General features: G+C 37.9%; 5 protein-coding genes and 2 long non-coding RNA genes across 14 annotated transcripts; 4 read left to right on the top strand and 3 right to left on the bottom strand.

Annotated features, from left to right (window-relative positions):
* Window positions 1-1,484: 1,484 nt before the first annotated feature.
* LOC131322818 (enoyl-[acyl-carrier-protein] reductase [NADH], chloroplastic-like) lies at window positions 1,485-7,055 on the bottom strand. 3 transcript variants are annotated; one of them, XM_058354319.1, is made up of 14 exons: window positions 6,836-7,021; window positions 6,037-6,368; window positions 5,076-5,185; window positions 4,929-4,984; window positions 4,760-4,844; window positions 4,621-4,668; window positions 3,347-3,421; window positions 3,113-3,224; window positions 2,974-3,025; window positions 2,818-2,869; window positions 2,640-2,697; window positions 2,448-2,561; window positions 1,821-1,986; window positions 1,485-1,510 (listed from the first exon to the last, which is right to left on the bottom strand). In XM_058354319.1, the coding sequence occupies exons 2-13, from the start codon at window positions 6,293-6,295 to the stop codon at window positions 1,823-1,825; spliced, it is 1,185 nt and encodes a 394-aa protein (XP_058210302.1). In that variant the 5' UTR covers window positions 6,296-6,368; window positions 6,836-7,021; the 3' UTR covers window positions 1,485-1,510; window positions 1,821-1,822. The 3 variants fall into 3 exon arrangements, with proteins under 3 accessions (XP_058210302.1, XP_058210300.1, XP_058210301.1); XM_058354317.1 differs by lacking the exon at window positions 1,485-1,510 and having other exon boundaries at window positions 1,537-1,986; window positions 6,836-7,055; XM_058354318.1 differs by lacking the exon at window positions 1,485-1,510 and having other exon boundaries at window positions 1,537-1,986; window positions 6,037-6,296; window positions 6,836-7,019.
* Window positions 7,056-19,162: 12,107 nt separating this feature from the next.
* On the top strand, window positions 19,163-112,428 carry LOC131324334 (uncharacterized). 5 transcript variants are annotated; one of them, XR_009199304.1, is made up of 7 exons: window positions 19,163-19,414; window positions 19,697-19,860; window positions 19,973-20,555; window positions 20,990-21,218; window positions 21,658-21,750; window positions 22,625-22,743; window positions 112,386-112,428. It is a non-coding gene; the product is annotated as an uncharacterized LOC131324334 (long non-coding RNA). The 5 variants fall into 5 exon arrangements; XR_009199303.1 differs by lacking the exon at window positions 112,386-112,428 and having other exon boundaries at window positions 19,167-19,414; window positions 21,658-21,723; window positions 22,625-22,901; XR_009199302.1 differs by lacking the exons at window positions 22,625-22,743; window positions 112,386-112,428 and having other exon boundaries at window positions 19,178-19,414; window positions 19,973-20,061; window positions 20,520-20,555; window positions 21,658-21,867.
* LOC131324330 (bifunctional aspartate aminotransferase and glutamate/aspartate-prephenate aminotransferase) lies at window positions 29,079-36,787 on the bottom strand. 2 transcript variants are annotated; one of them, XM_058356265.1, is made up of 10 exons: window positions 36,682-36,787; window positions 34,398-34,582; window positions 34,191-34,284; window positions 33,989-34,092; window positions 31,664-31,912; window positions 31,449-31,562; window positions 31,265-31,348; window positions 30,361-30,531; window positions 30,127-30,240; window positions 29,079-29,431 (listed from the first exon to the last, which is right to left on the bottom strand). In XM_058356265.1, exons 2-10 carry the CDS (start codon window positions 34,557-34,559, stop codon window positions 29,291-29,293), a joined length of 1,233 nt encoding a protein of 410 aa, XP_058212248.1. In that variant the 5' UTR covers window positions 34,560-34,582; window positions 36,682-36,787; the 3' UTR covers window positions 29,079-29,290. The 2 variants fall into 2 exon arrangements, with proteins under 2 accessions (XP_058212248.1, XP_058212247.1); XM_058356264.1 differs by having other exon boundaries at window positions 36,413-36,757.
* Window positions 54,678-55,973, top strand: LOC131324335 (uncharacterized). Its single transcript, XR_009199305.1, has 3 exons — window positions 54,678-54,857; window positions 55,049-55,134; window positions 55,833-55,973. It is a non-coding gene; the product is annotated as an uncharacterized LOC131324335 (long non-coding RNA).
* Window positions 85,331-94,518, top strand: LOC131324333 (delta(12)-fatty-acid desaturase FAD2-like). Its single transcript, XM_058356268.1, has 3 exons — window positions 85,331-85,527; window positions 92,975-93,450; window positions 93,659-94,518. Exons 2-3 carry the CDS (start codon window positions 92,986-92,988, stop codon window positions 94,340-94,342), a joined length of 1,149 nt encoding a protein of 382 aa, XP_058212251.1. The 5' UTR covers window positions 85,331-85,527; window positions 92,975-92,985; the 3' UTR covers window positions 94,343-94,518.
* On the top strand, window positions 98,253-100,059 carry LOC131324332 (delta(12)-fatty-acid desaturase FAD2-like). The gene is made up of 3 exons (XM_058356267.1): window positions 98,253-98,307; window positions 98,445-98,926; window positions 99,247-100,059. Exons 2-3 carry the CDS (start codon window positions 98,456-98,458, stop codon window positions 99,928-99,930), a joined length of 1,155 nt encoding a protein of 384 aa, XP_058212250.1. The 5' UTR covers window positions 98,253-98,307; window positions 98,445-98,455; the 3' UTR covers window positions 99,931-100,059.
* On the bottom strand, window positions 101,298-108,114 carry LOC131324331 (probable plastid-lipid-associated protein 13, chloroplastic). Its single transcript, XM_058356266.1, has 7 exons — window positions 107,684-108,114; window positions 106,578-106,699; window positions 106,416-106,499; window positions 106,170-106,266; window positions 103,600-103,816; window positions 102,939-102,991; window positions 101,298-101,528 (listed from the first exon to the last, which is right to left on the bottom strand). The coding sequence occupies exons 1-7, from the start codon at window positions 107,954-107,956 to the stop codon at window positions 101,433-101,435; spliced, it is 942 nt and encodes a 313-aa protein (XP_058212249.1). The 5' UTR covers window positions 107,957-108,114; the 3' UTR covers window positions 101,298-101,432.
* Window positions 112,429-118,219: the final 5,791 nt, after the last annotated feature.

Raw genomic sequence — 118,219 nt, 5'->3', positions numbered from 1 at the left:
CACAATAAAATGAGGGAAGTGTTCTTACAGTTCAATAAACACCATTGTATTTCACGGGATAAGATTAAGAAAGATTAATAATAATGTTCGTGCTGCCCTGCAATAAGAGGTCTGATGGGTTGACCCCTTGGAATTAGGGGTGAGCGAAAAAACCGTCAAACTGAATCCGGTTCAAACTAAAAAGTTTGGTTCGGGTTTTTAGTAGTATGGTTTGGTTATGGTTTAAAAAAATAAGAAATCACTTTATATAGTTTGGTTTGTGGATTTATGGTTATGATTTCAAACCAATCCGAACCATATAGTACATCATATATATATACATTTATAGTTATACATATATATAATATTATAATTTAATTATAATTCATCAAATAAATATGGGAGACTTAATAAACTATTTTTCTAATTTATTGATCCATCGCAATATTTAGTTTTCCTGTTTTCCTTTTCTGCCAAGATAACTTAGACTAAACTTTTATATATTACAACTCATTCCTAATTTCCTATGATTATAAATTTATTTTACACAAAAAGCAAATAGAATCACCTGATGAGTCAACTTCAACGGCCCAATTCCTAAATTTCTATACATGAAAACCAATTTCAGTATTTTATTTTCTTAGTTTAAGGCTTGAGGCAATTGTCGGTATTCTACTCTTAATTAGTTGGTTGATTTTAATGTGTTTTAGTAATTTGAATGGAATTGGTTTTAATATAAGTTTTCTTTTTATTTATCTTTGTAATTTTAAATATTTTTTGAAGATGATAGCTTAGTTTAAAGCAAACCGTGGTTTAAAACCGAAACCAAACCGCATTTTAATGGTTTGGATTGATTTGGTTTTATGCCTTTTGTGGGTTGGTTTGATTCTCCAAATTCGTAATTCGTAAGAATTGGTTTGGTTTACTATAAAACCGAACCAATCCGAACCATGCTCATCCCTACTAGGTATGCACCTACACCCTTGATACTCAATCTAATTATCTCTTGAACTTAACTTAAATCTGAAAATTTTGTTCTTATTTGAATTTTTTTCGCATTTGTTAATTTTGAGCTAAACTTTCGTGGGTTATTGATTCGTTTCGATGAGAGGAATTGGAAAACTAAAATTTTATTACTTTTACCAAAGTATTTTGAGAAATAACCACTTTTTAGCCAAAAAATGACATTTTTGCGCTAAAAAATGGTTATTTCTCAAAATACTTGGGTAAAAATTAAAAAAAAAACTTTTCTGATTCATCTCATCGACACGAATCATTAACTCAAAAAAATTTGACACAAAACTAACAAATGCGAAAAAAATTCAAATAAGGACAATTTTCAGATTTAAGTTAAGTTCAAGATAAGGTGAAGTTTGCAAAAGCGAACAACAATCATTGGCCATAAGCAACTTAACACAGGACTTGGTGTTTATACTTGCGAGGTTTCATTTTACAAGTAGTTCACCCAAAATCGCCTATTTATCTTTCAACTTGTAAGTTCCAACCTAGAATCAAACATTCCACAGCAGCACTGCAGTAAAATATAATGAAAGCAAATAACAAGGCAAAATCAGTATCCAAGGGATTTAAGTGCGATGATGCAAATTATCAGTATCAACATTAATCATTATCTACTAAGAAAAAAGGAAGAAGCAAATTATCTCAAAATGGGGCCGGCGCTCCCTTCACAAACTGAGACATCATGAAGTAACAAAAACTCCGAAAGAAAATGGTACACAGGCTGAGCTATTCTTGATGATACAGCAAGGAGCATGCAGGTTTATTTTCTTCGTAATCAAAATTTTCAAGAAGCTACTTGAAATGATACTCGTCATCACTACCTCTAGGTGGATTTAGGAATGGATCTTGGAATGTCGAAATCTGCAAATACAGGGCTGTCAACTCCCATTCCCATGGCATTGAGACCATTGTCAACATATATAACAGCACCAGTGATTGCCGAGGCCAATGGTGATGCAAGGAAAGCAGCTGTATCCCCCACTTCCTCTGTTCACAATTTTTTTTCTCAGGCTTAGTAGTTGGAAAAGTAAATACGGAATGATAGACAAGCAAAAATGATTTACAAACAGATTTCTCCGACAACATTCAGAAGATGGACCAGTGACATTGAAATTAGCGGCCATAAATGGTGGCTCTCTGTTTGAAATGTAAAGCTACAAAGGCCACATGATTCTGTACAAAAGTTCTGTTTGTGCAGGCATCACTCAACATTTTGGTTTTTTAAAGTTATTTGAGTGGTGTCATTGGAAGCCCTATTTGAGCTGCTTCCATGGCTTTAGAAATTTGACAAAAGAACTGCTGTTGTTTACATGGAAATGTAATATAAACAATCACATGTAATGTCATACCCATACATGTATATGGTGAAATGTAACTCGATAGCACCAAAAAATAAATGGAACAACTTAATGAAGTCAAAGTTGTTAAGGAAAAGGGCAATGACTTGCCTGCAGAGAGTTCTTTCTGCAATGGCGCATTCTCCCTCGAATAGTCTATCATTCTATCGATGTAGCTAATACCTTTTGAGCCAATAGCTTTTGCGGCACGACTTTTTAGTGGGCCTGATAGAAAATTTTAATCTGTCAACACAAAGATGCAAGAAGGGAATATGTGGCCATTAAACATTCCGAACGAAATACCTGCAGATATTGAGTTGACTCTGATTTGGTTCTTTCTTCCAGCTTCAAAAGCCAGCATCTTCAACAGAGACAGAAAGGTGACAAATCCAAAAACATGAAGAACAAATAACTCTAAAGTCTAAAAATGATTTTGTATGAAAAAGCTAGAGGAAAAAGAAAGAGAGGAGAGAAATCTAACTCTTGTATCACTCTCGAGAGCAGCCTTTGCTGTGCTCATGCCTCCACCATAGCTACATGTAGAAGAAACATTTTAATTGATTGCTTTTATTACTTAGGCAAGTGGCCAGATGAACTTATGGCACAATTTAGAAAACAACACAGAATGCCAATGTACCCAGGCATGATCCTTTCAGAAGCAATGAATGATAGAGAAATTGTAGCACCACCTGAAATCAATACCAATCTCAGTTTTAAAATGTTTTTAAACGACAATGAAAAGGGGTAAAGAAGATGATGTAGGAAGAGAAATGTGCCTGGATTCATTATGGGAGCAAAATACTGGAGTAAAGACACAAAGGAATAACTTGAAGCAGAGATGGCTGCAAGATATCCATTTCTTGATGTCTCTAAAATAGGTTTGCCAACCTGCCCAAGGATTGCCAATGCTTAAATACCATTTCATGGTGAAACATCATCAATCAATCAATCAACCAAGAGACGAGAGAAGAAAACTGAAAAAAACTAACAAAAACTCAAAGATATTCCACCTCTGGTCCATTGGCAAGTGAGTGCACGAGGATGTCAATGCTGCCAAAGTCCTGCTTAACACATTCAGCAACTTCCTGCAGAGATATTGCAACTTATCAACAAAAAGCAGTGCTTTGAATTAAGTAATTGATCAGCCTAGTTGCAAAATGCATAAATCAGGAAGGTCATTGGACTTCTGATGCAGATTAGAGTTTGGAAAAAATAGTAGTTTATTAGTATTTTATTTTACTGCTTTAGTTTTAATATTTTGCTAGGAATCTTATAATTTAGGATTGTTAACATAGAATTATTTAGTTTCTTAATTTAGGTTGAGTCAGTTTCCTATTTTATGTTTTCTTGTTTTACAAGAATTAGGGTTGCTTCCGAATATTTTTATTCCTTTTTAATTCTAGGGTGGCTACTATATATAATAAGATTGTAGCCATTAGGGGAAGGGGGTTGATTATGAATTAAAGAAAATCGAGAATTTTTCTCTAATCGTGTTTGTGTTTCAAAGAGAGAATCTTTAACATAAGCCCCCGATTAAGGCTTCCCAAATATAATTTGTTGTGGACTTCACGTAGAGACTTTCAGGCTGCCTTTACCGAGTTCTGTTGATTTTTAAGTTATATAGGCTCCAGGATTTCTGGAATTTGCCACGTGAACTTTGTGGGCAATGTCTGTTCCATGGTATTATGGTGTGGATTTACTGGCCTCCAGGTAGAGGAAATGGTTGGGAGGACTAGAAGAAGATTGCCTAAGTGTTTTGGAGCTTAAAAAGACCATTCTATGGCTTAAGTAGTAACCGCGAATAGAAACTTTGAGTAGTGAGCAAAGAAGAGGAGAAGGAAAGGGGAGCTTGACCTTTTAAATGCTTAGGAAAACTCTATAAAAACCAATCTTTGCTCAAGGAAAAATCTTACCATCGTCTTTGATGTGATCATAGGATGAGTGAGAACTGAGAAGTAACTAATTTTTCTAAACAACCCACAACTCGATAAAATACTGAGAAGGGAAGAATCTGAATATTAGAAACTTTGATTAAACAACCTGACCCTGCATATAACTGAGTTCTGGCCTCCACCAACCATTATGGGCTTCAAGCCTTCAATAGATCTTCCATTCTCTTTGTAAGGTACATGTTTATATACCAAACTAGTATATCACAAATTCAAAATGCGTCGTGAATGGCTAACGTGTCCGACTCACAGATTATTGGTCAGTTAGTTTTGATATGTTATTGTGCTTGTTTACATCTTTATTACAAACTGTACGAGATCAAGTGAAATGGTACCTTAACAGTCCAATTAGATGATCCTGCATACCGCTTGTTAGTTTTTACCTGCACGAACCAATATCATAAAGGTTTCACCGAGAAAGATTTTAATTTGTATGATAATCATTCAAAGTATAACATGAATGTTCAAAATTACATCTTCGGGAACATCCTCAGGACAGTCATACACTGCATCCAATGGGTACACTTTTGTAATCTCCATTAAAGACCCATCTCGCAACCTGAAACATAAAATTTCAGCTAGCGAGAGTTCATAGAGATGAAAAAGTATCAGCAAACATCTGGGAAATACAAAATTCTCTCACGTGCGTGATTCATCAAATTTTCCACGTTGAAGACTGCTCTCAAAAATATTGAGTGCCTACAATGACATATGTGAGAAGTGTTACATTAAGTTCTGGAGAATATTTGCAACCACACTAGCCTTGAAAGCAGTAGTTAAATCCACATACAGGCACCCATGTCCCGACAAGAATTTCAGCACCTGCAGCAGCAAGAGATTTGGCTATTGCCCAGCCATACCCATTATCATCAGCTACGCCAGCTATAAATGCCCTCTTACCTGCCAATAGTTCTTATGGTTATAATAAAGTGCATAGTGGTGATGAAACAGAGCCACCAGGTATGGTGTGGCTTATGGATGTACAACAGTTATACACAAAGCCAGGAATAGAAAACATTTTTGCACATAGATTACAAGTCATTTTTGCAAGAAGAGGAAGAGGAAGAGGAAGAGGGGGCTGGGTGGAGGAGCGAGGCTAAGGAGAGTCAAAGGTTGAGGACCTCTTTACGTACATATATCTGGTTTTCACATGTATCTATACGTATAATAAGGAAATATTTTCTTTTGCTTACTGCTGATCATAAATATTGGAGATGCTGCCAACTATGAAATTGGTTTTCTACAAGTTAAGGTTTTGTACAATTGAGGTACTGTGATAAATTTGAGTTCATTGCCTTTTCTATTAGTTTGTAACTTTTTTTCCCTTTGAGATCCATATTTTTTAGAGGTTCTATCCCAGTTGGGAATGGGCTCCTTTCTCGATCACAGCTAGGTTCTAAATAGATTATCATTCTGAATCGCGGAAACAACATTATGGAGTCCAAGAAGGTTCTTGGAAGTTGGAACCAAGTTTCAGCTATCAAATATTCTTTACCTGCTAGATAATACTCACTTCTATAAGTTTCTGTTCTCGGTCTAAACTTTTCTTTTTTCCTCATGATCTATTCGGTTCAGAAGAAAGGAAGTAACGAATAAAAGGTCAATGAGAAAAACTACCACTGTCTACCTAAAAGTGAAACTACCATTGATTACCTAAAAGTTGAAAACTACCACAACAACACGAGCAAGTACCTTAAAAGCGGGAGGAGTAAGTAGAATGTAATGAAAAAGGAATATGTAAAGATACGCACCTCTCAAATCAATTGGCAAGCCAGACAAAGGACTGTTGTTACTTGCTTCAGACAACGCTTTTGTAACAAATTTCGGTGGTTTTGCAGAAATGATCGGGAAATTCTGGAAAAATGGAGCTGATGAGATTTGAGAAGAGCAATTAAGCCTTGGCCAAGATGATATGAAGATTGCAGTGCCAGGCTTAGAAACTTTGCAAGATGAATATGCGCAGGGCTTGGTAGTTACAGTGAGAATGCCAGGAGTCGCACTTGTTGCCATTCTGAAATAAGTTGACTCACAGAGATTAACAGCACAGATCTCCAGAGGTTGCAACAGAAAGCACTTAAAGGACCTGAATGAAAAGTAACAACAAAAACAGGATAATTCAAGAAGGCGAAAGAATTGATAGAAAACGTAAAGAATTTGACGCGCAAAAGGAATTTGCAACAACAAAGAGAAGAAAATCTCCTTTGTGTCATCTCTAAAGACTAAACGTAAATTCCAGAGCGTTCCTAGTTCCTTCCCATGCAAGTAGATAGAAGGGAAGGTCGTCGGGATGCACCCGAAACGGCGATTAATGTTCCGGCTCCGAAAGTACACGGAATCAAATGAGATCTCGTTTGCAGTGATCACGTTTAATCACAATGATCGTCTATGTAATCGTCCAAAATGCAGCAAATTTCGAATAAAAAAACAACAAAGAATCAAGCCATATCCCGCACGAATCAGATACTCTAACCGGATCGAGAGATGATACTACTTCATGACAAATGCACACATTATTACTCCTATTAGAAATGGAGAATCTGAAAAGCTCACCTTACGAGAGATGCAACTGAAGCGAGACTCCGCTCTCCTCGTTATTATCTGAGAGAGAGAGAGAGAGAGAGAGAGAGAGAGAGTATGGACGTAGCTTTGTTATGTGCTACATATATAAGGCGTCGATGAAATCGAAGTTGGTCTGCCTGGTAGTTCGGAGCAGTTGAAGAGCATCGTTAATGCCGAAGCAGAGAACAGGTGGGACGCGGGGCGGCCGAAAAGGTCGCCTTAAGTTCAAGCCCAAGCCCATGGCCTGCAACTTTGTTGGGCTTTTTTTAGCGCGCTCCCTTTCTCGACCGGGTCATATTTTGGGGCCCATGGTAGCCCAGTTTCAGCTATAATAAAGCGTGTTTGGGTTATATCATGTGCGTTAATTGGTGCGGACTTATTATATATAGGACTCCTATATATATAGCAGTCCGTTTCCCGTAAGGACCACCTCATTTTAATAAAATGCGGACATCTCTTTCCCGATTGAATTTCGATGATCCGAGCTGCTCAATGTGTTCAGAACATGATTTTAAGGGTATCCGCGAGAAATCAGCAAAAAAAATGACCGGGAAGGGCTTCATCCGAGCAGTTTTTGTTTGTTTTTTATCGAACGGTTCAAACAAAAACTGTTTGGATGAAGCCCTTCCCGGTCATTTTTTTTGCCGATTTCTCGCGGGTATCCTTAAAATTAGGGGTGTGCACCGGTCGGACGGGTCGGGTTCGGCCCCGACCCCGACCCCGACTGGTCGGTTGTCGAATTTTTGGGACCTGAACCCGAACCGAAGAAGGGGGGATACCCGTCCGCGTAACCGATTTTTTTGGTCGGGTCGGGTCCGACCAAAAACTGAAGTAAACTATATGAATTCGTGCCTTTTGGTCGGGTCGGGTAAGAAAAAACAGCACCCCGAGCCCCGAACCGAAAACTGATTTTTTTGGAAAAGTGTACCCGTACCCGACTGAACCATATGTTCGGCCCTGCCCGAAACCCTTCGGGTCGGGTCCGTCGGGGCTCGGGTTTTTTGCACACCTCTACTTAAAATCACGTTCTGAACACATTGAGCGGCTCGGATCATCGAAATTCGATCGGAAAATGGGAGAAATGAGGAAGTCCGCATTTTAACTAAAATAAGGACTCCCTCATTTGATACTGACTGATATATATAGAGACCAATTAAAATGGCCCAATACGATCCCATCTATTATGATGGACTATGATGGAATTATGGCTTATAAATATGATGTTTAGGTCTAACTCCAACTCCAAACCCTAGCCTCTTTCTCAAAAACGATCTCATCATGTGTGACATTAAGGTCGAGAGAAGTACTTTAGATGCGGAAAACAAACGACCACAAGAAGGTTTTCATCCTTCATGGCGACAGGTGCACATGCGATATTTATTTTCTTAATGCTTTGACATAAGATTTTGGGTTTATGGTTTCGTATGAAATCCTATAAGTGGTAGGGCTCTTGTCAGATTATTGAGGGAAATATAAGGCTCAGTTTTGATGGCAGGAATCAAAGATCAGGAATGAGTACATTATTCATGGAAATCTCATTCCCAAGAATGTGACACATGAATTATCCTATTACGGTGTTTGGTTCACTTGGGAATAATGTCGTGAAGGAAAAAAGAAGAAGATAAATTCCTATTCAAGCATTTGGTTCGACCATTGGAAGTTAAGAAACATAAATATTTTACTTAATTCTCCAAAAACACCCTTTAACAGCTAATGCTGTGTTTGGATGAGTTTTTGAGATTTTTTGAGTTTGGTTTTTGGGATAATGAGTGGAGAGAGAAATAGAGTAATGATTGAAGATATGAGTAATGAGTGGAGAGAGATAGAGAGAGAAATGAGAATAATGATTGAAAAAATAGAGAGAGAAATGAGAATAATAATTGAAAGTATGGATAATGAGTGTTTTTTGAGTTAAAAAAAAAATTCAAATAGCAAACCAAACAAAGCATAAATTATTCACACATCAAAATTCTACAAGCCAATAGCTAAATAAGAGTAGACTATGAAAAATGCCCAACTATTTGAAGTTTAGAATACTAGCCAACAAATAAACAACTTTAAAAATGTCGAAACATTGTTGCAAAAGTGAACTACTAGAACACACTATTGAAATATTAAACTGCCTAATAACCTACCACCAGGTACCTAAGAAAGTCATAAAAACCTAAAAATCTTTCAAGTACGTGCTAGAAGTAAAACTCCACATTTTAACCTTGGCGAAGGAGTTTCTCCACATATAATTTTTTTATATTTCTATTGAGAGTGAAAAAGATATCTATTTTTACAGAATTGATCACTCAAGATGATTAGAAATACTTGTAACACATTGTCCTCAGTAAAATTTAGAAGGTTCATGAGCTCTTCTGGAATTTGATTTCTTCTATCGAAGGCTTCTTGTTCATGTGAGAAACATACGCCCACGAGTCGCTTGTTCTTGCCTGGCCTTTTTTTCGAGGATGTTTGGATCCTCCAATCTCATTTGGCAACTTTGTAGGTTGTCGAGAAACTCCAACACCATGGTCTTCAACTGTATAATTATTAACATTTTCTTCTCTATCTAACACTTCAATTGTGTCTTCAGGTCCCTCCGCTCCTGGCCTTCGACTGTATAATTATTTACATTCTCTTCTCTATCTAACGCTTCAATTGTGTCTTCAAGTCCCTCCGCTCCTGCTCCCTCTGCTCCAGCTCCAGTTGCACGATCTTTGCCAAAAATCAAAGACAATACATTATAATATGGGAATGGTTGCATCCATAACCCTCTTGTATCTACTGCATACAAAGTAAATATAAGCCGAATAACTTTGTATTTGCTACTCCTATAATAGTAAACTAGTAAGTGTAAAAAATGTATTTACCTTGCACCAATCCTAAGATGTTTTGTCACTCGCAGTAACCCTTTCTAACCATGGAGCACAATACATCATAATGGTCCGTTTGTTGGACGGATAAAGTTTTGGGTGGATAAGGAAGAATGGTGGATAAGAGGTGGATATGTTATAAGGGGGGATTATTTAAGGAGGAAGGATTACCTAATACTTGGTTTAGGTAGTAGTTGATATGAGTGGATAAAAGTGGGTGGATAAGAACGGATAATGTGATAAATTATTTGGCTGCTTTCATTTAATCATTGCACGAGAATACAAAATGATTTGAGAGGGAATTTGGTCTTTTTCTCCACCCGGATAATGTAATTCTAGGGTGGGAGGTATTGTTAGTTAACACCTTTGCGGGCTGTTTGGCTGCCGGATATGAGGGTGGATCTGACAAGAGCCCTGATTTGAAATCCAGGCCCCACGCCATCTCCGGTCTTTGGCTCTCTTTCTGCGCGGGTGGATTTGCATAGAGATGGATTGCTTATCCGGCTTGGGGGTGGATTTCTAATGATGGAGGGTACCCCTGTCGTTAGCTAATCCAGGTGGGTTTGTGATGATGCTTCGTTCGTCGATATATCAAATAAGATCACCCCAAGCGTAGGGTATAAGCGTCCAATTGAAGCATAATAATCCGGAAGACCAGGATCGTACCCACGGGTATAATTAATACGGTTTTACTGGATTTGTAGAAGTAAGTACGGTTTTTGACTTTTAGGCAGCTAACTTTGTTCTATGTTTGCGGTGGAAAGTAAAAATGGCTAAATCAAAAAAAATGAATAAATTAGGATAAAAGCAGGTTAGGTTTAGGAATTACTAACACTCATGACTCGAGTTGAATTACATTTTTCACCCAATTACACGGTTTAAGATACTCAATTAAGGTTCTCAAACCGGAAAATAAGATGGTTCGATTACCAAGCTAGCTCTAGAATTTATTTAGCAAATGTCTTGTGCGACAGAGCTCCAAGCATCATGTGTGGTAAGTAGGCGATACTCTTACCTACACATGATCAAGGAGGTTAACTCCTTAGCAATTTGACAAATAAACCCGAACCCCACATCGATTTTCGAACCAAAGATTCAAACTTTATTGGTGAAAAATGTAATTTTTACTCGAGTCATGAGGTGCTAATCACCCCATGACCTAACCTTGAAAAACTACTCACACATATCTATGAAGATAAGAGCAAGCAAAAATCTACTTAGTATAATTAAAAATAATAATGCTAGAAGAAAATTAGATTAAACGATAGATCGGAGTAGCGGCTACAACTTTAATGAAAACAAAAGTAATAAAAACTAACTAATTAAGACAAAAAATTAAAGATTCAAAACTGAAAATGAAGAACAATGAAGAACAATTCCAAATCTAGATCTAGATCTAAAAATGATGTAATCAAATCTATTCTACTTGTTTGTACAAAGTGACATCACGGCTTTTATATTCTCTAAGTACGCGCATAGAATATTCTCCAAGATGCTTCAAAGATGCCTTCCTAAAGCCCTCGGCATCGATGGAGAAAGGCTTAAAGCTGCTGCTAAAGGTCTCGGCATCGATGTAACATTAAACTTCTCATCGATGCCTAACCCATTAACTGCCTAACTGGATAATCATCTCGGCATCGATGTAACTTTTTCCTTCCCATCGATGTCGAGCAGCTTAGCCCCAGCACTTGGTCTTGGTCACTGCTTTGTCTTGTTTTGGCAAGCCGTCGGGTCGCCTTCGGGTCTTGACATGCCTTGGGCCTTAAAAACACCTGTTTAATAGTCAAATTCCTACAAAACAAGGGTACGCTACCTCACGAGCAAAAGCAATTAAAAACCACTAAATTAATGAAAGAAATAACTAAAACTAGACAACTAGCGCATCTTTTATTGTATTATCGGGTGCTTATCAGATGATTTTGCCCTCACAAATCCGGGTGAGGTGTCTTGTTCTACTTTTTCTCTCCCCATATCGATCTGTAACAACGAAACAAAGAGAGAGAGAGAGAGAGAGAGAGAGAGAGAGAGAGAGAGAGAGAGAGGAGTAGGAGGTCACCGATTTGTTTACTAGTGACTCCACTATCGTACTCCGCCGTACGCTAGCTACTCTCGACCTCGTTTTCCTCCTTTGTACTCAGGTATTATTCATCTCGATTTGTGAAGGATGCCTTGTCGATCTGTGTAGTGTGATGTTTGGGGGTTTTGAGATTATTACTATTTGCAAACTGATTTAGGATTGTGAATCATTTTTGCCCTAATCTCTGGCACCCAAATAGGCCATTGTCGATCTGTGTACTGTGATGTTTGGGGATTTTGCGATTGTTACACATTTGAGTTGCCCTAAATTTGAATATCTGAGTTGCCCTAATTTCAGAGTTGTCCTAAATTTGAATATAATTTATCAGTTATGCGTATTTTGCCCTAAACTATGCAGATTTAACAAGTAATTTCGCTCTGTTTTGGTTCAAAATTTGAGGATTTCTGTGCAGGATTTTGGTTAAAGAAAATACGTATTTGAGAAACTTGTATTCAAGTTTTTTCTTTCAAGTTTTTGGTTAAAATATTCAAATTTAAATTAAGTTTCTATGGTCCGAAGTAAACATGTCTGTTGTGGCCTAATTATAATACTGCTGTTTTGTGGGTTGTGCTGGCTGTTCTTTGGGTTTGAAAGCTGTGTGTGTGTGTGTGCACGCACAAGTTGGGTTAAAGTTGTCTCAGAACGACAAGTTTTCTGGGCAGTTTGTGAGGGTTATGTTAATTTTATTTGTTAGTTTGAAAGCTGCTGTTTAGTTGGCCTAATTTCAGATGTGTCTCCATAGAAAATGTGCCCTTTTTTTCATTTGGCCTAATATAAATTGTGCCCTAAAATAGATGGCAAGAATAATGAAACATGAGCGAAGAAAGAAGGCAAAGCGTGAGGCATTGTTAGCACTTCTATGTGTCACGAGAACAATCAATATTGTTTTAAGCTTTTATATGTTAATTACGGACTTGGTTGGCGAAAGGGTTCGACAAAGGCCTCGTTTGTGTCTGAATCCTAATGTTTACCAATACCAAATAGACACACTTAATAGGTTGGTACACGGGAGTGACACAGATTGTCACAATCAATTAAGGGTAAATAGGTATGCCTTCATGAGTTTGTGCCATTTACTTGAGCAAAATGGACTAGAGGAGTCTAGGAATGTCACTCTTGTGGAGAGAGTTGCGATATTTTTGTGGGTTCTTTCGCACCATACAAAAAATAGGCGTACAACTTTTCAATTTTGGAGATTGGGGGAAACAATTAGTAGATATTTCAACGCTCTTTTGCTAGTGGTGTTGCGCCCTTCACAATATCTTGTGGCATCATCCAGAAGCTATTCTTGCTAATGAGCCGGATGTTAGGTGGAAATGGTTTGAGGTACAGATAATTTAAAGTGTTCAATTATTATAATGCTGTTATTCATTCTAATAATCTAATCTAATAAAATATATCGTTGGTATGTCGTAGAATTGTCTAGGAGTTTTAGACGGTACCTTCATACTTATCCTCCCCCCAACCGAAATGAAGGTACGCTTCAGATTAAGGAAGGGTGACTATGCCACAAATGTGTTAGGAGTTTGTAGTCGAAACCTACAATTCATGTATGCGTTGTCTGATTGGAAAGGCTCCGCCACAGACTCGAGAGCGCCTCGAAATGCCTTGGTGAGGCCTAATGGGTTGAAAATTCCATAGGGTATGTCACTTTGCAATCTTTCCATTAGTCAACATATGTCCACATTTGAATAAATGTACTCACCTATACTTATGTATGTCATTTGTAAGTCGTTACTATCTCGTCGATGCCGGTTACACTAATGGACCGGGATTATTAGCACATTTCAGGGGTCAACGATACCACATAAACATTTGGAGGCAATGACACGTGCCCCAAAGCAGAGAAGAGTGCTTAACATGAAGCACTCTGCCGCACGCAATGTTGTGAAGAGATGCTTTGGGGTGTTTAAAATGAGATGAGGAATCTTAAGATCGTACTCTTTCTATCCCATTAGGACTCAATGTCACATCGTCACAGCGTGTTGTTTCCTTCACAATCTCATTAAGCGTACAATGCCAGTGGATCCTGTTGAGGCTGAATACACGACGTGGGAGCAGCAAAACCTACATAATGTGCCACCTGAAGAGTACATTACAAGCATTGAACCATCAAATGAATAGACCTAAATGAGGGATAATTTGACAACCGAAATGTACAATGATTGGTTAGATCATCATGAGGCTGGCCAATAGGATTTGTTTAAATTATGTTGTTTCTTTGTTTTAAGTGGATTTGTTTAATATGGTTGTTGAACAATTCTGGCCAATGTTGAAACATATGAACTATTTCCATGTAATGAATACTATTTCGTGAGTGTTTGCCCTATGTCAAATTGTTATTGTCATAGAAATCAGGTTAGCAAATATCATGGAAAGTCAAAGAAGTTTCAAATCAACACGAACTAATGCCAATAGAGGACAAGAAAAACAATTGCGTAGGTTATGGACTCCTAAGGAAGAGGAAGCCCTACTTGTGTGCATGTTAGACGCGGTCTCGGAAAAAAAAATATGGAAAGCCCATAATGGTTTCAAGTCGGGCTTCTATGTTGAAGTTGAGAAAGACTTGCAAAAACTATTGCCTGGAACTACTCTCAAAGCTCAACCAAACATAGAGTCGAAGGTCAAATTTTGGAAGGAAAAATATGGTCATATTACCGACATGATGCGGCTAAGTGGCTTTGCATGGAATCATGCAACTAACTCCATAGAGGTGGATTCGGAGGACGTGTGGAAGGAATATGCGAAGGTAATTTCTCTATTCATTCATTTAAACCCACCTTGACATTGTTGTTGTTCTTTTGCAATTAGTTTTAACTACCGCCCTCTCATGTAATGCATGTCATTGAACATGTGTAGTTCAATTCAAAGTGAAAGACATGAATGAGAAGGCTTTCCCCATGTATAAGAGTTGGCAAATTTTATTTGGGATTGATAGGGCAACAGGTGATTTTGCGGAGGATGTGGCGGACTTAGACAATTGTGACCTCGTTCAAAGCCCAAACCCAGATGAAATCCCAAACATGGATGAATACTTGGAAGAGTGTTATACACCTAGGTTTGCAAATGGTGAGGCAATATGGCCAAGTGATACTTTTGCTGACCTACCGTATGCCAACACTCCTACAACCAATTCTAATGCCAACACTCCTACAACCAATTCCAATGCCAATGCCAATGACCGTTCCAATGCCAATGCTCATGCTCGTGCCAAAGCCAATCCCAATGCTCGTGCGAATGTCAATGTCAATCCCAATGCACGTGTCAATGCCAATGTCATACCAATGCCCCTAAAGAAGAAGGCCAAAAAAGAAGTGGCCATACCTGAGGCATTGAGAAATTACCTAACTCAAAGCACTAGGGTAATGGAGAAGATTGCGGATGCCATAGACTATGACAAACAACTATCTTTTAGAAGGGAGAGGGTGTTTGACAAATTGCTCAAGCTTGACATGGATGATGATGATAGGTATATCGTTAACGCCATCATCGTTTAAGCGGAAGATGGGATGGACACATTCTATGGCATACCTGCAGAACGCAAACAAAGATTGATAGAGTTGGTATTGGTGGGGAAGTTTTATGGGAAAGACAAGTAGGGATGTCTTGAACTTTATGGGCCGTTTGTGAAGGATGTCATTCCTTCTTTTTGAGAATGGTAGTAGGCCCTTTTTGTGAATGGTGCTACAACCTTTTTATGAATGGTACTATGCTCTTCTTGTGAATGGTTAGAAACATATATATTTGTGGAGGATATCATTCATTCTTTTTGTAATGATGCATTAGATTATGATATTTTTAACTACATGTAATTAGTAGATTATAGGACAACGATGATGATCTACGAATATGGTAGATTATAGGGCAACAATGATGATGTATTTAGGGCAATGATGATGCTAAGACAAATGTGACTAAACTTGTATTCGTTGGTACTTCTAATGGCAACTATGATTCTGCTGATTTTTTGATAGCTATGTTAGTATAGATGACTATGATGTTATTTTTACCTAAGCTAAACCTGATTTCTATGATGTTGGCATTTATCGATGGCTATGATGTTATTTTTACCTGAGCCAAACCTGATTCCTATGATGTTGGCATTTATTGGTGGCTATGATGATATTTTTATCTGAGCCCAACATTATGTATGTGTGTATGTTGAAATTGAGAAGACAGAATATTAGTGTGTGTGTGTGTGTGTGTAGTCTAGTGTGCAAAATGCAGTCCTATTTATGGGTTTTGCTGGTCACTGGACAGTGCAGGTTATTGGGCAGTTTTGAGGATGGTTACAACACAGTGCAGTTTTGCTGGTTTCTGGCCTAGTGTTTTGTTGGTTAATGGGCTGTTTTTGCAGGTTTTTAGGCCATTTTCATGCTGGTTTATGGGCTAATATTTGGCTGGTTAATGGACTATTTTTCTGCACGTAAATAGGCTATTTTTTGGGCTGATTTGTGGCCTATTTTTTGTTGGTTTGTGGGGTATTTTTGTGCAGGTTTCTGGGCTGTTATTTTGCTGTTTTGTGGCTTATTTTTCTGCAGGTTTTTAAGGCTGTTTTTTGGGTGTATTGTGGACTGATTTTTAGTTGGTTTGTGGGGTGTTTTTATGCTGGTTTATGGTGTGTTATTTTGCTGCTTTATGGGATGTTTCTTGCAAGTTTTTTTGGCTGTTTTTTGGGAGTTTTGTGGACTGATTTTTAGGTGGTTTGTGGCCTTATTTTTTGCTGGTTTGTGGTCTTTTCTGAGCTGTTATTTTGGTGCTTCATGGGTTGTTTTTTTTGCATGTTTTAAGGCTATTTTTTTAATGTATTTTGGACTGATTTTTGGCTGGAATCTAGGTTGTTTTTTTTTTGGTGTTTGGGTTATTTTTCTGCACGGTTCTGGCCTGTTTTTCTTCAGGTTTTCAGACTGTTTTTCTGATGGTTTCTGAGGCTGCTTTTTTGCTCTTATCTGGCCTGTTTTGTGGATAGTTCTGTTTCTGCGATGTTATCATGTGTAGTCTAGTTTTATGTGTGAAATTAAACTTATTTCCTACGCTATGATGATATGTTGGCAAAATTTCAAAGCAAGGCATTGTATTGGTGGAACAACTTATGAGGGTCAATGGTTTAATCACCATTTGGCAACATAAGTTGTAGCCAAGTAGTGCACTATGTGCCCGTTAAAAACATATCTGAGCCGCCGTACATATATACATTATGTTAGTATTCGTTACTGTAATGTGATAATCAATGTTTTAAAATAGAGTTTTCAATGACAAGTCAAGATGAAAAATACTATTGGGTGGTTTTCGTCAGCCGTAATCTGGGAATATATATAAGTTGGGAGACCGCGGAACTGCAGGTTAATGGATACTCGGAGAACTTGAAAAAAAGACACAAGATGTTCGACGAAGTAGAAGGAGCATTGTTACAGTTCCATGAGGAAAGATACCGGCTCGTGCAAATACAGTTGGTCCGAATTGAACATCAATCAAATGATGAAGCTTCCACATCTGCAAGTGGTTTGGAAGTTCAACGTCATACTAGTATAACAACATACTTTGTTCTATTTTTTTTGTTAAGTTTCGTATGTTGTATTTTGTTGGCACATCTATTTGATTAGGAATGAACTTGTAAGTTTAATTTCTTTATTTTAGAAATGAAGACTGTATATTACACTACTTGAGATACCTTATAAGGATACAAAACAACAAATTTATTGAACATGGGGAATTGCATGTCTAACATCAACCTGGGAAATTTATTAAACATGAGGAATTTATAATTTCAAGCATCCAACGTCAACTTCTGAAACGTACAAAGCAATGGCTCCATCGATTAAAGATGAGAAATTGCATGTCTCTCATGTTTCTAAATTGTCGATTCACTTACAAACATAACACATGAAAAATATGAGAAATTATTCATAAACAAGAGTATATAAATGTTCATTAAAAATAAAATTGTTTACTTTGACAAATTCATTTCAAACTTCATTCTCCACCACCAGTCTGTTTTCATTTTCATTCCAACCAAATTTGGAAATCTAAAGCATGTCTTATAGTAAAGAACAAGGTGTCTTCCAATACTTCATCTTTGCCTCGATATGAAATTTCGTAATACCACCTTGGAGAAAAGAAGCACGCATTTGAGTTTCCAAAACTACGAAGGATGCCGGTATGAACCATTCGTTCTCATTTTGCCAAATTCGCGCATCTACTAGGTTCTTAAGATTTTCTAACAACGTCTCCTCCTCCTCCTCGCTCCACTCTCGGCGTGCCATTGAAAGGAAAAAAAAAACTGAGAATATCAAACTAAAAATTAAAATGTGGATGATATTTGGGATGAGATGAAAAAAAAAATGAAACCTATTTATAGAAATTTTTTGTATATGTTGGTTATATGAACCTACTACCCACATGGTGAAACTACTACTCACATGATCCAACAACCATCTACCTCCCATTCAACTATGAAGATTTAAAAAAAAAAAATTACGAAATCTTTTTTTTCATAAGTTTCATAATAATTGAATTATTTTACAAATATTTTATCTTTTAATCCGTCTTTCTTTTAAAAAAAATATTAAGGTTTAAACATGCATTACCTAAATTGATTTATTTTTTCCAATTTTTTTTGATAAATATGTATTTGTAATAGTTTTAATTAAATTAACCTATATTACCCATTAAATTAATAAAATGAGGGCAACAAAATCATTTCACATCTTATCCCATCATATCCACCTTCCAAAAAAACCATCCAAACACTGGATTACAAATCCATCATTCTTAGGAGGTGGGTCCACCTTCCTTACATATCCACCCGCCTTCTATATCCATTCAAAATCATATCCTCCATCCAAACGGCCCTTTGGAAGGGGATAAGCTCTTCTCTTCCTCTTGGCCTTCTCCCACCAATAGACACCTTTCTTGCTTCTCTCCTCCCTCCCTTATCCTCCCAACAAACAAGCCCTAAAAGTATGCCTATTCATTCGGATTTGCTTCTTAGCAGTTTTGTTGCTAGCAAAAATCGTCAGATTCGAAAAATCAATTCTCACCCAAATCCTATGATTCCAATCAATTGATTGTGCCTTCAACATGTACTTGCGATAGTATCTTTTCGTGGTATCATGCAGAATAAAGTAAAAGATACATAAACATATTTATCGTGTTTATAATGATATGCAACACGACAATAGATTTTTTCTTTTTGGTCATAGGACTGCATGCCATCACTACATCCTACTCCTTCTAAAGAAGAAGCACTTTGGTGATTTCATTGCTTGGCAATTTTGAGCCAATTTGGACAATTATGTCCCTTAATTGTAGGGATGTTGTGCTTGCTTGCTTGGGTAAAAGGGTCATTTTATCTCTTGCATTTAGTGGGTTACGTGGAGTGAGGGATTATGTGGGGTTATGTGAACCACTTCGTTAGCTCCGCCTCCTTTTCTTGCTCTGAACCAGAGAAAAATAGAGAGAAAGAGTGTGTGTGTGTGTGTGTGTTTTGGGCGAGCTGAATCGTAAGAGCATGGTGTTCCTCCACCTTCAAAGCTACTATGTTGCCGTCGTCGTCGTTAGCTCCAAAGAGGGCAATTCCAGTTACTGCGGCTACGACAAAAATCGTCTAAAATCGTGAACGTCGCTCGCTGTGTAAGTTCTTAATCGGTGTGGGTTTCGATTCGCTGATTGTTGGGTTTAGTAGTAATTTGTGAGAGTGGGTTTCGATTTGTGAGAACTGGGAATGGATACTTTGATCTTCAAAAAAATCCATATCTATTCCGATCGTCAAAGAATTGTTTTTTCCTACTACAAATCAAACCTTATGTAATCGTTTCTTTTTCTTTTATTTCTAAGCATTTGAGCAAATTTTACTCTCTTTATCATCCAGTTCTCTTCGTTTCTCTATAACATTTTAACTTACATCCACTGCAGAATCAATGCATTTGAAGAATCTGCAATGACTGATAGAGAGCATAGTCGACGATGACGCAAGGATTATGTCGTTGATATGGGCAATCTGGCCATGCTAACTCTCAAGGATTTGAAGATCAATCATTCATTTTGATTGGTGGAATACGGCCCTGTTATTTGTTCAGGTTTCATCTCCTTGCACTTTGTCATCTATTTCCTGTCTTGCTTTAAACTTGGTCACAGGTTTTTTATGATTTCATTGTTGGTTTAGCTGTTCATCTTTTCTATTACTCTTAGCCTCAGGGTTTCAAATCTGGGATGAAGGAATCTTCCAGCTGCCACCACGACACCTTCTTAGCTACTACAGATCATGGCTTTCCCTCAGGGTAAGTAATTATTACATACCTATGAGTCATTTTTATGGGTGTAATGGACAAGTTCTAGAAGGGGGTTTTTAATTAGGCTAAAGTTTTGAGAGATGATAGTCTTGTAATGGATTGAATGCTTAGCTAGCAATTGATACCTTTGCTGGTCATCCCATTGGCTTCATTAATATAGCATATCAAATTTACAACTCATTGGTGCACTAAAATGAAAAACCAAACACTCTGATCATGTTACTCAAGCCGAAAACATCATATGTATTCAGTAAGTTGTCAAAGACCAAGCTACCCAAAGAGATGATTGGTTTCATTCATGTTAAACTGTGAAGCTTTTACATAAGTAAAATCAGTATCTTGTCGTTCCCATTTTCGGACTCAATATTTTTTGCTTTTATCTACTTATTGCTGGTTCATTTCGATTGATAACATTGGGATTACATGTACTTGCTGGTATTCTTCAGGATGCTTAAGGATTACAGTAATATGAATTATTTGAGGTTTGTTGTCAATGCAAATAAGTCTTGTAGTGTGCTCTCTTCATTAGATGTTTGACACAACTCTTTAACTATTTTTTTTTGCTTTTGCAATTTTGTTAAATTGCTTTGATTATTATAAGAAAGAAGCAACACTCAAACACCAGGAGAAGCAGGAAAGAAGTGGTTTCGAAAAATAACACATAGAGCTCAATATCGATCACGTAATAAGGCAAAAAAATGGTTTTGAAAATTAATTGGAGTATCAAGAGATGAATGATAGCTAGCTTATGTTTATTAAAAAGACATCTTTAAGCTGCACTTCAAGTGATACTATCAGTATCGTTTTTGAAATATTGAAAGATGATAGTTTCTATAGATTGAATGTACATCCTATCAAAGAATATATGAAATTCATTAACTGAATAGGGTTTTTTTGGTTCTTGTGATTTTTGAAGTTCTAGGTGGACATGACGAAGAAGGATTCTGATTTCATCAAGTTGCTTGAGGGTGAGCTCCAGAATTCAAAAGAATTTTTCGTAGAGAAAGAGGAAGAGCACATCATCGTCATCATCATGCTGCATTAGAAATATCATGAAGAACCACACACGACATATTTGCATCCTCTCTTGCCCTTACGATTCCTCTTATCCAAGTCGGGCCCTCAACTAATGAATCATTTAACTGGTAATGGCTATCTTCCTCGGTCGCTTTTCTTTGGATTGATCAATTTGACTTTATTTTCTTCGTATGCAAAGCTTATTTGGGAAGCCAAATATTAGGAGTTAGGTTGATAGGGTGGATTGCAAGACAATGCGATTGGTTTAGAATAGTTTGAGATGGAATCGAGGGCAAATTTATTTATTGCATACACCCATCTAAACACTTTCCAAGGGTAACATATACGTAGGGTTTAATTTCCTTAAGAGTTGAGTTTCATAAGAAAATTCTCATAGAAATTTAATTAATGATATGTATTTTTGTACATATACTTGATGAATGACAAATGTAGAGTGGGCTATCTGACTAAAATCTGGCCTCACTTGGTGTTTTCTTTGCATTCTGCTGTTGTTTCTCAGGGTAAACCTCATTGCTTTGCATTTACAGTTCTGCTTCTCTTTTACAGTTGCGTAGAGAAAGAATAGCATGAAGAATGAGGGCTTTGCAAGAAGTTGTTCCGAGCTGCAACAAGGTCTACGTTACTCTCTAATTTCAAAATGTATACTCTCTTTTCTTTCAAATTTTGTTTCTCCTGTTGTTTTATTCAAATCATTAGAACCTGCATTTGACCATAAACTGTCTTCATTTGACTATAAAGTGTTCATCTTTTCTTCAACCTCATAGAAGATTCTAGCTTGAATTGACATGAAAATACTTCAATTCTTTGACATTTTTGGATGTGGATTTTGACTTCTTTGGCCCAAGTGGTGATTCTTTATCTTGTGTGTACTATGTATGATCAGAGAGACTTTTGTTTTGATTGATGAAGCAAGGATTCGATGATGTATCATGGAAAATAGTGGACATCCTTTCCTTTTTTATTAGTGCATCTTTTGAGTTACTTGTTTTACCTTTTTTTTCCATAATGTTCTGTAAAGTATAGTATTAGGAACTAAAAGCCTTGTGTTTAGAGTGCCAGTTTGCGGATATTGCGGCTATTAAAGCTTGGAATTGGAATTTGTGACATTGTTCTAGCATGATTGTAGTTGTGCTAAAGTTTAATTATTAGGAATTGAAAGCACTGAGGTTAGAACTTAACATTATTTTGTGACACTGGTGTTGGCTTTCGAAGTTAACAATTAAAATGTATGTGGACACTATCCAAGTGTGAGTTAGTTTATGCATCAAGTTCATAAAGGTGAAAGGCTGCATGTGGTATTTTCTATGATGATACTACGAGATCATGCAATGGGCTGTGAAGTTATGCCTGATCATTGAACTTCAAGTCTGGAACATGGTCAACAAGTTTATAAGTTCCCATATTAACTGATTGATAATTCCATCATTGGATAACCCATCTGTGCCCTTGTGAAGTAAATCTGGGTAGTTCACTGCTAACATACTGCTTACAATGACATTGGGCTTGTATCCAGTCATATGGAATAAAAATTGGGTACGGTGGAATCTCTAGGTCTTCCGGGGTTACAGATGACTCCTCTTCTCAGGGTGGAGGTTGTTGCAGCTGAGGCTTGGAGATATATGTGCTGTAAGTGTAATTATCAGCGTTCTTTTTCTCCTCAACCCTATTTGGTTTTTGCCCTTAATGACGTTATCTGTGCGTAAATGTTATCCTTAGGTTTACAATACGTGCTTTTCCAAACTGATTTTTTCAACGGGCATGACGGACGTGCCTTGCACGTCACGATGTACCTAATTACATAAAACATAAATCTGATCCAATTATACAGTCATAGTAGAATAACAAAATAAACAAACAAGTAAACATTTTCATTACATTATTGCAAATAAAGACACACACACACACACACACACATATATATATATATATTCCATTTCTCCTAAGGAACACCTTAACTTAATAAAATAAGGACCTCCCTTTCCTGATAGAATTTCAATAATCTAAGCCGCTCAATGTGTTCAGAACGTGATTTTAAGAGTACCCGCGAGAAATTAGCAAAAAAAAAGAAGACCGGAAAGGCTTCATCCGAGCAGTTTTTGTTTTTTTTTATCGAACGGTTCAAATAAAAACTGCTTGGATGAAGCCCTTCCCGGTCATTTTTTTTGCTGATTCATTGCGAGTACTCGTAAAATCATGTTCTGAACACATTGAGCGGTTCGGATTATCGAAATTCGAACGGAAAATGGGAGAAATGGAGAGGTCCTTATTTTAATATATATATATGAGAGAGAGAGAGAGAGAGAGAGAGAGAGAGAGCAAACTCTAAAGTACCAACCAATCATTGCTAAAACAAAAACTGAAGCGGCAATAAAATATAGAGATGGATGTCAACAAAGTTCATAAAATCAAAGCCTAAGCCGCCCATTGCTTTGATTCAAGTATTATTAGAGAATCAAGGACAAGAAACCAAGGCTCTTTGTTAGAGAATCAAGGAAGCAGCCACCGATTGGTGTTGAGATCGAAGAATCTTCTTTTATTAAAGGATTGAACAATCAAAGATGAGAGAAGAGAAGAGTTTCCACAAGCAAAGATGATGAAAAAAATATACATAACTCTGTGATTTGGAAAACTTAGAAGCTCGATCTGTTACATATATGCAAATTGAAGACTAGATTTATCCCTAATGAAGCATTGAACGGATTACAAAAAATAAAAAAAGAGGCAACCATATTGGACAAACACAAAAGGCGGGAATAGAGAGAGGAGGGATTGGAGGGAAAATTGGGAGAAGGCGGGAGACAAAATCTACGTGGGTGGGTCAGGCATTAATTTTTCTTTTCTTATTTCCCAAATAGTAATTAGATTATCATGTAATCTCAGATTCTCAAGGGATAGTAGAGGTTTGAGATTCCTCTTTTATTTAAGAATGTGATTGCTTCTGGATTAGAAGATAAAATAATCATATCTCATTCAATCACTACCCAAAGATGGTAATCTCAACCAATTTGGGCTAGCTTAGTTTTGCATCTTACTGTGAGGTCAGAAGTTTGAGTTTTTCCACCGACGTGTGGGTATTATTTCCTTTGTATTTGTAGGGGTTATTTCTCCCCTTAACGGACTTGTAGTTGAGTTGGGCTTATAGTAATTGTAGCCCATTTGATGAGCTTATTTATCTTGGACTTGGCTATCTCGTGGACTCTCACACAATGGATGTAGTGTCCCGTGATTCATACTTTTTACTTCATACATGATGTAATAATTTCTCCTACCGATTGACAAAAAAAAAAACACGGGAATCTCATAATTCGGTAATCATATTCCAATTTTCCCTAAAGAATCTGCCTTCCAAACAGAACCTAAAGGTTTTACGAAACCCTACAAGTGGTATCAAAGCCCTATTGTCAGATTATTGAGGGAAGTATCAAGGGGCTTTCTTTCCCCTTAATTCTAGAAACAAGTTGATATATATTTTTTTTAGTCAAACGAAAAGAAAAAACCAGTTGATACTACCGTTGCTTTTAAAAAAACAGAGTCGGCATTAATATTAGTTTTTTGTTTTGGTTTTAAAAAACAGAATCGGCACTAATTTTTTATTTTTTTGTTTTGGTTCCATTGATCGATGAAGTATCTAACCATTGACTACCAATAGTTATTGGATGACTGGTCTTTTGTTATGCACGCTGACATCATCATAGTTTTGTTTGTCCTATGATTATGTAGGATTGCATGTTCGTGAACTATCAACATGGGTTGTCAATAGGCTCTATCTTAGTTGGCATCTTCTGATCCTCCCCATGTGGGACGTCAAGATTCAAGCTCCATCCTGAGCGTATGAGATTTAGGTTATGGATAGTCTCTAAAAACGTCTTTGGGTGTTAATTTTTGGACAAAGAACCTTAAAAGCATTCACCTATCCATTAGAGGCATACATATGCGTACACTATTCAATGGTACACAGTCTCGTCTTGCAATTTCGCCTCTGAAAACTTTGGTCGGGTACTTGTAGGAGTGTGTCCAAAATGTGTCCGACTTAAAAGAGTAATTGAATATTCGGACACATAATTTCTCGTGTCGGACATGTGTCTGGGCGTGTCCGTGTCCGACATGGATAAGACCTATAGACGAGTCCGTGCTTATTAGAGTATAAGTTCATTCTCTTATGATTTGAGTTCTGATTCGACTTGTCAAGCTCGACTGTTCTATTTCTTTCACCACAATTTGATCGAAATTGTGCCAGATGTTTCGTATCGGAGATTTTGAAGATGATGTTCAAAAGATTTCATTCAAGGAGAGAGAGACCAATGACTAAGATTTTATTTGGACGAGTGGCAGTACAACAGCAAGGGAACAGAATATCGGAACAGGAAGCTGGGGGACAGAGGATCTCAAGCCGACATGACTTGAGATCCTCATGGTCAAAAGTTGAATATCATAGTCAAAAGTTCAATATTGGAATCCTCATGGTCAAAAATTGAATATCATAATATTGGGCCATTAAGATTATCTCGGACTAATCCATATGATAATTAGGAAAAATTATAGTGACATGCCACCTAAGTAGTCTCTACCTTTGATTTCTTTTGTTTATAGAGCTGAACACCAGTGATGCCGAAAGATTCATTTATATGGGAGATAACAATAATTAAAGTTCTTGTTAAGGCAATTGGAGTCTATAGACTACTTAAATTAGAGTCATGTTTTTATATGAATTTGAATGAGATTATTTATGTACCGTCATTCAGACGAAATGTAATTTTTGTTTTCAATTTGGACAAATCTAGTTATATTTGTACATTTGGTAATGAAGGTTTTAGTTTTTTTTTCAGAATTCAAATATTATTGTACTGGATCTCTTGTTACCAACTCCGTGGTGGCATAATTCAACAACAGATTCCCTTCGATGGAGTTCAATCAAAAGGATCAGACTTGTTGAAATCCCGTAAATTTCATGAAAACTCCCTTTTCACTACTCACGAGCTGGACTCGAACCAGGCTGCCCTGGAAAAATCAACCAGCGAATAAGGGCGAGAAAAGAAAGAGTCTAGTAAGGCGAGGAAGGTTCGAGACTGGTGCATATTCGTTTGACTTAGTAGGAGAGTTTCGACCAAAGAGGCCTTTCGATCTGCTTGTACCCAGCAAGTGGTTCTTTGTTTATGGCTCTAAAAGAGTTGTTAATGCGCCAGTAAGGAGTTTGGGGAGGGACTAACCTAACTCGAATGACCCTTGACTAGCTAGTATATAGGTTAGACTTGGATGCCTCTTACTTAAAGTATAATGAAACTTTGCATATGTCGACAACCACGGTACAAAGCGAAAAATAATTAACGAGAACTCCTCTATGTTGTGTCACAAGCATTTGGGACATATCTCAAAAGTGAGAATTGAAAGGCTTGTGTCAAGTGAAATTTTTGATCCTTGATTTTTCATATTTAAAAATTTGCGTTGAATGTACAAAGAGGAAGCAAACGAACATAAAGAAATTTGAAGCCAAAAGAAGTTTAGACGTTTTAGATGTGATACATACCAATATTTGTGGTCTATTCCTTACGGCGCGCCTCTTGGAATGGTCGACGGTATTTTATCACTTTTACAAATGACTATTCCCGTTATGGGTACAAATGACTATTCCCGTTATGGGTATGATACACAGGGGTGGAGCTATGTTGGGGCCCAGGGGTCCCCAGCTCCCCGAGCTCCCGAATTTTAATTTTTTTATTTCATATATACCTAATTTTGAATATTATTGATAATTATCCGTGTATAGCTACTTATAATCTTAATAATTTTGGTTTGATTTGATAAAAAATCGGTTATCTTACATTCTCATTTCTCAATTTTTTTCATAAATAAAAAATAATCATATGATAGTTGAAGTAGACTAAAGAAAAAAAACAAAATGATTGGTATACTTTACCTACATTAAGCTGGAATCATTTAAATGTACAAAATGTAATATATTGGAAAGCATAAACTTTGTGATATAATACGTATATGTTCTGATAAAAACAATGTCTATCAAACCGGCCCCCTGGGAGAAAAATCCTGGCTCCGCCACTGATGATACATGAAAAATCATAGGCACTGAACGTATTTAAGGCCTAAAAACTATGTCTATCAAACCGCCCCCGGAGAAAAATTCTAGCTCTGCCACTAATGATACATGAAAAATCACAGGCGTTGAACGTATTTAAGGCCTATAAAGATGAAGTTGAAAATCAACTTAATAAAAAAATGTAACGATCTGCTAAAGATCACAGGCGCTAAACGTATTTAAGGCCTATAAAGTTGAAGTGATCCGCTAAAACCTGCGTAATAAGAAAATGTAACGACTCATGCCAGCTGACTTGCTTAACACTTAGTCGAAACACGTGGCTCAAAAAATTAACCTTGCGTTAACAGTAGCTTGTAGGCGTTTCATTATAAATTACACTTGTCTCATTTACCCACCGATGTGGGACTTAAAGGGATGGGATCTCACAGAAAATTAAAGCCATTAGATCTAATCGTGGTGGTGAATACTAAGGTAGATATGACTGATTAGGCGAACGTCTAGGGCCTTTTGTGAGATACTTGGAAGAATGTGATTTCATACCAAGTCAATGGTGTTTTTTTAATAAAAAAAACTTTTTGTGTAAAAACAGTTTTTGAATTTTTTTTTATGTAAACGCAATTTTTGGAAAATACATTTTTTTAATTTTACAAAAAAGGTTTTTTGAAAAATCAGTTTTGTGTATAAAAACAGCTAGTTTGTCAGAAAAGAGCAGTTTTTGAAGGAAAAAAAAGCAGTTTTTATGTACTTATTGAAAAACAATTTTTTAATGATGGGTTTATTTGAATCTTGATTGAGAAGGTGTGGGGTTCGCTGAATTTAGTTATTGGCAGAAAGTTAATAATTTTGGTTATCTAATGGCCAAAATTTGGTTTGGCTAAGAGGTTGCTAAGTTTAGTTATTCTAATGTGCATTTTTTGAAAAATATTGCTAACCTTAGCAACCTTTTAGTTTTGTTTAGGCCATTGTAGATACTTTAAGGTCGCACGTTCGAAATCTTACAGGTGCTATCGACTCTTATAGGATCGGACTTTATAGGATTTCTTCCCGACTTTAATTGGACCCCCTATTAATGGACGATGTGATTGTCCTCCCAGCATTAGTCGAGATGTGCATATGCTAGTTTGGACACCTGAGTTATTAAATTAAAAATACAAATAGATTAATGTGATACTGCATTGGCGGGATTCTTGTTTCACAAAAATAAATTTCAGTTTTAGTTGATCGCAGTTACTCTGGTTATTGTTTCAATTGTGTTCAACCAAGTACACCTGACACACCAAGCAAAAAAAAAACACAGAAAGCTTCCAAGTTTCCTTTTTTCTTTTTTCCCGGGCTTCCAAGTTTCCTAAGTACCAATTATTTTCTCTTAAAAAGGATGAAGGTGGTGGTGGTGGGTTGCTTGTTGGGGGTGGTGGCTGTCGGAGGTGTGCCGCGGCGGTGGTGATTCTGCTCCGGATAGGGAATAGGGGTGTGTGTCTGGGCTTGCCTTTTTGGGTTGGGCCCGGCCCGTCTTCATTTGAACTATATTTTCATATATGGGCAGTTTAGGCCCATTAGGAGTGGGCTCGTCTCATTATGTGATTGAGTGATTCCTTGATTGGTTTTTTCCCAATCTTGGTTTTGGGTATCGGATGGACACAAGATTATTCTTAGATTTAGGAATTTTTTGTTCTTAGATTTAGGAATATGATGTCATCATCCCTTTCCCGTAATCTTTGTAACAATTTCAAAGATTATAAAACTTATTTGCCGTTCAAAAAAGAAAATGAAATAAGCAAAGCTAAATCTCACAGCAATAGTTATCAATGGAAGAGAACAATGACTTTTGCTACAAGACCTGCATGGGATACTTGTTGGTTGCATTTTGTTTTGCAGCACTCCTTCAGGATCTCCAGCTGATTACTAGTATAATTCATATGCATAAAACAAGCAATGCGGCAGTCCTCGATGGACTTTTATTCACGATATAATCACCATGACAAGCGAGTTTATAAATTTCGAAGAAGCACAACAAGCAATGCGGCAGTCCTCAATCGACTTTTATTCACGATATGATCATCACGACAAGCAAGTTTATAAATTTGGAAGAAGTACAACAACAGTAGCTCGAGATAGTTGCCATCTAAACTAAACAGCGACTGCAGGTTTGAGAGCAGTCATCGCCTTCTTGATGCTGTCAGTTGCAGCCTGTATGGTTGAAAGAGATGCTGCATAGGAGATACGGATGCAGGTGTCATCCCCAAATGCATCACCTGGGACAACGGCCACCTGAGAACCACAACCGCAAATCATTTTCAACGCGTGAAATAAAAACGCAAGAAAGATAAATTCTTCACTGCTTTTCGCTTTTTCATTAGACCCAGATAACAACTTGATGAAAAACCAAGATAGACAACTTCACAGGATTTCCCTTCTAGGAAAATGCTTTGAAGCCATCATTTTGAATCTTTGATCATATTCTTACGCCCGCCTCTAGTCAATTTTGTTCAGAAGTCTGCACTTTTTTCGGACTAAAAGTAAAAGAACCTAAAAATGATAAAACAAAACCGAATTTGAACAAGAAGAAGACTTGCTTAGTGGATTTGTTTTTCAAATTCGGACCATTTTTCAAAAGAATTTAGGCGCTTGTAGAGCGGTTGCTACTTGCAGGTAGAAAAGGTTAGAACTTAGTAGCAACACTTCCTAGTCTGATCTTTACACCGCTTACTGTGAACAGCTTTCTGAGTACCCACCCACAAAACTAAACTAGTTCCACACATTAAAATGTTCCTCTGGCCTGCTGAACCACAAAATGAGTAACCGGACAATATGTACGCTTTTAGCAATACTTTCTGAGGGATGTCTATTACATGCACTCGTGAGTCATTATTGACCTAGTTACTCCATCCCCTTAAATGTCGCTCAATTAGACCCCTTTCTACCTTCGTTTCATTTCCCATGAACGGCACCCCTTGGAAGATTACCTGAGCCTTGTCCAGCAAATAGCGGCACAGAGAACTAGAGTCTTTGATCAGACCAAAGCCTTCAGCTTCCGTTCCATAGTATGAACTGAAATCAAGGAAGAGATAGAAAGCTCCCTGCAAATGAGTATAGTAGATTAAGCTACGTATCAAACCTGAAATATCAAGAATCAAGATTCATGGGGTAGAAAAGGGAGAGGAAGGGAAAAGAGAGATGAAAAGAAGACTAGGACAAACCTGTGGCTCTGATATTTTAACACCTTCCAATTCGCCAAAAGTCTGAACCAAATAATCTCGCCGCTCCTTAAATGCTTTGACCATAGTAGCAACTGCTTCCCCACCAGCATAACCCAGTCCTAAAGCAGCAACAGCTGCTTTCTGGGATATACTACAGGCGCCTGAAGTAGCCTAAAATTACACACATGCAAGGTGAGCTTGTTGATTATAGGATGAGGACTTAGTTCAAATAACCAATTTCAAAGAGCTGTCTTGAGACTCTCTAGTCTCAAGCATAACACATAATATGACAAATATCGTGGTGTGCACCGAGATTTGGAACGTCGGGGACAGATGTTTTCATGAGGTTACTAAAACAAAACACGTAAACTACACCAGATATCGACTTATCTGACATGAAGGTTGTTTAAACTTCTCAAAATATGAACAAATTACCCACACCATCATAATAATATTACGAATGAATAGCCCCTTTCCTTTCTTTATGCCCTCCCTCCCTTAACCATACCATGAAAAATAACTGCCATGGATATATGGTCAACAGATTTGGACTGTGTGCTGTAAGAGCGGTACGGACTAGTTGTCGCGTCTTGGCAGCTATTGGATTGCATCGTGCTCTTTATACTTTCCAATATTATAAAACCTGTAGCTTTTGTACAAAACACATAGCCCTTGCTCTCTTATTTCTTAGCTTCATGGATTTGAAGTAACACCGACCTTATGGAATCCATTTGTGTATTTGTTGCTGTCAAATCACTAATTGATGTCCGCAGGAAAACTTTGAATTTCCATCTCCAAAGGATTTATTTGGGTAGTTTAGTTGGAGAGAAGTGCAAAGATGTTCGAGCATAGTATGCTCTTCCAAAATGATGAGTCTCGATCAGGAGGCAAAGAAATGGGATACCTGGCTTTGTATCTTCCCACATGCCGAAACAAAGTGTTTAGGGCCAGCAAGGTATCCAAGTCTCCATCCGGTCATTGCGAAGGCCTACAAAAGCCCGCATTTATTAAGATAAAAAACGTTAACAACAGAGTATGCACACGAAAACAGAAAGAAAAAATCTTAGAATTTGGGAAAATTGAAGCACCTTAGAAAACCCATTGACAGTCAGAGTCCTCTCCCACATGCCCGGCAACGATGCAAAGCTTGTGTGAGTAGCCGGTGCATAAATAATGTGTTCATATGTTTCATCAGATAGCACCTGAATAGAACAGCCAAAGATGGACCAAAAACTGGTGTTAAATAAGTGAAATGCTCCAAGTAAAGACAACAGAAGTTGCAGGATATGTGAGGTGAAGATACCAGAAGGCGAGGATGTGCTGCCACAATCTGAGCGATCTGTTCAAGCAGCTTCCTGGGGTAAACAGTTCCTGCCTGGTTAGATGGTGTTCCGATTACCAAGAGTCTAGACTTCTCACTGAGTTTGGATTCAAGTATCTTCGGGTCTAAGAGAAAATCTTCCGAGATGTGGGTTGGAAGAATCACAGGTGTTGCATCAGCCAGCCTTGCCATTTCCGTGTAACTCACCCAAAATGGAGCTGGAATTATAACCTGAAGAATATATGTTATGCCATAAGTGCTTATCAACTGCACTGGTGAGTGGTGATCTATGAAGCACGGGTACTTCGAAAATGTCGCCGTACTCGTACCCGTACCCGTACCGGGTACTGGTACGGCGTGGGTACGGCAAGGGTACGTTTTAGCCCAAAATGAAAATTTTTCAAAATTTCTGGGATTTTTTTTGTAAATAATTATAAAATGTGAGTTTATTGTGTAATTTATTTGTCATTTATAAACACCCCTCTCTCTCTTTGTCCATCTCTCTCTTCGTCTCTCTCTGTATATTTTTTTTATCGATCGGAATAGTCTCTCTCTTTGTATATATGTACAAATGTATGCATGTGTAATGTATATGTATATATGTATCTGAAATTCTGAATACTAATAGATATGTAGTAGATATGCATATTTGTACTGATTTTGCTTTTTGTTGGTAAAATGGGTTTATATTTCATTTTATGCAATAAAAAATAGAAAAACATTATATATATATATATATATATATATATACAGTCAGGTTCCGGTGAGGGATCCCTTATTTTTTTAAAATGCGGGACTTTCCTTCCCGATTGAATTTCGATGATCCGAGCCGCTCAAAGTGATCAGAACGTGATTTTAAGGGTCTCCGCGAGAAATCAGCAAAAAAAATGACCGGGAAGGGCTTCATCCGAGCAGTTTTCATTGAACGGTTCAAAAAAAACTGCTCGGATGAAGCCCTTCCCGATCATTTTTTTTGCTGATTTCTCGCGGGGACCCTTAAAATCACGTTCTGCACACATTGAACTGTTCGGATTTTCAAAATTTGATCGGGAAATGAAAGTCCCGCATTTTAACAAAGTGAGGGATCCCTCACTTGATAATTTGTGTATATATATATATATATATATATATATATATATATATGCCGTACCCCCGCCGTACCCGTACCCTACTTTTTTGGGGTTTTGCCGTTTCCTGTACCCGTACCCGTACCGCATACCGGTACCCGTGCTCCATAGGTGGTGATGAACTCAAAAATTTTACACACTTAAGAGATCAGCACTCCTTATCCTGGCAACCAAAAGAGCAAAAGAGCTTACCCCAATGGTGCTAGCATAGTCAACCTTCATAACACAAAAACATGAATGAGGGACAAAATATACAAAAAAACATCATTACTAAGCAAGTATTCTCGTTCTTCTTGTACACTGCTCTTCTTCTCCCTTTCTTGATGTGATGGTAGGGTATGCACGCGTGTGCTAGTTTGTCTGTGTGAGTGAGTGTGTTAGTTTGAACTACTTCTTTTTTTTGGTATAGCGTGTTAGTTTGTACTTCAACTCTATTAAAGCATCCACCTCAAAAGCAATTGGCAATGAGTAGAAAGCCTGCCAGGTTCATATACTAGTTTTGGAGGAGATAATTAACCAATGTGGGACAATTCCCAACACTCCCCCTCACGTGTGAACCCCGACTCGCATGTGGAGATGTCAACAAATGATCCAGAACACACGGATCACAATGAAAAAAAGTCTATGGCACAAACAAAGGGGAAAAGTCTCCGAAAACCTGGCTCTAATACCATCTCAAAACAATTGGCAATGAGTGGAGAGGCTGCCCATGTTCATATACTAGTTTTGGAGGAGATAATTAACCGATGTAGGACAATTCCCAACAAACTCTTTTTCTTTTTCTTTTCATGGCATGTATCTCCGGATAAATATTCAATGCAATAGATACTGGAAGTACCATGTAAGGAGGTTACCACTTAATCCATAAAGAGACGTATTTCCATAGCCAGAGAAAACCAACATGTCAAATGAGCACATCAATCAGAAAAATGAACTGTTTTTCCTCATGGTAGTTGAACGATATAGAAACGATCTGCTCAACTACAGACTCATTCTTTCAAATCTAGACATGATTCATTTGCAAAAGACAATTGAATGCGACCAGAAACAGTACACATTACGCAGCAGCCAAAAGGAAATGATCCATCCAATTTCATGTCAAAACACATGGAAATCAAACAGAAAATTGACACAATTTATTGGACTAGCGATGATTGTGGAAGTTTGGACTACACTACACCTCATCTCTCGGAGAACAAACGGCTAGCACTGCTTGAAGGAGGCTCTGCTTTGCTCCATTACTCACCAGAATCTGATCAGGTGTATAAGAGATCCCATTCTCCTCTGCCATAAATATAATATATATGTCAAAATCTCTCTCGGCAAGAATAAAAATTCCATGAATTGGAGAAAAGCATCAGACAAATACAAAAACAACTAACCCTTCAGCTTGTGACAAATAGCTGAGCGGAGTTCTAAGGTTCCCGCATTTGGAGTGTACTTTGTATAGCCATCACGAATCGCCTTCATCCCAGCCTAATCTTAGAAGGTCACCGAAAAACAGGTTCATGAGTGGCATAATGGTGCAAGAACTAGGAAACTCAAATTTCGACGAGAAATGAATCATAAAGAGAATGGTCAGAAGTTACCTCTGCTATAATAGCTGGGGTATCAAAATCAGGTTCTCCAGCTGCTAATCGGATAACAGGAACGCCAGCTTGAACGAGAGCTGTTGCCTGGTCAGTTATAGCGATTGTTTTCGAGGGCTTCAATGAACTTACTCTGGGACTAAGCGAGATATCAACCTCCATTTTCTCAGAGCTCTCACAATAGACTGAAAAACAATCATACATGAAAGGGTGATTGCACTAACTGCAGGTAATGTAGTTGGTGGAGGGAGTATTATTTACTTCTTCATAGCAGGCAAAGTATTTCAACTATTTCAATTTCCATCAACAAAAAAACAGTAGCAATTGATGTACAACTGATGGCATTCCAAGTTAAAGTTAAAAACTCGAATTTATTCGAATCAGTTGACCAAACCGGCAAATCCCCAGATATGCCTCGTATCAGACAAATAAGCACCATCAAAAGATTCAAAACCACTAATAAGAAATCCATTAAACATCTGTTTTTATTGTTGGGTGTTACACTTTTCTGTTATGGGTTGAGGTGGTTAAGTGCAAAGTAGAAGGAAATTGAAATAGCTGAACTACTTACAGGGAGAAGGAAGCGGTGAGAGGAGAAAGAGACTGATTGTGCATCAATTCTTTTAAGCTATACGAATCAAAGGAACATCGTGCAGGTGGATTCGGCTTGAAGTTGGTGAGAGAGATAGAGAGGAGGGCATTGCCAGAGATTATTGTGGAGCAACGAAGAAGTATAAGAGAAGGTTGGACAGTTGGGGTGGGTTTTGTGGGAGAGGCAGGCAGCGGGTTGGCGGTAACAACACCAATTTTCTTAGTACAAGTATTTTTTCACCCAGAACAAAGTTGGTACAACTTTTTTCCTTGTCATGAAACTTCCTTCTAATCAAATGGTACTAGAATTCCAATATACTGCGTAAAAAAAATGTTGTGCCTATAAACTAAAAACTTTGATACTCCAAAATTTCGTTCTTCAACTATGTAACATGTTGTAATAAGAAAAACTATCGTATCGCATCAAATATTGTGCGAAAATATATAATTATCTAACTATAATATACATTTAGAGATGTATATGTCTTATCTCTAAACAAACCGAATAATAGGATACGTATCTGATAAATGCATATCTTTAAACAAACCAAGTAACGAGATTTATTTAAACATAACATACGTTTGAAGATACCCATCGATTTGACCTCTAAACATATCAAATCTTAGGATACATATCATGTATGGCAGGATTTTGACAACACTGGTCTCAAATACACCAGTTTCTAGATATCATTGTCAATTTCACAGTCATGAACTTGTACAAACACAAGGTTTTAGAGGTCACTGATAATTAAGATGGCAAATACATCAAAACCAACATGTTAAAAGTAAAACACACATGGAAGTATAAGAAATTAATAGAAATTCTGTCCACACAGACTATACTCGCACAGATTTTTTGTGGGGTCCACCACGGGTCCCACATAAACGATCTGAGCCGTTCATTAATTGCAAAACAATTTTCAAAGGTTGCCGCAAAAAAATTAGCTCAATCCGATCCTATAGATGCTCAATCCAATCATTTAACTTTTCATTATCCTGAAATTTGAATAAAAAGTTGAATGATTAGATCAAACATCTATAGGTATTGGATTGAGATTATTTTTCGCAGAGACCCTCTAAAAAATGTTTTCCATTTAATGAACGACTCGAATTGTTTGTATGGGACCCGTGGTGAGCCCCACAGAAAAATCCGTGCACAATCTGTGCGTGTATAGTCTGTGTGGGTAGCAGAGTTCAGAAATTAATGACCCTAAAAAAAACTTTGAAATCAAAATTCTTCAATGCAAGATTCTTATTACCAGTTCTCTGTAGCCTAGGTTCATAAACAAAACAAAAAAAACGACTTGTTCTGCCGAAATTCCAAGCTGATTCATATGTAAGACCCAATCGCATTAATGATCTGAAGAAAAACCCACATACTTTTTTTTTTATATACACAAAATGGAAGTGTATCTTGTCACCTCTGCTAGGGAGTATTGTCTGTCGCGCTATATCGCTATTTGAAAGGGACGCAACCGCACCTTTGACGAGACCTTGGTCCCAACTTGTGCGGGTAATGTTATGGTTATGTTTAGCCTCTAGCCCAAATAAGAGACTATAGGAACTCAAATTTGAGTATTGTCTAACCAAGACCGAGTTTCCAAACAACCCCGTCGTTGGAGAAAAAACAAACATATTCCACGATTCCTACACGAACTCACAGAGACAGAGTCGCGAGGAGAGAGAGAACCTGCTGTTGCGAACTTTGCAGAGTGGGGGTTTCGAGGGAGAGCAATTGGGTTTTGGAATTTTTCTCTGATACCCCGAGAGTTGGTTTTGGGAACCAATGTCCACGAAGCATGCCGATCAAAACAAAAATGTCCACGAAGCATGCCGATAAAAACAAAAATGTCCACGAAGCATTAGCACCAGCACCGGGAAAAAAAAGCATGGAAATGTCCATTTCCAACTGTTTCGTTTAACTTTTCTTGCATTTTTTAGAGGTTTGTATTTAAAAAAATCGAGGTTCTTAGTTTTGCGTCAAATTTTTGTGACTTATTGATTTGTTTTGACGAAAAAAAAGGTCAACTTTTTTAAAGGTAAAAAATGGTTATTTTCAATAATATTTAGGTAAAAAAAAAAATCATTTTCCGATTCCCCTCGTCAAAATGAATTAATACAATAACTCATAAAAATTTAACGCAAAATTAATAAATGTAAAAAAAATTTAATACGGATAAAATCAACTATTTGGCTAAAAGTTTAGTGGAATGGCGCTGAAGCATGAAGCAATAGCATGGAGAGAGAGAGAGAGAGAGAGAGAGAGAAAGAAGAGAGAGATTGTTGTCTCGGGCGTGGAAAGCTGAAGTAGAAAACTAATGTGGAAAAGTGGCCCACTCTCCTCTCAAATTAGAACCAATAGTTTGAACGAAAAAATCTGCGGGCTCCGTAAAATCAGGCCCACCCCGATTACCCTCATATCTACACCCTTTTGTAATTTGGGGAAAGAAACGAAAGAAAAGGGAAAGAAAACTTTGAAGAAAGTAGATAGTTCCGTTTGTCTCAAAGTAAAATATTTTTTAACGTCAAATATTTTGCAAAAAATAAAAGTTTTTTTTTTATCTTTCGGTGTTTGGTTGATTGTTGCCCACACAATAAGTTTTCTGAAAGATGACTTACAACCTTTTCAAGCGGAAAATATTTTCAACCATATGACAACAAATGTTTTATTTGGTAAAATATTATCTTGTCTTTTGCACAACCAAACACCAAAATATAAGTAAAATATTTTATGCTCAAACAAACGGAGCCTTAGTTTATTATTTTATTCTATATTTCCTCTCAAACCAAGCGATGGAAAACAATTTCTCTTCCTTTATATTTTCCCAAGGATTCCAAAGAAACTCTAAGGTTGTTTGGTAAAGATTTTGAGGGTTATAAATTGAGATAGATAGAAAGATAGGGACTCGGGGGAGCTGCTGTCCCCAAAGGGCATCAGCGGTAGACCAGTGTGCAAACGAGACCGTTTCGTAGCCCATTCCCCAATTCCAACTCTTAACAAAGCTGAGAAAGAAGTCGTGCGTCTTTATTGAATAGTTGTTTTTTATTTTTTGGGGCCTATTACGGGTCCTAAAAAAAGATTCAAACCCCAAGTTATTCTTAAAATATTTTTTACTGGGTTCCTGAAAAAAATTAGTTCAATCCGATATCGGTGAGAGCTATTTTAGAATTCGTAGGGTGTTTCAGAATTTGTAGAGCGCCCTACAAATTCTAAAACAACCGTCACTGATATTGAATTGAGATAAATTTGTTTAGAAACCCATAAAAATATTTTAAAAATAAAATATGGTTTAAATCATCTTTGTATGACCCGTAATAGACCCCCAAAAATCAAAAGTAAATATTCAACATAGGCTTTTTTTTTTCTCGGTCCAAACAAAGGCTTCAGGGTTGGATTGGGGAATGGGGTTCTAGTTGTGGGGCGATTACAAGTTCTACAAAGATGATTCAAAATGTAAGTTATTTTTAAAATATTTTTTATGGGTTACTAAAAGAAATTAGCTCAATCCGATATTGATAAAAGCTGTTTCGAAATTCGTAGAATGTTTCAGAATTCGTAGGGCGCTCTACGAATTCTGAAACAATCCTTACCGATATCAGATTGAACTTATTTTTTTTAGGAACCCATAAAAAACGTTTTAAAAACAACTTGCAGTTTAAATTATTTTTTTAGGACCTGTAATAGACCCCACAAAAATCAAAAAGTCTTCTTTCCTACTTTCTTCGCTCGATTTGTTTTGATTTTTTAAAAATGAATTTGCGCTAATTTTGTGTACACACAAATCTTAAGCTTTTCTAAAATTAAGGTATTTCGGCTTCTCATTTTCATTCAATCACTTGTCTATGCATATATGTATTTCCGCATTTATTAGTTGAACTGAGATAGTGTAATGCCTCAAACAGATCACTAGTTCAGTACCTTGATTATATATCCGCAAGCCGCATCACATGATCCAAAATGCTTAAGTACAATGTACTAGTAGTAGCCTGTATGATTTATTATGTACCTAAGATTATCAGTGTAGACTTTCGATATGAGACGGAAGGTAACAAATAGTTCTTTCTAGACTTCTTACGAAAGCTAAATATTTTTATTCGTGGAGAGAATTAAGAAATGAATCGATTGAAACAAAGGACAAAGTATATTAGTCAGCATGCGAGTGAGTAGTGAGTACACCACCTCGTTCATTAAAACAAGGGTAAATTTTAATGGCACCCCCTAAGATATACACTTTGTACAAATTCCCCCTCCACCTATGAGAAATTATTCACCCCTCCTTGAAGTTTTCCTTCGCATTTCACATACACCCCATCTGTTAGTCAATGGTTATGGACTTGTATGATAACCTAAATTCAGCACTTAAAACTGAATCAATTAAGTAATAAGTGATTCAGTAGGTTTGATAATCACATTTTATATTGCTTAACAAATTAAGTGCCATTTAAAATACAAGCTAAAAAGTTGAAAAAAATTAAGTAGCTTTGAGCTATTTAATTCTGGTTGAATTTTTATGTATTTACATTCAACCACAACTCCACCACCAACACTACCAGCACTACACGACCACCACTACACGACCACCACCACCACTGCTCCTACTACCACTTTACCACTACCACCATTACACCACCACCACCACTTCCACCACCCACGCCACTCCTCCACAACCACCATTACACCACCACCACCTACACCACCACCACCACCACCACCACATCACCACCACAACCACCACCACTACACCACCACCACCACCGCTCCTACCACTACTTCACCACCTCCACCACTCTACCACCATCATCACCACCATCGCCACTCCACCACCACTACCATCACTACACCACCATTCCCACATACCACTCCACCACCACAACGACCACCACCACCACTCTACCACCTCCACCACCCCACCACCACCACCACCACCACCTTCACCACCACCCCTCATCCACCATTACCATAAGTATATTGTGACTGTTAGTAAATTAACAACGAATTGGAACAAAATTAATTCGTTATTTTTTTAATTCAGTACTTAATATATTTATCAAACAGCCTTTTAACTTAAAAATTTCAGCATTCAATTTTCAGTACTTAATTTTTCAACTTTCAGTTTCAGTTTTATCAAACAGCCCCTATATGTAACCTGTTAAAACTTTCCACATGCCCATTTCATGAGTTAAACAATCTCTATTATTTCTTACTCAACACTTGCATCCCCCAATGGCGCCACCGCCCTCTTTCTCTCCCATTCTATCATCTGCCCCATACCATAGCCCATTGGGTGTTTGGGCTTGACCCAATAGGGATGTTAGGGCTTTGCCCTCTTTGGTGTTTCGGGTTTTGTCCTATGGATATTTTTGAATTTTGTCCCATTTGATGTTTCTTTTTTCAATCGACCTTTAGTTGGATTCCCCTCTCCTCTCCCAACTTAATATACCCTTTGTTAAGTTTTTGGAAAAATGATGACCCATGACGTGTTTTGATAATTAATACCCACCAAGGACATTTTTAGTATTAACAAATGTTCTCAACATGTCCTTGGCGGGTATTAATTATCAAAATACGTCATTGACCGTCATTTTTCCTAAATTTTTCTGAATAAAATGTAACTTTTATTGATAAAAAAAATCCAACTTTGCACCAATACCTCAAACTAAAGTAATCCCACTTAGATTTTTAGGCTTGATTTTGGCCCAACTTGAATTAATTTTTCATCCTTTTTTTTCTTATCAAAACACGTTATTGGCCGTCATATTTCCTAAGTTTTTCTGAATAAAATGTAACTTTTGCCGATAAAAAAAAAATCCAACTTTGCACCAATACCTCAAAGTAAAGTAACCCCAGTAAGATTTTTAGGCTTGATTTTGGCCCAACTTGAATTAATTTTTCGTCTTTTTTTTTTTTTGCTTTTTTGTTTTAGAGCTATAAATTTAGTGATTTATTTATTCATTTCGACAATAAAGATGTAAACAAGGAAAAAGTTAGGTCTGGTTTGGTAATAAGCCAGTTGGCTTAATTTTTTTTGTGCGCGTGATCTTATTCAAATTTCTTCGCATTTGTTAATTTCATGGTAAATTTTTGTGAATTATTAGTTTGTCTCAACAAAACAAATCAAAAAAGTAAAATATTGTGATCCAAACACCCCCTAGTTAAACTAAAAAAATTATTTTGTTGACTAGTTAAAGTACCTAGGAATCTAGGATCGATTGTTGTGCATGCTTTTATGGGCTAAAGTTTTAGCAAGTTACTAATGAATTTATTTATAGTGTCCATTGGAGATACAATAATGCTATGGTCACCGCACGTCTATTGGGGTTCACTTTGGATCCTACAAAAATACAAAAAAAAAATTTACAAATTTCAAAATAGTATTTTATGGAGTCCTGTAAAAAATCAGCTTCAAGGATATCAGTAGGTATGTTTTTCTGCTCAGTTTCGTAGTTTTGCCCTACGAATTCAGAAAATCATATCTACTAATATTTGTTAAAGTTGATTTTTTACAGTGTCTCATAATTTTTTTTTTAAATTATGAATATTTTTATGTATTTTTTTGAGGTCCAACAGGCGTGCGGTGGCCGTGCAGTGTGGTGACTCCAGACTTCTTCTTGGAGATATGCTCTTAATCACGACTAAATAACAACTAGGTGACACAAAACGGGACGGTATGTTTCTACAGAGTTGAGTTACAAACTTTGCATTCGTAGTTATGAAGTTGTAAATACTAATTTTTAAAGTAACTAAAACTTAAACCTTATGCTGTGATAGTTTTGTTTATTTTCAGGTCTAAAGCCAATGTTTTTGAAAAAACAGTAAAAGTGCACGTGCAAGGATGAATTTGTTTTCTGAATCTTAGTCAAAGAAGCAATAGTTTGGGACGTTGAAAAGTTCATATACAACATGCAAAGCTCACATTACACAATATATGTGAGAATAGTGGCGGATTTAGGAATTTCACATACTGGGGCATCTATTATTCATAATCTTAAAAAATATTTCTCTATATGTATATCACTAAATTATTGTTCAACCATTAAATATTGATCGCTCATTCTATTTTCGTAAATGATTTTTCACAATTTTCATGGCTGAAAATACATTCTCAACTGTCGCGGTGAGCAAGTAAACTAAAGGATATAGTAATTTAGTAATTTAATTTTCGTAATATTGTGGATTGGGAGAAAAACAAAAGAGGTAAAACAAAAATTGAGAAATAAAGGAAAGTGTAGAGACCCATAATTTTCGAAAATTATTAAAAGGTATATTCGATATCGTAAACGAGGAAACTGTGAAATATGTGTTTATATGATTTGGGGTTTGAATGAAGGAATTGGAAATTGAAGGAGTGCAAGTGTGATTAGTGTATATGTTAGTATGTATATGGAGTGTGTGTGTGTAGAGGATAGAAATCATCTCCTCTCTCTCTTCCTCCCGTCCGCTTCCCTCTCCCTCCCGACTTCTTCTCTCTCTCTCTCTCTCTCTCTCTCTCTTGCTCCAAACCAAAACCCACTCAAACCAACCTCCATTCCACATTACTCACACGCCATTGAGCTTGTAGCTTGTCTGGTTCGGCTCGGAGAGGAGTATTGTGGGCGTATTTTAAAGGTTGAGTTCAAGGGTTCGCGTGGCCCAATCTCTTTGCGTGTTTGCTCTCCAACTTCGAGGTAGGAATTTTTAGCTCTTTCTATATGCCTATGAGTTGAATGTGTGCTTTGATCGTGCTTGAAATTGTTGGTTTGATTGTCGGGAATAGTTTCAAAAATCTGCAGAAAATCTGTTCGAACTGGTTTGTTATCGATACCATTTGCTCAGGTATCGATACCTTTGCATTTCAAAGTCCAGAAAATCATATGTTATCGATACCATTTGTCTTAGGTATCGATACCCTTGCGTCTGGAAAGTTTCTTGGTCAAATGGTATCGATACCATTTGTCTAGGTATCGATATCTTTGGCTTAAGGACAGTTTTTCAGCTTTGTTCCAACTCCATCTTTTTGACCTCCGATCACTTCTAATGCCTCTAAAACACCTTTAAACCATTTCTAAGCTTGGTTACTCATCCTTTAATGGTTCGTTGATCATTTCCGCTCTCTAAACAATCGTTAAGTGTCATCTTAGGTTTGTTGTAGATGGGAAATGTACCCTAAACCTAATTTAGAGTACCGTGGGCTATCTGAGGTGCCGTAGTGAGTATTATGGATAGACGTGAGCATGTCTGATAGGACCTCTTGTCCTATTGATTCGTTGAGCTATTAGCTCTCAATGGCGTTCGTCATTTAAGGTTTAAGTGTCAATATAGGCGGGTCGTATGTCTTATAGCTACTATGGGTTGGTAGGTTACTTTGAGATATGTAATCCCTTATATGCGATACGGTAGGTTGTTGGCCTCGTAATGCCATGTGACTGATTAAATGGCTTATGTATTCGATTGAATGATTTGATGTTTATGAAAGAGAAGTGGAATGAATGTGGATAACAAATGGATAGAGTATTGTAGGATTATATATATATATATATATATATATATATATATATATATATATGGGCATAGTACATTATGTAGGATGCGAATTTGTAAACTAATGAAAAGGCATGAACATGTATATTTGTGGAATTACGTAATGGTTAATCGAAGTTTCGTGGTACAATCGATGGAGTGATGATGAAATTGATTATGAAACGATGACGATTATAAAAAGTGTGAGAAGTGATCCAAGTGATCGTTATTGAGGGAATAGACTCGGGGTGACCCTGCGCTCGAGGGAACTAGACCCGAGGTGACCCCACTTATTATTGTTATTGAGGGAATAGACTCGGGGTGACCCTGCGCTCGAGGGAACTAGATCCGAGGTGACCCCACTGATTATGGTTATTGAGGGAATAGACTCGGGGTGACCCTACGCTCGAGGGAACTAGACCCGAGGTGACCCTAGTGATTATTGGTGGGAAATATCTGATTAAAAGGAAAGATTTTATAATGAAGGGATTTGACAATGATGACTGTAGACACGAGGAAGATTGTAGTATCATACGAAGAGTAATAAAATGATTTAAAATTGGTTGTAGACTAAGGTGGGTTGGCATGGATTCATGATGTATCGAGTCTGAGGAGTAAATGGTTAGTGATGTTCCGGTGAAGCTTAGAATCCTTTTATCAAAGCATGCAGCTCGTTGGTAATCGTTCATGCTTTGGGCGTGTCTGTCTATACTCACTCATTCATGGTGCATGATTCATCGCATCTCCATATAGTTTGAGCATAGAGATCTCTACTGGGCGCGTGTTTGCTCAAACCTATTATCATTTCAGGTACAACACAAGGGCAGGCATGGAACGTTTGGAGTGCATGCGGACATCGCGGTCAAAAGCTATTTTCAAGAGTTGTTCTAACATCATTGTAAAAGAAACCGTATTGCACTTTATCGTTTATTTTTTTTTTTTTGAATGTTGTAACTGTTAAGCAGGTTTATCTAAATTTGGGAGTTGAATATCTTTTGGGGTATTATTTCTATTATTGCGAGGATTTTAAATATTTAAAAAATTATTATTATTCATGCTGAAAATTGAGGGCGTGACAGAAAGAGATAGAACAAAAATAGAGAAATAAATGAAAGATGCACGCGATCACATGCCCCAACGTGGGTCCGCCCTGTGTGAGAGTAGCAGTAGAAAAGCAACTTCTTCACTGATTTCTGTATCTATAAAAATATAAAATAAATAGGCTTCTCCCAGTTACTTCTTTGCTATGGTCAGATGACATTGGGGATATGTGAAGAATATGGCTTGTCGGCGGTTCATATTTGAACTACAGAAGTGCGGCTGAAATGTTCATAATCGTTGGATGGTGTTTTTAACGGTCGAGATCTAAAAAAATTTTTTTCGAGAAAAAGTTAAACTTTTTTGGGAAATTTTTTTTAAAATGTGGACCGTTAGATGTAAAGATGAACTTCTGACTGCAGGGACTCTATGCAGTTCAAGTACAGAGAATCCGCCTCCATATGTGAAATGGATCTTCAAAAGCGTGGGGAATGACACAATATTCAATTTCTTTGAGCGGCATGAAATCATATTGTCCGAATGAATCAACTCTAAACCAAACTGACGGTGCTGAGTTTTTCATTTTTTGATTATTTGCTATTGGTCAAAGAACATAATTGGGAAGATGGGAAATGAAAACCTAGCTTCAATCGCGTGGTGAATGAAACAATATTCATTAAAATGAGTTGACGCTAAACTAAAACTGCTTGGCAAGTCCTTTTTTTTTTCCGGTAATGCAGGGTGTTCTGGGCTAGCTTGCGCGTCTTAGACTAATCCTTACAGCCCCTCCCATAGCCGTTTCATATACTTACGCATGAGAATGAGGTGGCTACAAGAATTGTTGGCAAAGGGAATCGAACATGAGACATTAGATGTAGCAAACACCTAAATCGCGGACTTGGGGATGCAGTGGCTTTGCCAGAACTGCAGGAACTATAGGACGCCAAAACGACGTCCAAATGAGGATACTAAAGCCATCAAAACTACGTCGTTCTGAGCTAAGGAAATAAATTAGTTAAATTGTGCCCAAAATTGAGGAAAAAAATTATGTGTTCCAAATTTCAATCCGTTTGAATATATGGGAAGATTTTATTTTTATGATTATTTTATTCTAAAAGGTCATAATTAAATTTTGACTATAAGGCTCTCATTAATTAGCCCTAAGAAAGTCGTAGAACCAAATATCTCTTAGTGTTAACTAACGAGAGCCCTAAAGCCAAAAATCAATTATAATCCTTTAGGATAAAATGATCAAAGAAATGAAATTTGGAACACTTAATTTTTTAACCATATTTTTTAATATATAAACTGTCTAAAGTGGTTGAAAAATTAAGTGTTCTAATTTTTCATCCGTTTGAATCATTGCGAAGATACTATTTGAAATTTGGAACACTTAATTTTTTAACTATATTTTTTAATATATAAACTATCTAAAGTGGTTCAAAAATAAGTATTCTAATTTTCCATCCGTTTGAATCAGTTTATTTCCTTGACTCAAAACGATGTAGTTTTGATGGCTTTAGTATCCTCATTTGGCGCCAAAACGACATTGTTTTGGTGCCCTGTATGTCACGACCCAAATATAGCGGATTTGAATATCGTGATTGGCCAGTGGGTCCATCTCACCAAAGGCCTCTATTGCCCCTTTATTAAAAGAAATAACCATAACATTTATGGAAGCCCCTTTAGAGTGATTTATTCATTATGCTAATATCAACATAGGCTACACTCTTCTTTTATTCATTACATAACCATATCACCAGCATAATAATATTAATACTCGGCCCGTCTCTCTAATCCTGATTACCTGAAAAGAAAGATTTCAATAACATAAGCCACTGCTTGTGTGAGATTATGAATTATAAGAGTTACATGAGCTACCATGGAATTCTTTTTATCAAAGAGAAACAAGAACCATAACTTCAGTTTTTCATGGCTTGAACTGTAACCAAAACCATAACCTCAGTTTTTCATGGCTTAAACTGTAACCAACATCATAAACAAGTTCGTATATAACATAACATGCTGTAAACATAATACGATATACCATCCAACGATTACCGCCAGTAATGAGAGAGCGACCCCCAACATAACATGATGAATTGATCAATTCAGTTGGACACCTGGCTGTGCCCCTTTTTCCATTCCGTCCTTATAACACCATTCCGACTAGTATCTTTAACGTCCCCTAGATTCAGGGATATCGTTCGGATGTATCGATAATACCTTTTTCCATAAACTGTTCAAAACATCATAATTCCATGGTATATTTGCTACAAAAGAACTTTATTGTTAAATAACCATAATTTTAAAAACATAAACTTTACAAAAATTCATGTAACAGGGATAATTCATAACTCAGCTTTCATTTCGTCCAACTTGGCTTATGATCAACTACTTTGAAGGACTCGTACCTAATTCTTTTCCGTTTTTTCCCTCCTCTTATCACTCTCTCTCTTCTTCTTTTTTTTCTTTCTCTTCTTTTCTAGTTGAGTGCCGTGAGTGTGGGGTGTGTGTTTTGGGTTGTGTGTGTGTAGTGTGTGCTTGTGGAGTAGATGAGAAGGCTATTTATAGTGTTTGATCACAAGCTCTAGAATAATCTATCATATCCAACTATATCTTATCCAAATCTAGGGTAATCTTATCATATCTTATCCAAATCTAGATTATATCTTATCCAAATCTAGAATAATTTATATGTAATCTAATAAAATCTTATCATATCTTATCCAAATCTAATAAAATCTTATCATATCTTATCATATCTAAGCATATCCCACAAAATCTAGGGATATTCTAATAAGATTTGATCCGATTCGCCCTATAATGAGATGTTACCTCTTTCCGAATTATTTTGTTTCAGTTCTCCGCCTCGCGGAAACTTATGTCCTTTCCCTTGGCCACAATGTCGTTAACATGGTTAGGACAATAACGTTTAAAAATTAACACATATGCAGACAATACTCTAATTGTTTTATGCTTTAAGCCACAAATAATCTACTTTCTGAATTCTAACGGTAAACGGCCCGTTAAATAATTATCCCCTTACTTTCCTTATTCTTTTTCGTTCTAAGAAGTCGGGGTGTTACATCCTCTCCACCTTAAGAAGTTTGGTCCTCCAAACTTGGTGAAACTTAGAGTTGAACGTAGTGCAATCATACCTTATTCAAAAAGCTCCGGGTTTCGTGCTCTCATGTCATCCTCTTTTTCCCACGTGGCTTCTCCTCCGGAATGGTTATCCCACCAAACTTTAACTAGGGGAATTATTTTATTTCTTAGTCTTTTTTCCTGACGATCCATGATCCTAACTGGTCGCTTTTCATAAGTGAGGTCTTGCTTTAGTTCTATTGGCGGTGGGGTTAATACGTGCGCTAAGTCTGACACATAGGGTTTTAGCATTGATACATGGAAAATGTCGTGGATGTTGGCAAGCTCAGGAGTCAAGGCTAATCGGTAAGCCACCGGTCCTATCCTTTCTATGATCTCAAATGGTCCAACGTAGCGGGGGTTTAATTTTCCTTTCTTTCCGAAGCGCAATACCCCTTTCACTGGTGAAATCTTTAGAAATACCCAATCTCCTTCTTGAAATTCCACTTCTCGTTTCCTCGCATCAGCGTAATTTTTCTGACGGCTTTGAGCAGCTTCTAATCTTTCTCGAATGAGCTTGATCTTTTCTGTTGTCTCTTGAACGATATCAGGTCCAGGTAACTGTGTCTCTCCTACCTCTGTCCAACAAACTGGGGACCTACACTGCTTGCCATATAAAGCTTCAAAAGGGCCATACCGATGCTTGCTTGATAACTATTATTGTAGGTGAACTCCGCTAGTGGTAAATGTTCCTCCCAACTTCCTTGGTAATCCATCACGCAAGCGCGCAATAGATCTTCCAAAGTTTGAATTGTCCTCTCTGATTGCCCGTCAGTCTGCGGGTGGAATGCTGTACTGAATCGTAACTCTGTGGCTAAGGCCTTTTGGAAGCTTTTCCAAAATCTAGATACAAATCTTGGGTCTCGGTCTGAAATTATAGGGACTGGTACCCCATGCAATCGAACGATCTTTCAAACATAAAGAGCAGCTAACTGATCAATTGCATGAGTTGTACGTACTGGTAGGAAGTGTGCCGTCTTAGTAAGTCGATCCACGATCACCCATATTGAATTATTACCCTTCTGTGAGCGTGGCAAACCAACCACAAAATCCATTGTAAGATTCTCCCATTTCCATTCTGGTACAGGCAGAGATTGTAATAATCCCACAGGCTTTTGGCGTATAGCCTTAATCCTTTGACACAAAAGGCACCGACTTACAAAGTTAGTGACGTCTCTCTTCATGCTCATCCATTAGAAAACTTTCTTTAAATCCTGGTACATCTTTGTGCCTCCCGGATGGATGGAAAGCTTGGAATTGTGACTTTTTCCCATAATTTGTTGCTTGATTTTGGAATCACCAGGAACACAAATTCGACCTCGAAATTTCAGCATATCATCTACTACCATGAAGTCAGGATGCGGAGCCGCCTCAATTTGTTCACGGATCTTCTGTAGCTTAGGATCATCTTTCTGCTTCAGTTTTATTTCCTCTATTATTGCCGGTTGGGCAGTGATAGTCGCACAAATGGCACTGGATCCTTGAATCACCACTTCGAGGTCCTTTCGATTCATTTCTCCCAATAAAAATGGTTGCCTTGTGATAACATAGTTTAGGGCTCCTGTTGTCTTACGACTTAAGGCATTTGCAACAACATTGGCTTTTCCTGGATGGTACTGAATGGCAACGTCGTAGTCTTTAAGCAACTCCATCCAATGGCGTTGTCTTAAATTCAACTCCTTCTGTGTAAAGATATACTTTAAGCTCTTATGATCAGTAAAAATCTCACATGATACTCCATATAAGTAATGCCGCCAAATCTTTAAGGCAAAAATTATTGTGGCCAATTCCAGATCGTGTGTAGGGTAGTTCTTTTCGTGAGGCTTTAACTGTCGAGAGGCGTAGGCTCTGACCTTTTGGTGTTGCATTAATATGCATCCCAACCCTTGCCGGGATGCGTCGCTGTAGATTGCAAATCCTTCGGTTCCTTCTGGCAGTGTAAGAACGGGTGTTGTTGTTTGTCTCCGCTTCAGCTCCTGAAAACTATGTTCACGCTTTTCTGACCACACGAAAGGCTCCCCTTTCCGAGTCAGCTCTATTAACGGAGCGGCAATTTTAAAAAAATCTTGAACAAATCTTCGATAATATCTGGCTAAGCCCAAGAAACTACGAACTTCTGTCACCGTAGTTGGTCTTGGCTAGCTTATAATTGCTTCCACCTTTTGAGGATTTACCGCAATTCCCTCACCGCTGATGACATGTCCAAGGAAGACCACCTCATTCAGCCAAAATTCACATTTCTTGAATTTGGCATACAACATTTGGTCTTTTAGCGTTTGAAGAACGATTCGTAAGTGTTCTGCATGTTCTTCTTCATTTTTGGAGTAGATGAGGATAGCATCGATAAAGACTATTACAAATTCATCCAGGTATTGCTTAAATATCCGGTTCATCAGGTCCATAGAAGCTACTGGTGCGTTAGTTACTCCAAAGGGCATGACCAGAAACTCGTAATGTCCATATCGAGTTCGGAACGCCGTTTTCTCTACGTCCTCCGCCTTTACTTTTAGCTGATGGTATCCTGAACGTAAGTCAATCTTCGAGAACACGCGAGCTCCTTGTAATTGATCAAACAGATCATCTATCCTTGGTAACGGATATTTGTTCTTAAGTGTTATCTTATTTAACTCCTTATAATCGATACATAGCCTCAGCGTGCCATCCTTCTTTTTAACGAAGAGCACAGGTGCTCCCCAGGGTGATGTACTTGGCCTGATAAACCCCTTGTCCAACAATTCTTGCAGTTGGGTCTTTAACTTCTTAAGCTCAGTTGGAGCCATACGATATGGGGCCTTCGATATTGGCTGCGTACCTGGTGTGACCTCTATCTTGAACTCGATCTCCCGATCTATTGGAGTTCCTGGTAAATCATCCAAAAAAACTTTTGGGAACTCTCGAACTATCGGAATATATGTCACTTCTTGACTTATTGGAGCTGAGATGATACTGTAGAAGAATCTTCGACATCCTTTCCTTAGCAGTCATTGAGCATGAGTTGCGGATACTAAGTATGGAGGTGGGGGTACTCCGACTCCTACAAATCGGATCTTCTCTTTTTGAACTATGAAACTCGACACATTTGTTAGCACAGTCGATTGTGGCGTGGTTGACAGCGAGCCAATCCATACCAAAAATTGCGTCAAAATGATTCATCTCAAGGGGTATCAGATTAGCATGCAAACATATATCGTCAAAATGCACATCGCAGTTCCTATAAATTGTCGTGCAAACTACACCATTACTCATTGGCTGTGAGACTAACAAGTTGTAACTGAGAGGTTCTGCTATCTTGAACATTTTTATGGCAAGTCATGGTGAGATAAATGAGTGTGTTGAACCAGAGTCAATTAGAGCATAGGCGGGTATCGAACAAATTGATACATTACCTGCCATAACTTCTTCGGTGTTTCGTGAGTCTCCTGGCATAAGAGCGAATGCTTTCCCTTGCCTTTGTCTGCCATCATTCTGTTGCCCTGGAGCTGTTTGTCCTTGCCTCTGCCCGATTGTATTTCCCGAGTTTTGTATGTTGATCATTCCCGGCCTGAGATTTGGGCAGTCCTTTTTAAGATGTTCTACTTTACCACAGCTGAAACATCCACCTGTTGTCCTCATACAAATGCCTGAGTGGGGTTTCCCGCATGTTGCACATAATGGCAGGTTGTTGGTTGGTTTCCCAACTTCACTTCCCGTATTTTGCTTCTTAAAGCTTCCTTCTCCAGATTTCTTTTCACTATTGTACTTTTGACGCTTTCGATTCTCGAAGAACCTTTTGGACTCCTCATTCTCCTGCTCGACCAACAAGGCCCGATCAACAACTTCGGCATATGTGGAAAGCCTCATCGGGCGTACCACCTTTCGAATTTCAGGCTTCAAGCCATCCTCGAATTTACGGGCTTTCCGGTTCTCTGTTGCCACCATGTGAGGAGCATATTCAGCCAAATTAGTAAATTCAGCTTCATATACTGACACGGTCGTCAGGCCCTTCTGCTTAAGTTGCTGGAACTTGGTGCATTTAGCATCTTGTAGCGACTGCGGAATATATTTTTCTCGAAACACTACTAAGAATCGAGTCCAGACCATTCTTGGTTCTGATTCCTCTTTCATCGTCCACCAACGGTGTGCTTCGCCTTCCAATTGGTAACTGGCTAGTCCCACCTTTTGAGTCTCGCTACAGCGCATCACTTTGAAAATCTTTTTGATGGACTCTATCCAAGCATTGGCTCGAGTAGGGTCCATACCACCGGCAAACGTTGGTGGCTTCAATTTCAGAAATTCCTTTATATTCAGCTCCTCTACGGGTGGAACTAGGATAAAGCCATTTTGCTGTTTGTGGTTTGGATTCTCCGCCGATTGCTCCTCAGGTACTTGGTGTAAAACTCCTCCTCCTGATTGGTATGGAGGAGGTGGAGGGATTGGTTGTTGTCGCTGATTTTGTAGTACCTCCATGATCAACCGCTCGAGGCGATTCAAACGGGCATTTTCTATCTCGGGTTGGTCAATATCGGCCATGGCTTACTTTACAATTTATTATAAAGTTTAGTCCTACTGATTAGCAATATAGTAAAAATCAATGCAACCTATAACCTCTTCCAAGTGTCGCCACTGACTACTATTTTCCTTTTAAAAGAAACAACAAGAAACAAACATATAAAAGTTAAAACTGAACTTAATCCAATTATTAAGAGTGCATAAGGCAATATTTTCTAGAATTGCAAATAGTTATTTATATTACTAATTTTTTAACAGTATCTCAATGTCCAAAAATCCACTTGAGCAAAGACAATTCGTAACTAGTTGTAGAGACCCGTAATTTTTTTTATTTAATTTTAGTGTTTATGAAAAAAAGAAGAAGAAGAAGAAGAAAAAAATGAAAATGACAAGAATGTGATTGAGGTGGTCCAATGTGCAAGAATATAAGAATCTTGGGTCTTAGTGTAATTAGTGCATGTGTGCATGTGTGTATATCTCCTGGGAAATGTTTTTCTTTTTTTTTATATTTCCATTCTCATCTCATCTCTCGGCTCTCTCTCGATCTCTCACTCTCTCACCCAAAAACTCACTCAATCACTCAAACCCACAACAATTTACCTCAACTCCATCGCCTACTTGCATATTCGAGCTCGTATTGTGTTGAATCGAGCCCGGTTTGGTGTATTTTGCTTGGTTTGGGATTCCGGAAGCTAGGGCTTGCTCCATCTCTTCGATTTTGGTTCGGATACTCGAGGTAGGAAATTCTACCGCTCTTTATATGTAATATGAGTGTTCCTATGCCTTATTTGAGCTTGTATTGGTTGTTATTGGAATTGGATCAAAATCTGTCACACTGTGAAAAATCGCCAAAATTTCCGAACTCCTACCGGTAGGACATTTTTCTCTACCGGTAGAATTTTGTTGCCTTGATAATTTGTACCCACTGTTTAGAGTTTGTACCGGTAGAATTTGTTTCCTACCGGTAGGATTATAAATTTTCTCAGACCCTACCGGTACAAATTTTTCCTCTACCGATAGAATTCTCTTGAACCTAAATTTTGTTCCTGCTGTTTCCAGGTTGTACTAGTAGACTCCTATTCCCTACCGGTAGGTTACTAGTCAAAAGTTGAATTCCCCTGGATCAATGCAGTCTTACTTTTCTAAATGCCTTGGGATATTTTTTATAAGTTTATTATTATTATATGTGATAAGACTTTGGACAGTCTTACTTTCTCATGGGTGACGTGAGACACATGGGAATTGTTCAAATTAGTGGAACTACGGAATGAAAAATTTGAGTTTCTTGCACGACACTTGTATGAAAGGTACACTTGAACTTGTGAACGACGCGCGAACATTCGGGGCCCATCGACGGGTGGGTGCCTGACAGGGAATATCAGGGTCCCATAATTAGCTTGGCAGGGGCTAATGCTCAAAATAATCACTCAAGGCCCAACCTTCAAGTTGGGTGCTTGGCAGGGGATATCGGGGTCTCAAAATTAGCCCGGCAGGAGCTTCAGCTCAGACACATTGACGATTCGAGTTATTGAGACACAAATGAATCGAACAGGATATAAGAGTATGTCGAGATGACGGTTTGGAGATATTGGAACACTTGATTATCATAGTTATGCTTCCTTCGTTGTCATTTGATTTCCCATCATTCGTTCATTCGTCTCGTTCATTTGCATATAGAGTTTGCGTAGACTTTTCTGCTGGGCTAGTGTAGCTCAAGCCTTATATTATGTTCAGGTGCTAACCCGGAATCATAGCTTGCATTGCTTGGCGTGCTTGGAGTGTGGACATTATTTTTGAAAGCTAACCGAAGGAGTTACTTATTCATCTTTGTAAATTTATTTTGAAAGATATATTTGTAACTTAAATTGTAATTCTTTTAACTTGAAATATTGTAACCCTTAATCTCTTTGAAATTCGATACTTATGATAATATGGGGTTGTCCAGCTGACATTGTAATATTTGGAAATCCTTCGGACTTGGAAGTGTAACTAAGGGAATGAGAACACAGTGCCGTACGGATATTTGTGAGTATTTTTTTTTATTATGTAAATCATTTATAATTATGTTTAAAATCGAGGACGTGACAACTTGGTATCAGAGCATAGGTTTAGAACACCTAGAGACTGTGGGGAGACGTTTTGTCTCATGGGTTCAAAATGTCGCGCCTTCTAACATAACTTGTGCATGCTTGTGTGACTAACATTCATGTGATTACTTGGCATTGCATTTTTATTATCGCAAAGTGGTGTAGAGCTATTAACCCGTGTTGCGAAGTAGAAGGCTTCAACCCTATAGTTACAATGTTGTGATTAATTGTTTCCCTTTCTTATGTCATGTAGTAAGATGCCTCCAATGACCCGTGTCAGACGTAGGGATGGCCATCTCGGCCGATCCGTCCAAATCCAATCTGTTATTCGCTCCGAACGGATCGGATATTCGGGGATTTTTTCGAAGTTCGGATCGGATTCGGATGTAAGTTTACATCTGATCTGATCCGCCCCGATCTGTATCCGATCCGCTCCGATCCGCCCCGAATGCCCGAGTATAAATACCTCTTATTACCTGTTAGGGTTATATTAAACACATCCAGCCCCACGCCCCCAGCTCTACTACTGCTGTGTGCTGTATGCCGACTTCCCAGTTCCCACGGTCCACCGTCCACCCCGACGATCTCCCTCCCCAGTCGACGTCGAGTGTCGACCGGGGTAAACTCTCTCTCTCTCTCTATCTATCTCTCTCTCTCTCTCTTGTTCTCTCTGTTGAGTGTTAACAGTCGACCAGGGTAAAATCTCTCTCTCTCTCTTTCTCTCATTCTCTCTTTTTTTTCTCTCTCGATCTATTTGCATTCTGTAATCTACTAATCTCTCTCTCTCTCGAGAGAGAGAGATTTGTTAGGGGTTATTTCTTAATGGCGATGCCCCCCCTTGCTCGAGATCTCCGACTCCAACCGGACCAACCGTACGCTCGTCAAGGTAAACTAAATGGTCACGAAACAGGTAACTGGTTCATTGATCTATTTGGTTTTTTTGAAGTGTCAAGCCTGCTAAGTCAATATATCTCACAGTCGAAGTTATAAAAAAGCAAGGTGATTCTAAAAAGGATTGTTTCTTTAACAATTGATGTGTCGAATTGTCCAAGTCCTTAAATTCAAAATATAGTTTGAAGGTTATGACTGAATCTGATCATTGAATTGCAACTTTGCATGCGCAATAATACCTTTTGAAATTCGCAAGACAAACTATGTGCATTGTTAAAATCAACTGCTGATATGTGTTCATGTTAACAACACTTACGTTCTTCTGCAGTTCATCCATAAATTGTCTCTCAATATTTATCTTCATTGTATTTGCTATTATTATTAGCATTTTCAGGTGTGTTTCTTTCTGGAATTTGAGTTGGTGATGGATACGATTTTGTTGGATAATCCTCCATAAAATGTTGTTAACAATTGCATGAAGCAGTTGATCTCTTTTTAGGGGCCACCTATAGGGCTACTGGAATATGTAGGGGACAAAGAACTGATGCATCCAGAATACCCTGAACAAAATGAAAATTCTGCCCATTTTTTAGTCATTTGTTCTAAATTAAGTGCATCATCTTTTTATTGTGAGTGTGTGTGAGCTCTTGTGATCTTATGTTTATAAAATCTTTTATGTTTTTTAATATGTAGTGTGCCTATTTGGGAAAGTAACTCTACGTCAACTGAAATTGAATCGAATGAGGCACAATTACCAACACTTGATAGTTCACAAGCAGAAATTGAGTCAAATCTCCCTGCAAATGAACCAGAAGACCTTGGGTATACTTCTGATGGTGATAAAATATTGTCAAAAGCTAAATGTAGGAGTACAGTTTGGGAGCATTTTCAGAAAATAAAAATCAAGGACACTGGTGTAGAAAAAGCAAGGTGCTTGTATTGTAAAAGAAAGTTTGTTGGGGATGGTAAGAGTGGAACAACACATTTGAAAGATCATACTAGCTCTTGTTACATGAAAAAAGCAATTGATAGCAAGTAGAAGTTTATAACACCTAGTCTTTTGATGGGGGAGGGCAAAAAGGCCAACATTCAATCATATAGCTATGATCCAGAAGTTGCCAGGAAACAACTAGCTTACATGATAATAATGCATGAGTACCCTCTAAGCATGGTGGAACACGCTGGGTTTAGGAGATTTTGCCATGCTTTACAACCTGCCTTTCATGTGATTTCTCGAAACACTATGAAGAGGGACATTTTTAAGATATATGATGTTGAGAAGGTGAAGACAATGAGGCTTATTGAAAGAAACAAAAGTAGAGTTTCCTTGACTACGGATATGTGGACATCTATCAGTAAGAAAAGGGGGTTCATGGTTATCACATCGCACATCATCGATGATTCTTGGAAGTTACAAAGCCGCATTCTAAGGTAATTTTAATTTTATGCAAGTTGAGTGTTGTTATTGTTATTGTACATTCATACTGAATAGTAACTATTTTATTTAGGTTCGTGTATGTGCCATGTCCACACACGGCGTAAGCATTGTGTCAAGTGTTGATGGATACCTTTTTGAAGTGGAATATTGATAGAAAATTGTCTACTTTGACTGTTGATAATTGTACTACCAATGATGCAATGATTGATTTATTGTTAGAAAAACTTGGAGGTGATCATATAAGGTGTAAGAGTTTATTTCATGTGCGATGTGCTGCCCACATTCTTAACTTGATTGTGAAAGATGGTTTGGATGTCATTAAGTCTTCCATTGTGAAGGTTAGGGATAGTGTTGCTTATTAGACAGCAACTCATAAGAGAGAGGAGACATTTGAAGGTGCAGCTCGCCAATTAGGAATTACTTATGGTAAAAATTTGTCCCTTGATTGTCTTACAAGGTGGAATTCCACCTTTTTGATGCTTCAAACTGCCATAAAATATAGAAATGTTTTTGGTCGGTTAAAACTCAAGGATCCCCAATATAAAAGTTGCCCAAATGATGATGATTGGAACTTGGCTGAAGATATATGTGAGAGATTGGAAATATTCTACAAGGTCACTTTGTTATTTAGTGGGACTACCTATCCTACTTCCAATTTATTTTTTTCCAGATGTGTGTGATATTAAAGTTAGATTGTCAGAGTGGGTCTGTTGTGGGAATTATGTAGTGGAGGAAATGGCCTTAAATATGCTTGAGAAATATGACAAGTATTGGGATAATGCGCATGGATTTTTGGCAGTCGCAGTCGTGCTGGACCCAAGGTTCAAGATGTCCTTGATTGAGTACTACTTTAAAAGAATTTATGGAGACCATGGTGTTGGGATGGCGGAGGACATTCGAAGAAGGTGTTATGACTTGCTTACGTTGTACCAAGGTAAATCTTCAAGCAAGGACCGTAGTGAATCTTCAAGCAAGGCACCGCCCTCTACCTATTTGAGGGATAGGACTTCTCTCTCCGATTATCTTGATCAACAAAAGAGAACTAAAACTGTGCATGTAAAGTCAGAATTAGATCGTTATTTGGAGGAGGAGCAGTTACCAATGTGTGATGATTTTGATATATTGGCATGGTGGAAATCTAATGGTTTAAAGTACCCTGTTTTGCAAGCAATAGCTAGGGATGTGTTGGCCGTGCCTGTGTCTACTATTGCATTGGAGTCCTCTTTTAGCATTAGTGGTAGGGTGGTGAGTCCAAGTCGTAATAGACTTCACCCGAAGACTTTGGAAGCCTTAATGTGTACTCAAAGTTGGTTGGCGGCTTTGGAGAATGAAGGTAATTTTAATAATCTTCTCTTTTTTTTCATACTATATTTTTTTGTCCTTGCTAATATGCTATGACAATGATTGTTCTTAATTAAGTGTTATTTTCTTCAAGTAGTGGTTCCAACTATCAATGATGAGGATGAGGATGCGGATGTTGATGACTGTACGTCCGATGTGACAACTGTTGATGATTGATCAGGCTATGGGTAAGTTGTTTCATTTGTACTGTGAAAAGTTTTATGTACCACCTGTCAGAGTGTGGAGAAAATTAAATCAAATGCCTTGCATGTAGTACTTGTGGGAGCTAGGGGGTTCCCATTTGTTTTTACTACTGTAGTAGAGTAGTATTATATTAGTCTTCTTCAAATCAAACAGAAGAAGTGGGTGCATGATGAGTCAGTTCGATAAGTCCTGTTGGGGATATAAGGTTTTTTTATATCACTGTTCTTTCCCCTGGTTTGTCAATAATATGCATCCTAGCAGATTCCTCAGTTGCTTTTGACATTCGTTGGTTTTGCAAATTCTGTTGGAAGGGGTCGCATGGGAAGTGAAAACTTAAATTGCACAATATAGGGCAGCTAAAAGCTCATGGATTGCTTTTTCTGAATTTGGCTTTCTTTATTCTGTCCAAATACTTTATTCTCTGTTCAAAATAATGGTAGGATAATACTAAAAATGTAGAATGATCTCAGTTCTATATTGTTTGAACTAATAAGAGAAGAAACAGTAAGCTTTAAAGCCCACTATTGCCCCTGTCGGATATCCAAAATATGAGATGGTGGTACTGCATATGACTTCTCTGAGTGAGAGTGTATCCCCATATCCAAAGAAAAGGAAGCAAGGTCAATGCTTTGTGAAAACTAGAAGGGCTTCATGATATTGTTCAAAATAATGTTGTTTGTGGTGCAAATGTTGCCTGATTTCTGTGATTGTTTTGATATCTGTTGATTATATGTAGTAAAGAGTGATATGTTTGAATTTTATGTGACAGGTGGTACTATGGAATTTTTGGAGTTTGGAGTTTGGATGGATGCTTCCTATTAGAGAATGATATGCTTTCAATGAATCAATGGTGTATCCATTTTTTTTGGAGGTTCAAGAACTTTAGAATTATGTAATTATGAAGTATGGAATTATGTAATTATGAAGTATGGAATTATGAACTTTAGTATTTTGTATTTGCTACTATGGAATTATGTAATTATGAAGTATGGAAGCCCAACAATGTGTTGTTGGATGAACTATGGAACTCTCGTATTGTTGTTGGATGCAATGGTGTTGGTTTAACTTAATTGGCTAAGTTAATGCCCAATAGTTGTGGCTTAATTGACAGATTGTGGCTTAATTTGCCAAGTCAAAGTCTAATTTTTTTTTTTGCAAATTCGGATTCGGATATCCGATCGGATCTCCATTTCCCGTTCGGAGCGGGGATGGAGGACGCAGATAATATCCGTTCGGAGTTCGGGGCGGATTCGAGGGCGGGTGGAAGGTTCGGATTCGGATTCGGATATTGCAATATCCGACTCCGATCTGCCCCATTGCCATCCCTAGTCAGACGAGTTGGGGCTGGAACCCGGGGTGGTCGAGGCCGTGGGGTACCTCTTGAGGACGAGGTTAGTCAGCATAGGGAGAACCCAGGTGGGAACCCGGGGGCTGGGGCCGGTCGAGGTGCAAAAGTACCTCTTGTTTAGAATCAGTTTGCTAAGGATCTTGTCGCAACACTTGCAACTGCAAATCTTCTGAACAAAGCTCCTAGGGAGAATGTTGAGGATCGAGCCATGGTGGCAATGTGAGAGTTTAGCCGTAGGAATCCACCGGTGTTTGATGGAACCAGTAGCGACCCTTTGGTGGCTGACCATTGGCTAGCTCAAATTCGTAAGCTTTTTAGAGCTCTCAATATCACCGAAGACACCATCAGGGTAGGTATCGTGGCTGTGCAACTAGTTGGGGAGGCCAGTGAATGGTGGGAATCTGTTCTAGAAAGTAGGAAGGATGTAAGGAGAGCGGCAAGGACCGCGGCTCAAGTAGATGAGCCAGACGTTGAGAATTTGACATGGGCTGAATTTGAGGCGTTATTTGAGGAGCAGTATTTTCCAGAAACTAGCCGTGAGCAATTAAGGGACCAATTCGAAAAGTTAGAGCAAGGAAGCATGACCGTGTCGGAGTACACACAAAAATTTCAATCCTTATCACGTTTTGCGCCAGAGTTGGTGGCGACGGAAGAGAGGAAATGTAGACGCTTTGAGAAAGGACTGCATAATACCGTGAGGAGAATGGTAATGGTGCAACGCAAGAAAAAATACGCCGAGGTAGTTGAGTGTGCGAGGAGCATTGAGATACCGAAAGAGGCGCAACGTAATAGGGGAGTTTGGGAACCACGACAACCAATCGTGAACACGAGTTCTTCATCGGGGAGCTTGGGAAGCCAAGGGAGGAAAGGGCAAGGGAACCATCTCAGACACCGCAGGGTAGTTCGTCGAATTTTAGGCCACCGCCTTCTTCTTTGGGGACTCCGGGGTGTTCTGTCTAGGCCTTCGCCTGTGTGCTACAAGTGTAATCAACCTGAACACGTTCGTGCTTAGTGTCCACACCTCGGGGAAACTTGTTATATCTGTGGTAAAGCGGATCATTTCGCAAGGAACTGTTCTCAAGGGTCGGGAGTGCGTAGCGAGTCGGGTTCCGTGCAGCAGCAGAGAATAGGGCATAATGCGGGCCGATAGTTCAGGGGCACTTTGAGGCAACAACAGCCTCACTTCCGACAGACTACATCAGCTCAGAGCTCCGGGATTGATAAGGGAGCGAGTTCTTCCGTGCCTACTCAGGGTTCCGGTCAGAGGGGAGGTTTTGTGCAGGGCCAAGGTACCCAGGGACGAGTTTTCAACATTAGTTCTGTTATTCCACCTACATCTTCTCAGGCTCCGGAGACCACTGTTGTGAGGGGTACATTTCTTTTGTTAAACTCCTTTGCTAAAGTACTCTTTGATTCTGGAGCATTGCATTCTTTCATTGCTGCATCATTTGTGTGTGCCTTGGAATTGGAAACGGAGATTATTGGTCCTCCTTTGTTTGTCGAGACACCTTTAGGGGGTAGAACGCCTCTTGATTGTATTTGTCGAGATTGTGAGTTGAATATTCATGATCGTCGTTTCGTATTCGACTTCATTGTTCTGGGAATGTCGGGATTCGATCTTATTCTGAGAATGGATTGGTTATCCATATTTCATGCTACCATCAATTGTTTCAAGCGTCGAGTTCGTATTTGTCCTCCCGAAGGTCCTTGTTTTGAATTCTTTGGGGAGCGTCGGGAACCATTGGAACCTTATTTATGTGGGCCTCGTGAGCTAGGGTCGGTTTATTCATTGTTGGTGAGTTTGACGTTAGATGAGGATGCCTTCATGCGTGGGGAGTTACCCTTAGTGGTTTGCGACTTCCCGGATGTATTCCCGGAAGAGTTACCTGGTTTACCTCCCTAATGGGAGATTGAGTTCACCATTGATCTACTTCCCGGTACCGCTCCTATCTCCTTACCTCCGTGTCGTTTCGCACCTGCCAAATTGAGAGAGCTAATGTCACACCCACCCCAGGCCAGCACTCAAATGAGCCCAAACCGACGTGAGGGTGCAACATCAACCATCAACCCATTTCTATAACTCAAGTTCTAGCAATTAAGTTAACCAACAGCCATTTTATTGATAACGCAAAACTTAACGTTCTTACAAACACAGCGGAAGTCTTAAGAAAGCATTAAGCTATACAATAAACCAAATATAAACATAGGCTGCACTACATCCCTATCTACAAAATTTCGTCAAACTAGTCTAGCCTTCCCGACATGCTACCCTAAGCGAGCGTACAACCCCACGACGATCAGTAGTGGATATCTACAATGCCTGCAAAACTGGATTCCAAAATGGAATCCAGGAGTGTTTATGAGACATGGATGCAATTTCATATTAAAGGTACAGCTAAAAGATATATCTGAACCAGTCAAACAGTGAACCAAGCAATTAAAAGCATTAAGCTATACAATAAACCAAATATAAACATAGGCTGCACTACATCCCTATCTACAAAATTTCGTCAAACTAGTCTAGCCTTCCCGACATGCTACCCTAAGCGAGCGTACAACCCCACGACGATCAGTAGTGGATATCTACAATGCCTGCAAAACTGGATTCCAAAATGGAATCCAGGAGTGTTTATGAGACATGGATGCAATTTCATATTAAAGGTACAGCTAAAAGATATATCTGAACCAGTCAAACAGTGAACCAAGCAATTAAAAGCAACACCAGGCACACAGCCAATAATTTAAGGCATAAAGCCTTTTGGCATTAAGCCAATCACCGGGCACACAACTAATAGTTTAAGGCATAAAGTCATATGGCATAAAGCTAATCACCAGGCACACAGCCAATAATTTAAGGCATAAAAGCCTTTTGGCATAAAGCCAATCACCGGACACTAAGCCAACATTCAAGTTTAATTCAATATAGAACAACATCTATGAATCAAACACTCACCTTGTACTCCAAAAGAAAGAACAACTTATGATTTCGGTGCTCCTTGATTCATCGATTCGTCACCTATCCACAAGCCAAACTTTTTAGTATAGAAATACTTTTAAGGCTTTAACAAATGCATTAATAACGTTCTGCATCAATTCAACTGTATAGCAATTGCCGAACAAAAGTAAATTCACCAATTCGTACCCAAAACCAAGAATTCTACAATTTCACACATTATCAACAGAACCACTGATCGATTTCTGACTATAGAATTCTATAGATTTCAAAGAATACTACAAGACCACCACCACTAGCAAGAAGACTTTTAGTACATCAATCTAGATATAAAATTTGCTCAAATTGGACTCCGGAAGACTAAGATATGCTCAATGGAAGTTTCACAATTTAAACAGCAATCACAATTTCTAGCAGAACAGTCTGGGATCGAATGCTCATTAAAAATCACATACTCAATATTTTCCAATGATTATAACACCAAAATATCACCAACTGATCAATGTTTAAGACTCATGAGAACCCATAGTCAGCAAGTATATTTAACTATGACAAAATTGATGAAGAACACAGCTACAAAACCTGCCCAGAATTTCAGAATCACCAAACTATTAACTTCGGAATCAAAACTGATTTTTCTCAGACCAAACTAAGGCACAATCTTTACAGATTCAGAAAGATATACAAGTCTAGTTTCAGGATCAAGAAACGGTGCGTAAAACCGATATCCGAGCGAAGAGATATGCCCGTTTTTCTAACATGTGTCTGTGCTGTCAGCACAGACGCGAATCTGACTGCAGCCCGGTTCAAGATTTTTATCTTTTTCCAGGTTTCTCAGAAAATTCTGAAATTTTTACAGCATAAACTACATACAAAGACGCATCTACAGTAAAAATACCAAAAAATAACAGGATCGGTATGTCAATGGTAAAAATTCGTCAAAAACAGGACAGACTCAACTCTGCTCAAAACACAGTTATGCATATTCATATGTTATACGCGAATTTTCAGGAATAAACTCAACTCCAAGCTCAAAAACCTTCTGCTATGGATTCAATCCATCTCGAATTACTTCAATCAAGAGCATACTAGATATAGAACATGAAAGCTAGCATGAAAAACATGAAATTCAGCATTTAAGAAGATGAAAATTACCTAATTAAGCTTCAATCAACCTAAGCCTAATTTTCTTCTTCTTTTCTTCCACCGCTGATCTCTCTCTCTCTATCTCGCTCTCTCTTCTAACGTAGAGGATGCAGACTCCTTCTGGGTTCTTTCTTTTGTTTTTGTTTTTTTTTATTTTTTTGATGACACACACACACCTCACACAAACACACGGCACACATGCACACTCTTAAAGAAAAATTGCACTTTAGCCCTTAAAGTTATTAAAATAATATTTAAGCACCTCAAAATAAAAGGTGTTATAGCTAAAGACTCAGTCACAAGAACTAGAGAACCTAGGATTCATTCGTCCAAGTACGTCTCCGTGGGGAGCACCAGCTCTTTTCGCGAAAAAGAAGGATGGTTCACTTCGTTTGTGTATCGACTATCGTAAGCTAAACCGAGTCACCATTAAGAACAAGTATCCTATGCCTAGAATCGATGATTTGTTTGATCAACTACGGGGTGCCACTTGTTTTTCTAAAATCGACTTGAGATCCGGTTATCATCAGTTGAGGGTTCGTAGAGAGGACATCCCTAAAACCGCTTTCCGCACTTGTTATGGTCATTATGAGTTCGTTATTATGCCTTTCGGACTGACGAACGCTCCAGCTACATTCATGGACTTGATGAATCGTATTTTCCGTGCTTATCTTGATCGCTACGTCGTCGTCTTTGTGGATGATATTTTGATCTATTCGCCTACGGAGGAGGAACACCAAGCCCATCTCACCATCGTTCTTGAACTCTTGAGAGAGCACCAGCTATACGCTAAACTTAGTAAGTGTGAGTTTTGGTTATCCGAAGTTAAATTTTTGGGTCACGTGGTTTCGAAAGGTGGAGTGTCTATTGATCCGGGAAAGATAGAGTCCATTATGAATTGGCAGCGACCAAAAAATGTATTCGAGATTCGAAGCTTCTTGGGTTTGGCTGGGTACTACCGCCGTTTCATTTTAGACTTCTCTCGTTTAGTGGCACCAATGACTAAATTGACACATAAGGGGACCCGATTCGTTTAGAGTGACTCGTGTGAGACAGCCTTTGAGGAGTTAAAGAAGCGATTGACTACTGCGCCGGTTTTGATTGTGCCCGAACGTGGAGTTGGCTACTCTGTGTATTGTGATGCGTCTAAGGAAGGGTTGGGATGCGTGTTGATGCAGGCAGGGCGAGTGGTAGCATATGGGTCATGACAGTTGAAAACACATGAGCGGAATTACCCGACACACGATCTAGAACTTGCAGCCGTCGTATTTGCTTTGAAAAGTTGGCGCCATTACTTGTACGGTGAGAAGTTTGAAGTCTTTTCCGATCATAAAAGTTTGAAATACTTATTCTCTTAAAAGGAACTTAACCTTCGTCAACGCCGTTGGATGGAGCATTTGGAGGATTATGACTTCGAATTACAATACCACCCGGGGAAAGCGAACGTTGTGGCTGACGCATTGAGTAGAAAACCGACACATCTAGCGAGCCTAGCGATTGATGCGCACCCAATATTGTAGATATTTGGTGTGACTAGTCCCATTTTATGTTGCTTTAACTTGCATTTATCTAGCTTTTATAACGATATTGCACGTAAGGTGTGTTTTTAGTGTTTTCAGGTAAAACGTGCAAATAAGGCACATTTCAACGCCATGGATGGCCCAAGTGCTTCCAAGTACCCGAAGACCCTGTCGGCCCCTTAAAATCTGTCTAAGTATGAAAAAATGACTTTCAAAAAAAGTATCGATTCTCGAGATTAAAAATGGCGGTAATTGATCCTTGAATTTTTCTAAGAGTAACTACAAAGTTACAAAGTTTTATTTGAAGAACAAGGTCATGTTTTGAGCCATTTTCTCTTACGAAAAATGTGCAGTTTTCCATTTTACACTAAAAGTGGGGGGTTGACATTTTGATTTAATTGGAATCTTCAAATTCTGGTAATGCCATTGTTTTCAAATGGGGGGTACTTTCTTATTTTCATTAAATAAATTAAAGTAAAGAAAAGGTAAAAGAAATGTTTAAAATGTAGAGAATGAAAATAAGATGTTGTGGAGCTCCGGGGCCGTCGGGTGTCAAGTTCTGGAGGCTGGCCTGAAGACTGGAGATAAGCTCTGCGTATCGATATGGATTAAGGGCCGTATCGATACGCGTTGGTTAATTGGGCAGGTAGAGAGTTCCGTATCGATACGGCCATAAACCGTATCGATACGGGAGCGTTACAGGAAATTGGTCTCCTCAGCTTAGCGACGTGGTATCGATACTTTGCATAATCTGTATCGATACGGGGAGCTCTCGGCCAGATATTTGCTGCTTTTTGGACTTTCCATTTATGGAATAGTTGCTACCTATAGTATGTTTCTAGGATATTTGTTGGGAGAGAAGTTGAGTTGTATAAATACTCTTCTCTCCCACTTTATCTAATAACTACTTTATGTTCTAGTTTTAGTTCTCTCTCTAGGAGAGATCTCCATTGTTGTTCATGCTTTTTCTATTGTAATTTCCTTAGAACTCAAGTAAGTATTTACTTTATGTTAATTTCTCGTTTATTAATGTTGTAGCTACGCTTTGGATCTTTGCATAAATCAAGTTTATTTTCGTTTTCTTCGGTTAAATCTTTCGCTCCATTTTCTTATCATGTCTAGTCTTTTAGCTATGTGTGAGTATTCTTTTGGCTAAGTCTTGGGCTAATCTATCCTAAAGATCTAGGCGGTTATTTGGTTCTCGAAACTTTGGGCTTAAAATCATGGTTTTCGGAATTGGATTAACCTAGCCATTTTGGTCTAAGCGAGGGGTGTTAACTCCTTGGTATGAAGTTTAGTCAAGCGGTCTTGGCAAGCGACATACCGAGGGCTCGTGGCCTCCTACGTGTTAGATACATTAGCAAAAATAGGTTTGTTTAGTTCCGTTTAATCACATCTTTCGATAAACGTAGTCTTTTAAAGCTAAATCTCCCGGGCGTGAGCACGCGGTCGTGACTCTCGCCTGAGTTATATTGAGAACCGGTAACATCCTTTGTCAAGGGTTAGACGATCCCTAGACTTGCCTCCTTTAAGTTAATTAGGCGTTTTCCTAGTCTTTTGCCTTGGCAATTTCCATCGTTAAAAGCATCACTAAGTTGGCCGTCTTAAACGCCACAATCCACCATATAAAACCTACATTCTGAATAAGCTGTTTTCGATTCTCTGTGGGTACGATCCCGGACTTTCCGGTTATTATGCTACCGACGACCTAGCCCTACGTTTGGGGTTTTTCTCAACCTTAATTGAAGGCAAGGTTTGAAGGTGAAGCAGCGATTCATGAGTGGAAAGCAATAAACGATTTGGGCTCCTATGCTATACACTTTTAGGAAGTTCGGGAAGGGGTCACGTTATGCAACTTGACGGTGCAATCGACTTTATCAACGAGAGTGATTGAGGCTCAGCAACATGATGAGGAAGCAGAGGAACTCCGTACTAGATTCCTTAGTGGAAACGCTCAAGAAGGGTGGATGATTTACGTCTACCGAGGCTTACGCTATCAAGGAAAGTTGTTCGTACCCATTTCGTGTTGGGAGGAAATCTTGCGAGAGTTCCATCATTCTTCGTTAGCCGTTCACTCGAGAGGAACGAAAATGTATCATGACTTGCGTAGACAATTTTGGTGGTCCAGAATGAAGAGGGACGTTGTGATTTTCGTGTCCATGTGTCTCACGTGCCAACAAGTGAAAGCCGAACATCAACGACCAGCGGGGGAGTTGCAACCATTACCAGTGGCCGAGTGGAAGTGGGAGCATGTGACCATGGATTTTGTTACGGGCTTGCCGAGATCGCCGAGGAGGCATGATGCTATTTGGGTAGTTGTGGATCGATTGACCAAAACCGTTCATTTCTTACCCATTCAGGTCACCGATTCCGTGGATGCGCTTAGTCGTTTGTATATTCGAGAGATTATTCGCCTTCATGGGATTCCCGTATCCATCGTGTCCGATCGAGATCCGAGGTTTACTGCGCGTTTTTGGCAGAGTGTGCAAGCCGCTTTGGGCACTAATCTTCTATTTAGTACTGCGTATCATCCTCAAACCGATGGGCAATCCGAGAGAACGATTCAGATTTTGGAAGATATGCTTCGAGCTTGTGTGATGGATTTCCAGGGTAGTTGGGGGGACCACTTGCCATTAGTTGAGTTCGCGTACAACAATAGCTATCAATCTAGTATCGAAATGGCACCGTATGAGGCTTTGTATGGAAGACCGTGTCGATCGCCTGTGTGTTGGACCGAATTGGGAGAGGCGACGCTTGTAGGACCGGCTATGGTTAAGGAGACCTCCGAGAGCTTGAAAGTAATTCGTCAACGCCTTAAAGAAGCTCAAGAGAGAACGACCGAACAAGTAAAGGTGATTCGCCAAAGATTGTTAACCGCGCAAAGCCGACAAAAGAATTATGCCGATCGTCGTCGTAGCCCGTTGTCATTTGAAGAAGGGGATCATGTATTCCTCAAAGTATCGCCGCGTAGAGGTTTGTCTCGTTTTGGGAAAAAGGGAAAGCTATCGCCGCGTTATATAGGGCCGTTCGACATTATTGAGAAGATCGGGGAGGTTGCGTATCGTTTGGCTTTGCCACCGAGGTTATCAGGCGTCCATGACGTATTCCACGTGTCTATGTTAAGGAAGTACGAACCAGATTCATCACATGTGTTGGAGTGGTCCGAACTCGAGTTAGAGGCCGATGCGTCTTATGCGGAAGAACCGGTCCGTATCCTAGATTCGCGCGATCAAGTGTTGAGGGGTAAGACGATACCATTGGTGCAAGTCTCGTGGAGAAGTTAGGGTAGCGAGGAATCGACGTGGGAAAGGGAAGATGAGGTTAGAGAGAAGTATCCACATTTATTCCCGGAGTAACCCAATGTGAGTACTCGAGATTGAAGTATTTTAATGTTTAACATGTTGCATAATATTGGTGATTGAGACCTTGCATGTATAAGTGGTGCATGACTTAGTAAGCACGTTTATTTGAATTTCGAGGACGAAATTTCTTTAAGGAGGGTAGAATGTAGAGACCCGTAATTTTCTTTATTTAATTTTAGTGTTTATGAAAAAAGAAGAAGAAGAAGAAGAAGAAGAAGAAAATGAAAATGACAAGAATGTGATTGAGGTGGTCCAATGTGCAAGAATATAAGAATCTTGGATCTTAGTGTAATTAGTGCATGTGTGTGTGTCGTGTATATCTCCTGGGAAATGTTTTTCTTTTTTTTTTAATTTCCATTCTCATCTCATCTCTCGGCTCTCTCTCGTTTCTCTCTCTCGATCTCTCACTCTCTCACCCAAAAACTCACTCAATCACTTAAACCCACAACAATTTACCTCAACTCCATCGCCTACTTGCATATTCGAGCTCGTATTGTGTTGAATCGAGCCCGATTTGGTGTATTTTGCTTGGTTTGGGATTTCGGAAGCTAGGGCTTGCTCCATCTCTTCAATTTTGGTTCGGATACTCGAGATAGGAAATTCTACAGCTCTTTATATGTAATATGAGTGTTCCTATGCCTTATTTGAACTTGTATTGGTTGTTATTGGAATTGGATCAAAATTTGTCACGCTGTGAAAAATCGCCAAAATTTTCAGACTCCTATCGGTAGGACATTTTTCTCTACCGGTAGAATTTTGTTGCCTTGGTAATTTATACCCACTGTTTAGAGTTTGTACCGGTAGAATTTGTTTCCTACCGGTAGGATTATAAATTTTCTCAGACCCTACCGATACAAATTTTTCCTCTACCGGTAGAATTCTCTTGAACCTAAAGTTTGTTCCTGCTATTTCCAGGTTGTACCGGTAGACTCCTATTCCCTACCGGTAGGTTACTAGTCAAAAGTTGAATTCCCCTGGATCAATGCAGTCTTACTTTTCTAATGCCTTGGGATATTTTTATGGGTTTATTATTATTATATGTGATAAGACTTTGGACAGTCTTACTTATTCTCATGGGTGACGTGAGACACATGGGAATTGTTCAAATTAGTGGAACTACGGAATGAAAAATATGAGTTTCTTGCACAACACTTGTATGAAAGGTACACTTGAACTTGTGAACGACGCACGAATATTCGGGGCCCATCGACGGGCGGGTGCCTGACAGGGGATATCAGGGTCCTATAATTAGCCTGCAGGAGCTAATGCTCAAAATAATCACTCAAGGCCCAACCTTCAAGGTGGGTGCTTGGCAGGGGATATCGGGGTCCCAAAATTAGCCCGGCAGGAGCTTCGGCTCAGACACATTGACGATTTGAGTTATTGAGACACAAATGAATCGAACAGGATATAAGAGTATGTCGAGATGACGGTTTGGAGATATTGGAACACTTGATTATCATAGTTATGCTTCTTTCGTTGTCATTTGATTTCCCATCATTCGTTCATTCGTCTCGTTCATTTGCATATAGAGTTTACGTAGACTTTTCTACTGGGCTAGTGTAGCTCAAGCCTTATATTATGTTCAGGTGCTAACCCGGAACCATAGCTTGCATTGCTTGGCGTGCTTGGAGTGTGGACATTATTTTTGAAAGCTAACCGAAGGAGTTAATTATTCATCTTCGTAAATTTATTTTGAAAGATGTATTTGTAACTTAAATTGTAATTCTTTTGACTTGGAATATTGTAACCCTTAATCTCTTTGAAATTCGATACTTATGATAATTTAGGGCCGTCCAGCTGACATTGTAATATTTGGAAATCCTTCAGACTTGGAAGTGTAACTAAGGGAATGAGAACACAGTGATCTTTTGGGTACCGTACGGATATTTATGAGTATTTTTTTTATTATGTAAATCATTTATAATTATGTTTAAAATCGAGGACGTGACACTAGTACTTTCAGCCACTATAGAAGAAAGAATTCGAACCTGTCTCTCAAAACTAGGAACTTTACCTAATCGACCACATCATGTGCAACTAATTAGATTACACAAATTATACTGCTAACCTCCCAAACTAGTCCTACAAGCCCTTCTACTTCCAATGACCACGGTTTAACATAACTGGTTAAACCTAGTTCATAACTCATAAGTTCTATTACTCCTCACCTATTATAAATTAACCATTGCTCTGATACCAACTCTGTCACGATCCAAATCTAGCGGATTTGAATATCGTGACTGGCTAGTGAGTCCATCTCACCAAAGGCTTCTATTGCCCCTTTATTAAAAAAAATAACCATAACATTTACGGAAGCCCCTTTAGAGTGATTTATTCATTATGCTAATATCAACATAGGCTACACTCTTCTTTTATTCATTACATAACCATATCACCAACATAATAATATTAATACCCGGCCTGTCTCTTTAATCCTGATTACCTGAAAAGAAAGATTTCAATAACATAAACCACTGCTTGTGTGAGATTATGAATTATCAGAATTACATGAGCTACCATGGAATTCTTGTTATCAAAGAGAAATAAGAACCATAACTTCAGTTTTTCATGGCTTGAACTGTAACCAAAACCATAACCTCAGTTTTTCATGGCTTAAACTGTAACCAGCATCATAAACAAGTTCGTATATAACATAACATGCTGTAAACATAATACGATATACCATCCAATGATTACCGCCAATAATGAGAGAGCGACCCTCAACATAACATGATGAATTGATCAATTCAGTTGAACACCTGGCTGTGCCCCTTTTTCCATTCCGTCCTTATAACACCATTCCGACTAGTATCTTTAACGTCCCCTAGATTCAGGGACATCGTTTAGATGTATCGATAATACCTTTTTCCATAAACTGTTCAAAACATTATAATTCCATGGTATATTTGCTACAAAAGAACTTTATTGTTAAATAACCATAATTTAAAACATAAACTTTACAAAAATTCATGTAACAGGGATAATTCATAACTCACCTTTCGTTTCGTCCAACTTGGCTTATGATCAACTACTTTGAAGGACTTGTACCTAATTCTTTTCCGCTTCTTCCCTCCTCTTATCACTCTCTCTCTTCTTCTTCTTTTTTTCCTCTTCTTTTCTAGTTGAGTGCCGTGAGTGTGTTTTGGGTTGTGTGTGTGTAGTGTGTGCTTGTGGAGTAGATGAGAAGGCTATTTATAGTGTCGGATCACAAGCTCTAGAATAATCTATCATATCCAACTATATCTTATCCAAATCTAGGGTAATCTTATTATATCTTATCCAAATCTAGATTATATCTTATCCAAATCTAGAATAATCTATATGTAATCTAATAAAATCTTATCATATCTTATCCAAATCTAATAAAATCTTATCATATCTTATCATATCTAAGCATATCCCACAAAATCTAGGGATATTCTAATAAGATTTGATCCGATTCGCCCTATAATGAGATGTTACCTCTTTCCGGATTATTTTGTTTCAGTTCTCTGCCTCACGGAAACTTATGTCCTTTCCCTTGGCCACAATGTCGTTAACAGGGTTAGGGCAATAACGTTTAAAAATTAACACATATGCAGAAAATACTCTAATTGTTTTATGCCTTAAGTCACAAATAATCTACTTTCTGAATTCTAACGGTAAGCGGCCCGTTAAATAATTATCCCCTTACTTTCCTTATTCTTTTTCGTTCTTAGAAGTCGGGGTGTTACACTATAGTTCCTGCAGTTCTGGCAGAGCCGCTGCATCCCCGAGTCCCTAAATCACAGGCCAAGACCACTTAGCCAATCCATTAGGGTTAAAATTGGATGAATTATTGAGTCTTCACAAATATTCGATTGAGTTGAATTTAATAATATTACTTACAAGATATTTTAAACACGTTGAGCAATTCGAATCATTTGTGTGAAACTTCAAGATGAGTCTCAATGTCTCATGCAGTCCAATGTACACTTTCGGTATACATTTTGGTGTACCCGTAGTTGGGCTGGCAGTGCAAATAACTAACCCAGAAATGATACTGGTACATACATAAATCTGTACCAGTGCGTACAAATGCCTTTTTGGTTTACAAAAAAAATGATCGGAGCCGCTCATTTTGTTTAAAATACTTTGTTTATAATCCTTGCAAAAAATAAGTGATAAGCACCCGATAATACAATTAAGGGTGTGCTAGTTATCTAGTTTTAGTTATTTCTTTCGTTAATTTAGTGGTTTTTAATTGCTTTGCTCGTGAGGTAGCGTAACTTTGTTTTGTAGGAATTTATCTTTTAACAGGTGTTTTTAAGGCCCAAGGCATGTCAAGAAATGAAGGTGACCCGACAGCTCGCAAGGCAAGGCAAAGCAGTGACCAAGACCAAGTGCTGGGGTAAGCTGCTCGGCATCGATGGGAAGAGAAAAGTTACATTGATGCCAAGATGATTATCCAGTGAGGCAGTTAATGGGTTCGGCATCGATGGGAAGTATTACATAACATCGATGCCGAAGCAATTAGTGAAATCTGGCCTAAGCTGCTTGGCATCGATGTAAGCATCGATGGAAGAAAATACATTACATCGATGCCGAGGCCTTTAGCACAGCAGCCTAAGCCTTTCTCCATCGATGCCGAGGCCTTTAGGAGGGTGATTTCGAAGCATCTCCTGAAAAATATTGGAGTGCGTACCAAGAAGAATAGATTTTGCTTACATCATTGTAGATCTAGATCTAGATTTGATTTTTGTTCTTGAATGTTCTTCAATTCCAGTCTTGAATCTTTATTTTCTGTTTTCATTAATTAGTTTTTGGTATTTTCATCTTTATTAAAGTTGTAGTGAATCTTTCGATCTACCGTTTAATCTAATTTTCTTCTATTGTTGTTAATTCAATTATGCTAAGTAGATTTTTGCTTACTCTTATCTCAATAGATATGTGTGAGTAGTTTTCTAAGGTTAGGTCATGGGGTGATTAGCACCTCATGGCTCAAGTAGAATTGCATTTTTCACCATAAAGTTTAAACCTTTGGTTCGGGAATCGATGTGGGGTTCGGGTTTATTTGTCAAATCGCTAAGGTGTTAATCTCCTTAATCATGTATAGGTAGGAGCATCGCCTACCTACCACACATGATACTTGGAGCTCTGACGCACGAGGCATATGCTAAATAAATTTTAGAGCTAGCTTGGTAATCAAACCATTCTATTTTCCGATTCGGGAACCTTAATTGTGTATCTTGAACTACGTATTTGGGTGAGAAATGCAGTTTGATTTGAGTCGTGAGTGTTAGTAATTCCTAGACCTAATCTGTCTTTTATCTTAGTTTATTAGCTTTTCAATTTAGCCCCTTTTCATTTCCACTACACACGCAAAACCAAGTTGGCTGTCTAAAAGTCGAAAGCCCTAGCTTGCATCTACAAATCCAGCAAAGCCGTATTAATTATTCCCTTGGGTACGATCCCGAATTTCCGGATTATCATGCTTCAACTGACGTATTAGGCCCTACGCTTGGGGTATTATAACATTACATTGGAAAAACGAAGCAATAAGCTCAATCCGGTACTGGTAAGGACATTTACAAAACATCCAACTTTGTTACAGAATTCAGACCTGAATTTTGCGACAAAGTTGGATGTTTTGTAAATGCCTTTGCCGATATCGGATTGAACTTATTTTTTGCAAGGATTATAAATAAAGTGTTCTAAACAAAATGAACGGTTTCGATCATTTTTTTAGACCCAAATGAGGCCCAAAAAGTCATTTGTACTCGTTAGTACAGATATTAAATCTGTACCAGTAGCACCACTCCCGACTTGCACTACCACTAAGGGTCATCATCGGGCCTGGCCGGGCCGGCCCAGCCCGCCAAGGCACTACCCAAGCCTGCCCACGGGCTAGGCCGATCGGGCTTTTTCTTTTTTGTGGGTCGGGCTACCTACTATAAATTGAAGTCCAAGCCCGGCCCACGGGCTAGCCCAATTGACAGGCTAGCGGGCCACCGGGCGGGCTTAAATTTCCTTAGGCAAGGGAAAAAAGAAAGGATTTTGTGAAATTTGAGGCTAATGGGCGGGCTTTTGGACAAGTACCACGGGCTGGCTCACGGGCCGGGCCTACGGGCGGGCCGAATAGAAATTTATAGGCCCGAATCCGCTCATTACAAACTATGGGCCGGCCCGGCCCGCCCGTTTCACGGGCTCGAACTGAATAATAGCCCGATAGGCCGGGCGGGCTTAGGGTGGGCCGCAGGCCTTCGGGCCAAATGATGACCCTTAACTACCACCCAATCTTCTGTAATTTTTGAAGCCATGTAAGGTTACTTTTGTTATTGCACGTCGCACACGTGATCCCAGTTGAGATATTTTCGTTCCTCCAATATCCCACCGTACGAACAAAAAGAGCATCAGAAGTATCTAACGGCTAATATCCGTATTGACTCTGATTAGCTTAGAGCAAGTTTACCAGGTTATGTAAATAGCTATTTTAGCTTTCGAAAATGAGAAAAGTAATCATACAACAGTGTAGGTAAATAAAGAGCTAATTTGGCTCCATCTATGGTTGTAAGCTAAAAATAGCTTACAACTATTCACAAGCAATTCATTTTTTTATTGTTTCCTCTCTCTTCCCCATTCTCTCTCTCTCATATTATAATAATAGGATAAAGAAAACGGTTGAAAAAATGTGTATTTTAATAGAAAGTAGGTTAAATAGATAGTGTTGGTGTAGTGTTAAAAGAAATATGAGTAGGTAAAATGAAAAATGTATGTTGTTCACAAGTTTTTTTAACTAAGTATTGGTAAACTTGCTCTTAGAGCAACTTTACTGGCATAGGTAAACAAACTATTTATCTATTTTACCTAACTAAAGTGGGAACTTTCCAACTGCAGGAGTATAGGTAAAGTTCCTTTGTGAACAGTTCCTAGCTTCTTTTATATGGGTTGAACCCATATGAATTCATTATGTAATATAGTCGGGTTGGGTTGGATTATAAGTGGACGGATTGGACGGGTTAGAAAAATATGGGTTGAGATTGCCACTTCTGGGTAAAGTACAAGGTAAAGTTCCTTTGTGAACAGTTCATAGCTTCTTTTACCGTGGAATTATTTATTCGGTTCCAATTGTTTATTCTTTTTTTTCTCTCTCTCTACAACCAAGAAAGAAATGGTTCTGGAATGAAGAAAGAAATGATATTTTATTAGAGAATAGGAAAAATAGATAGTATTGATGTGATATTAAAAGAAATATGAGTAGGTAAAATAAAAAATCACCCTGTTCACTAGCATTTTTACATAAAAAACTGGTGTATATGCTCTTATGTGGTTTGTGCAGTGACCATGTCGCAGGAACAAGGGCTCAAAAACCAATGATATTTCACCACGTGTACGAAGGCAAACTTAAGGGCAAACTTAAGGGGGAATTCGTGTTCAGTGGAACTAGGGGAAAAAAATTGTCAACCCATGTACAGGTTTTCTGGAAATTGCCCCAGATATGAAACGGAAAAAAATAATTCCTCATACATGGAAAGATGATGTAAAAAGACTAATATAACCCATACACATTTTGAAAGGACGCTGGGCTCTGGTGTGCCTTATGGCACAGGGACCCACACCAAAAAAGGGTACCTCTTGTGGAGGAAAAAAAAATTTAGGCATCCTATTTACAATCCTATGAAGCAGAAACGTGATTATAAAAGCCTTAGAGATAAAATTTAATTATGTCTCTTTAGAATTATGTGATCAGAATAATAAGATCTTCACACTGGTTCAAACGGATTGAAAATTGGAACAAATAATTTTTTAAATTGTATTTTTAATATATAAACAGTTTAAAAAAATTAAGTGCTCCAATTTTTAATCCGTTTGAACAAGTGCAAATATCTTATTATTCTGAACATATTATTCTAAAGGATCTTAATTAACTTTTGTTTCTAGAACTCTCATAATTAAGTATCTGCTGTTTATTTAGAATCATGTGGAGTAGAAACATGATTATTAGAGCCTTAAAGACAAAAGTTAATTATATCTTTTTAGAATAATATGTTCAGAATAGTAAGATATTCGCACTTGTTCAAACGAATTAAAAATTGTAGCACTTAATTTTTTTAAACTGTTTATATATTAAAAATACAGTTTAAAAAATTATCTATTCCAATTTTCAATCCGTTTGAACCAGTGTGAAGATCTTATTATTCTGATTATATTATTCTAAAGAGACATAATTAAATTTTATCTCTAAGACTCTTATAATCACGTTTCTGCTCTATAGGATTGCAAATAGGAAGCCTAAAATTTTTTTTCCTCTAAAAAGGGTACCCTTTTTTGGTGTGGGTAGGAGTTACTGTGCCATGAGGCACAGCAGAGCCTCCGCGTCCCATTTGAAACCCTAAAAATCTAAGTTGCCCCTTCTATGGATTTAAGTTGTCCCTTCTATAAATCTAAGTTGTCCATTTTATGAACCTAAATTACCCCTTGTATGAGATCATGAGTTGATATGTAATTGAATCTGGGTTTGGACCTAAGTTGCTCTTTTTATGAATCTAAGTTGCCCTTTCTATGGACTTTAGTTGAATCTAGGTTCGGACTTAAGTTGCCCATTCTATGTACTTAAGTTGCCCCTTCTATAAACCTAAGTTGCCCCTTCTATAAACCTAATTTGCTCCTTCTATGAAATCATGAGTCGATATGTAGTTGAATCTGAGTTTACACCTAAATTGCCCTTTCTATGAATTTAAGTTGTCCCTTCTATGGGCCTAAGTTAAATATGGGTTTGGACCTAAGTTGCCCCTTCTATGAACCTAAGTTACCCCTTCTATGAACCTAAGTTGTTCATTGTATGAGATCATGAGTCGATATGTAGTTGAATTTGGATTTGGACCTAAATTACTCATTCTATAAATTTAAGTTGCCCCTTCTATAGATCTAAGTTGAATATGGATTTTGATTTTTTTTTTGTTTAAACATTTAGTTTTATCCTTCTCTTGGGCTCTTCAACGAGAGCCGTAGAGTTAAAAATTAATTATGATCATTTTTGATAAAATGATCAGAAAAATAAGATTTTTGCATTTGGTTTTGTGGTTCTCTTATGGTTTTTCAACGAGAGTCCTAAAGCTAAAAATTAATTATGATTATTTAAGAAAAAAATTAGTTTTATTTTATTTTATCATTTTATCTTAAAGGATCATAATTAATTTTTAACTCTAGGGCTTTGGTTGAAGAGCCTTAAGAAAATCATAAAACCAAATGAAAAAAATTAGTGTTCTAATTTTTCAATCATTTTAAACTGGTGCAAAGATCTTATTTTTCTTATCATTTTATCTTAAAGGATCATAATTAATTTTTAACTCTAGGGCTCTCGTTAAAAAGCCCTAAGAGAACCATAAAACCAAATGAAAAAAATTAAGCGTTCCGATTTTCCATCCATTTGAACCGTTGCAAAGATATTATTTTTCTGATCATTTTATCCAAAAAGATCATAATTAAATTTTAGCTCAAGGGCTCTCGTTGAAGAGTCCTAAGAGAAGGATAAAACCAAATGTTTCAACACCAAAAAAATAATAATCCAAAACTGCGCCGTGTATAAGGTATCGGTGGAAGTTCATCGACTTGGGAATCGGTGGACGTAGCTTCACTGCTCTTTTAATCACATAATATTGCACTTTTAATTAAATTATATTGCTCTTTCAATCATATAATACTGCTCCTTGAGTGTGTGTACATTGCTCCTTGAATATGTGTTCATTGCTCCCTGAGTGTGTGTTACAATAGAGAGGGATATTTTTGTCTGAGTAAATTATGAATACCATGAGTTGGGCATTATTTTTCCTCTTTCCATGGGTTTTTAATTCCCAAAAAGTGTCCCATGTGTTGGGACTTATTTGCCCCACTCTCCACCGAACCGTAATTCCCCCCAAACTTTTAAAGGAGGACTTCAAACTGACTGGTTGGACTTTAATTCTGAATCAAGTAGTCCTCCTTCCGTCCTAGTATAACGTGAGACACTTTCGAGATTGCATGTCATTTTTTAATTGTCTATATTAATATGTAATATTTTATTAGATTTAAAAAAAATAGTAGAATTAATTGAAATCTATTCTTTCGTTCCAATTTAATAGTTTTTCATTTTATTTTAACTGAATAAAAAATTAGTTATATATTTAAATTGGTAATGAATTTTATATTCAATATGGGTCTTATTTGATAGATCTCGATTAGTTCTATAAATTATAACATATAATTTGTTAAAAAGTAGCACAAGCTTCCAAAAGAGACTATTAAATTGGGACGGAGAAATCGAATATCAATAATATCCATATTGCTTATGACAAACATTACAGCTAAAAAGACATAGAATTTTTTTCCATAGGATCGGAATAATAAAAGCGTCTACCTTTTTCGAATGGAGGGAGTAGTAAGAACGTATCGGTGTTCTAAAAAACACGCACACACTCCCTCTCTCTAAACTCTCAACATCACCCTCTCTCTCTTAACCTCACAAACTAGGGTTCCGAGGGGAGGTCTCTCTAAACTCTTAACATCCCCCTTTCTCTGTCCCAACTTGATATACCCATTGTAAAGTTTTTCCTAATAATATTTTCGCCATTTCAAAAAAGAACCACTATGACAAGCTCGTGTAGTCACGTGCAATCATGATCATGAAAAGAAAAAATAAGTACTTATTTTTTAAATAAGTATTTATTAGTAAATAGAACGGAGCCTAATATTCTTCCACTAAAATATGAAACCATTCAACAGATTAACGTATCCACCGGATTCATAGCCCAAGCCTCCTTCCTCCCCCCATCCAACATGGCCATAATTGTTATAATTTCTTTTTTTTATCACACGGTAGGCTATTAGTTTGTTAGTAAGATAGATTACTACGAGAGACCAACCGCCGCTCTGACAGTATGAAGCCACAACCTCACCCTCAGGACTCTAAACTCAAATCGGCCCATGGGAAAAGACCAACTGAGCCAACGTCTAAGGTCTATAAGTGTTAAAGTTGAGTGGTCCTGGACTTCTAGCTTTGTAGGATATACTCCTACCACCTAACTTTTCAATTGGAGCAGATCAATTGTTGTTGAGTGGTCCTGGACCTCTAGTTTTCTAGTATAGCTATGGACTATAACCACGCCAATACATCAAAATGTACTTACTCCTTCTCAAAATAAATTTCCGTCCGCAAATGAAAACTTAAAATTAATACAAATTTTCCAGAAAAAAATAAACTTTTTTCAACATTTTACTAGATATCCATGAGTTTTTTGAATTTAATATGAAAAAAATTGAAAATTTTTCTTGTAGAAAATGTATTATTTTCAAGTCATTGTTTTGCGGACCAGACATTTATTTTGGGGCGGAAGTAGTACTAGTTAAGGATCAATTTGATCCCACATACTACTAATATTTATGATCAAACAAAAACAAAAATAACGTAAACTATATTTCGAATTATATGTGACTGACTCACATATTTGGTAGTAGTTTTAAGCTGTTCATCAGATCATCTCTAACTTAATACGTTAACACGTTATTTGACAGAATCAAAACAAAATTTTCTTATCGAGAAAGTAAGTTAGAATTTATGTAACTCCAAACACATTTATGTATTTATGTTTTTTGTTTTATTACTTAAAAAAGAGTGTTGCTACAGGTACCGAAATTGGGGGACCGAAATCGGACCGACGGCCGCCGGCGGGCCGTCTCCGGCCACCGGACGGCCGATCCGAGCCGTCCAAAAATTCTAAAAAAAAAAACCGAGGGGGCCCACGCGGGAATCAACGTCATCCGAGGTGTGTAGGGTGCTTGATCGGAGCACCCCTTTTCGTGTGTATACATAGCATTTTTGCTTAAAAAAATACAGTTTTTTTTTATACTTATTTTTGCCTTTATTCAAAAATTATGAGTTTTGATCATAATTTTTCACTTCCCTGATTCCTTTCATCAAGGCGAATCAATAAGTCATAAAAGTTTGACACAAAACTAACAAATGCGAATTTTTTTCGAATAAAAAAAAACACACATACACAATTGTGTATTTGTGTATGTGTATGTAGACCACAGAGAAGTCTATGCAATTGCATCTAGATCGACAATCTCAGTAGTTAATAGTTGAAATTTTAAAAATATAGATATCGGATTGAGCTAATTTTTTAGATTGAGACTTACGAAAAAATATTTTACATTTAATGAACAATTCGGATCATTTGTGCGGGACCCGTGGTAAGCCTTACAAAAAAATCTGTGTACAATCTGTGCATGTGTAGTCTGTGTGTAGCAGGGTTCTAAAATACTAACAGCTAGCGGACCACAAAAGCACACATACACAAGTGCACATTCAATCACAAGCGCATACACACAATTACGGACGTTAAACGACTCGGTTTGGTTGGTTTTTAAGATAATTTTACACCGAATCAATTACGTCGATTTTGTAGTTTGGCGCACTGAAACCGATGGATTATTGTAATCAACCGAACCAGCTACTCTGGTGCATTGAAGTAGTTCAGACAGCCAATAGAGCGAATATTTTCAGCCATGAAAATGGTGAAACACTAGATTACGGAATAAGATTGAGGACAACATCCTTACGAGTTATACTCTCACTTACATCAAGAAAGACAATATTGTCCGGCACTTCGACGTTAATCCCATTGTAAATGCAATTTACAACATGGAAGAGCGTCAAATGCTGTTTTAGGTTCCTGCTCTAGCTTAGAGATGGAACGCTAGGTTCTAGTACATTTTACTTTTGAAATAAAAGTCGGTGCATTATACTGCACATAATTATTTATGATATTTTTTTTTGTAAAATTAGAGGTTGATACTTGATCGAAACTATCTATAAGATAATTTTGTTGATACTAATATTTTTGCAATCTGTATTAGCTTAATTGATTGGTAGCTTAATTGACTGTCTTGCCCTCCTTGCAATTTTGTTCCAATACGGCAAGTCAAGAATTATTTAAGCAAATGTCTCTTCTCAAATTGAAGCAATATGTTGCAATCAGCCCAGTGCTCGAATTGAAGCAATATGCGGCAGTCACTGGTGAGTAACTAAATTACAAAGATCATACCCACCAAAATTAGAGATTATACTCACCAAAAAAAACTAGATCAGGCAGAGGAGGAAATCGAAACCCAAAAACTCAGTTTGAAATGGCAACCCAAAGATCCCAAAACCGAGATCGAAACCCAGTTTGACGTTGAAACCCAAAGAACCCAGTTCGAAATCAAAACCAGAAAACTCCCCTGTCACCATTGGGGGAGAAGCGAAGAGGGAATGGCGCCAATATCCTTCGTTTTCAAGGCAAACAAGGGGGTATTTTGGTAACTATGCCCTTAATCCCGAGTCCTGGCCTCCCTTAATGGAAAATGTAGAAAATGTTACGATACACACGTCTTATTTGCGTGTGTATGCACCCCAAAATGTTTCTTACCAACTTAGCAATAAGGATTTTAAGTCTATGGTGTGTGAATTTATTGGTATTCTTATTAATTGTCATATACGCAGAATTTAAGGAAAAACTTGAAAATATTTCTACATTTTCAGGTGGCAGGAAGGTGGATATGCCCCCAACCGAAACCATGACAAGTGCGCCACAACCCCAAAGGTGATTAGCTTCTATCGGTTTCAATAACAAGAAGATTAAATCCTGATATTTGCTTTCTAATTTACCATTCGATTGCTAGAGAAATGAAAGATTGTGCTTATTTACATCGCAAGCCACAGTGTCAATTTATCTTCCTGAAAATGCCGAAAGATGATGAAGATGAAAGAGTTTTTTTATTTGTGAAAACAAACTGTTCGACTACTTTTGTTGGTCTTTTGTTTTGTATTACTGTACTTGTTAAAAAATTTGGTAAAGTTTTGGATTACATATGATTGCTTCTAACAAATTTTTAATTTCGGTTTTGAAAATATCATGTTGCTATATAATAAACTAATGTTTTGAACTGCATACGATTACTTGTTAAAAGAATAACAAAATAATACTCAACCATCTAAATATCTAATGCTTCTTCAGCAATTTGGATTCGTGAATGGATTTATCCACTTCAAAAAAACCCTAATCTCAATTGATTTATGAAAATCTGTTCACAAAGTACAGTGCTAACTATTTTTCAATTCCCACGACCCCAAAGGTGATTAGCTTCTATCGTTTTCAATAACAAGAATATTTAATCCTGATATTTGCTTTCTAATTTACCATTCGATTGCTAGAGAAATGAAAGATTGTGCTTATTTACATCGCCAGCCACAGTGTCAATTTATCTTCCTGAAAATGCCGAAAGATGATGAAGATGCATGAAAGAGTAAAAGATATGATGGGGAGAAGATTAATGTCGATGCATACACATTTTTTCGGCGTTTTTATTTGTGAAAACAAACTATTCGACTACTTTTGTTGGTCTTTTATTTTGTATCACTTTTTAAAGTTGTGGATTACATATGATTGCTTCTAACAAAATTTTAATTTGGTTTTGAAAATATCACGTTGCTTTATAATAAACTAATGGTTTGAACTGCATACGATTACTTGTTAAAAGGATAACAAAATAATACTCAACCATCTAAATATCTAATGCTTCTTCAGCAATTTGGATTCGTGAATGGATTTATCCTCTTCAAAAAAACCCTAATCTCAATTGATTTATGAAAATCTGTTCACAAAGTACAGTGCTAACTATTTTTCAATTCCCACACGTTTTTTTCCTTGCAATGCATGGGATGAGTTTATACTTTCATAAATCTATGAAAATCCGTTCACAAAGTACAGAGCTAACTATTTTTCAACTCCCGCACGTTTTTTTCCTTGCAATGGATGGGATGAGCTAACTATTTTTCAACTCCCACACGTTTTTTTCCGACGTGTCTCTAGCATTTTTGTTTCATAAATTGTGGGACTTTTTAAAGTTAATTGTGGTTAAATTTGGAAGGATTTATAAGTTAGAAACAATCAATAAGAGCGAGTGTAACGTTCCCCTCGTTTGGTAAGTGTGAACAAAATCGGACTCGGAAATCAATTGGTGCACGAATTGTTGAAATCAAAACCCAATCGAAACAGATCTATTGAGTATTTTAATTCAAAAAAAAAAAAACCTAAATGAAAATTGAGCTAAACTTGACCAATTCAGTTTGGATTCGACGGTCCGTTCCCTTTACGCTACGGCACGCAAATGCAGGCAAGTGACACGCGACTCACGCAACTGCATTTTGCCCATTTATTGCGCAGTCATGCTACTTGCACATACACTTTTACACATATTTTGTACATATATTTTTATGGGGCCTACCTCAGATTCCACCAATATGATCCGAATCGCTCATTTTTTTTAAAATAATTTTTTAAGAGTTTCTGTAAAAAATTAACTCGATGGGATATCGGTAAGAGCTTTTTTAGAAATCATAGGGTGAAATAGTTTGATTCGCACTGTGATTTCTGAAAAAGCTCTTACCGATATCCTATCGAGTTGATTTTTTACGAGAACTCTTAAAAATTTATTTTAAAAATAATAAGCGGTTCGGATCATATTGATTGGACCCGAGGTGAGCCCCATAAAAGTGTATGTGCAAGATATGTGTGCAAATGTATGTGTCCTTAGCATTTTTGTTTATTGCGTGGGTCCGTAGCACAAACTAAAATACTTCGTCCGTATTCATTCTTTAGGACCGGGGGAAGCTGCACAGCGTGCTACGCACCCTCCAGGGAGCCTTGCAGGCATCGGTCTGGCAATCGGAGACGTTCACCGCGTAGAGCTCGTCGAGTTCTACGTGTATGCCAAAAATCAGCTCGATCAAATATCCATAAGTGTCTCATCCGAACACATATAACTTGAAAAAAATGGATTCAGTGGTTTTGATCCAGTGTTTTGTATCCTTTAGGATTTATTTTTTTCAAGTTATATATATTCCGATGAGGCACTTAACATTATTTGATCAAACTGATTTTTGGCGTGCACGTAAAACTCGATGAGCTCTACGCGGTGAACGTCTCCGATCGCCGGACCGATGCCGGCAAGGCTTGCCAGCGGGTGCACAACACGCTGTGCAGCATGAAGCTGCACAGCAGCTTCCCCAGTCCCATTCTTTAGTCTCAATTAACTTTTTTTTCGTCTTAAAAAGATTGTCTCATATGAAAACTATTCCATCCGTTTCACAATGATAGTCCCATTTTTTCTCTCTTACTGCTTTTCAAATAAAAAAAATTAACTATTGTCGCCCATAATTTATCAAATTTTTTCGCACCGTATAAAAGATCTTGATTAGTACTCTAACTTGGTGCGAAAAAATTCAAAAAATTATACACGGAAGTAGTTGATTTTTTTATTTAAAAAATGACACGACTTTTCATGGAGGACTCTCAATATGGAATGGAGTTAGTAAATGGGTAATAGATATAAAATTTCTTTTACCCTTTCATTTTTAAATTAGTAGTACTAAAAAAAATAAGAAAGCGTAATGATTAAAGAGTAAAATGAAAAAAATAAGTTTTCAAAAGTGCAATGATTGTGTTCTTTTAATTACTCTGTTGAAATTCCCAAAAGAGATTAAAGAATAAGGAAATTCCCAAAAGAGATTAAAGAATAAGGACGGAGGGAGTACGAGTTCAATTTTGTTCACCCTTCTTAAAAGAAGGTGAACATTATATTCTCTCTTATTGGTTGAAATGGTATATGTGTCACCCATGCAATATACTTTTTGGTAAGTATGACATTACTTTGCAGTGGGATTCACACTATTTCAACCAATAGGAAAGACGATAATGTTCACTATATTAAGTGGAAGGTGAACAAAACTCAACTTAACGGAGTACTACGTAAAAGTTTTACGGTAAAACTTTTTTTTTTTTTTGTCAAACGGAAACTTTTTAGGTAATTTTTTACGGTAAAACTTCACTTCTATACGTGTGGGCCTAATCGTATCGGACGACGGGCCCCAAACAGCAAGCTTAAATACCGCTCCTCTGCGGCCTCCAACGCAGAGCAGGGCCGGCGGTTCGAACGGCCTGACTCTCGTCAAAAAAAATTATTAGAGAGAGAGAGAGAGAGGAGGGAGAAATCTCATCGCAGGCGAACGGAGGACGGGAAGAACGTCACTTCCAGGTACGCAATTGTGTATACAGTATATGTATATATGCTCTGTTTTTTTTTTTTTTGATAATCAATGTATATATGCTCTGTTACGTCTTGTTACTTTCAAGTCTTCTGATCCGTGATCACAGTTTAGAATCACACCCCTGCTTTTTTCTTTTGTATGGCGGTCAGGGCTGTGGGAGCCGGTTTACGCACAATTCGACAGTAATGAGGCCACCCATGCTGGAAATAGAAAATTCATAAAAAATTACATTCTTATAGCCTGACCCTAAGGGTCGAATTGTAGACCATTGCGTGGTGAGCACATCCACTAACCACCCGGACTGATCCCCTCCCCAAGAATCGCCTCTCCAATACGAGAATCATGTATCCGTCGTATTGTTTAGATAAGAGAGATCTAGGTGGAGATTAAAAGGTGTTTTGAAACTGAATTTATTAACGAATCTACAAGTACTACATATTTTAGATTAGAATTTGGAATGGATGGACAGATTAAGAATTTCGTCAGATCAATTTTTTTTTCCACCTTCTCTCGTAAAAACAACCGAATCGGTGCTAGGAAGAATTTCAATTCGTCCGACGTTCGGTATTGTGCACCGGCAAATCTTTTTTTTTATAGCGTCGTCGCCTGGGAGTTGTGTCTGCTCCGATGTGGCTTATTTTCTGGATTTCTTGTACCGTATTTTGATTTCATTCGGTAACTGAATGACAATTGGCAAAATAGTAAATATGAGAATAAATTTTTTATGCCGTCAGTGTAAATATTTATTTTTTTCAAATCAATTTAATTGCATTGATACCGACGGTGTAAATAATTTATTCTCTACGACTACTAATATAACGCAGTTCTCTCTCTCATCACAGTTCGTATTTTTGTCTTCTCTGGTACTAGTAACTGAATTTTTTTTTTTTATGCATTACAAAATTTAGTTTTTTAATTAAGATATTTCTCAGTCTAAGTTTGGACTTATACTTATTTTTTTATACGTGTCAGAGAATCGTGTTTTCAACTTACTTTTAATTATGCTTTGGATCCGTAACTTCCGCCACTAATTCCTATTATCAAACTAATTTGCCTCTGATCCGACTTCTCTTTCTGTCTTCGTTTCCATTAGATTAGTAATAATAAAAATTAACGCCGTGCCAGTACTGATAAATAAATAGTACTATATATTTCTGATTTTATATTTTATTAGGTAGCCCGCTTTACCGTTTGGTTTGGTGTGGTCCAATGCGTAGCTTTTAATTAAGGTTTAATTTAATGTTGCCGTGTTCGTTGCCTAGCCGTAAAAGGTTCCTTTCCTAATCTGTGCACTCTATCACGTGGTTGTAATTTACTGAAATGTTTTATCCCAAGATACGCCAGCACATGGTTGTGTTTTTCTTTACAACTTAGGAGATGTTCCCGTTCAAACGGGATGAGATTAATCCATTTAGGGCCGGCCGCAAAGAAACAACATCCGTGGAAAACAGTTAGAAAAAAACTAGAAAGGGACCACCCATGAGGCTACCCACAGGGAATCGACACCCACAGACTGATTGGCCTACCCCGTGAGGTGACAAACAAGCCAAGTTGATCTGGTTGAAAACTTATCGAGTTTCAAAAATATGTTTGAGTTTGGCTTGTTTATGAGACGAGCTAATGTCAAATGATAGTTAATTAAGCCAATCACGAGCCGATATCAAGTACCTTTGAATTCCTTATACATAATAAGCCGAACGAGTCGAGTAACAGCTTGTTCGAGCTTGGTTTGAAATCTCAACGAGCTTCAAAAAATGTTCAAGCTTGCTTTGATAACGTAACAAACCAATCTTGAACAAGCTATTAACAAACGAACACAAGCTCATACTCGAGTAGCTTGGTTCGTTTAACAACTCTAGAGCAAACCTCCTGGCCAGTGGAGACAACTCTTGTTGCCTTTAAAAAAAAAAAAAAGGGTTGAAACTCTAATAAGCCACTTGGTTAAAATCAAAAAATATCCTATATTGAGATTTTTACAATGAAGGACCCAATATAACAATCAGGTGACAGCCTCCTTTCTGGCCCTCAAAGATCAAGTCTAGTTGTTGGTGTCGAAATGACTTTGCCAAATTAAAACAAGAAGTTTGACCATATGATGAAAACGAATTTAAGCTTGCCGATATGGACTTGCTCTAAGTCCATCCTTGCTTTTTCGTTGCTCAACGTCGCAATTAATTTATTGGAATGGAAGACCACAGCCTCGTGAATTTCATTTGCGGAAAAATTAGACCATAAACATGAAACTTTCCACAAAATAGGGCGCATGGAAAAGAAGAAGAAGAAGTGATTTCCGAAGAACAGCCCTATAGTCCTATCACTAAATGGACTTGGCTATACAACCCAAACTTCAGGGGGAGAGCTAGCTACGGCACACCAACTACGGCTCTTCACTTAAATATAAATACCAAGGTACTCACCTGGTAGGGAATCGAACCTCAGATCAAGGAGATTATTCTCTAAGTCTGGCACCCGCTCTTACCACTGGGGCAACCTCTAAGTGTATTTCCAACTCCAAGTTGACGGAGAGTTTGAAAGAAGTGGCAACAACCTCTTTAATTTTTTTGAATGATCTCATTGGCTCATATGTGTTGGCCCTACCCATTTAATTGTGGAATGGGCCGCATACATATATGAAAGAAGAGTGGTCGGTAAGAGTGGTCGTAGCATTATTTAGGATTTTGACCATTTTATAGAGTTTGAAATGAAACTAGGAGTAACTTTTCGGACCCTTGAAAGTCGATTTTTTTTACCGGCTCGAACGTCTAAAATATCTTGATAATTACTCCATCCGTTCGGATTTAATAGTCTTTTTTGGGAGTTCGTACAACTTTTCAATCAATATATCTTGTAATTTATAATATTTTATGTAATTTTGAAAATATTGTCTTATAGAACTAATTGAGATCTATTAAATAAGATTCATATTGGATATAAAATTTATTACTAATTTAAAAATATAAGTTATTTTTTTTATTCGGTTAGAATTGAATTAAGGACTATTTAATCCAGACGGGGACTAATCATATCTCTTCATGAAATTCTTCTGTGAGTCAGTTAGCTTTTGATAGCGACAATGGTAATAGCAATTGGCAAGTGGGTGGTAGCTTCCGCAATGCCTAGTTTCGTGTCAAAGACAGCTATGGTTGTACCAAACTAACACTGCTCAATCCATGCGGAGGTGCGTACCGATGTAGGCGACAGTGGGGGCATGAGCCCCACTCAATTTTGTATTGTAGAATTAAAATAATATGCTTACAAATATTGATTATACCCAATAGATTTCTAGCGGTGTTCTAACAAAATTACTTTAAATTCCCTTAATGTGAAAATTTGTTAGTATGTTTCTTAGTTCTCTAAGTTTTTGCATTCTCTTTTTGTGCAAAAAAATACACCCCGTTTTGTTAGTTATAAGGTGAAGTACAAATATAGTCACAAATATGTTTTACTCTAATTTTACCGACAAAACATATGTATTGTTTTTTTGTTTTAAGGAGTTATAAATATACGGGGGTTAAGTTTACGTAAAGCAAGACAAAGTAACAACTCTAAAACAATGAGTGAAATTCACTACTATTCTTCTTTATTTCACTGGTGCAACTCGCACCAGTGTAAATTTCTGAGTCCGTCGGTCTTACATATTCATATGTAAAGGTTGTAGGATGAACTATAAAAATTTGCATGAGATATGGGCAAGTTAGCTCGGGACATCTTGGATTAATTGGGGAAAAAAATAAAGAAAAAGAAAGATAAGTCACATTCAGGTAGGTTGTAAACGAGCTAAGCTTTGTCGAGCTCGAACTCGGCTCGTTTACTAAACGAGCGAAAAACTTGAGCTCAAGTTTGAGCTCGTCTCGAGCCTTAACGAATCGAGCTTAGTCATTTACTAAACGAGCCTTTTTAATCGAGTCGAGCTTCCCTTAACGAGCCGAGGTTTTGTCAAACAAGCCAAGCTCCACTCGGCTCATTTACTAATCACATTCGAGTTCGATTGATTTTTTTTAGGTTTGGCAGGTACTACTGTTTATGGGTGGAAATATCTCTCGACTGTGATTAGGATCTTTTTGTAACAACGTGATTCTTCACCTTCCATTGGTTTGGTCTTTCCTTAACTAAAGTTATGGGTGTACGTGCTATGTACATATAAGTTTTTTGGGGTCGACCTTGGGTCCCTCAAAGAGGATTTGACCCACCCATTATTTTTAAAATATTTTTTTATGGAGTTCTGTAAAAAATTAGCTCAATCCGATACTGGTAACGATTTTTTTTTTTTGAATTTGTGAGGGCAAAACTGCTTAACTGCTCAGTTTCGCCCTTACAAATTCAAAAAAAATCCTTACCGATATTGGGTTGAGCTAATTTTTTACAGGACTCCATAAAAAAATATTTTAAAAATAATGGGCGATTTGAATCATCTTTGAAGAACCCGAAATAGACCCTCACAAAACCTATATGTACATAATATGACATAGCATTACTACGTTGGAGTAATAGTCGGCCGGCCGACTCTGGCCAACTCTCAAGTCGGTGGAATGTGTTTAGTGTCCATTGATGTCGTGGGGCCCTTCACCAAAATAAGTTTGGCTCGCATTTTCTTTGAATATGCTCTCTGAAGGTGCCGTTTGTTTCCCTCCGTCCATTTTGTTTGTTTATTTTTAAGGAGGCATGTAATTAAAAACATGTCTTCTTGTTAAATTTGATTGGATTTTTTCATATGAAAACCTATCCTTCTTATTGGTGACTTATAAAAATAATTCAAATATTTTGAGGCATCCCGAAATAAAAAGAATAATCGAAGAAAATGGGACATAGAGAGTATTTTTGATAACTGGTTATTGATTACGATAATTTCTCTAATATTTAGTGAACTTCTAAGACTAGTTGTCATTATATTTTTGATAACTGGTTATTGGTTTGAGCAAGTGAAATTGAAAAATATGAATTATACGTCGAAGTTGAAAAGTTCATGAAAAACAATAAGATTGTACTGGTCAAAACAAATCATAAGTATTAATCAAAAAATTTAACACGAATCTTACATAATTCAAAACATGACAAAAAATGATACTCCATAGTCCAAACAATCTTGCATAAACGGGTTCTTAATTCCTTCTGTTCGCGCTAGTACGATATAGTATATCATAGAATGTCTCAAAGTGTTAATTCGTGTTAAAAAATCAAGTCAAAAAATTGTTTAATTATACGTTTAATATTCATCCTAATAAAATATACTTTAAAAAAGTCTCCAAAAGTGAGAATTAAATATTGCCACTCTCAAAATGAATCACCATTAAGAGACGTAAGGAGTAGTATTTTTTGAACACGAATTAGTCATGGATTCGGGCAGGGAACGTAGGAAAATGATAGCCCACCAATAATGTATGTGTGATGAGAAATTTTAAGTGCAAAGAAAATCTCCCCGGAAAAAACTCTGAAAGGCAAATCAACGGCACAGACCACCTTGTTGATTTGTCATTTCGAGGTAATTTCCGGATAATTTTTTTAATGGCACAGACCACCTTGTTGATTTGTCATTTCGAGGTAATTTCTGGATAATTTTTTTTTTTACCTAGCACTACTAGTGTGGGATAGCTGCCCGATCCTTGATCACAAACCACCTTGTTGAGAAATATCTTTCCTAAGTCCTCCTAGGATACTAGATATGGAGTACAGATTTAGGATACTAGATATTATATTGAGTGGAGTCATCAAACTCGTCCTTTTCCTCTTCAGATATTATCGGAGGGTATGTCGACATGGAGTCGTGTCACACTTCCAACGGCATTGTTGGGTCTTTTCATTCAAAGGACAAAGCCAATTTGCCTCGGGAAAATCATGTTTACAAAGTAGATGTGAACCGCTTTGCAACGGCTCCGTAAATAAGTACAGTATATCTTATTTGCCACTTGTATATTAAAGTAACAATTATTCTAATTCCACAAACACTTAAACGTCATACTTCGGAAGCGTTGGTTGGGTCTTTTCATTCAAAGGACAAACTGAATTTGCCACCTTGTGTATTTGTACATGTGTTTGTGGTGCTAGCATTTTTGTTTAAGTAATTTTATTCAATTCTATGCTAAATTATAGGCTTGTGCACAGCTTGGATCGGTTTGGTTTCTTGGGAACAGAGGACTGCTATCGCGTCTCACGATTTAAGAAATTGCAATCCGCATCCGAACCAAAAGTCATATGGACCGTACTGGACCAATTCGCGAGTCACGGTTTGGTTCTGATTTTTATCCATGGTTTACATACAAATTCTACCCTTGCACTAGTTGCCCATTCCAACTGTCATGAGAAGTATAAAAGGAGAAGAAAAACTCTAATCAAAAGGCAAATCTGCCTACAATTCTGCTAGAGAATTCCTAATTGAAAATCTGAATAAAAGTGAAGCATGCACAGATAGATGATTTGGTAATATTCTTAAATCAGAAAAGTTTAATTCACCGGATCAAAAAAAAAAAGAAGAAAAGTTTAAGTCACCAGTCACCTCCCAAAATTAGAGATTCAAATAACCAGCATCTAATAAGTTCTATATTGTTATAACTTATAACTTAATAATTTATAACTATGGGTAAATTTATTTACTAAATATTGCATACATACATATTTTTATTCTTGTTTTTATATATTATTTATACTTATATATATAGTACGGTTCGATTTGGTTAATACATGGTTTGATAACAGAAATCCATGGACTGATCCATATACTACGATTCACAATTTTTTTAGTCTATGTCCGGAATCTAGGGATCGGGACCAAAAACAAACGGTTCGGTTCTGACCGGTTCAACTGTTCTTTTGATTTTTTAGCAGCCCTAGGCCTAAATCCATAGCCTAAATTGTGATTTTTGCGAGATCTTGTGTCAGACTTGGCATATGATTTTGCTCAAGCCGCAATTAATGTTTCTCTACAAGGCGGTTGGCATGACTATATACATATGTATGTAAACGATTCAACTCTTCTTCATTACTTAAAAGGAATTGGATTTACGTTGTTGCGTGCGTCTTGCATGGATTATATCTAGACCTACTTCGATAATTGAAACCGTTCGTAGGATTGGGTTGGTAAGGAGTAAGGACCCACATATTGCCAGGAGGATGATCTAGTCATTTTCAATGGTTGGTGAAGATCCTTTTCAATGCATACCACCTTCCACTTGATAAACCCACACCTTCAGTTTTTGTGGTGTTGCTTCGTTGGTTCGGTGCATGCTTGGTCGGTACCCATAATTGAGTAACGTGTTTTGTTACCAATAGTGCTTTTGCATCAAGTTCCATATGGAATAGGAGTATTTAGCAGGACAGTTTTTGTTGGACTCTGCAATGATGGCATAGCCTATCATTTGCAACAATGTTTTTCTTGTTTTCTTGTCATATGAAAGTATAAGGTTTCCTTTCCTAAACCAAACTAAACTCTCTTTTATCCAGGTTGGTGAACAATGGGTGCCGGTGGCCGAACCTCCATTCCTCCCAAGGCCAAAAGGCCCGAAACCAACGTCCTCCGTCGAGTCCCTCACTCGAAGCCCCCATTCACACTCGGCGAGGTCAAAAAAGCCATACCACCCCACTGCTTCAACCGATCCGTTCTCCGCTCATTCTCCTACGTTGTTTACGACCTCCTCATATCCTCCCTGCTCTATTACGTCGCCACTACCTACATCCACCTCCTTCCCTCACCGCTATCCTTCCTCGCATGGCCGCTTTATTGGATCTGCCAGGGATGTGTCCTAACCGGGGTCTGGGTGGTGGCCCATGAGTGTGGCCACCACGCCTTCAGCAACTACCAGTGGCTAGATGACACGGTCGGCCTCATCCTCCACTCCGCCCTCCTCGTCCCCTACTTTTCTTGGAAACATAGCCACCGCCGCCACCACTCCAACACCGCTTCCATGGAGCGTGATGAGGTAATGACAGACATACGCAAGATTTAAATGTCGCGTATAGTGGCTCTCTCATAGTAACTGGCCATGTTTTATTCACGAGTACGACTAGGTGGGACAAGTAAAATGAATAGCAATTTCTCATGTTATTTCTCAAGTTTTTTCCGATCCGTGGTTGCGTTGAATATCTTGCTTCGAATGTCGTCTCTGATTACTTATCTTTCTTTAACAGGTATTTGTTCCCAAGCCCAAGTCCGAAATCGGATGGTACGCCAAGTACCTCAACAACCCGCCGGGCCGAATCTTCAGCATCCTTATAACCCTCACTCTAGGCTGGCCATTGTACCTAATGTTCAACGTCTCGGGCCGGAAGTACGACCGGTTCGCCTGCCACTACGACCCCTACGGCCCAATCTACTCAAACCGCGAGCGGGCCCAAATCTTCCTTTCAGACGCGGGGAACCTAGCCGTCGGTCTCGTGCTTTATAAGCTAGCAGCAGCAAAAGGCCTGACTTGGGTCCTCTCTGTATACGGAGTCCCGCTTCTCATTGTGAACGGGTTTCTTGTTTTGATCACTTGGTTACAACACACTCACCCGGCCTTGCCTCACTATGACTCGTCCGAGTGGGACTGGTTCAGGGGCGCCCTTGCGACCGTCGACCGTGACTACGGAATTTTAAACAAAGTGTTCCATAATATTACGGACACTCATGTGGCCCATCATTTGTTTTCGACCATGCCGCATTACCACGCGATGGAGGCAACCAAGGCGATTAGGCCGATTTTGGGGGAGTACTATCAGTTTGATGGGACACCGTTAGTGAAGGCGATCTGGCGGGAAGCCAAGGAGTGTGTTTATGTTGAGGCTGATGATGGCGGCCAGAAAGGTGTTTTTTGGTACAACAACAAGCTTTGATTTGGGTCTCCTTCTCCCTTGGGAAGTTTAGGTTATTTATATATGTCTTTGTGATGGAACCCTAATTTTTTTCAGATGATGAATTATTGGTGTTGGTCACTTGGATGATGATGTTGGCCATTTTAGTTATATCCTATGGGAAAGAATAATAAATCGTGCTTCCAAGTTCCAACCAAGAGAAAGTATAATAATGTGATTCTGGTTCATGGTTTTTGGAGAGATTTCGATGCATTGGAGAAAAACTCTTTCGGTTGCACTCGATACTTACAAGCCTTGAGAGTTAAATCGCTTCTACTATTTGGTAACAATGTAGGTTTTTGATTGTTTCTTAAAAACCCAAGTTTTTGTTGAAAGAAAAAGAGAACAAGTTCGGTTCGCATCCTCAAGGATTATTTTATGGCCAGAGTCCTCCTACTCACGCTGACTGGAACAGATCGGGAGCACAAAGAAGAAAAACCATGTATGGGGCTGACTCTTGCCGATCGAGCTTGACAGTTCAAGGGCGCCAGGTAACCCGATGCGAGATGACAAGGGAATCGACAACCGAAGTCCCAGCGAAAGACAGCCGTAACTATAATAACAGTCCTAAAGTAGCAAAATTTTCTGACCCGCACGTAGGTAGTTGTTGAAAGTGGCGGAAATAGTTGAATTTAATCATTAAGTGCACAATACATGTTCAAGCATAGCATAGGTAGCAGCAGGATACTCGAAATCAGATGCTAGAAAACAAAGCAGCTGTTTTATCTGACCGTCGCTTTTCTCGGTTTATTTCGATGATTCAAAGATTATACGCTTTCTTCGAGTTACTACTCCTACTTATTAGAGAAAATGCCTCTCCTCGTAATGAATCCCTACGACAAACTGATGGGACATAACTGATCAAAATTTCAGAATAATGGCACATAGCGCCCAGAATTTCCCAAAAGTTCCAAGTCGGATGAGGCGACGAGGCAAGGTTGATCATCACACAGAATAAAATCTTTGGGAGATTAAATTCTTTCCACCTTAGGTGAAAACCACAAGTTTCCGCCACCGCCAATTGTGGGTTCCACTGTGCTTGCAGTATTCTAAACCGTTCGTCTTATAGGACCCATAGAGCAGTATCCACACAAAAAATCAGTTTGATCAATCGTTGATAAATATATCAAAATTTGAATTTTTGTTTATAAAATGGATGGTCTGATTCTTTAAAGCTAAATTGTCTATCACCGTCTATTTTAGAAACCAAAATTCAATTTTTGATATATCTAGCGACGTCTGAGCATGTTGATTTTTTGCGTGGATGTACAACTCTACCGATCCTGTAAGATGAATGTGAAAAGGAGTTTTTAAATATCCATCCTCAAACATCATCTCTCATTAGTTCCCATCCAGTGCTTTTTGAACAATTATGTTTCCATACCCACTTTTAAATAATCCCAGGATTGCCCTTTACATACATACATACATACATACATACATACATACATATATATATATATAGAGGAATTTTCAAGTGAGGGATCCCTCATTTTAATAAAATGAGGGACTTTCATTTCCCGATCAAATTTTGAAAATCCGAACCGTTCAATGTGTGCAGAACGTAAGTTTAAGGGTCCCCGCGACAAATCAGGAAAAAAAATGACCGGGAAGGGCGTCATCCGAGCAGTTTTTTTTGTATATATATATATATATATATATATATATATATAGGCATGGATTTTGAGGACTAAAAAATAATCTTGAAGATCCTCTAGCCTAATTTTAAGATAATCATCCCTAATTTAAATCCCAAAAATTTGCCAATGAATTAAAACCGCCCCGCCCACCCCCCCACCCCCCCCCCCCCCCCCCCCCCCCCCCCCCAATTAATCCTTCTCCCCCACCATACCAAACTCCCCCTAATTAGGATTCCAAAATTTCGGCATAATTAATCCTCCTCCTCCTCCACCATACCAAACCCCCCCTAATTAGAATTCCAAAATTTCGGCATAATTAATCCTCCTCCCGCCCAACAAAAAAAAAAAAAAATCAAATTTGAGCTTCATTTGTAATATTTGGACTTTGAAACCTTTAGGTGTTTGGGAAAATTACGGCCCAGGACGTGTTTTGATAATTCATACCCGCCAAGGACATGCTGAGAACATTTGTTAATGCTAAAAATGTCCTTAAAGGGTATTAATTATCAAACACATCATTGGCCGTCATTTTCCCTAGGTGTTTTGGACTTTGCCCTTCGGAGTGTATGGGCTTGTCCCATCTGGCTGTAATTGTCAATCTTAATTGGTTGGAAATCCCTTTCCCCCTCTCCTTAATAAAATGTTACTTTTGTCGATAAAAAGAGAGAGTATTAATCTAAGTTGATAAAGATAGAAATAGAGAGAAAAAATTAATAGATATTACTAAAAAAGGAGAAAGACATTTGGTAAGGAAAGCAATAATTAGTTTTCTTTTTTTGTTTCTTTTCGAGTCACATGGCTACAATTTTACCAAAAAATAATTCGGTGGCAATAAATGTTTCTCTCATTTGTATGCCTAGACATTTTCAAAGAAAACTATTTATAGGCATTTTCAAAGAAAACCGCTTTATTTACTATTTTAACAAAAAAAAATTCGATTGTGATAAATGTTGCTCATTTGTATGCATATACATCCTCAAAAAAATTGCTCTATTTATGGGCATACAAATGAGAGCAACATTTATCGCCATCAAATCATTTTTCGTTAAAATAGTAGCCATGTGATTAAAAAAAAACTAATTATGCTTTCCTTACTAAATCTCTCTCTCCTTTTTTTCCATAAGATTTGTTTTCCCTCTCTGTCTCTATCTTTATCAAGTTGGAGAGAGAGGAAGCAAATGTTATGGAAAATCAAGTTAGAGAGAAGGGAAGCAAATGTTATAAAAAGAAAAAAGAAAAAGGAGAGAGATTTGGTAAGGAAACTTAGGAAAACAATAATTTAGTTTTTTCTTTTTTGTTTATTTTCTAATCAAATAACTACTATTTTAACGAAGAGTAACTTGATAAAGATAGAGATAGGGGGAAAATTAATAAATATTACGAAAAAAAGGACAGAGATATTTGGTAAGAAAAGTAATAATTAGGTTTTTCCTTTTTGTTCGTTTTCTAAACATATGGCTATGTTTATAGAGAGATGAAGAAAATGTTAAAAAAAAAGGAGAGAGAGATTTGGTAAGGAAATCAATAATTTAGTTTTCCTTTTTTAGAGATAAAAGGGAAAAGTTAATAAATATTGCGGAAAAAAATGGATAGAGATATTTGGTAAGAAAAGCAATAATTAAGTTTTTCCTTTTTGTTAATTTTCTAATCACAGAGCTACTATTTTAATGACATAATAGATATAAACGTTGCTCTCACTTGTATACCTAGACATTTTCAAAAAAAAAAATCCGTTTTGTTTTATAATATAGATTTATAAAATGACCTCTTCGTTCACTAGCCTATCGAACCAAACACTCATATGCTCCAACTTAGTTTGAATTCATAAACAAACAAAAAAAAAACGTGATTGAGCTTGGGTTACATATTATTTAAACGAGTTTAACAAGCTAAAAGTCGAGTCGAGCTTGAACTGTTTGGTTCGTTTAGCAGTCCTAGTTCAAACACTTCAAAAAGCAGTTACAGTGAAGGAACAAACCGAGACACTTCAAACAGCTAGTGCATGGGCAAGAGGAGAAGAAAGTAATATGAGAGCATCTCCAACCCATCTCTAAAAGCCTAAAATAGAGAATGGATATGACATATTGAAGTGAGGTTTTGTAATTTATTCTTAATTTTTCCACTTTATGAGAAAATCTAGGAGGGATCCATCATACTTATTAGAGATTTTGTCTCCAAAATGAAAGTAGGGTCTCCATATTTGGAGAACCAAAGACAAGCATAAATACCGCTCCGCGGGGAGAGAGAGAGAGGGAGAGAGAGAGAGATCTCATCGGGGGCGAACGGAGAGAAGAACGACACTTCCAGGTACGCAATTGTAGTAACAAAAATGCTACACACACAACATCTTCCACACAACCTCTCACACAACCGCTACATCAGCATAAAACGATGGCATAGCATAGCCTATCATGTGCAACAATGTTTAATCTTTTTTTGTCCAGGTTGGTGAACAATGGGCGCCAGTGGCCGAACCTCCAATATTCCTCCCAAGGCCCTAAGGCCCGAAACCAACGTCCTCCTCCGTAGAGTCCCTCACTCGAAGCCCCCATTCACACTCGGCGAGGTCAAAAAAGCCGTACCACCCCACTGTTTCAACCGATCCGTTCTCCGCTCATTCTCCTACGTTGCTTACGACCTCGTCATATCCTCCCTGCTCTACTACGTCGCCACTACCTACATCCACCTCCTTCCCTCACCGCTATCCTCCCTCGCATGGCCGCTTTATTGGATCTGCCAGGGATGTGTCCTAACCGGGGTATGGATGCTGGCCCACGAGTGTGGCCACCACGCCTTCAGCGACTACCAGTGGCTAGATGACACGGTCGGCTTCATCCTCCACTCAGCCCTCCTCGTCCCGTACTTTTCTTGGAAACATAGCCACCGCCGCCACCACTCCAACATCGCTTCCATAGACCTTGATGAGGTAATGATAGACATACATAAGATTTAGATGCATTCATGAGTACGACTAGATGGGATAAGTTATTTCGGGATTAATTACTATCCCAGAAAAGTTTATCCTCAGGGACAAGTTATCCCAAAGACTCAATCAATTGAATAGCAATTAATTCTCAGTATCGAAGTTGAAATAGTATGTTGTAACAAATGGCTAAAAAGGACTTCACAGTTACAGACCTAAAATCATTAAGAAGTGACAATTTATGGAGCGTCTTATTTCTCAAGTTAATCACATGGAATATCTTGCTTCGAATGTCATCTCTGATACTTATCTTTCTTTAACAGGTACATGTTCCCAAGCCCAAGTCCAAAATCCGATGGAGAACCTCCAAGTACCTCAACAACCCGCCTGGCCGACTCTTCATCCTCCTCTTTACCCTCACTCTAGGCTGGCCATTGTACCTAATGATCAACATCAAAGGCCGGAAGTACGACCGGTTCGCCTCTCACTACGACCCCTACAGCCCAATCTACTCAAACAGCGAGCGGGCCCAAATCTTCCTTTCAGACGCGGGGAACCTAGCCATCAGTCTCGTGCTTTATAAGCTAGCAGCTGCAAAAGGCCTGACTTGGGTCCTCTCTATATACGGAGTCCCGCTTCTCATTGTGAACGGGTTTGTCGTTTTGATAACTTTTTTACATCACACTCACCCGGCCTTGCCCCACTACGACTCGTCCGAGTGGGACTGGTTCAAGGGGGCCCTCTCGACCGTCGACCGGGACTATGGAATTTTAAACAAAGTGTTCCATAATATTACGGACACTCACGTGGCCCATCATTTGTTTTCGACCATGCCGCATTACCACGCGATGGAGGCAACCAAGGCGATCAGGCCGATTCTGGGGGATTATTATAAGTTCGATGGGACACCGTTTGTGAAGGCGATTTGGCGGGAATTCAAGGAGTGTGTTTATGTTGAGGCTGATGATGGTGGCCAGAAAGGTGTTCTTTGGTACAACAATAATTAAGCTTTGATTTAGGTCCCCTTCCCCCCCTTGGGAAGTTTAATAAATATCAATAAATCTAATGTATGTGCAAGTAGCACGGCTGTTTTAGTTGTCCTATGGGAATGAATAATAAATCGCGCTTCCAACTAAGACAAATTATAATGTGATTCTCGTTCATGGTTTTTGGAGAGATAATTCCCATAATAAATCGTGCTCCCAACTAAGACAAATTATAATGTGAGATTCTCGTTCATGGTTTTTGGAGAGATTTTACTCTTTCTATCGCACTCAATTCTTACAAGAGAACATGTTTCAATGTAGGTTTTGATTGTTTTTTAAGAACCCTAAAAGCAGAAATATTATGTTTCAATTTTTTGTTGAAAGAAAGAAGAGAACATGTTTGGTGCGATTGTGGGAAAACTGGGAAGTCCAAAACGGTTGCCTGGCATTTCGCGGAGAACCACCTAGCTTCGGCTTTGAGTTGCATCTTCGAGGATTATTTTATGGCCAGAGTCCTGCTCACGGTGACTTGAACGAATTGGGAGCACAGGTCTCCGCAAAGAAGTAAAACCATGTATGGGGCTGACGCTTGCCGAGCTCGAAAGTTCAAGGATGCCAGGTAACCTGATGCGAGATGACAAGGGAATCGACGACCAAAGTCCCGGTGAACGACAGCCATAACTATAACAGTCCTAAAGTAGCAAAATGTTCTGACCCACGCGTAGGTAGTCATTGAAAGTGGCGGAAATAGGTAGGGAATTCGCTAGAGTTGAATGCCGGCTGCGGTGATGGGGGATTGGAGGTAGTTGTCATCCGCCCTTCACTGGCCTGAGGTGGTGGGTGAGGGTGCAGTATGGCCAGGGTCCTACTCACGCTGACTGGAACAGATCGGGAGCACAAAGAAGAAAAACCATGCATGGGGCTGACTCTTGCCGATCAAGCTTGACAGTTCAAGGGCGCCAGGTAACCCAATGCGAGATGACAAGGGAATCGACGACCAAAGTCCCAGCAAACAAATAGCCGTAACTATAACAGTCCTAAAGTAGCAAAATGTTCTGACCCACACGTAGGTAGTTGTTGAAAGTGGCGGAAATAGTTAGGGAATGCACTAGAGTTGAATGCCAGCTGCGGTCGGTGATGGGGGATTGAATTTGGAGGTAGTCGTCATCCGCCCTGCCTGCACTGGCCTGAGGTGGGGTGGGTGAGGGTGCAGAATAGTATGCCACCAGTATTATCACAACAATAGCAAGTTCTACCAATTCTCGCGCGACGTGGTTTTTCATAAAAGCCAAACCACTTAATTAAACATATGTTCAGTGAGACAAGAATTTTAAATGACAGAATAGCAAAGAGCAAAGAGACAAATAAAAGCTTGAAACAAATACTACTAATTAAGAAAAAGCTTTTTACTCAATTATTTCGGGAAGGAATAATTGATGTTTAATTACTACTCTATAATGGTTGTACATGCATTGTGATTTAAATTGGGGAAAGCAGTACTCGTATTAAGCGAACAAACTGTTCTAACTTTCATACTCTGCCGGGGATTCTGCTAAGGTAGATGGAGGAGTATCCAACCTTGTAAGAACTTCCGGTAGTCCAGAACTGTCTCTTATTATCTGCAGCAACGCCACAACGATGTAGAAACGTAACACGAGTCAGGAAAACCACAAATCATTTGAATTTTATTTTATCATTAAGTGCACAATAGATGTTAATGCATATGTAGCAGCAAGATACTCGAAATCAGATGCCAGAAAACAAAATTGTTTTATCTGACTGTCGCTTCTTGGTTAATTTCGATGATTCAAAGATTATACGCTTTCTTCGAGTTAATATAGAGAAATGCCTCTCCTCATAATGAATCCCTACGACAAACTGACGGGACATGCTAAAACACGATTATTTTAGTTTGTAACACTAAAATAACTGATCTAAATTTCAAAATAATGACACATAATACCAAGAATTTCCAAAAGTCCAAGTCAGATGAGGTAATGAGACAAGGTTTCACATCACACAGAATAAAATCTTGGGAGATTAATTCTTTCCACCTTATGTGAAAACCACAAGTTTCCGCCACCGCCATTTCTTGGTCCCACTGTGCATTTATTGTAGTAATTTGAATCGTTTATCTTGTAGGACCCACAGAGTAGCACATCCACACAAAAAATTAGCTTGATCAAACATCGTAAATATATCAAAAACTGAATTTTTGTTTGTAAAATGGACGGTCTGATTCTTTAAAGTTAAAATGTCTATGGCCGTCTACTTTATAACCAAAGTCAATTTTTGATAAACCTAACGATGTCCGATCCAATTGATTTGATTTGTCACGTGGATATACTACTCTGCGGGTTCTATACGAACCATTCAAATAACTGCAATGAACGCACGGTGGGGCCAACAATAGGTGGTGGAAATCGTGGGTTTCCACCTACGGAACAAATCATTTAATCTCAAATCTTGACCAGTTAAAAGATAGGATCATTCTGGAAAGGAAACAGAGTACCTTGTCCTTATGTGGACTTGATGGTCAGGACCAACATTAGCTTGGTGGGACATGTAAAAAGGATAGGGTCTCCAGCAACAAAATAGAAATTACGGAGAGCCTTAATGGACACGGGACTTAAGTAGGATTTAAGGGGCACAAAACATATTTCAGAAGAGAACATTTCGATTTTTCAAACCAATTGGGGAAAGACATCACGGAAAAATGAAATGTTAGCTTTTTCCAAATTTTTTGGCAGTGTAAAAAAATTGGCGATCTTACTGTTCGAAAGAGTGTTCAGTTTTCTTCAGAAAATGCGCCTATACCCTTGAATTTATCATGAAGAGCAATGATTCCAAGAATGAGAGGGAATGACACTATCAAGCTTAAAATGCAACTAAAAGGGGAATGGTAGAACAAAGAGTAGATGTAGGTGACATCGGCAGTAATAACAGGAAAACCTTTTGAAGGTAGTATTCTGCAGTATCATCTTTTATACTATATGAAACTGAAGGGCATCAACAGTTGGCAAACTTACCAGAATCTCTTCATCAAGATACGAAATCATGAATAGTCTCTGGAATGTCCCGCCTAAGGCCAAGGAAAAAGTAGAGCTTAGATTGGGACCATAAAGATAAGGGAAAACACATTAAGGACTTAACCAGGCTACCATGATTGCCTAAGAATTTTCCATTCGCTTATATTTCTTCTCTAAGGAGAGGTCAGTTTAACATTCATGATGAACAACATGACTGTTGAGACACTTGAAACAATGTCATTATCAGTCAAATGTATGACACAAATGGTTGACTGTTCAGAGTCTTCTGATACTTCAAAAAGCAGTTATAGTGAAGGGAAAAAACCGACACACTTCAAACAGTGTATGCAGGCAAGAGGAGAAGAAAGTAATATGAATGAAGGTCGGACACAAAAAGATTGTCTAACAAAAGCTGTTATACTGAAGGGAAAAAAGAGTATACTGCGGCTACAAAAGTGAGAATCCAGAACCAAGGTTCCGCATGTGATAACCATGTGCTGGGCCTACATAAGATCCAAACTACGAAAACACCCACATAACACATACCTAAAGAATGAGTAGAGTTCCTCTTAAAACTTGAAATGCTCCAGGTGGTCAAATATGCATGAGACTACTGTAAACTTAGAAAACCCAAGTTAACAGAAAAAATAGAAGTGCTTACTCAAAGGAACTTTCAGCCCACTGGCCACTGCATCCCTTATAGAACCAGGAAGCTGCTGTACTGTGCTGACTGCCTGACCAAATGGACCTCTTAGCTGTTCAGGTATTGATTCTTCATCAACTTTTGGTAATTCCAGAACTCCTTCAACATATTCCTCTTTCATTCTAAGCGGTCCCTCGACGGATAACTGGGTAGAAACAACGAATTTGCTTTCTACCTTCACTCAACAAGAAATATGTCATTACTGAGTCTACATATTACCAGGAGTTTACTGATAACAGGCAAATATAACAAGCATTAAGAGACATATGTGATGAAATAACAAGTATATATACTACAACTTTCTACAGAGTACAAACAAAGATAAAAACCTCTCCTTTGAGAGTGGAAAAGAAACCACTCAAGCTAAGAGCACTTGTAAGACAAATGTAACCTTGATTCAACAATGCTAATTGACCACTTGAGGCTTCCCTAAAGAGGGAAGCGTTAAGAAGGCCATTTGCCATTGCTCGTCCTCAATTAGTTATTGTGCTGATGGTTTATATGATCGCATTTTAATATTGAGCTCATACTATAACAAAAACATAAAGAAAGGTGATATCGCCAGACTTAGCTTCTGTAGTAGGCTGAGAGGTCATCTCCCCTGTTGGGCCGAACGATATAGCCCACAGAGGCCAGGTTGCCGCTGAGCCTGGGACGCGCGGCTGTTGGGCCTCGCAGAACGATTGGGCTAGATCTACTAACCAGTCCGGATCCTCTTATCTCACCTAGGTCTGCTCTGCCGCCTTATCCCTACCGTTTGCTTAAAGAAAACCCAATCAGTATGAACCGCGTAATTGATGGAAAGCAGTTCGAGCAAAGTGAACATAAGCGTCCCCTTTGGTACGTCATATGTGACGTCAACCGAAACAGTTATCGCACGTGCCGAGCACCGGTATGCTTGGAGGACAAGTTTGAAGGTTCTATATAAAGGGGAAGGATAAACCCTAAAAGGTACACCGTTCACACTTACCCTTCCTAGCATCTTCCTCCTCCTCCGGTCACTTAACCATTGGAGTGCCTTCTTGGTCACCTCTGACCGATCAGGCGCTAACGGTGGGTGTTCCTTGTGTAACGCCCTTCGTAGACTACTAGCCTAATACCTTGATTATAAATCCACAAGCCACACCACATGGCCCAAAATGCTTAAGCCAAGGTACTAGTAGTAGCCCACATGGTTTGTTATATACCCAAGATCGTGGACTACGGATGTGGGACGGGGTGTTACACCTTGTGTAGATCAGGTTGAGCCACACCACCTGAGCCCAGATCTGAACTCGAGTTTCACTAGAGCGTTCACCGGTTATTTCAATTCACCAGAGCTTCATTGCAGCCCATAAATACGCTTTCATTCTTTTTTGCGCCCTCAAATGTACAACGGATGGAACTCATGGCTTGCGTGATTAATGGTTATAAAAAATTGGAAAATACTGTCACAAAGAACAAGAAGACACAAAAGGCATACTAAAGCTCTGCAAAATAGGAATAATCCATCATGTAGTTCCATCATTCACTGCTAGGCACTGGTCCCATGAACATTTTCGAATACCACTACTCATAGTGTTCATGCCCTTTTCATCTTTTTTTCAAATGCTTACTTCCTTCACCTTTATATTTCACCTTCTGGGGATGGGTTCCATTAATGGAAGACGCAAAACATATCACTTGAACATATTTTTGTTCTTTTAACATAATGACTCGTACCATGATATCGGAACTAATATCCATATAACCCTTTTTTAAATAAAAAGGCAAAAAGTGCATCTATCAAAATAAAGCATATGGGCTTTCCAACATAAAGTAATTGAAGCAAACAGTTAGGCACTAATCACCCCACACTAGCATGCTGCATGCTACTGAATAACTGCAAAAGTTGGATGTATGAATAATTAAAATACTCTTTTAAATACTTAGGATACCAAAAGCAATGCAGTTCATGAATTTGGCCAATAATCCAGGCTCCAGCAAAAGCTTCCGATGAGATTTGAAACAATAAAGAATCTTGGATCAATCTAGAAAAGGAAACACGGGACCATCAAAATAGGTAAATGTAAATCGTATCTACTTCACAAACAAGTACCAACCCAAACTCAGAAGAAGTCAGAGATTTATTCTCTGCAGATTTACACATTTGGGAAGAAGCCCATAGCGACAAGTACTTCTTGGAAGAAACAAGGGAGATAATTAGAATCTTGCACTGTCTTGCTGCTGCTACTGAGCAGTCATCTAGAAGTGTTTCCCAATCTTCTCAAGACAATTAGGGATCATCGACAGAGACCGAGCAGGGATCTCTTTGGTTTCCAGTGGTATATATTTGGTGTCCTGCGTATAATTATCTTTACAACCTATTTTTTATTTCTGGTTGGCAATTTTATAATTTGAAGATTCCTTGATGACATAGGTTCTCGAAATTATAGACTAATTAAAATCCTCACAATTACACAACTCATGTATTCAACAAGGCTCTTTCTATTATAAATCATGGTTGTGAGCAGAAATACAATAAATGAGAAATATCTCAAAAGACTTACCGAGTTCAACAGTCTCATGATCGCTGTTATTTTGGCATATCGATCTTTGATCACAATATCCATTTTTGACAAATTGGCCAGTGTAGGCGGAAATCTCCTGTTGCAGCATGAAGTTTGCACCAAAATATTAGATGCCATTGTATTCTATCAAATTCCAAGTATACACTTACATTAATTACATAAAATACCCCATTTTAGAGGTATATTCGGACTTCCGTCAGATTCAAAAGAAGAGACAGTACTCACTGAAAAATGAATCTAGCAGCAAATAGTCCTGGGCTTCCAGATCCAAACCACTCAAAATTCCACCGTCCTTCCAGAAATGATGACCTGGATAACTGAACGCAAAATAAACATCGCATACCAAATCTTGATACATCAAATTGCTTTGTTAGAATAAGCACCTACGTTGTTGGCCGAGGTGTTGGATTGAGCCTTTCAAGACCAATTATCCTCTCATTCACATCAATCCGCTGCATATCTGTAGTTTTTCCAGTAACTAAAGCTTCAAATCCTCCAGCATCTTTAAACTGAAACAAACATTACAAGAAACATACTCATAAAAGTTTAAGTTCAGAAGTTGCCAGTTGGTTGATATCACCAATGTACAGCATGGAAGGAATAGTTTTATTCAACCACAGCATGAATTTGGAAATAACGCCCCATTAATCAACTGGATTGCCAAATTCATTACAAATCAATTCAAGAAACAACGTTTTGCTCTTCTGATAGAAAAGTAAGAGTTTTGATGCATGAAAGAAATGTTGCATAATGTATACATTTGGGTTTTCCATGTTTTTCCCCCTTGCTCACAGCGGTTGGATCTGCACAATAGGACTAGAACAAAAAGGACGAACGTAGATGGGGTTTTCTATTCTCTGCCTAGAGGTGTCAAATGTGTCGAGAGGTGCTAGCGACACATCAGGTGTGGCACACCTCAGCCACACCCCTCTCACATACAAGTGGGGCCTGTTCCAGTGGATCCCACCTGTATGTATGTGAGAAGGGTGTGGCTGAGGAGTGCCACACCGATGTGCCTCTAGCATTTTTGGGGTCAAATGGGTCGTGTCGTGCTGGCCCAAACCATTTATTTCCTATTACGGAAAGGTATGCTCTCTTTTTTTTAATCAGCGTAAAGTTATGCTATTTCTCGGATTAAAAAATAAAAAAAAAGGACGTGGATAATTTTTCAATATCTTCGCAACAATTTAAAGACATCAAATACTCTTTTTTTTTTTTTAAAAATCCATGTCAAAATTTTCAAAAAGCTACACGCAAAATTGCTTTATTTCTATCCAAAATGTGATACGAACTTTGCGTGATGAATCGGACAATGTAAAAACGTAAACCTTTTAAGTAAGAAAGATTCAGTTGAGTAACTAACAAACCAAACCAAATCAAGCCTTGTATCCCAATCAGTTGAGTAACTAACCAAAAGAATAAGAAAAACGACAGCTCTAATTTAAAGGTTACTAGTATATAGTTCCAAATGGAACCACAAATTGAAGACTCACGGCGAGGAGTAGCGATTCCTTGGCAGAGAGTCTCTCCATTTCCTTAGCATAAGCGGCCGAAGCTCCTTGCACGGCCGCCTGCTGGACCGTTACCCTGCAAACACCACAATCCTCCGCCTTTCGCACCATTTTCCGATGATAGGGAAATTTCCGACCACTCTCAGGGAAGAGAGCGACAGAGAACGACGAAGTGGAAGAAGACGGATGCGAGAGGCGGCGGGAACGGAGTCCGGGGCACGCGGCGGGGACTAGGCCTTGGATTGAAGAAGCCATTGGAGGAGAAATTGAAACCCTAGGTTGTGGGGAAGGAAGGAAGGACGAGTTTGGTGGTTTTGAATGGTGAGAGTTTAGAAGGACCGGAGAGAAGGAAGGTAGTAATCTCTGACTCTGTTGGAGGACAAATATTTCTTTTTTTGAACAGACAAATATTAGTCCTACTATAGTCACGTTTTCTTGTTTTTTATATATTGGTACTACTATAGTCATTTGTCCGGTCGACTTAGGTTTTACCTCGACTAATTTTCATCACGGGAGCAACATTGTATCGGAATTTGCAAAAAATTATTTTCTTTTAACGGTTGAATGTCAGTAATCGAACTTGAACAATTGTACGGGAGCACACAAGCTTTGGTGGTTTTGATGGTGGGAGGACTAGAGAGAAGGAAGGTAATCTCAGTGGGAGGACAATTTTTTATTTTTTTCACTTGTTTTTGTTGGTATTATTATGGTAGTATGTTCAGGCTAACTTAAGTTTACCTCAGCTAATTTCATCACAAGAAGACTGTTGTATTGGAACTAGAGAATTTACAAAAAATTAATTTTTTTTTTATGATTGAATATTAATAATTAAACTTTAGCAATTGTATGGAAGCACAGTCACAAGGACTCCAAGTCATGAGCAGGGTAAAACAGTACATACTAGTACACTGAATCCACATGGCCAGATTAGAGCATCTGTCCTTTTTTTTTAGTAGGCAATAAACACTACATTGTTGTTGTAAATTTGTAATCAAGAATGGAAAATTCTAACTCCACACTCATTTATACATTCATGGGGAAAAAACTGAAATAGTTCATGCAGTTAAGTATTTGTGTCAATTTGGTCCCTGTAGTTGTAATTGGCTCGATTTACACTCTGTACTTTCCATTTTGTTCCAATTTGGTCCCATTACTAACTTCCGTTAGTCCACCGTTAGTCTTTTAAACAGCAAAATCATATGGCCCTCCTTTTTTGGAGGTTAAAACAGACCCGTTCGGCTAAATAAGCCAACTGGCTTATTTTTTTTTTTATCCTTATTCAATTTTTTTTTCGTATTTGTTAGTTTTTCGTCAATTTTTTGGGGGTTATTGCATCATCATGACAAGAGAAATCTAAAAAGTAAAAAATTATGATCGAAATTCAATTTTTTTAATAAAGACGAAAAAATTGGCTTAGATTTATTTTTCAACATTCCTAGTCAAGAATCAGTGCATGGGACAAGTGTAGGAAAATGAATGGAATGACATGGTCCTATTTTTTGTAACCACTTAGGCTGTTAAATTAGGTTTATTGTAACCTAGTTGAGTGGTTTGTTATGTCTATGTATTAGGTTATGACTTGCTAAATTTGGAACTGAGTTTATGTAATATTCTGGCTTTTGAACATGATTCTTTATCATATTGTGACTTTTGGATCTATATCATGTTGTGACTTTTGGACATGGTTCTATACGCATTTTTAGTACTATGCAGAAAAATAAGGCATCTTAGTATTTGTCTACAAGTTGAACAGGTAGACAATACCGGTGGTTATGATACCTTATGGCTGACCATGAAAATAATGAATTTGAGGGCAATTTTTTTGCAGAAAACTATAACCAAATTTCTTCTTAGGTGCCTCATTATCAATGAAAAATGAAAGAATGAGCTGTGTTTTGGTTTAGAAGTATGTTAGGACAAGAGGGGAATGAGCAACCTTGTTCAACTATATAAGCCAACTGGCTTATTTTTTTGTCCTTATTCAAATATTTTTCGTATTTGTTAGTTTTTTGTCATTTTTTTGAAAATTATTGTATCGTCATGATAAGAGAAATCTAAAAAGTAAAAAATTACGATCGAAACCTAATTTTTTTGAATAAAGACAAAAATAAGCCAATAAGTCAATTTTTTCGTCTTTATTAAAAAAAATTGAATTTCGATCATAATTTTTTACTTTTTAGATTTATCTCGTCAAGGCGATGCAATAACCCCAAAAAAACTAACAAATACAAAAAAAAATTGAATAAGGATAAAAAAAAAATAAGCCAGTTGGCTTATTTAGCGAACGGGTCTGTTTTAACCCAAAAAAAGGGGGCCATATGATTTTGCTGTTTAAAAGACTAACGGCGGACTAACGGAAGTTAGTAATTGGACCAAATTGGAACAAAATAGAAAATACAGAGTGTAAATAGAGCCAATTATAACTACATGGACCAAATTGACACAATCACTTAACTACAGGGACTATTTTAGTTTTTTTCCCTACATTCATTTACATATTCATACTCATAATAGGGGTGGGTGTGCGGGCTCCACCTTTATTATGTGAGTGTGAATGTGTAAATGAGTGGAGAGGTAGAATGTTGTTAATCTACGTTAGTAACGGGGTCCATCGCCTTTTTTAATTTTGTACTTCGTCTGATTGCATGTGGAAGTGGTCTACTTTTAAATGACGGAAGTAACCCTCTTCTGCCTTTAAATAACAAAACTAGCATTGGGGCACACTTTCCCCACAAAAGTACGTAACTTCCCTTCTTCTTCTTTTGGGAAAATTTCAAAAAAGCCCCTGAACTTTCTGACAACTTGCAAAAAAACACCTGAACTTTCACTATTAACAAAAAAACACCTAAACTTTGCATTCCGTTAGCAATTAAACCCCTGCCGTCCAATTCCGTTAATATTTAACGGAAGGCGTTAACTTTTTATTTTTTTTTACTTTTTAATTCAAAAATTACTTTTAACTCTTTTTTTTTTATTGGTAAATAAATATACAATAAAGTTCTTTTTTTTTCTTACTATTTATCAAAAATTACTTTAACCATATTTTTTATTTTCAAATTTTACCTCCCCCCCCCCCCCCCCCCCCCTTTTTTTGCTTATTAGAATCAACTCCACACCACCAATTAACCCCACAACCAACCGCCAAAACCTTAGCCACAATTTCAGAAATTCAAAAGTTTTTTTAACCTCCTCTTTGTAACCTTTTCTTTTTTTTAGTACTTTTACTTCCAAAAATTATTTTTAACTCATTCTTTTTTTTAGTCATAAATAAATATGCAATAAATAGTAAAAATGGGTTAAAGTTATTATTATAAATAGTAAAGATTAGAGTTAAAGTATTTTTTGATAAATAGTAAGAAAAAAACTTTATTTCATATTTATTTACTACTAAAAATAAAGAGTTAAAAGTAATTTTGGAAGTAAAAAATATAAAAAACAAGAATGCTAAAAAAAAGAGTAATTTCGAATTTCTAAAATTAGAGCTAGAGGTTTGGTAGTTGATTGGTGGAGTGGGGTTAAAGTTCTAAAAAGAGAGAGAGAGAGAGAGAGAGAGAGAGAGAGAGAGAGAGAGAGAAGGGGAAAGGTACAATTTGAAAGTAACAAAAAAGATGGTGGTTAAAGTTATTTTTGTAAATAGTAAAAAATAGAGTTAAAGTAATTTTTGATAAATAGTAAGAAAAAAAAAGAACTTTATGGCATATTTATTTACCAATAAAAAAAAGAAAGAGTTAAAAGTAATTTTTGAATGTAAAAAGTAAAAAAAAATAAAAAGTTAACGCCTTCCGTTAGCTCCATCTGTTAAAAATTGACGGAATTGGACGGGAGGGGTTTAATTGCTAACGGAATGCAAAGTTTAGGTGTTTGTTTGTTAATAGTGAAAGTTCAGGTGTTTTTTTGCAAATTGTCAGAAAGTTCAGGGGCTTTTTTGGAATTTTCCCTCTTCTTTTTTACTTTAATTCCTTTTCCATTTCAGACGGTAAACTTTGCCTTTTTTTTCTGTTTAATAGCTCACATGTTCACGTCACTTTACAGACAGCTTGATTGATTCTGGAAACTCAATCCCACCAGCGGGTCGGCGGCTGTGGTGCCTCAAAACTGTGTCGTTTTGGGGCTACAATGGGTAGGAGTTTGGGGGAAAGTCGAGAAAAAAAATTAAATGCTCTAATTTTCAATCCGTTTGAATTCGTGCAAAGATTTTATTTTTTTAATCATTTTATTCTAAATGGTCATAATTAATTTTTGACTGTAGGACTCTCGTTAATTAGCTCTAAGAAAATCGTAGAACCAAATATCTCTTAGGGCTAACTAACGAGAGCCATAGAGCCAAAAATTAATGATGATCATTTAGGATAAAATGATCAGAGAAATAAGATATTCGCATCAGTTCAAACGGATTGATAATTGGAGCACTTAATTTGTTGAACAAATTCGAAAGTCACGCGCGGATTTTTCAACTCTTTTGAGGCCAGTTCATATGGAGCAATCTGCTCCGATTTTCATTGGGCTCCCTGCAAGTGAATGCTAGAATCGGAATCTCAAAATTAATTGAGATGCGCATAAACTAGTTCGGATATATAATCTAAGTTATAAAAAAGACAAAAAGTAGCTGAGATTTTTTTTTTCCATCAGAAACTAGCCGTGAATTTGTAAGAGCAAAAAATAGAGATGAGTTGCTAAGGACAAGGGAAAATGACGGCCAATGATGTGTTTTGATAATTAATACCCGTTAAGGACATTTTTAGCAGTAACAAATGTTCTTAACTTGTCTTTGACGGATATTAATTATCAAAACATGTTCTGGGCCGTTATTTTCCCTAAGGACAAATAAGGTATTTAGACAAAATACTAAAGAAGTACATATGACAAAGTAAAAAGTAGAAAACTCAAGTGCAGTACTGGAAGAAACAACAATGTGCCATGTGAATTTAAATTATAAAATAATAGATAGTGGTATTTACCATTGTCCGCCTATAGAGCTGACTAAAGAAGAACCCTTGTTGTAATATTATAGATGTGAAAAAGTAAGGCCAATTAGAGTTTTTTTTTTTCCATCTTTCACTAGCTAAAATACCTAAGTAGGGTTGGAGATGCTCTACAAATAAGATGACATGCAGCCCTAAGAGCATCTCCAATAGAGGTAGTACAATTTTATACCAAATATGGTTTCGGTGACACATGTGGTAAGTTGAAGAAGCAATTACAACAAGTGCATTCCAAGAGAGTCTTCAAACTTTAAATTTTTGTCTTTTTTATTTTTTATTTTAAGGGACCACTTTGTTAAAAAAAATTGATTAGCTCACCAATAAAAAAATAAAATTTTTGATGACATGAAAGTTTGAGGAGTCATTTCTCAGTCTTCAAACTTGAAGAGAGAGAGAGTGTAACAAGTTTGCTATTTCCACCGGAGTGGATTTGGTGACATAGCTCTTCAAATATGGTTGATTAGTTTTGGTTTTGCCATCTCCCTTACAAAGTGAGGTTCTAGCTCCTAACCAATGTGAGACTAATCACCCACTTTCCCCAAACTTGGGATATTACATAATCCTTGTTAAATGTAAAGATTGATTATTTCTTCAATAGAATGTTTATTTTTTGTTTTTGTTTTTTTTCCAATATCGGACATAGTGTGATTGTGGACTTATGTGTTTGATATAATTCAGATGCTTTTATATGAATCAATTGAAGTCAACTCAGCTGGCCACTTTCATGTACTTTTAAATGGGAGGTCAGGGTGCTAATAAATGCCAAAAAGAAAAAGATTTTTTTTTCCTTTTCCTAAATGAGGATTCTTTGTTTACTTATTTGTCCTCTTAATCGGCAATTTAGGCTTGGTGCGATCGTGGTTGATTTAATATTTGATCTTGTATTTTCTACCGCTTGCTCAGAAAAATGTCTGAGGAACAAATTCTTTCTAAATTACCCTTTTATTTTAAGTTCAACACTTTATTTTGAATAAAAATATAACAAAAAATAAGTTGAAAGAAGATATCCCCTTTTGGGACCTGGTACTACGGGTCCCCTTTGTTTGTTAGGACGTGAGTGTCAAATTGTAAAATCTATCTCTATCTTAAAAAAAAAAAATCACACATTATTTGATGAAAAGCTATATGGGCCAATGTCTCATGAAGTATGAAAATTTAATATTTAATAGAACGAGGCGTATGATATTATTAATCTCATTGTTATTTTCTATTGGGTTATGACCGTCACGAGATTGTTCGTATTGTCGAACAACTGAGCCCTATCGAACAATTGGAATGCACTTACATTATTTGTTGGTTTTAGCCCTATCGAAAAATGGTTCCGCCGCACCGGGTTCCCATTGGCACACAAAACACACACCACACAATGGGCTACCATGTCCGGCCACATTGCAATTTCCAAAATATTTCATCCTTTCAAAACAAGCCTTTTCGTTAACCACACCCTAAGTGTCATGTTTCTAACTTTCTCGATTTCCGTGTCACGTTTTCATGCATAGACTCCGCGGTAGGACTTTTCACAAAAATAAGCATAAATCATTCATTAAAACTACACTAGCAAGATCATTCAACTCAATATTACTAAGCATGCTCGAAAAGATCAAAATATGAATACTTCAAATCAAGCGTTAAAATCTTATCTTTTGAAAATTATTATATCTTACTTTTTGAGAAATTCTAAACAACATATGTTTATTCGGAGTTACCAATCGATTGTTCTAACGTGCTTATACCTCCATTAGTGAAAATAAGTTCGTCTACTATCATGCATTTCAAACAAAAGATAACCTTATCTATTCTAAAGAAAACGATCAAGAAAGTTGTACTTTGAACTTACGGACATTCTACTTTTCAATATATGATTCTATACTATACATAGAGTTAGTAGACTAGGGATTCTACTTATACTTAGGGAAGTGAGTAGAGAAAATCTACCTTGATCCGAAACTAGTCGGGGCCGAATAAGCTAGTTGGAAGATTTTTACGGGCGGTGAAACTCGCAAATCTGGACCAAATTTTGGATGGCAGTAACTCGGTCAATATTTGGCCGAATATGATCGTTCTTGGGTCGAAATTGAAGCTCTCGAAGTGCTCTACAACTTTCGTGAGGGAAGTTGATCCTAGAAACTAGTTTAGGTAGGAGAAAAATGGTGATAAAGGAAGAGACAGTATGCTGTCTGGAAATGGAAATTCGAGATTTTTACTGAACTTCGGATGCCAATATCTTTATCATTTCTTCACCGTTTGGGGTGATTCTTGGGTCTAACTTGAAAGTCTCGAAGTGCTCTACAACTTTTCCGAAGGGAGTTGGTTCCAAAAACTATTTTAAGCAGGAGAAAAATGAAGATTTGTGAAGGGCAGTAAGCTGTCTGAAAAATGAAAATGGTTTCTAGAGAGAAGTGAGTGAAGGTGTGAGTTGAATGGACGGCATGGGGTGTTATTTATAGCCAAAACTTGAGCTCCTCCTCCCTCCTCTATGGCCGCCCCCCCCCCCCTCTCCTTTCTCCCATGGATTTGCCCCATTGAGTGGTCATTTCAAGCCTTTCAATCAAGTCATAGCCTTCCATGACTTGTCACTTCCATTTGTAGGCCAAATCTTAGGCCATCATGAAAGGTTTTTGGCTTGTCAAGTCTATGGGGAGGTTTCTTGCAAGAAAGCACAAAATCATTGTACTTAGGAAGACTAGAAATGGGTTGGCATGTAGTAAATAGGCTTAGGGCTATTAAGGTTGCTTGTGTAAGTGTCCAAAACACAATCACACACTCCACCTCCCTCTCCCATTCAGCCTCTCTTTCTTTCTCTCCATCCGGCCCTCTCTCTCTCTCTCTCTCTCTCTCTCTCTCTCTCTCTCTCTCTCTCTTTTGTTCTATGTACAGACATATATAGGTATATATCTAAGTACATGTATATATTCATCTAGAAAAGTAAAACCTAAGATAGTTAGGCTTAAGGCTAGAACATAGGTGTGCATGCGTGGCAAGGCTAGTCTTGCTTCCTGTGGAAGCAAAATGATGGAATTCTTTGTATGGCTTGTCTTGTCATGCTTATTGGCAAGTCAAAGGTCTATTAACCAAGGGGTAAAAATTCTCCTAACAATTATGGACCACGGGGTAAAGGAATATTGGTAATAATTAGGATTTGAAATGACTAAACATGGGAATAAAAATGATTACTCCTATGGTATGACTAGTCTTGTCAAGTACATCCATTCATTGGCATGCCTAATATCTATTGTCCAATGGATAATATCCTCCCTAACTTTTATTGACCAATGGTCAAAGGGATATTGGGTATGATTAGGGTTCGAAATGACTAAACATGGTTAGGTCCAAATAGGCTTTTAAGGCTAGGGAGAGGTAATGATGAAGGTAAGCTTCCAAAAGTAATTCTATGGACCAACGGGCAATAACTACCCTCCAAATTATTAACCAATGGGTAAACGATGATGGTGACGTCAAGATTATTCTAGATAGGAAAACACATAGATTTGGGAAAGCATACTGTCCTATAAGTTGGGGAAAGTACACTGGCACACGGGTTGGGATAAGTACAGTGATACATATACTTCTAATTACCTTATGAACTAATGGGTAATAGTTTCCCTACTTTCTATTACCCAATGGATAAACAATCATGTCATACTATTCATGACATGACAAGTCAAAAGTATTATGATGTCATGGTTTTAGCTAATGGTCACTAACTTCCCTAGGTTTTATTATCCATCATGTCATACTATTCATGACATGACAAGTCTAAAGTACAATGATGGGTAGTCAAGTCATGCTATTATCTAATGGACAATAGTTTTCCTAGCTTCTATTATCCAATGGATATATACATGGGTTCAAAAGGTTTAACTAGGTTTCTAGAAAAGTTCATAAGGCCCACCAGGTTTAACTAGGATTGGGAGGGGTTCATAAGGCTCAAAGATGGTCTAAAAGGCCCATCTAAGGTTAGGGTATTGTAACTAGACTGAAACGGTAATTAGGGTTTTCTAACTAATTGATTGGAAACTAATTCTACTTGTCAAGTAGAATTTCTAGCCAAGAAATATAATTTAAAGATTTTATTTAACTCACTAGAAAAAAATACAAGTGCTTCTACAAGCATACTTGTCTTTAAAAAATGACTAGATTGTTCGGTGCGAAAAGATATAATTTTATAAGTCTCAAATCTAATTATGACGGATTATTAAAATTAAAATAAAATTTAAATATTTAACGAAATTTTTATTTACCGAAAATTAGGGTCGTTACAATTTCTTTTTTAAGGGGTGTACTTGTATAAATAGTCTAAAAATGGTTAAAAGATGCTTTTAATTTTTAGTAAATAGGTTATTCTCCAATATTTAGATGCAACGAAATTGAAAAACAACAAACAAACTACAATCATGTAAATAACTAATGTGCAAAGCCCCAAGGTTTAGCCGAGTTGGTGGGTTTGCTTCTCACATAATTGACCAAGGTTCGATTCTTGAGGTGATGACGTAAGAAAGTGGATGATCTACCTTTGATCGGATTGAAAAAGAAATTATTTAAAGTGCTTGTATATTGTCTCGGACACTCCTGACCATCTAAACAAAAAAAACAATGAACAACAATAATGCAAAGATATACAGAGTAACTTATGGAGTAACTTTCTTACTCGTAAAGCAAATTATGGAATAAATAATTAACAATATAAGGAGAGCCTTTCGGAGAAACTGGAGCACTGAATAATTTTTCTAAAGATGGAAGGCAATTAGGCAAGTTCCTGGCTGTACTTGTTACAATTTTGGAGCACGATACTTGTGATTAACTTGCTCTTAGATTGAGAGAGAGAGAGAGAGAGAGAGAGAGAGAGAGAGAGAGAGAGAGAGAGAGAGAGAGAGAGAGAGCGCGAGCACGAGCTCTTTCTTCATGCTCAAAATTTCTCTCTCTCCCATGGACCTTCTCACCCAAGCTTCCCAGCTTTACCTTGAAGATGATTTCGTAGCCGCCGCCAGTATCTACTCACGTACTCGCCCTCGCCGCAGTTTTCTCAAATTGTGTTTAGGCATTCATGTTTACATTTATTGAATGTCTTTGAATAATTCAATAGCCTAATTGCTCAATTTATACAGTCCCACGCTTTTCCATCTGGAGGATTACGTACATCGCTGCGAAGACAACCCTTCAGATTGGCGCTGAGTTAGTTGACGAGAGCTCAAGGAATGAGCTAATTGCGCAGTGCGACTTACATATTCCAGGTATGTTTGATTGTTTGTGGCCTAAATTGTTCAGAACTCTCCATATTCTTTCATTCCCCTTCCTTTGGCAAATGTTGTGATCACCTTGTCACCATTCCGTTTGATCCTGATGGTCTGTAACTCGGGCCCTCTTTAGCATACTTGGCAAAGTAGGTTTCTAGCCCAGGGCATCCACCCTGCTGGTTGTACAACATTTGCCAAATTTGACCCCGTAATGACAACTCTCCAGTAGACATTCTACAACCGGCCCAAGTACATTGGTTCCTGAACCTCGCAGGGTAGAGTTTGTCTTTCAGGACAATCCG

This window comes from Rhododendron vialii, chromosome 4a (assembly GCF_030253575.1).
Source record: "Rhododendron vialii isolate Sample 1 chromosome 4a, ASM3025357v1".
Taxonomy (NCBI): Eukaryota; Viridiplantae; Streptophyta; class Magnoliopsida; order Ericales; family Ericaceae; genus Rhododendron; species Rhododendron vialii.
This window is presented reverse-complemented; position numbering and strand designations above follow the sequence as displayed.

What these genes read in the sequence shown, in the direction of transcription:
- LOC131322818 (XM_058354317.1), bottom strand. Translation starts at nt 6,295, where the DNA reads ATGGCAACAAGTGCGACTCCTGGCATTCTCACTGTAACTACCAAGCCC. An exon ending in AAATTTGATGAATCACGCAC is followed by an intron (nt 4,845 to 4,928) that starts GTGAGAGAATTT and finishes TTTATGTTTCAG; the next exon opens with GTTGCGAGATGGGTCTTTAA. An exon ending in CACTTGCCAATGGACCAGAG is followed by an intron (nt 3,225 to 3,346) that starts GTGGAATATCTT and finishes ATCCTTGGGCAG; the next exon opens with GTTGGCAAACCTATTTTAGA.
- LOC131324330 (XM_058356264.1), bottom strand. Translation starts at nt 36,626, where the DNA reads ATGTTTGTTTTTTCTCCAACGACGGGGTTGTTTGGAAACTCGGTCTTG. An exon ending in CCCCAGCTATTATAGCAGAG is followed by an intron (nt 34,285 to 34,397) that starts GTAACTTCTGAC and finishes TTCTAAGATTAG; the next exon opens with GCTGGGATGAAGGCGATTCG. An exon ending in GTGGGAAGATACAAAGCCAG is followed by an intron (nt 30,532 to 31,264) that starts GTATCCCATTTC and finishes GTGTAATTTTAG; the next exon opens with GCTACTTCAGGCGCCTGTAG.
- LOC131324333 (XM_058356268.1), top strand. Translation starts at nt 92,986, where the DNA reads ATGGGTGCCGGTGGCCGAACCTCCATTCCTCCCAAGGCCAAAAGGCCC. An exon ending in CTTCCATGGAGCGTGATGAG is followed by an intron (nt 93,451 to 93,658) that starts GTAATGACAGAC and finishes TTTCTTTAACAG; the next exon opens with GTATTTGTTCCCAAGCCCAA.
- LOC131324332 (XM_058356267.1), top strand. Translation starts at nt 98,456, where the DNA reads ATGGGCGCCAGTGGCCGAACCTCCAATATTCCTCCCAAGGCCCTAAGG. An exon ending in CTTCCATAGACCTTGATGAG is followed by an intron (nt 98,927 to 99,246) that starts GTAATGATAGAC and finishes TTTCTTTAACAG; the next exon opens with GTACATGTTCCCAAGCCCAA.
- LOC131324331 (XM_058356266.1), bottom strand. Translation starts at nt 107,956, where the DNA reads ATGGCTTCTTCAATCCAAGGCCTAGTCCCCGCCGCGTGCCCCGGACTC. An exon ending in GCTGCTAGATTCATTTTTCA is followed by an intron (nt 106,267 to 106,415) that starts GTGAGTACTGTC and finishes ATGCTGCAACAG; the next exon opens with GAGATTTCCGCCTACACTGG. An exon ending in TCATGAGACTGTTGAACTCG is followed by an intron (nt 103,817 to 106,169) that starts GTAAGTCTTTTG and finishes TGTTGAGTGAAG; the next exon opens with GTAGAAAGCAAATTCGTTGT.